At 42.1% G+C, this 134,753-nt stretch overlaps 4 protein-coding genes and 1 long non-coding RNA gene across 11 annotated transcripts; 3 read left to right on the forward strand and 2 right to left on the reverse strand.

Moving 5' to 3' along the window:
- Positions 1-15,485: 15,485 nt before the first annotated feature.
- FBXO9 (F-box protein 9) lies at positions 15,486-58,786 on the reverse strand. 4 transcript variants are annotated; one of them, XM_063125077.1, is made up of 13 exons: positions 58,704-58,786; positions 51,766-51,843; positions 50,329-50,487; positions 49,056-49,113; positions 42,655-42,754; positions 38,444-38,574; positions 35,126-35,240; positions 33,344-33,462; positions 27,022-27,112; positions 26,790-26,885; positions 19,487-19,580; positions 17,794-17,948; positions 15,486-16,715 (listed from the first exon to the last, which is right to left on the reverse strand). In XM_063125077.1, exons 1-13 carry the CDS (start codon positions 58,704-58,706, stop codon positions 16,607-16,609), a joined length of 1,308 nt encoding a protein of 435 aa, XP_062981147.1. In that variant the 5' UTR covers positions 58,707-58,786; the 3' UTR covers positions 15,486-16,606. The 4 variants fall into 4 exon arrangements, with proteins under 4 accessions (XP_062981147.1, XP_062981148.1, XP_062981150.1 ...); XM_063125078.1 differs by lacking the exon at positions 58,704-58,786 and adding an exon at positions 57,206-57,355; XM_063125080.1 differs by lacking the exon at positions 50,329-50,487.
- A 336-nt stretch (positions 58,787-59,122) lies between these two features.
- On the forward strand, positions 59,123-91,532 carry CILK1 (ciliogenesis associated kinase 1). Of its 4 annotated transcripts, none has more exons than XM_063125072.1 (15): positions 59,123-59,256; positions 62,701-62,748; positions 66,212-66,485; positions 69,410-69,464; positions 70,663-70,784; positions 71,663-71,742; positions 74,309-74,441; positions 76,315-76,486; positions 77,981-78,148; positions 79,194-79,496; positions 81,598-81,785; positions 83,330-83,472; positions 84,155-84,283; positions 85,967-86,095; positions 87,032-91,532. In XM_063125072.1, the coding sequence occupies exons 3-15, from the start codon at positions 66,385-66,387 to the stop codon at positions 87,184-87,186; spliced, it is 1,878 nt and encodes a 625-aa protein (XP_062981142.1). In that variant the 5' UTR covers positions 59,123-59,256; positions 62,701-62,748; positions 66,212-66,384; the 3' UTR covers positions 87,187-91,532. The 4 variants fall into 4 exon arrangements, with proteins under 4 accessions (XP_062981142.1, XP_062981143.1, XP_062981146.1 ...); XM_063125071.1 differs by lacking the exon at positions 59,123-59,256 and adding an exon at positions 61,322-61,603; XM_063125073.1 differs by lacking the exons at positions 59,123-59,256; positions 84,155-84,283 and adding an exon at positions 61,321-61,603 and having other exon boundaries at positions 83,330-83,461; positions 87,032-87,119.
- Positions 91,533-93,849: 2,317 nt separating this feature from the next.
- LOC134397965 (glutathione S-transferase 3-like) lies at positions 93,850-113,812 on the forward strand. Its single transcript, XM_063125059.1, has 7 exons — positions 93,850-93,924; positions 99,278-99,386; positions 103,812-103,863; positions 106,871-107,003; positions 108,017-108,158; positions 110,071-110,202; positions 112,901-113,812. Exons 2-7 carry the CDS (start codon positions 99,300-99,302, stop codon positions 113,042-113,044), a joined length of 690 nt encoding a protein of 229 aa, XP_062981129.1. The 5' UTR covers positions 93,850-93,924; positions 99,278-99,299; the 3' UTR covers positions 113,045-113,812.
- LOC134397968 (uncharacterized) lies at positions 111,088-112,157 on the reverse strand. Its single transcript, XR_010025393.1, has 3 exons — positions 112,052-112,157; positions 111,523-111,630; positions 111,088-111,430 (listed from the first exon to the last, which is right to left on the reverse strand). It is a non-coding gene; the product is annotated as an uncharacterized LOC134397968 (long non-coding RNA).
- Positions 113,813-120,583: 6,771 nt separating the features above from the next.
- LOC134397967 (glutathione S-transferase-like) lies at positions 120,584-130,744 on the forward strand. Its single transcript, XM_063125062.1, has 6 exons — positions 120,584-120,726; positions 122,887-122,938; positions 125,813-125,945; positions 127,033-127,174; positions 128,330-128,461; positions 130,477-130,744. Exons 1-6 carry the CDS (start codon positions 120,640-120,642, stop codon positions 130,600-130,602), a joined length of 672 nt encoding a protein of 223 aa, XP_062981132.1. The 5' UTR covers positions 120,584-120,639; the 3' UTR covers positions 130,603-130,744.
- Positions 130,745-134,753: the final 4,009 nt, after the last annotated feature.

Genomic DNA, 134,753 nt, shown 5'->3' on the forward strand with positions numbered 1-134,753 from the left:
AAGAGAGTTGAATCAATAGCCTTTACTTTACCAGCATTTGAACTGGGTTCCTAAACCAGCATGATCAGGGCTGGCCCTACCATTAGGCAGTGAGACAGCCACCTAAGGCAACAGATGCTGATGTGCAGGGACCAGCTGTGACGTGTTGGAGGACGGAGGCCTACATTGTGCCCTTTAAGCCAGCTTGTTACCCTCAGATGTGTTTTCCCATCACCAGTGTTGTAAGATTCAACTGCCAGTCTGGCTGGCTTCTGTCCATGGAATGGCAGAATCACCATCTTGTCCTTTGCCTCAAGTAGCAAAATGTCTTGGGTCAGCTCTGATCAATCTCTTATAATGTTGCTAGGATTCCCTGATGGATGTGTGAAAAGAGATCCTCCTGTTCCTGAAGACATTTGAGGTTTTTATTTATTTGATTTTAGCTTAGTTTTAATCTGCTGGTTCTTACTAATTCTCTTTTGAAAATGTTGATGTTTTAAAATTTAAGATGTATTACCCTCTGACAATAACTAGAATTAACTTTGCTGCATTATTGTTTGCCTTTGTATTTGGAAAATGAACAAAATTTTATTAAAAACAGAAGAAAGAAATTGTTGGTTTTTTTTTTTTACTGATTAGTGGAATCTGCCTTGAGAGGGATTGTTACTCTTAAAGGTGGCGCAGATTTTATATATATATATATATATATATATATATATATATATATATCCATTGAAGGTTGGATTAATATAAAAAATGTAAAATCAGACTTTAATAGCAAGGGGGTGATATAAGCAGTAGGGATGTGCTCCGCTCCGATTAGGAGCGTAGAAGCAGTAGCGGATTGGCCTGCTCCGCCTTACCCAGAGGCGGAGTAGGAGCGGACCGCGGACCCCCTAGAAGCAAGGCGAAGAGAAGCGCCCATTTTTCGGAGCTCCGAGTTCAGGCGGAGCGCTCCGGTCGCCATCTTGAAAACATTTCGCCATAGGATTGCATTGCGGCAAATAATCGCGCATAACTACATTGTTTTTGAAGCTATCATTCTGAAAATTCTTGTGCACAGAGAGTCATGGATGGGGGTCATTTTGAGACCACTCTCACCTCTCTGCGTTGTCTGGGTCGCGGGCTATATTTTTGTGAAAATCGGGTCAACCGCGCGGCTCAAACTGCGTTTTCGGCTTTTCGCCCATAGGATTGCATTGAGGGAAAGAATCGGGGATAACTGGGGGGGGAGTTTAAGCTATCGTTCTGAAAATTCTTGTGCACAGAGAGTCGTGGATGGGGGTCATTTTGAGACCACTCTCACCTCTCTGCGTTGTCTGGGTCGCGGGCTATATTTTTGTGAAAATCGGGTCAACCGCGCGGCTCAAACTGCGTTTTCGGCTTTTCGCCCATAGGATTGCATTGAGGGAAAGAATCGGGGATAACTGGGGGGGGTTTTAAGCTATCGTTCTGAAAATTCTTGTGCACAGAGAGTCGTGGATGGGGGTCATTTTGAGACCACTCTCAACTTTCTGCATCGTACGGGTCGCGGGCTAGAAGTTTTTAAAAAATCGGCGGGAAAAATACCTTTTTCAAAGGGCTGAGGGGCAGAGTCAGCTCCCGGTCATGATGATCCCAAAGTTGGAGGAGGGCATAGGCAAAACAGGTAACTTGGGATTCTGGGAAACTTCTCTTTCTTCATCTGAACGGGCTTTTCCCCGTGTTTTTTAAAACAGTAGCCCCACCAAATGCAAAAACACAACCTGAAATCATATACTAAGCCAAGAATAAGAGATAGAAACACAGCACTGCTCCCCACCCTAACCTTGGTGAACAACTGAATCGATGTGGTGCAAGGGGATGAGCTCCCCTAGGGCATCTCATCGTGGACGTGCCCCCACTCTCTCCTGCACTGGAAGGCCATTAGAGCCTTCCAAAGAGAGTAAAACGGTGGAGCAATGCCTATCATGAGTTGAAGTGAATGGTCACTTTTCAGTGGTAGAGCAATGCCTGTTATGAGTTGAAGTGAGCGTTTTACTTCTTCTCAGAGCTGTTGGTGGCTGTCTTGAACTGGCAGCTACTTCCCCCTCCCCCGGGCACGTCCCCCTATTGCTGGTAAAAGACAGATATAGCCTTTTTAAAAAAATTCTTCTTGCTGTTTATTGAGCAACACTGCTTCTTTTAATTCCACCCCTCCTTTGTTTATTGATTGATTTATTCCATTTTATATGCATTACTGGCTTATCCTTGGCTCACTTCCTTATGCCCCCAGAAATGCCAGCTGCGTGCCTGCCTGCCTTCCCTCCCTCCTCCCCTGCCCACCTCTCAGGGATGTTGTGTGTGGGGTGCCCGATTTTCAAAAATTCCCCAAAAATCAGGGGATGATGGGATTGCTTTGAAACTTGGCGTGCATGTGTATATCCCCATGAGGTGTCATGGTGCCAAACATGAGGTTTCTAACTTGAACAGAAAAAAAGTTGTATATTTTTTTAGCTTTCAATGCAAGCCTATGTGGGGGGGAAACGGAGCTCCGGATCCGGATCCGGAGCTCCGGGCGGAGCAGAGCGGAAGTGGGCGGAGCGGGGGCGGGGCGGAGCGGCCCGATCCGGAAAATGGCGGATCTGCAAGTGAAGCGGAGCGGGGGGTCCGTGCACACCCCTAATAAGCAGCACTTTGAACTGCTGGCTTTTGTACTGAAAACAATTAACTAAATTAGTAATTGCATTGTTAGAAATATTAGACCAGTCAACTAATTAAAGGAGTTTAGCCAGTTAGGTTGACTGAACTCTAAATTGGCAATATTTAAAATAATGATGATAGGCTTCTTTTGCATGAAGTTATCAGATAAATAATTTTCTGGCAAATTATTTAAAGCTAGCATTGTGCTGGAAATTTCTCCTATATATTTTTCGACCATTCTCATTCAGTTTGATAAAAGAGAAACTGCTTTCCAAAAGAAATTCAATGGTGAAGGAATTTCGGAGACATTCTCATGATGATGATGATGATGATGATGATGAGTAGTAGTATCTAGGGTTGTGCACGGACCCCTGAACCGCTTCATGGCCCGATCTGCAACTTTTGGATTGGGCTGATCCGCTTCGGGTTGATCCAACCTTTCCCCGCTCCACAGAGCGAGATCCGGAGGGGCGGATTGAGATTTTGCTCCCCCTTCCCTACTTACTTGCCTCTGCAGCAGACGGTGGAGGCAGGTAAGTGGGGAAGAGGGGGCCAAATGGGGGCCAAATAAGCCCCTCTCCCCCCTGCCCCCTTACCTGGCTCCACCACTGTTGCCGCATGGACTGTGGTGGCAGCGCCAGGTAAGCCCCCCTCCCCCCACTTACCTGCCTCCGTTGCGGTCCAGCACAGGCTTCAACTGAGAGCCAGGCCTCAAACCAGAAGAGCAGGCCATGGCCTGCTTCCATTTTGAGGTCTGGGCCTCAGTTGAAGCATGCGCCAGACTGCGACAGACACAGGTAAGCCCCCCTCCCCCTCCCCCCTTACCTGGCTCCGCTGCTATCGCCGCACGGACTGCGGCGGCAGTGGTGCCAGGTGAGCCCTCCCCCCACTTACCAGCATTCGGAGCTTCAGATGGAGGCGAACCACTTTGCCTCGACCTGCAGCTCCCCACCTTTGACGGAGGCAGATCAGTTGCTTCACTCAGGATTCACGATCCGAATTGGAGCAGAGCACAGCTCTAGTACTATCCTGCCTTTTGCCCAATACTGGGCCTCAAGGCTGCCTTACAAAATTTAAAACACATACATTTTAAAATCTATGAAAAGAAATATACAAAAGCTAAAAATATATTAAATATATTACAATATTAAAACATTAAACATTTAAAATACATGACAATTTTAAATTCCTTAGTATAGATGGAGGCCCAGATTATTCGCCAAAGGCCTGCCGGAACAAGGACATTTTTGCCTGCTTCCGAAAGCACATCAAGGAGGGAGCCAGTCTAGCTTCCCCGGGAAGAGAGTTCCAGAGCACTGGAGCAGCCACCAAGAAGGCCCTGTCCCATGTTCCCACCAGGCATGCCTGTGAAAATGGTGGGGCTGAAAGAATGGCTTCCCCAGAAGATCTCAAAGCATGGGCAGGCTCCTAAGGGAGTGTATGGTCTGTCAGATAACCTGGACCTGAGCCATATAGGGTTGGGTTGGGTTTTCTTTCCCTCACCTTACTTAGGATATGGCCGAGGAGTGAGCACAAGTGTCTTGTTTTTCAATGTACATTCATCTCTCTGACAGCCTATAGCCTCCTCATCTCAATTAATGCCCAGTGGAAGGTGATATGAGGCATTTCCTCCCATAGGGCTTTCTCAGATCAGGAAGTGCAGGCAGCCTGGGAGGCTAGCTGTGATTAGGCACTCTTAAAAACGCCACATACATAAATGATATAACGCCCTGACAATGAGGCAGAACAACAGAAGCCCCTTTCATGGGGGAAGAACACTTCCAGGAAATTAGAGGACCGATTTGGCAGAGCTCTAACTCTACTTATCCCTGGAGCTAGACATAATATTGCCTCCTTGCATCACACCTGCATTGTTGGGGATGCAAAATGGGGGCCAACATGCCAACGCATTTGATGCTGTTGCAACATGAAAACCACAAAAAGCCTTAGCAAAAAAGAAAGAAATTGTGTGGCAAGTCCTGCCAATGCAGCGCCCGTTGAGAATTTCTTCTTTTTCTGGAGAAATTCAGTGAAATTGTCTCCCAAATTTCTTTGCCCACAAACAAGGCAGAGAATTTCAAGAGGCCATTTGTGCACAGCTGCCAGGATCTGTAAATACAGTGTCCACTGAAATCAACAGGAAAATTCCCATAGATTTTAATGGACTTGGGTTGCTTAAGAAGATTCATGCAAGCATTACTGAATATACTTTCTCAGCTGACAGCTGCACTTAAACCATTTTTTAAATCTCTGATTTAAAGATCAATCAATTAACTGTGTTTTTTTATTTTTTTTTATTTATTTAAGGATTTTTATGCCGCCATTCAGCCAAAAAAGGCTCTCACGGTGGCTTACAAAAGTATTTCTTGACAGTCCCAGCCCACAGGCTTACAATCTAAAAGACATGACACAAAAGGAAAGGGGATTGGGAGGGAGGAGGAGGAGGGGGGAAAGGAAAGCAAACTCAGGCACTACAATCTTAGTTGGAAAGTTCAGCAGTTGCAGTTGACAGCAGGAGGGAGGGGGCTCTCAGCTGGAGCTGGACCCAGGCATGGTGGAGAGGTGCCTGGCTGCTGCTTCCTCCCTCACTGGTGGCCTCTGCAGAGACAGTTGGTAGCAGGAGGGAGGGGGCTCTCAGCTGGAGCTGGACCCAGGCACGGTGGAGAGGTGCCTGGCTGCCGCTTCCTCCCTCACTGGTGGCCTCTGCAGAGACATTATATTAATAAATTATATATATAATAAATATATTAAGACATTAATAAACATAGTGTTTATTAATGACTAGGATTAATGACTAGGATTTTAAATAATGCTACCCTTGTAGCAGTGGCCATTCAATTGCCAAAGGACTGCCTATAAGCCACTGCCTCAACAATGCCACAACATAGGGCCATTCTGTATGCAACAGCCACGGTGGCCCTTTTATCAAATGTAAGCTGTTTGTACCCAATGAGAGTCACCAGACAAGCATTTTATCACACGCTCGTTACTGTCCACTCACAGTTTTTCATGGCTCCTTTTGATGACGCTGTCCACCGTCTCCCCTCCTTCTGGCCTTCTTTCCATCACAAAATAAGACCCCGGTAAGTCCAATTTCTTTTTAGAAGCGAAACTTGCCATGATCTCCTGCCATGTGCAGGAAAAGAGGCGTGATAAAAATGGCCACTAAATGGGCCACGTGGTCACTGTTTACTTCCTCTTTCTTCTCCACAAAGAAAGAGGCAGTATTTTGTGACAGAAGCGGGGAGTTTGCAGGTAAGAAACGATGGTAGGGAACTGTGACATTCCCCCCGTCAATGGCTCATCGTGAAGCTACATGGAGGTTATTGTTATGTATGAAGCTGTCCTTTCTAAGCCACAAGAAATAGTGAGAAATGTTGGCAAGGTAATCATGGGCCATCACTTGACTGTTCTGTAGTGAGGGATAATTTTAAAGGGCAGTGGTTCTCTAGAATGACAGAATCATACAACTTATAGATGATGACCTCATAAGGACTAAGAGGTCATCTATAAGAACATAAGAAATGCCTTCCTTGTTTAGACCGAGATTTGTTTTGCCCAGTATTTTGTCCCCGATATTAACCAGCTACATTCCTCTGGTTAGGTTATGAGTAGGGCATCATGGAGATAACTGTTCCTGTAGTTTCCAGAAGTGATAGACCAAGCTTTCATGGCTTTTATAAGACATAATCCTGAACAAAGAGAACATCAGAAGAACCATGCTGGATCAGACCAAGGCAGTCCAGCATCTGTTCACATACTGGCTAACCAGCGGTCAATGGGAAGTCTACAAGCAGGTCATGAGTGCAACAGCACCTTCCTGCCCATGTTTCCCAGCAACTGGTGTAGACAGGCTTACTGCATTTGATACTGGAGATAGTATAGAGGCTTCAGGACTAGTAGCCATTAGAGCATTCATCCTTGAACTTTTCTGAAGAACAGCTGCTTGTAAGGTAAGGAAGATATCAAATGCTGGGATGGGGACAATGCTCCATCTTACTTTACTTGTGAAATTACCAATTGAACATCCAATTGGCCACTGTTGGAGTACTGGCCTAAATGAGCCTTAGTTTGGTCCAGTGGTTCTCAATTCGGAGGCTTCTGTGTATCCAGTGCCATGCCGGGCTGCCTGCTATTCACTGGTTCTGCAGAACAAAAACATTTTATATTTGTCAAAGTTGTTATTTTATATTTGGTAGATATATATTCATCCCATTGTTATCCCATCCTTTCCCCAAGGATCTCAGAGCAGCAGAACACAGCCCTGCCCCCAATAGGTTGAGAGCATGAGAGACTGTTCTGACAACACATCTACACCAAGCAGTATATTCCACTATGAAAGTGGTATGAAAGTAGGATATAAAAGGCAGGAGCCACACTACTGCTTTATAGCAGTATTGAAGTGCACTGCAGGATCTATACTACTGCTTTATAGTGGTCATGAAGTGCACTGACAACTGTTGGGGCCCATGACACATCTACACCAAGCAGGATAAAATATGAAAGCAGTATGAAAGCTGCATATGGTCTGTGTCAATGGGCCCCAACAGTTGTCAGTGCACTTCAATACTGCTATAAAGCAGTAGAGTGGCTCCTGCCTTTCATATACCTCTTTCATACCACTTTCATAGTGGAATATCCTGCTTGGTGTAGATGAGCCCTTAGCCATGGTTAGGCCGCTAACCCTTTTGCAGCAAATGGTTAGTGTGCATGGTTAGGAATGGTTCATGAAACACGCTAAGTCATTGTTCACATGACATGCTAAACCATAATGTTTAGCTCAAAATGCTTAACCACAATGAGTGTCATCTGTTCTAGCCCAATACTCTAACCATTACACCACACTAGTGTATAAATATTAAAAACCTTTGGGAGGTTAGAGGTCTTCGTGACTAAACAATGTTTTTGCCAAAGGTAAGAATTTCTAACTCCTATTGATTTTATTGGGAAAGTTCAGTAGATGCTTAACTTTCTCCCATTGAAATCAGTGGGACCTACAAATGCATAACTTTGTTAGATGTCAGTTCTTAACATGGAAAAACTCAAAATGGCAGTTTTTCACAACTCGGAGATCCTAATCTGATTAGCAGTAAAAATAATAATAATCTGCCTTTAGGAAGAAATTTTACACTCCAGAAGCATGGTAATCATATACATTTACATTTACTATCCCGTATATGATCTCTCTTTCATAAAAGGCCTTTTAATTAGAGAACCCCTTCAAAACAAAGAGGAAAAACCAGATTGGGATCATCTCTGGTTTTACACAAACCCAGACAAACAGTTGTCTCTTGTCTTCATATTTTCTTTAGTTTTTCAGGTTCAACTAGATTCTGCCCCCCAAATTTTTTAGAAGGCAGTCCAGTGCAGAAAAGAAGGGGGGATCCTTTGAGCTGGCTTCCACACAGACTTGAAAGATATCATTTAGTATAACAATAACCATTCTATTGTTATTTCTGCTGTCTATCATTGTTAATGGTGAATTTTTATACCGTCCTTCTCGTGTTCAACCCTTTGCCTGCTTAGTACCAAAGTAGACATTGCATGGGTTGCATGAACGATCATCTAATTTATTTATTTATTATTATTATTTTAAAAACAAACTGCAAACAACTCTGAAACTGTAATCAGAAGTGAAGGACTGATCGGGTGGGAGAGGCAGGCTGCTTAATGCTTTCTTTGCTAACTGCTTTTCTGCTTAAACTCTTTCTCCCCATTGCCTTCTCACCCACCATAAGGGCAACGTTTAAAGTACCTGTTTCTTTTCCTTCAGGGGGAAAATGTAGCCTGAATAGATGATTTTGAAATGGCTGGAAGCAAAACAATTCAACAGCCCCTCCCATCCTATCCGCCCTCTACTCTTGACAGCAGAATCTGAGTTTACTGAGTGAAAGAAAACGCTTTTCCATTTGTGCAGTTACACTATTCTGCTATACCACAGTGCCACCTAGAGGTTATGTAGTTGAAAAGCAGAAAAGAAAGCACTCTTCATGTAATGTTTGGATCCCAATTCTGCAGCAATGTTACATTGGCGTTACATTGACCATTCTCCAGTCCTCTGGTACAGAGGATGATCTTATGAACACGTTCCATGATCTTATGAACATGTACTTTAAGAACTTTAGGATGGATACCATCCGGGCCCAGTGATTAGTTAGCTTTCAATTAGTCAATAAGGTGAAGAAATTAATCTCTTGTCACCATTATTTTCCTCAGTTCCTCACTCCCTTCCTGAAAACATCAGTTCAGGCACATGTATCTGCCCTACGTCTTCTGCAATGAAGACAGATGAAACTAATTCAGCCAGCTTCTCCACAATCTCAAGTGTTCCTTTAACTTCATTGTCATCCCATGAAGTGCTTCCCTAACTGGTTCCCTGCATCTGATATATTGAAATAGGGTGACCATATGAAAAGGAGGACAGGGCTCCTGTATCTTTAACATTTGTAGAGAAAAGGGAATTTCAGTAAGTGTCATTTGTATGCATGCAGCACCCTCTTCATCACAACAATAGCTGCAAGAGCTATACTAGAATGACAGATACAAAAGAGGGCAGAGCTCCTGCAGCTTTAAATGTTGTGATGAAGAGGTGATTTCACCAGGTGCTGCATGCATACAAATGACACGTGACTTTTAGGGTGTGTGTGTGTGTGTGTGTGTGTGTGTGTGTGTGTGTGTGAGAGAGAGAGAGAGAGAGAGAGAGAGAGAGAGAGAGAGAGAGAGAGAGAGAGAGAGAGCATATGTAGCACAACTGGTTGCATATATTGTGCCACATCTCATGTCATGTCCTTTTTTTAAAAAAAAAAAAAATTATTATTAAACTCTATTTAACAAAGCAGTTTTAAAAAGTTAAAAATATATATAAAAACATACAAGTCAGACAGCGTACACAAACACGATTTCTGTAGATGCCGAACCAAGCTTGTATCCTTCAAATTACTGTGGTCAGATGAAGATTTGTTAAACCAGAGTTGGATGCCGCATCTGTACCATTGATGTAATCGAGAAAAGGAGACCATATTTCATTGAATGGGTCATAGCTAAGTTGGCCCGACGAGACTCTGCGGTGGTAGGTTAATTTTTCAGAGCAGGCTATATCCCACACTTTCCCTTTCCATCCAGTGAGTGTAGGGCCCTTCGGATCCTTCCAGTGTTCGACGATTTCTAAACGAGCTGCCGTAAGGAGGATAAATACCAATTCTTTATGGATAAGGGAGGGGTTTAGAGCATTCGGTAGGGACAGCAGGGACAGACTTGGTTCCTGATTTGAGCTGTGCTCCAGATTTGATTCCAATAATATTCTAAACATGTACAAATACTTACTGCATTATGTTATATTGTGATACAGATTGTAGCACTTGTCTTCAGCTGGTGGATCATAACTGGTTTGCAATTTGACCTGAAAAACATCTATTTCTGTTTTATTGACTATTCTAAAGCCTTTGACTGTGTGGATCATAACAAACTATGGCAAGTTCTTGGTGGTATGGGGATACCAAGTCATCTTGTCTGCCTCCTGAGGAATTTGTATAACGAACAAGTAGCAACGGTAAGAACAGACCACGGAACAACGGACTGGTTTAAGATTGGGAAAGGAGTACGGCAGGGTTGTATACTCTCACCTTACCTATTCAACTTGTATGCAGAACACATCATGCAACGTGCTGGGCTTGACGAACCCAAGGCTGGAGTTAAAATCGCAGAAAGAAACATTAACAATCTCAGATATGCAAATGACACCACATTGATGGCTGAAAGCGAGGAGGAACTGAGGAGCCTTATGACAAAGGTGAAAGACGAAAGTGCAAAAGCTGGGTTGCAGTTAAACCTAAAAAAAACCAAGATTGTGGCAACCAGCTTGATTGATAACTGGCAAATAGAGGGAGAAAACGTGGAGGCAGTGACAGACTTTGTATTTCTGGGCACAAAGATTACTGCAGACGCTGACTGCAGCCAGGAAATCAGAAGACGTTTACTTCCTGGGAGGAGAGCAATGACAAATCTTGATAAAATAGTTAAGAGCAGAGACACCACACTGACAACAAAGGTCCGCATAGTTAAAGCAATGGTATTCCCCATGGTAACCTATGGCTGCGAGAGCTGGACCATAAGGAAAGCTGAGCGAAGGAAGATAGATGCTTTTGAACTGTGGTTGAGGAAAATTCTGAGAACGCCTTGGACTGCAAGAAGATCCAACCAGTCCATACTCCAGGAAATAAAGCCAGACTGCTCACTTGAGGGAATGGTATTAAAGGCAAAACTGAAGTACTTTGGCCACATAATGAGAAGACAGGATACCCTGGAGAAGATGCTGATGCTAGGGAAAGTGGAAGGCAAAAGGAAGAGGGGCCGACCAAGGGCAAGATGGATGGATGATATTCTGGAGGTGACAGACTTGACCTTGGGGGAGCTAGGGGTGGCAACAGCCGACAGAAAACTCTGGCGTGGGCTGGTCCATGAAGTCACGAAGAGTCGGAAGCGACTGAACGAATAAACAACAACAGATTGCACCAGTGGTACTACCACCACACATACTATATGGTTTTAAAAAGAAAAGAAAAGAAAGAAGTAGCTTCCAAAATGCATGTTTGGAGTAGAGTCCCAGATCTGTTAAGTCTGAAGACTACTGTTGGTCTATGGTATACATGGCACAGTTTGATTTTGATAAGTGAAATTTAGGTATTAAAATGCTTCCAGGTTCTTCCTCTTGTCTTGTTGTGCCTTACATGTTTTCTTAACCTGTTTCCTCTTTCACCTTGAAACACCTTTCCAACTGTCTTTCTGCACAAGGTGTGTTTTGTCTTGAGATGTTTTGTTGCATTTTGCTGTACATGCAGTAAATCCCAAGAGTGCAAAACAATATCAAACCACCACCACCCACCAAGGATCAATCATCAGCTAAACACTGACTCTATTTTTTTTCCTGTTTGTTTTATGGAAATCCCGAAACAATACAACTCTTAGACATGTGGGTAGGGTGGGGTGGAAGAGTGGGTAAAGTTCCAGCAACTCCTTCAGAGCCCACATAGGGAACATATATACACACTCCCTCCCTCTTTCCAGAGAATCCTGGGAACTAGAGTTCTATGAAGTGGGGCTGGAGATCTCTAAGTGTGAGAAGTATCAGTACCTCACTGATACTTCAAGTATTGCTTGTTCAAATATTACTGTGCTAAGCTGATTACCATGGCTGCAATCCTACACGTACTGAGAGTAAGCCACATTGAACTCAATGTTACTTACTCCTGAGTAGCCATGTATAGGATTGCACTATTAATACAGTAATTAGAGAGGATTTGGAGTGGGCCTCTTCAGAGGGCTTCCTGAACATTCAAGGCAATGGAGCGGCCCTCCAAATCGCTCTGAAGTGATTCTGGGTCCTTCCAAAGCTTTGTGAGCTATTCGGATGTCAAGTTTCAGCCCCTGTTGCAACTGTTAAAAGCAGGTGGCAAACTAAAGTGGCAATCTTAGTCTTATTTTCTTAGGCTTTACTTTTCACAACATGAAGCGCTAGACATTTGCCTAAAAAACCCCTCACTGAGGCAGTAGGAAAATGGTAGCACTGATTCTTGATGAGTTTATGGGGGGAGGAGAGGAGAAGATTACTCAGAAGTGATCTACAAATCAACTGCATCTTAATATTTTGAAGCAATGATAAATGAACAAGGACAAATGATCAAGATTCTCTATTCATTCTTTTAGGAGTCATGAATTTAAGCACCTTTATTATTATTTATTTATTTATTTATTTATATAGCACCATCAATGTACATGGTGCTGTACAGAGTAAAACAGTAAATAGCAAGACCCTGCCACATAGGCTTACATTCTAATGAAATCATAATAAAACAATGAGGGGAAGAGAATGCAAACAGGCAAAGGGTAGGGTAAGCAGGCACAGGGTAGGGTAAAACTAACAGTATAAAGTCAGAACAAAATCAGGTTTTAAAAGCTTTAGGAAAAAGAAAAGTTTTTAGCTGAGCTTTAAAAGCTGAGGTTGATAAGGTCCATCTTTTAGCCAAATGATTGACAGTGCAATTCTGTGCATGACTACTGAGAAGTAAGTCTCATTGCATTTAATGAGATTACACCCGGTTAGGTGGGTATAGCGTTGCTGCCTCAATTATTTTTTCATCATGTTACTAGCAGGTAGGGTTGGGTGAATCTGTCGACTTAATCTCTTTCTTATTTTTCCAGCCTTAAGTCCTGTTTCCTGTCAGTAAGCAATATTTTTTTTTAAAAAAACAAGTCTGCATTGTTGTACATATTTCTCCTAATATAGGTGTTTTTGGTAAGGACTTTTGCCTAATATATGTATTTTTTGCCTAATAATTACACTTTTGCCTAATATATGCACTTTTGTTGGCAGTTTCCCCTCATATAATGCTTTTTTGGTACATTTCTTTCACTAATATGAAAGAAGGCCGGAGAAGGGGGTCAGCTTTTTGCTTCTTGCTCTGGACAAAACAAGATGGGTCCTTTTCTCCTTCAGCTCCAGTCTTCTTCCACAAGGAAAAAAAAAGATGGGCAAAAATGGTCATTTTTACTTTGGGTTGATACTGAGTGTCATCACACGGAGGAAAATCATGTTACTTTACCATTGCTTCTATGCCCACAGCTTTGTCCCTCATTACTTCCTCTTTTGAAAGACGAAGTAAACAATGTACACATGGCCCATTCAGAGGGCCGTTTTCATCCCGCTGCTTCTTCCGCACACAGCAGGAGATAGTGGCAACTTCCGACTTTAAAAATAAGTCGGACTTACTGGGGTGTTTTTTTGGTCACATGAAGGTGGCTAGAAGAGGCAGGAGGCGCACGGTTCCCTTCATAACCCTCCCGTGTTTTGTCATTGCTTCCTCCATCGTTGCTCTTACCAAACAAAAAAAGCTGTAGAGGAAAAGATGGAATTGTTGCACAATGTCCTTCAATTGGTAGTGCTTTGAGCCACCATCTCCCATCAGCCCCTAGCCAATGGTGTGGGGGGATGTAGGTCAAAACACCTGGAAGGCCACAAATTGCCCATCTTTGTTGACAACTCTTTCACTGTCTATGTGAGCAGCTGAAGTATCAAAATCATAGAGTGCCATCTAGTGGCGATAAACCAAAATTTTAATTTGCAACTAGATGTCACCAGCAATAAAACGGACAGCTCTTAAGCCTGTTTACTCTGACACCCAGTCATGACCTTCATTGCTAATGTTGGGGTAGATGCCATTCCCTTTATTATTCACTCTTCCTCTTGCTTCATGTATTTTGCTCTACATTTTTCTCTTCATTGGCTTCTTTCTTTTAGCTTTTAAGTCTATGGTCTTGCCACTTACCTTTTCTGTGTTGCGTTCTCTCTCTTCTTCTCTTTCTCCCCATTATACTATCTTCTTTCTAAAATTGCATTCCTATATGCCATTTCTGATTGGCCTGCATTCTTTTTTTGTGGATCCTTAGGCCTGGAATGCTCATTCTTTTAGCTTTTCATACTTTCCACCCTCCTTAAGAAATTAATTAAAACTCACCTCTTTTCTCTTGCATTTCCCTCTTGAAAATGTTCTGGTTAATTTTTCATATTCTTAGGTTATGTTTTGTTGGAACTTTTTTGGAACATTAGAACTTTTAAAGATGAGGTAAAAAAAATAAAAGTCCCAATGGAATCTTCTTATGTAAGAACACAGTAGTGTATGGTTTATTATTTGAGATCTACCAGACTGATTTTGCTCATTTTTTGTTTTAAAGGAAGCTTGAGCAGTGTAGATGTGCAGAAAATTTTGAAAGTTTGAAAAAGTTCAAAGCTTGAGCTTTAATAGCAATTAATTTCCTCTGCACTAACTGGAAACCCCTGGGCCAAGACCGTGGCAACTGAATTCAGAATAGAGCTAGAACCCAGGTAGAAGTTATTGACCCTATTCAAATGACACACTAAGCCACGGTGGTTAAGCATTTTGAGCTAAACATGGCTTAGTGAGTCATGTGAACCATTCCTAACCATGGTGGTCCCATAACCAGTTTAAACATGCTCATTAACAATTTGCTGCAAAAGAGTTTGGACTTGTGTTTCTTAAATAACAGCCTCTTACAGCATGGCAAATCACTTTCTAAGTAGAACCAAGTTTCAAAAGCTGTTTATGATATGGAGTAGCAGTCTGCTGCTCAATAATAATAATAATAATAATAATAATAATAATAATAATAATAATAATAATAATAATTCAAAGCAGTTTAGATCCCAGCCACTGTCTCCAATTGTACACTGTGGTTTCCAAAATGGATCACATTATGTGCATTTAGGATTGATGTTATAGAAATACCAGATATAATTCATAGTTGTTACTTTGTAGATTCTTGTAACAAAGACTTTACTAAATCTTGTAGGATTCCATCCAGTGGCTATTAACCACTTGGTTTGTCATATAAGCTAGAGATCTGTTTGATTTTAAAGAGATAGTCTGGTGTAGTTAATAGGAACACGGGACATTGACTACAGCAGACCTTTTCAGCTGTGTGCACATTTGGCAATTCAAGAAACTATCATGGGCACCACCACAAAATGGCTGTCATAGGAGGACAATTAAACTGCCAAAAAGACTGAGTACAAGGTAGAGTGCACACTAAACAGCTTCTTTGAACCCAGTGTTTTCAGCACCAAGAAAAACGTATTTTCTAGCAATCCCAGTTTAGTTTTGTTTAAGTGGGTGGGGCATGGTGCCTTGGTGGGTACCAAAAAGGTGTTCATGGACAGCAGTTTGCCTACCCCTAGACAATGAATATCACTGGGTGGCCTTCATCAAGACACTCTCTCAGTCTAATCTACTACACAGAGTTGTTGTGTAAATAAAATAGAGTAACAATATGTATTTCATTCTGAACATCTTGGAAGAACCATGTGATATATTATTTATTAATTTAATTCAGCATTTTAAAGGGTTGTGCTCAATTGTAAAGGAAGAACAAAATGTTATACAACTTGGCAAAAAATAATAATTAGAATTTTAGTTTTATGTTTGAAAGTACATATTTATGATAAGCATCATACAGCAGTTGCATCCAACTCCCAAATACATACACAGGAGAAGCAGCACACAGTACCTGAACATCTGTATGAGTCCCAAAAAGCAAAAATTAGTGTGACAAAATACCCAAGGGATGTGCAGTATTTTAAGCAGTTAGATGAAGTTAAAGAAAGGACAAACATACTTGAATACAGCCCTATTCTCATTTGCATAACAGAATTCAAACAATACAAACTGAAGTTCAGCACTCTTAAGAGTTACTATCTCTCCAGAATACCTTTCCTGGATCAAGAAGAGAAAGACAGCCAGTTCCCCAATCTGACATTCCTCTCAACTTCCATCCCTTACAATATAAAATTCGCTGGTTTAACTATTGTGATTGAATGAAACAATGTAATTCCAAAAACACTGGAGCAGAATTTCCAACTTTGCTTGACCTTGCTTAATGTTTTCATAAGGCTGCAGTTTACACCGAAGTCAACACCTCTTCTTGAAAGGCAACCCAAATACATGTATCTCAAAGTAAACATTTATTTTACGTGTATTTAGGCCACGCACAGATGCAGGACAAATTCTTCACATTTTTAGCCTTCCCCTAAAGCACGCACGCCATGACTTATGTACAGCAGTAGGTTTATAATGATTCCTGAACTTAAGGTGCATAGGCAGATGAAGCCTTACGCTGGAAAGAGAACAGCTTATAAATTTGCTCATAAAATGACATGGCAAAAATGCCTTTTTATGTTATCAAAGTCTTTTCACAACATAAAGAAGTTTAAAATAATGTGTAAACTTGGACTTCAAAACCGATAAAATAACCCTGCCACCCTAAATCAAATGTATTTCCAGTATATATTCTTCCAAAAAGATCCCCCAATTTTAAAATAAAATTCAAATATATATATACACATTTATAACTTAAGTGTTGTTTGCTGTAATTTCTTCATGCAAGAGATGTGACCTTCTTAGAGAGGCCTTTCTGAAAATGCAGTAAAGCTCTTCACTCGTGCAAAGAACAAAGGGGTGTACATCTTGTCAATGTCAAAAGAAGAGACAGCAGTCTCACCAGTAGACCTACAAAAGACATTACAGAAATTAATTAGACCTGCTCAATATCTTACCTAGATGGAGAGGGTTTGATTAAATTATTTCTAGTACTCTCTCATCATATAGACTCAGAAGAACAACTATCTAAGGTCAACGAAAAAGCAAAAAAGAAAAAGCCCTAACTACACTATCCACCCACGCACCCCCAATGTCCTTGGACTCACCCTGTCCCGGCTCCTTCCCTCTGCTGACCCCTGGTACTCACAGGGAGGAGGGAAGAAACCAGGATGGGTGCCCACACCACCAGCAGTCCTTGAGATCGTCCCAGGATTGCAGGAAAAGCCGGGGGGAGGGGGAGAAGTGTCTGCAGATATCCCGGGGAAATGGAGGGATCGTCCCTACCTGCTCCCGAAATCCCCTGTGTGTCAGGTGGATGCACAGGGACAATCCCTGGGATAAAGACTGGTGTAAACATGCCCATTGAATTTTCATTTCCGTTTCATTTTTTTAATGCAGACTAATATTGGATCTTAGGAAACACAATCAATGCTCAACTGTGTTTATCTGTGAAGAAGCAAAGCTGTCTGGCAAGCACAAGATTTGAACTGGGACTCTCAGCTCAAACTCAAGTATATTATGTAGATCCATCCAGTGTCACATGAGCAGACTTCTGCTTGTGTGATGGGACTTCCTCCTCTCCTCCACCCCCACTACAGCCCCTTTCTGCTCCAAAGGATTTGGAGTTCATACTCCAAATTAAAACTATCTATTTGTGGTGGCTGTGAGATATTTCGGGTGTAGGTACAGGAACTATAAGGATTAGTGGAGAGCAATTAGGTGCTTTACTTCTTGAATAAAGCTCATCTCAAAAATATTACAGAACTGTTGAAGCTTCAACCACTCAAGCCAGCCTTTCCTCTAATACGGTTCATCTAGAATCTCAAAGTAAGTAGCATGTGGGGTCACCCAAGCAGGCTGTGGGCTGTGACAGAAAGTATTACTAAGGCCAAAAAAACATTCTTTCAAAGCAGAGCTAAGGATCCCATTTATCCCAATGAAATGCTATTCCTGTTTTTCTGTTTGTTATTTTTTAAAAAAAACTTACTTGTAAGTAATATGACAAGAGTGATGAATCCAAACAAGTTTGTTGAATCTCTGCCGGCCACTTGAACACAGCTGTAGCCCTACATGAAAGCTGTGTTCAGTCTCTTGCACAGGGACACGACAGAAATATCTGTACTTGTGGTAATCAATTGGTTTCTAAATAATAAACAGAAACAGGATAGGGCTATCAAGAATATGCAGTAGTAGAGATTATTACCAAATCTTTAAATCAGGATTAGAACACAAAATAAATTACATTGCTTATATAATTTAATTTGTGCAATACATAGGTTCTAGATCAGTCACAATATAATAAAAACAATAAATGTTCTCTTCCCTCTTATTGTTTTATTATGATTTTATTAGAATGTAAGCCTATGTGGCAGGGTGTTGCTTTATTCTTTTACTATGTACAGAACCATGTACAATGATGGTGCTAAATAAATAAATAATAAACCAATCAAAATATGACAAGCATATTGTGAGGAATTATAAGCAACAAGGATTTTCTGGGTCAAAAATTAGTACCTAATCAAGTTGTGACAAATTTGTAACATTTGTTGAAAGAGAGAATAAACATGCCAAATCTAAAAACCAAACTTCCAATAGAAATATTGGTATTAAAAACAAACCAATGGAAAGCTAGAAGGGGGAAAACAGAAGAAGAAAAGTTCTTCTGCCACCTCAACCACCTCCAGCTTATCCCCTAGTACTCATTTTCGATTCCCCCTCAACTTCTACCCTTCCTTCCACCCCCTGCCTTCTTCTTCTCCCCCTCAATCCCAGTCTTCCTCACTTCCTTGCCTTATAAGGTCAAGGTAAAAAAAAAAGGGGGGGACACCTATAAATAAATAAATATTCCTCTCCCTACACCGGAGAAGCAGGAAATAGAGAAGTTACAAGGCATGATCCAAAGATATCTGCAGAAACTATGGGCATGTCTATACCAGGGGAGGGAGCAGGGAGTTTCTCACGATAAGATCCTCCTCCTGGGTTCACACGTCCAGGGATAAAGCAAGACATCATGGCTGCCATTGAAAGAAAAAAAAAAGGCAGGAGCTGGAGCAGACTTGCGCTCCAGTGAAAAGTAAGTAGCAAAAAGAAAAAGAAAAAGAAAAAAAAAGCCCTAACCCCACTCCCCACCCCCGATGTCCTTGGACTCCCCCTGCCCAGGCTCCTTCCCTCTGCTGACCCCCGCTAATCACAGGGAGGAGGGAAGAAGCCGGGGTGGGTGCCCACACCACCCGCGGTCCTTGGGATCGTCCCGGGACCGTGGGAAAAACTGGGCTAAAAGTGTCTGAAGAGATCCCAGGGAAATGGAGGGATTGTCCCTACCTGCTCCCGGGATGATCTCTGGGATAAACACTAGTGTAGACATGCCCATAGTATCTGGCCATTCCATGGATGTATAGTGGACTTTTCTTCATGCATCTTCCTTCAAAAGACGCTCCAGATGCTTTTTAGTCCCCTCTACAGTTAAAAAATGGAATTATACCAGAAGGTAGTTTCCTTTTAAGAAATAATCAAAACTTTTAATATTTAAGGGTGATTTGAAAAAGTAATTGGAGGGCTTATGTTATGCTTCAAAAAATTATGAAGACATTTTGCTCAAGAGAGAGCCATACAAAGCACTTACTACTTCCTTGCTGTGTAAACCAATGTCTCAGTTCTCTAGCACTTTCTTTCATATTTACCTCTTCCTTCTTCTTTGTCATTACAGCAAATACTTTGGTTTGATTGTCCGTATCCTGGGAAAGGCGATAATGACCAAGCAGGATTGCATCAGTTCTAAGGTTTAGAAGGAAAAGACTCCATTAAAATATACTCCTTCAAGAGTTGAAAGTACTTTAAATCTTTGGGATGGATCCAGACTGAGTCATACTTATAAACTTATTGAAATCAGTAAGACAAGTTCATCATGACTAACGTAAATCCCATTGGCTACAATTGGTCTACTGAAAGTACAAATAAGTCTGGATCCAACACACTGTTGTCCTTTAATTAATGATAAATGCAGGTTGCTTACCTGTAACTGTAGTTCTTCGAGTGGTCATCTATGCATTCACACATATGGGCTTTGCGCCTGCGCAGAGACCAGACCGGAACCTTCTCTAGCTAAGTGGAACGTTTTTGGCGGGAACCCCTCCCCCACGCTACCGCGCATGTCCATGGGGTTCCCGCCCTTACCTCAGTTTACAGGAGTCCGACGTTGTGCCCCCATAAACATGAGAGTAAATAAAATAAGGTACATTCCACAATAAAACAGTGTCATTTGTAAGTCTCACACCACCAAGTGGGGATGGTGGGTGGGTTGTGTGAATGCATAGATGACCACTCGAAGAACTACAGTTACAGGTAAGCAACCTGCATTTCTTCTTCGTGGTCTCTATGCATCACACATATGGGCGAGTAGCAAGCTGACATACCTTTGGAGGTGGGTTGGTGCATCATCTGAAGATCTCTGAAAGCACTGTCCTCCCAAATGAGCAGTCCTGCCTCGCACGGGTGTCCAAACTGTAGTGCTTGACAAACGTGGATGGAGTGGACCACGTTGCGGCTCTACAGACTTCAGTCAGTGGAACACCTCTGGTGAAAGCCACCGACGTTGAAACAGCTCTGGTAGAATGAGCTGTTACAGGTTTCACTAACTCTAATTTAGCAATAGAGTAGGCCAATTCTATTGTCTCCACTATCCAGCGTGAAAGTCGTTGGCAGGAGACAGGGAGTCCCTTAGAAGGCTCACCATAACAAATAAACAGTTGCTTTGTTTTTCTAAATGTCTCTGTCCTGTCTTTATAAAAAGCAAGAGCCCTTCTTACATCGAGAGTATGCAAGGAAGACTCAAGAGGTGTAGATGGATTGGGAAAGAAAGCAGGCAAAGTAATGTGCTGGGACAGATGAAAAGGTGACACTACCTTAGGTAGGAAGGCTGGGTCCGTGCGTAGCACAACCTTGTCCTTATGAAAAATAGTATACGGGATATCTATCCTAAGAGCTTTAAGCTCACTTGCACGTCTTGCCGATGTAATGGCTACTAAAAAGACAGTCTTTAAAGTAAGCAGCCTAAGGTCTGTCGACACCATGGGCTCGAAGGGCTTGCGTGTCAATGCTTGCAGCACAACTGACAGGCTCCAAGGCGGCACGATAGTCTTCACAGTCGGTATCGTGTTCTTCAGACCTTTCAGAAATTTCTTGGTTGTTGGATGGGTAAAAGGTGTAAAACCATCCACACCCCGGTGAAAAGATGTAATCGCAGCAAGGTGAACCCTGATGGATGCGAGCTTAAGTCCCTGCTGGAAAAGTGTCAATAAATAATTAAGGATGAAGGGTAAGTGGCAAGATTCTGGTGTTTGATCTTGTACTGAAGCAAAGTTCCGAAATCTTTGCCACTTTGCTGCATAAATTTTCCTAGTGGAAGGCTTTAGTGCTGCCAATATAATGTGATCCACAGTCAAAGTTCTAGTTGCAGAGGAGGAGTGGTTGTTATCCTCCATGCAGTCATCTTGAGGGTCGACAGATCTGCGTGTCGAACCCTGCCCTGGTGTCGAGACAGTAGCTTCGGTGTCGACGGGAGCCTGATGTAATCCCCTCTCGATAACCGAAGAGCGTGTGAGAACCACGTCTGTCGAGGCCACCACGGCGTGATCAGGATGCAATCGGAGTTGTCCATCTGGATCTTGGCTATCACTCTTGTCAAAAGTGGAAAGGGAGGAAACATGTACAGGAGATTCCCTCTCCAAGTCCTGGTGAAAGCGTCTCCTAGAGAGCGCCTTCCTTTTCCTGCCCTGCTGCAAAACTTGGCGCAGACTGCGTTGTCCTCGGTAGCGAAGACATCGACAACAGGGCGGCCCCAGTACCGAAAAAGGCTTTCCCGCACTTCGACGTCGAGCTCCCACTCGTGGTCGACATGGAAGGATCTGCTGAGAGAGTCCGCAGTGACGTTTTCCTTGCCGGCTACATGGATCGCAGTCAGGTAAGTCCTTCTCTTTATGCACCAGTTCCATATCCTGAGTGCAGAACGGTTCAGGGGGTGTGATCTTGTTCCACCCTGCCTGTTGATGTATGCCACTACAGTAGTATTGTCTGTCGCGATCAAGACATTCTTGCCCTCGATCATCTGTGCAAATGCTTTTACTGCATTTTCTACTGCCAGGAGTTCGAGATGGTTGATGTGATGCTCCCTCTGTGATCGAGGCCAACGACCCTGAGAGGTTAAAGAGCTGCAATGGGCTCCCCATCCTTCTAAAGATGCATCCGTCGTGATCGTTACCGAAGGCGCGTCTTGTTGGAATGGAACGCCTTCGAGAAGAGTCGACATCGAGAACCACCATCTCAGGGATGCCCTCACCTGCTTCGGTATCGAAAGGTAAGTTCGTCGGGCATTGAGCCTGAGATCGAAAGTCCTTAAAAACCAGGCCTGCAATACCCTCATTCTGAGCCTTGCAAACCTGATGACCGCCGTAGTAGCTGCCATCAATCCTAACAGTCTCTGAATTGTCCATGCCGAAACCTTCCGGCGGCTCTCGGTATCGATGGCTAACTGCTGTAAGGTGTTCGCCCTGGTTGACGGTAAGTATGCCCTCCCGTCTCGAGAGGATAGGGTTACCCCTATGAAGTCCAATCTCTGCTGCGGAGTCAAAATGGACTTTTCGTGGTTGACCCACAGCCCCAACGAGTCCAACAGGTTGAGGGTGGTTAGTATATCCGACTGGAGCGCCTCGCTGCTGTCCGCTACGAGAAGCCAATCGTCCAGGTACGGATACACGTAAATGCCTTTCTGCCTTAGGTGAGCACATACCACCGCCATAACCTTCGTGAAGACCCTCGGCGCCGTGGCCAATCCGAACGGAAGAACGGTGAACTGGTACTGGGACGCTCCGATCGAAAACCGAAGGTAAGCTTGATGCGACTTCCTGATGGAAATGTGGAAGTACGCATCCTTCAGATCCACCACTGCAAACCAAACTCCTTTCTGTAGAAGCTGCAGAATTGAAGTAACCGTTGTCATACGGAACTTCCTCGGGGTGATGAACTTGTTCAGCTGTCTTAAGTCCATGATCGGTCGAAGACCTCCATCTTTCTTCGGGACCGTGAAGTAACGAGAGAAAAATCCCTGATTGAGTTCCTCTGCAGGTACGGGAGAGATGGCTCCCTTCGATAGTAAGGTCTGTACCTCGAGCAGCAGAGGAGGGGATGGAGTCGTTGCTTTCACGCCGGAAAAAGGAGGGAGGGCATCGAGCTCGATGGCATAGCCCGAGTTGATGATAGTGAGCACCCAGGAGTCTGTTGTTATTAACTCCCATTGATGGTAATGGGGTGCTAGGCGGTTCGCAAAAGGGGGTGGATCTGGAGCCGAGGAGTCAAACCCGCTGCTTCTTAGAGAAGTCGGGCTGACGCTTTTCCTGTTGGAAACGGCTCTGATAAGGCCGCTTCCTTTGAAGTTGTTGCTGCTGCTGCCTTGGTTGCTGGTATTGGGGCCGTTGTTGTTGTGGAGGAGGTCTTATCCATCTCTTCTGTCGGTATTGAGTCTGTGGAGGAGGAGCAGTAAACCCCATCTTTTTGGCTGTTGTTCTCGCCTTGTAGATAGAGTCCAGCGTCTCGTCGGTCTTTGTATTAAATAGACCTTCGCCATCGAATGGCATGCTCTCTATCCTCCCTTTCGTTTCTTGAGTAAGATTGGCTGATCTGAGCCAAGCGTGCCTCCTCAAAGAAATGGCCCCCATCATCGACTTTGAGTGGCAATCCACCTGATGTCGAGCGGTAGACAATTGCTGCCTTGCTATGGCTGTCGCTTCATTCTGGAATACTCTTGCGAGCTCCTTCTTATCCTCCGGAAGATGTTCGCATAGAGAACCCATCTTTTCCCAAAGGAAAATCTGATATCTCGCCATAGTTGCCTCGTACACCGATGCTCTGATGCCCAAAGATGAGGACGAGTAAACTCTCCTGCCAGTTTGGTCCAATTTCCTCCCCTCTCTATCGACAGGTGCAGAATGAGTCTTTTGTGACTGTCCCTGTGCCGATTCCACTACAATGGAATTCGGCTTAGGATGTTGAAGCAAAAATTGTGCATCCTCTTCCTTAACTTTATAGAGTGTCTCCAATCTCTTTGATGTTGCCTGTGTCACTGCAGGGGTTTTCCATGACAGTTGAGCCGTTTGTTTCAAGGCTTGAGGAACAGGAATGGCCAAACGTTGGTTCGTTGTCGACTGAAAGACATCATAAATTGGGTCGACTACCGATTCATCTGTTTCCTGTATGTCAAGTCCCAATGCTCTGGACATCCTAAGCATATGGTCCGAAAAACGAACCATATCGTCCGAAGGAGAGGACGGGTCTGTATCATCGATTGCATCGTCAGGTGAAGGGGCAGCTGGAGCAACTGAATGTTCAGATTCAGAATCGGAAGGATAGTTATCCTCTGGTGAGGATAACGTCACCACTTGCAGACCATGTTGTTCATCTTGCGGTAGCACAGTAGCGGATGCAGCAGATGGTATTGCTTGCTGTGCACGGTGTCGAGGCGTCGATACCGTCGACATTAACTGAGCGGATGGAGAAGGCAGAGGCAACTGGCAGACTCTTGTTGTTGGAGGAGGTTGTGCATAATAACCTTCCTGCTGGTAGTAACCTTGATCCCCTTGAAAATATTGTTGAGGACGGTATCTTTCCCAGTCATAATATCTAGGCTGGGAATCAGAGTACTGCGATGCTCTGTCCCAATCTGTTCTTGAGGTCCGTCTTGGGGAAGGCTGTACGAGTTCTTGCGGCCTCATAGGTTGCCGAGCGGACGTTACCGACACTGAATCCCGAATTTCACCCTCTGATAAACTTGGAGGACATGTCGGTATCATGGCCGTCGGTACTGACATAGATCTCGGTACCGAAGGTGACCTCGGTATCGAAGTGGTCGGTACGGCAGGAGGCGTGGAATGGCTCTTGGCCGATTCCCGATGTCGAGGTGACGGTACGGTGGATTTCTCCACATCCCTCTTTTTCTTCTTCTTCTTTTTCTTCTCCGGCTCAGAAGAAGATATCAGAGTTCTGGCTGTTTTAGGGATTGTCTTAGCCATAGAACTCGATAAAGACCGACCAGGCGTGAGGGGTATCTCAGCCCTATTTGCTCTGGTCTGCACTTCAGTGCTATGGTCTGACGGTTTCTCCGCAACAGTCTTTGTAACTGCCGTTTTACGGGCAACAGACTTATGAACCGCCGTTCTTTCCATTGAAGGGGCCTCTGTGGCCTTGAGAGCCTTCTCCCAAAGTACGGAGCGGAGTCGGTCTGCTCGGTGTTTTCTGGTTTGTTTGGTAAAAGACATACAATGGTGGCAGGTCTCTACCACATGTCCCTCTCCCAAACAGATAATGCACAAAGAATGGCCGTCAGACGGAGGGAGCTTAGCTCCACATTTGACGCACTTTCTAAATGGTGCTTTGATTGCCATAAAGGCCTCACACGACCGAAGTCGCTGAGGAGAAATCTAACTACAAAAAACTTTTTTTTTTTTTTTTTTTATATAGATCAAGAGAGAAAAAAGGGACGAAAAAGAAGAAAGCTGAAGAAAAGGTAAGCTAGAAAAGTATTTTAAACAGATCTACAGAGAAAACGCTAGAGGTAAAGTTATTCGGTCTAGGCACAACGGCGGACGACGAAGAACTGAGGTAAGGGCGGGAACCCCATGGACATGCGCGGTAGCGTGGGGGAGGGGTTCCCGCCAAAAACGTTCCACTTAGCTAGAGAAGGTTCCGGTCTGGTCTCTGCGCAGGCGCAAAGCCCATATGTGTGATGCATAGAGACCACGAAGAAGAACTTGGGTTTGCAACCTTTAAGCCACTTGATTAATTTGCATTTTAGTTTATGCCTGGAAACTTTAAATACTAATGGCTCAGTAGTTTATTCTTCGCACCTAGCTTTAAAACTTGAACTTATAGAATCATAGAATAGTCGAGTTGGAAGAGGTCTATAAAGCCATCAAATCCAATCCCCTGCTCACTGCAGGAATCCACCCTAAAGCATACCTGACAGATGGTTGTCCAGCTGCCTCTTGAATGCCTCTAATGTGGGAGAGCCCACAACCTCCCTATGTAACTGATTCCATTGTCATACTGTTTTTCCTGATGTCCAGCTGGAATCTGGTTTCCTGTAACTTGAGCCCATTATTCCGTGTCTTGCATTCTGGGATGATCGAGAAGTGGTAGGTACAAATACAAAAGAGCACCTTTTATCAGCTCAGGCTGATATACCAGCTGCGCCCTTATCTGGACAGAGATAGCTTAGCTACAGTTATCCATGCTCTGATAACCTCTCGTTTGGATTACTGCAATGCGTTATACGTGGGGCTGCCTTTGAAAACGGTCCGGAAACTTCAACTGGTGCAAAACAGGGCAGCACGCTTACTAACAGGGACTGGCCGACGAGACCACATTACGCCAGTCCTTTTCCAGCTTCATTGGCTGCCAGTCCAGGTCCGGGCCCGATTCAAAGTGCTGGTATTGACATTTAAAGCCCTAAACGGCTTGGGGCCAGGTTATCTGACGGAACGCCTCCTCCCATATGTACCTGCCCGGACCCTAAGGTCATCTTCAGGGGTCCTTCTCCGTGAGCCCCTGCCAAAGGAAGTGAGGCAGGTGGCTACCAGGAGGAGGGCCTTCTCTGCTGTGGCACCCCGGCTGTGGAATGAGCTCCCTAAGGAGGTTCGCTTGGCACCTACATTATATGCTTTTAGACGCCAGGTGAAGACCTTTTTATTCTCCCAACATTTTAACAATCTATAAATTTTAAATAACATGGTTTTAAATTTGTAATTTTGCATTGCTGCTGTTTTTATCTGGTTGAGCTTTTATATTGTATTTTATATTATGGTTTTATACTGTTGTTTTATACTTTGAATGGTTTTAATTTTTGTGAACCGCCCAGAGAGCTCCGGCTATTGGGCGGTATAGAAATGTAATAAATAAATAAATAAAATAAATACATGAAGCCTTAATTATACTCACCTTGTGTTTTTAGTTCGTAAACGAGGAACAATAGACTGAGGTTCTTCTGGAGTTGTTAGCATCATTACATGGCCATCAGGGAAGAATCTCAGGTACCTACAAAATTAAGCAACATTAACCAGGGGAGAACAGTCCACCTGTTTTTAATGGCGCTGTTCACAACCAACCAAAAAACCAACCCATCCCACAAAAAACTGTTTGCAACATTATGATTATATGAGAATGATTGTACCTGTAATAGTCCACTTGGTGCCATGCCCTATAGAAGCCATCAAGAGATTGTTCTCCTTGACGTATGTATGTTGTCTTGCTGATATACACACCTATAAATTATGGAGTAGAAAGCATATATAATCACCCGTAAACTTATGAACAATGGCCCTTTGAGTTTTTAGTTAATGCTTATCAAGTGAAGATGTTTTAAATATTCAATTATATACATTCATCTAAAAAACTGAAAATCACAGGATTTCTAATACAGACGTTGCACAATGAACTTCAGTTTTTCCTGTACTATTAATTTACATGCTACAATTCTAACCACACTGTAATTCAGCTGTACCCTGACAACACTGAAAAAAGTTAAGAAAATATTTGTGTCAATCTTCCACAATTCCATGTAGTCCTTAACCATGATGTGTGAACTGCCATGTGGTGCTTCAGCCCTCCCCACTCCTTAATTCAGTGAAAAGTCTATTACTTTTATTCTTACAGTTTTGGGGTCAATTCTAATCCTTTTTTGGGATAACTGAGACAACTGAAAAACATGCATAGAACCATAGAATAGCAGAGTTGGAAGGGGCCTACAAGGCCATCGAGTTCAACCCCCTGCTTAATGCAGGGGGTTAATGCAGGAATGCATGTTTTTCAGTTGTCTCTGTTATCCCAAAAAGCATCCCTGACAGATGGTTGTAAAGTTCTAGGGGTCAAAATGACTCCACCAACTCATATTTAAAATTATTAGTTACTTGTCATTGGTAAAATTCAATGTAAATCCTACTTAGAGTAGACACACTGAAACGAATGAGACTTCAGTTAATGTGTCCCATTCATTCAAACAGGTCTTCTTGAAGAACTTACATCGGATTTTACCCCATGTCTACAGATGCTTAGCCCAGAAACTATTCTGACCGTTTCATGTGAGAAAGGAGCAAGGAGGGTGAAACAAACAGTATTTTGGTCTTTTTTTCATGAGAAATAAATTACTCACTTCCCTTAATATCAGCACAAACATTATGAGGATTCAATAATACCTGATAGGCTTACAAAACTCCTTTACAAACATGAAACTTTAGAACATATTTTTTCATTAGAACTTTTGGTGTGATCCAGAAAATCTCTCCCCCCGCCTTCACGGCTATCATTTTGCATAAAATATACTAATTTGGCTTTTGGAGCATTTTGGGCCTGCATTGCTTCATCCCATATAAGAATGAGTACTCTATATGAATGTTACAGCTGATGAACAGTTAGTGCCATTAAGTGGAAGGTGACCACTAATGCAGTATATGCCACTCAAACATGCAAATCATAGCATAAAATGGTTGTGTTGCTCTTCTAAAACATCGTATTTTTTTATACTGATATACAGTATATAGGGGTGACATGGAAGCTCAAAAGCTACACCAGAAAGTAGTTCATAAATGAACACCATGTTTCCAGATAAAGTATGACAACTGACAAGTTTGCCACTAGCCACGAAATTAGCTAAGAAAAACCTGGTTCTAGGTGTTATGTTGGAAAAATCAAACAAACTAGAAATTCCCCCAGCATTCTTTACCCACAAATACAGACATGTTAACAGCAGCACTGTTATGCTGCTGTTTTATTTTTTCAAATAAAAACTGACACTAGTTACTTATTTACCCAATAAATGACAACTTTTCTCCTTTTTTCAATACATAAAGATGCATAAATATTGCAATGCAACCCCAGACAAAAAAAATCAAGCCCAAGGTAATTCATTAGCAAAAGGTGACTGAGACACCTATGACCAGGTGGTCTCTACATATTTATTTATTTATTTATTTAAGGATTTTTATGCCGCCATTCAGCCAAAAAAGGCTCTCACGGCGGCTTACAAAAGTATTTCTTGACAGTCCCTGCCCACAGGCTTACAATCTAAAAGACGTGACACAAAAGGAAAGGGGATTGGGAGGGAGGAGGAGGAGGGGGAAAAGGAAAGCAAATTCAGGCACTACAATCTTAGTTGTAAAGTTCAGCAGTTACAGTTGACAGCAGGAGGGAGGGGGCTCTCAGCTGGAGCTGGATCCAGGCACGGTGGAGAAATGCCTGGCTGCTGCTTCCTCCCTCACTGGTGGCCTCTCCCTTCCAAACGTGTTTATTATTTATTTATTAACAGCATTTGTATACCACCTCTTAACAGGTAGTTCTCTGAGTCACTTAAGGTAAATATTAAAACAAATGGTGGCCAATGGTGCCCCCCACACCAAAATAACTGACAACATTGCTGGTTTAAATGGCAATATTGTTTGAAAGCTAAGCACAGGTATGAACACCTCAAAATGTCTTCCTAGCTGATCTGGATCTAGAGTTGATCAGACTTTGGGCTGAGTCTAGAGACATAGCTAGTTGCCTGGGATGTCAAAAGAGACAACCTCAAAACTGCTAGGTCCTGCTACCAAGAAAAGGGGCAGGTGTCATCTCAGTCCTCAACACAATGACAGAAAAGCACAGCAGTAAGGTGCTTCATTTATAACTGTTTAATTTGTCTTACTCACGGAGTTGTGAAATGTTGCAATTGCACACAGGCTGCTCAGGTAACGTGTGCTGTGGCTGCGAGGTTGTGAGACATGTTACTGGTACTTCACAACACACGACTATTATACTATTTTACTGCTATGATTATGTTACATGTATGTTGTGAAGATGAGTGTACTTGTATACCCGTCTTGCCAGGTAGGCCAGTGGTCAAAACACAACCACCCAGTCGATACTTGCCAGCAAACACTGGGCTTAGCACCAGAGTCCCCTGACACAAACCACACTGGTTGAGAGCTTTAAAGTAGGGCTGTGCTTCACTCCGTTTTGGGTCATAGAATCGGGTCGGGGGGGCAGCGGAGCGATTCGCTCATTTGCGGAGCGCTCCGCGTCTTTTCGGAGCTCCTTCCGCCATTTTGGACTTTTCCCCCCCATAGGATTGCATTGGGCGAAAAATCACCTATAACTTCTTTGTTTTTAAAGCTAGATCCCTGAAACTTACTGTGCTTAGAGATTGATCATGGGGGGTAATTTGTGTTGATTTTCAGAATATTTCGTCGCACAGTTCGCTTGCAATTAATTTTTATTGGTTAAAAATGGAAGGGGGAACCTTTTTTCCCAGCGTTGATAGACAGTTTCATCTCCCAATCGTGATAAGTGATCAGCCCATGTGAAGCATCATCCAATCCCAATGATGGGGGGTGGGGGGATAAGCAAAAAGGGATACTTAGTAACTTTTCTTTCTTTGTCTTTGGGTCGGACTTTTTACAGTGTGTAGGTGAAGAAGTAGCCCCAGCAAACTAACACACACAACCTTAAATAATATACAAAGTATAATAACAGATAGGCAACACAACACTGCAAGGTACCCACCATAACCTTGGTGAACAACTGAATAGAAGTGGTGCAAGTGGATGATGTGCTCTACGGCATGTGGACGTGCCCAGGCCCCACTGCCCTCGGGGGTAATCAGAACCCTCCAAAGGGGAAACAGTGGAAAACAATGAGTTGCACGAGTTGATGTGTAATGTCACTTCTCAAAGGCAGGCACCTAGACAGGACTAGCCAAACAACTGAGAGGTGGTGGCACAGTCCACTGGGCATGTCCACTTTCCCATACTGGTAAAAGTCAGTCAGCCTTTTTGTTCTATAGTAATAATAGTTGTGAGTATTACTACTACTACTACTATTATTATTATTATTATCATTATTATTATTTTAGAATGGCTGTGTAGTCAATCAACTCTGAAGCAAGGAGAACAAAGCATTACTGTTGTCCGGCTAACCTCCTATTATTTATGGGATGCAAAGGCATCTTTCTGTGCTGTTCCCACCTCACAGGGCTGGTTTGTGTTTCTGCCTTTGAATGTCCTAGAAACAATCCTTGTCTCACTGACTTGTGCCTGCAGACCTGTCTGCTGCCTGCCCGCCTCCTGGGGTTCCCGCGTTGTGGATTAGCCAGCATCTGGTAAGATTTACCCATGGATGTTTTGCTTACATGCGTATTGCATAGCACCTACCTGCCAGCCTCCTCCACCTCTCTGCCTGCCTCTCTCTGCCCTCCTGATTCCAGGGAGATGTAGATGGGCTGTGTGGGTCAACCCCACAAGCGTATGGCATGCTTGCTCCCAGTGCTTCAGGGGCATAGCCGCCTGCTGCCTCTCCTCCTCTGTGCCCGCCTCAGAGGGCTGGTTTGTGCGTGTCTTGCTTTGACTCAGGGCATTAGTCCTTCCTTCCTCATCCTGAAAAGGCAGCTGCATTTTGCTGCTGCCATGATTGCTGAATCCTCTGCGACAATGTAGGCTCATTATTACTATTGTTATTGTTATTACAATTATTGGCTGGGGATACCCTGGAGTGTGTGAACAGTGACAGACCCTGAAAGGATCGTCTATTCAACAGCATCTCTGTTTGAAGTGTGTGTGAGCATCTTGAAAAACCAACACATTATAGCACTTTGAAATGAGTGGATGGCAAGAAAGAAATTAAGTTAGAAGTATTTGCGACCCAAGCATGGTCTGAGTTGTTAGTTTATCCCATGACCAGCTATGTGCTGTATACTCACCCAGTTTAATAATTTTCTGTTTTGAAGTTCCCTGTGTTCATTTTTGAAGTGTTTAACCTGAGAGGAAGATTCTGATTTAGGTTTAACTTTAAAAATTCCCCCCAAATCAGGGCATGATCCCATTTCCTTCAAAATTGGCATGAATAAGGATGTATTTAGAAGCTCTCCTGGTGGCCAGTTAGATGTGTGTAGCTTACAAAATAATGGAGATACATGCATTTCTGTAAAGGGGGGGGAATCTTTTAAAAATTCCCAAAAAATCAGGGCATGATCCCATTTCCTTCAAAATTGGCAGGAATAAGGATGTATTTAGAAGCTTTCCTGGTGGCCAGTTAGATGTTTCTAACTTGAAAACTAAAAAAGTTATAGGCATTTGACATTTTCAATGCAAGTCTATGGGGGGAAAGCGGCGCTCCAGATCCGCTGCAGAGCGGAGGCCGATCGTCCCAAAGCGGAGTGGAGCTGATCCGAAAGTTGTGGATCGGGAGGTCCATGCACAGTCCTACTTTATAGTGGTTTATTAAAAGAATTAAGGCTTTAAAGCAGAATATAAAAATAATAAAAGGGGAGAAGGGGCAGGAAGTGTTAACAATTGGTATAAAAGGGAAAAGTGGTTCGGTATAAAGCAGCACTGTCATAAAACAATAAAGTCTGTCATAAAACAATACCAGAGAAAGAGAGCTGTATCTCAGAACACCAGAAGAAAAATAATAAACCCTGGCTAACCTGCCCTATAGTTACAGCAGGGGCCTCCGGCTCTCAGCCAGACGAAACATACCCCCCTAGTATCTAGGGGTCCAGGAAAGCAAATAGCCCCAGAAGCTAACTCATCTTATGCCCCAATCCTACCAAATGGGGTGACTGCGCTGCACCAACCCTGGTCGAAGCTGCTCCTCCCGGCCAGCAAGCAGTTTTCACCAGGACAGCTGAAATCATTCCTTTCCCAATTAGCTACGGCCTTGAGACTCCTGCCTGCTCTAACAGTCTTCTGATAACAAGGCCAGGTGGTAATTGAACAACAGGCTGGGCAGTTTTCAGCCAAGGACAGTCTCACCAGGGATTCCTAACAAGTCCCATGTGGTTGCAATTCTATGGGTCTGCTTCTCAACTACCAGCAGCCCTGTGAGGGAGGCCATGAACACAAGCCCCTAGTTTTATACGACCCCATGGGGAGGCTAGGAAGAACAGAGCCCTGTTCTTCACATATGTTAACGGAACAATATTTTTATGTTTAAAAAACCTGTGAGGTTAGTTATACCCCACATACTGTTAGTTATACCCCACATATCATTTTTTGTACTTTATGTTATGGCACATTATTGATCTCAATTTCTTATTATTCTTTTACTGGAAAAAAGTAGATCTTAATCAAGGCATGACTTTTTAACTTGCAAATGGTCAGACTTAAGAACTTCCATCAAGTATTTTATCTGCATGGCTCTATTAGGGTACATTTCACTTCAATACCAAATTCCTACAGCTACATTTTCTATCAATAGAGCATTAATCTAGTGGTTTGAGAATAAATGTCAAGACATGGGGCACAGTTTCACCAACTCATCCATTTCAATTTTTTGAGTTTTGCCAGTCATTTAATATAATAATAATTTTAGCCCCCTGGCCATACTAATAATCAAAACATTCCTGACTAGTAACTGATCAGTTATCATATTACACTAACAAATATTTGAAATTAGTCAGAAAGTGTGTTTCCAATTATAAAGGTATGTTTTTTCTTGGCAATTATTTCAATATCCTTTTGACTTACCATCAAATCGAACTCTGGGCCTTTTCAAAAACATTTCCCTCCATGAGGTGTAAGGAACGACTTTGTTACAGGTCCTGCCCCAAACCTTCAAACAGGCCTGGCGCCAGATTTCAGGGTCCCTAGTAAAAGGACAGCATAATATGAATGCACAGACTTCAACTCAAATATCAAGAATAGCATAAAGAATACTGGAAACACAGGGAAGAAAATGGAAAAAAGAGGTGAATTTATGCTGTATTTTGAAGTCATGGTAAGACCTGTATTTTCCCCACAGTAACAAAGCTGTTATACTCAATGTCAGTGCTTCCCAAAGTCTTTATCCGTTTACTCCTTGATATTCAAGCTTGGGATAGTATCCAATATTAGTCCTACATAGAGTAGACCCATTGAAATGAATGGGATGTAAGTTAGTTGTCCCATTCATTTCAATGGGTTTACACTACTTAGGACTAACACAGAATACTACCCATGATTTACAATGCAGCAAAATTAGGTGGATGTGGGACACCATTTTGAATATCCTCCCTCATGTAAAAGCTCCCTGCACATAAAAGAAACAGGGGGGAAAGTTCTAGCCCAGCCCACTCCCTTTTGTACTAGACTTCTAGTTTGTGTTGGATATATTTTCAAACTAATGGTGGCGTTAATACATGGTCCACAGCTGCAGTCTGAACTGAACTCTCCATTCTTGCCTCATGTTCTACATGTTTAGATGCAGCCTTAGAATGTAACTTAGAAATCAATGTTTGAAGGGACTTTAAAACTATCCAGTATTGCAAGTCAATCATGTATGTACGCACAGAAGGACTGCATATCCACAGGTCATTCTTATCAACAACTTAATCTAGAGTTGGCACAACAGTCAACTGAATGCCTATTACTTGACTGTGGTTAAATATTACTCCATGAAGCCAAGAATGCTGTATAGGTGGCAGCTTATCTTTTTTATTTCATTATGATGTCAATTGTTAGCAAGGGCAGGCATGAGAGTTTCTGGTCTCTTAGTCCTGCAGTACTTAGAGCAAAGCAGCAAAATCCTCTCCTGCTAACCACTCCCTATAACTGTAGGATACCCCAAACAGTGGCAAACTGTCCATGCCTTTGTTTTGTTTATTCAGGAAGGAGGAAGTTGAATCTTATTATCCTTGAAGAACTGGCCTGTTACCTACTTAGCACAACTGCAATCTCACTGCTTACCATTCCAACTCCATCCCAACCATGTCTATATAGATCTGCTAACTCAAAGCAACACTGCCTGTATCTTATGAAGTGGATTCTAGTCCACAAAAGCTTATGCCATAATAAATGTGTTTGTATTAAAGGTGCCACAAGACTCTTTGTTGTTTTTGTTTTTCATAGTTGGGGCTACTTTGCTGTATTAAAACATTTTAATGGAAATTAAAACAGTAAAGATCACTGGAAACCACCCATCGAAAAATATTTTAAAACTTCTGTAACTATACGCTGACCCAAGTGTTCCAGGAATAAAGCTGAAGAGAAGAGCTGTTCAGTGAATTCTGCACAATTATAGAAATCTTACCTAACAACGTTATAACTATTAAAATGTTTTTAAAGACATTGTTTTACAGCAGTTAGTTTGTTTTTGGTAATTAGCATAAATATCATACCTGTTGATGATTAAAGTATATTTTTGTTGCTCTAATATAGTTAAAGCTTTAAAAATAGTAAAATGACCAAATCCTTTTTGAACCAATCTAATGCCCAATTTAATTCAGACTGACATACATGAAAAAGTTTCTTGCATGGGAGTTTCATCTGTACCTGGCGCAAATGTAAAAACCTCTGCAGACCAACGATAACTGTTCTAAAGACCTCAGGTCCAGATCACTGGAGACCACCCATCGAAAAATATACATCAATAGCTCCATAGGCAACACTATGGGGGAAAAAAGTAGTAAACTATAATTATATTTTATTCCTTCATACCTAATTTGAGTAGTTGTTTCCCCAAAGTAAGTGGTTCTTTGGGAGTTGTCTAAAAACAATTCAACCTGTTATAATTTTGTACTATAGTTTAATAAAGACATCTTTAAGGGATCGTAAGTGCAGTTATTTTTTAGTCAGGTTAAGTGCAGTGAGTTTGTTGCAATTCCTATTTCTCCACTGACTGTTCCATCTTTTGTACCCCAGAAAGGAAGTTAAAGTAACTGTTTCACAAGCCCATAGAATGTTTACATGTTCACTGATCTACCTGTAACAATAGATGTCAACATCCAGAAAGTGAGCTCTTTTCTTGAAATGACATATACATGACATGTTATCACCATTGTACAACAACAAAAAAGTAAGTAGCCATCAAGAATACAATTCGTCTGAATAGGGATCCACCTTTTACCTGAGAGCTGAACTGGCTCAGGCTGGGACATCAGGGTCTACATGCCAGAAGTGGGTGGGACCACAACCCAAACTAGATGGGGCCACCTCCAATGTGGATGGAGCCATGGGCAAAAGTCTCTCTTCTCCCTGCACCTCAATTTGCACACATGGGGACGTGGTTTGCATGTAACGGCAAGCCACTGTGGGTGAATTTCCATTTTGCATTTAAAAAATTCAAGACATGGCAGGGGTGCCACAGCTTGTTGTTACATCCGAACCTGGAGAGGCTGTGTTGTTGGATTGGTGAACAATCCCAATAAAGGCTGGGTTTGGATGACACGATAAGCAACAGTTGATTAATTAGGTGACCATCCGCTGCATTGCTTATTGTGTCGTGTGGCGGGCAACATACAACCGAGAGTACGCGATTTCGGCATTTTTAGCTACGGAGAAAAACAGGCTGCTCAGTTGATTACCCGAACGCCTGTTGATTAATGTGGCTTGGGGGGGGGGGGCTCCGTTACCTAATTTCACACGTTGAGTGCGCTATTTCAGAAGCCCATAGATTCCTATGGCAAGAGCAGCTGAAACTGCCCCGGATGCTCTGCTCCAGACGCTGAAACTCCATTCCAAAGTCTGCCTAGCAACTCATGATGCCTGCTTCCCTGTCTCAACTCTCAGTGCGCTCAAGCGAAGAGCTGCATCTCTCTGCGGCTTCGCCTCCATGGAAACCGGCGTGCCTACACCCCCCTCCCCAGAACACAAGCATCCCCCTCACAGCAACACCACTAGGCATGTGTTGAGATGTTCAAGCTAACACAGCCGCCACAAGTCATTCTCCCCCCCCCCCCCACATTCCGTGTTTTAATACAACTGCTGTTGTCCTGGCACTTCTCCCAGTTCATGCCTCCCGCACTCACTATGTCCAGTGCCCCCCGGCTACCCACAACTGCCAATGCCCCTTCATCGCTGGACTCCCACTCAGCCACTCACCCTGGCAGCATCCCGCAAGATTGCCTGCCTGCCGCCCCTCCTCATCTCCACCTGCTCTGCTGCCAGCCTATGCTTCCCCAAGCCTTGCGCAAAGCCCAGCCAAAGGGCGCACGCGGGCAGTCTTGCGGGATACCGCCAGGGCGAGGGGCTGAGCAGGCGTCCAGCGATGAAGGGGCATCGGCAGTTGTGGGTAGTCGGGAGCCACTGGGCAAAGTAGGTGTGGGAGGCATGAATGGGGAAAGGGGCATATTTCCTACGTATGGGCAGTTCATATATATAGGCACTTGGCTGAATTTCGCTGCTGCGATCGAAGACGGAGAGGACGGCCTACAGCTGGCAATCAGCCGATGGGGCTTGAAAGGAGTGTTTTGCTGCTGTGCCAATGTCAGTGGCCATGAATTTTGGGCCACGGTGGCTGCTGGGATACTACTGGGAGGCCTGAGGGAGGGTGGACTGTACTTGACGGGATGCTCAGCTGCGCAATGGGGGCAGGGCAGCATGTCGTGTGGGGAGTACCCGCGCATTAACACACAATCAGTGTGCTGTTTCCACCTCCCCCCATTGACTAATGTGTTGTCTGGACTCAGGCAAAGCCTGTTTTAAGGTTGAAGATGGCTTGTTAACCACCCCAACAACCCACCCTCAGTGGGTTTGCATGTAACAAACTGCAACACACCCCCATCATGACTTGAATTTTCAAAATGGTGGCAGGCAACACAACAAGAAGCCCCCTATGGAAATTAACCTACAGCATTTTCTTGTTATGTGCAAACCAGTCCATAAACCAGCTGCACGGTTTCTGTTCCACCCATTGCTTGTGGAATAGAGATTTGGTGCTTCCAGGAACAACATGAAATGAGCAGAAACTTTGGGCAAGCAACAGAGATCCCATAAGGGAGCTCCGCTGACCTGACCTGTTCCAGAAACAAGCATTTTCAGTGGTTGCAGAACTTGCCCTGAGAAGCGATAAGTCTTTGTTGTGCAAGTGGTGGGTTACTGCCCATAATTCCATTCATACACAGCCTTCACAGTCCAACCTCCTCTAACTGATACATACAGAATAGCTAAAGGAGAGGGGGAGGAATTCTCTGCCCAGCACTGTGAGAGACAGTGGGGAAGCCAAGGCCTGGGGAAGAACTTGGCAGGTCAGAGGACCTCTATGCCTGCTCTAGAATGTTATATAAATGAATTCATAAAATAAAATAAAATAAAATAAAGAGGTTATTAAAAGATGCTTATCGTTTTTTGATCAGCAACCATCAAGTCATGACCTTAACAAATAAGACCTGCATCCATTTGGATCAGGAAATTTAATGAAATTAAATGCGTAAACACAAGACAGAATGAAAAATAACTTTGAACAACAAGTTCCCTGCACATTCCTATATATTTATATACTTTTCTTATGCTAAATGTGTTTATATGGGGTGAAATACGATTGTGTCCATTGGCTGATAGAATGGCATACATAAGCAGAGGAGATTCCCCTCTCCTTGCAGCCCTGTGGAACAAATTTTGGAAGTCTGTGAATGACTGCCTGGGGTGGGGAGGAAAGTAGAGGTCCACTGATATAGCCCATGAAAAATTTGTTAAGCATGTAGCATAAAACAACTGTAATAGTGAGGAAAGAATTGTAACCTTTACGGCCATGATCTAAAGTTCCTTTTAAGCCTGCCCAAGGATTTACACATGATTGCAAGTTAAATTATGTTTTTATTTAATATAACCCCTCCATGCCACACATTCTATTTTCTATGAAAATTCCATTACCTGAGATATGAGTCTGATTCACCTCAAGCTCAGGCTGACACAGTTTGATGGATAATTCCTGAAGAGTGAATTGTTGCTGAAAGTAGGACAGAAGGTCAGCCATCTTGCTATCTTCCTCATTATCGTCAATGCTAGAGAAAGAAAGTATAACTTGAGACAAGAATATCAAAACATCAGATGAGCAACTTATAGCCCAATTTTAATCAAGCCTATGCTGAAGCTAATTAATTTAAATGAGATTTACTTGCAATAAAATTTACTTCCAATTACGTATGTTTAGAATTGCAGCCTTAGTTCTGAAAGTAACTCTTCTTTACTGCTAACAACAAATTTATCGACAAATTCCTTGGACCAAATGAAGTGTTACTGATTTCATGCAAACTACTTTCACACTTAAGCTATCTGTCACTTTAAAAAAGGAATTTTATAGCATACACACTACATGGATTTAAATTCTATATTTTCAAAGGGAGACCGGAAAAAGGGGAGTCACGTACAGATCTAATAGCACTATTTAGATAAATCTTGTTACTTCTCCCTTCATACAAAGCAATTTAAGAAAATGTGCTTATAATTGTGAACTTGATTTTCCAAAGCCAACAAGATTTTATATATTCTATGACTTAAATTCACTGTAAAGTGAGAGGCACAATACCTCTGAAACCTAAATAGTGAAACTATCTATCTACCCCCCCAAAAAGCCATTACCTACTCTTTAAAATGCCTTTGCCCCATGGCTTTAGCAGCAGAAGAAATTAAACAGGTTGTGCTTTCTCCATTACTTTTTTCTCCATGCTATTTAAAGTACCTCCTGTTTAATTTTGACATTATTATTATTTATTTATATAGCACCATCAATGTACATGTCAGGTTACCGTTAAAGGCACAGGAACAGGGTAGTAAAAAATAAAAATGGCAACCCTACTGAAAAACAAATCTCGAAGCACTTGATTTTGGGAACCATGATACAGCCCTAATCATGTTCATCCAGATTTAAGTACCACTGGGCTCAAAGGAACTTATTTCCTAGAAGGTAATGCCTAAGGGTGCAATTGCATGCCCACTTATTTGGGAATAGGTCCCATAAAACTCAGTGAAAATTACATTTAAGTAAGCAAGCATTGGTTTAGACTGCACAAAACCTGATAGGATTACTGACCAAGAAATTACAAAGTCAAGATCAAAATCCGCATTTCTTGTACACAATGTGGCTGTTCACATGACACACACCTTGCCATGGCTTATTTAAGCCACAATGAGCTGCTCTGCCAACAGGCACCATCCCGAATATTCAGCTCCCACCTGTGGGTTGTCATGTGAATCAGCCGAAAGGTGTTATGTGAGGGTTAAACAGCCCATGGCCTGTTCTAAGGGTATGTGAGGATTGTTTAATCCTTGCATTACCCCTTCCCCGGGCCAGGTTCACACAACACAACTTGTTAAGCCACAGTTGGGGATTTAATATTCAGGATGGTGCCTGCAGTTGCTGCAGCTTGTCATGGCTTAAATAAGCCACAAGCCTCAGCATGTTGTGTGAACCCAGTCAAAATGCCTAAAGAGAACATTACTAATGAAATATCCTTGAATGTACAAGCCACATACATGTAGATGTATGTAATATTACCACAGCAGCTCTTTGTAAACTAGAAAAAAAACTTCCAGAAGGGCAACAAACACCAAAAAACCCAGCAAAAGAGAAGGTGCAGAACCCTTTCAGTGTCTGCCATTTCTTATTCCAAATTAGTCTCTCCTAATCAGTTTTTCCCTCGAGTGTTTAACCCTTTCTCCACTCCCTGCTGCAAATAACACATTCTAATTTATATTTCTCCTCTCACTCTTAAGCAGGGAGTGGCGAAAGGGTTAAATACTCACCCCCACTTGTTTCTATAATGCAACTGTCCCTCCTGAAGTAGATTTTCTGGTTTTATTAAAACGAGCCCTTAGGAAGATATTACACACATCTGTGTGTCATGTGTAGTTTGGGCCCCAGGTAGACCATATAAGCATGTGAGAATGATAAACACAAGTTTTTTGTGACTTCTATTCCCTCTTGGACTCTCAACTTATTATTTTGCTGCTAAAATTAACTTGCATTTAGCGAAAGAGAACTTGCGAAAGCAAAGCTTTAAGTACAATTGGTGGGTCCCGAAGGCAGAAAGAATGGTAAAATATAAGACCCAGCTGAAGTTAGATTACTAGCCTAACATGCAATTCCTACACATTTTTACTCAGAAGTAACCCCCATTGTATTCAATGGGGCTTAATTCCAGGTAAGTAGAAGAACAGGTGACGTCTAAATGATTTAGTTTTTGCTGTTCGGGAGAAAGCCAGTATTAAAGACTTAAAACTAATCAGATTCCTCAAAGTATACAATGGCACATCTGTAAGTGTTTAGACTGCAGAAATACTAATACTGAATTCTTCTGTAAATGCAGATTTCCTCCTTAAAATATTTTTTTTAAATGAAGTGGCTTAAAGATAAAATGGTCTCCACCCTTTCTATTACATTGAAAAGAGAAAGGCTCAGCACTGTCATTTTAGAAGCTGTGTATATATGACTCTGTTCATTGTAGTGTTAATATCTGGCTATTGATCCAGTATGTGGCCACTAGGGTGCTTTCTGGTGGTAAGGAATCGGTCCATATTACGCCATTTTTGACTGAGGTATTCAAGCTATGGAACAGCCTCCCCAGACAGATATCCATGAACCCATCACCATCAATTACTTAGAAGAACAGTGAAAAACATAATATTCTGGTAAGCTTTTAAATAATGTGTCGCCCTAAAATTGGTTTTATTTGCTTCTACTGTTTTTTCTGATGCTGTTTTATCTGCTTTAACATACGGAAAGCCAAGATATACATTATACTAATATGTTAACATTTCCTTTTCTGACAAGAAATATTTTGTTGTTTGTATAGCTATTTTATAAAATCATAGCCAGTGCAATCCTATGTAGCCAGAGCTTTTGAAGTGGATTGTCTGCTGCTCAACATCCCCACACTCCATGTAGGATTGATCTGTAAGGCTGTAATTCCATACACACTTACCTGTAATCCCATACACTGCCCAGTGTGGCTTACTTCTGAGTAAGCAAGTATAGGATTGCGCTATAAACACACATTATGGAAATCCACTGATTTTATAAGTGTAACAAACTTATTCTTGTTTAGACTTTGATATGAAGTTTAGATGAAGATCTAATTTGATGTATACTATTGCTAACTTCTTTTGTAGTGTATTATTTATTCCACTATTTAGTATTTCAAGTTTAATAACTTCATAGCCAAGCCATAAATTTTGAATGAATGATTGAATTAACATATTTCAAAATTCACCCCCCACCCCAAAACCACCCAATAGAGAAAATTATGTCAGAATTGTGAAGAATTGTCAATTTTATCTTCTTGTTTCATAACTCTTCTACTGCAATAGGAATACTACCCAAGTATTACCTACTCAAGCGGGAAAACCTTCAACAGGAACTACATAAGCAATTATGCTTCCTGGTTGCAAAATGTGTCTGAGGTAATGAAACTACCCATGGCTATAGCTTTGGTATGCACACATCAAACAGAAATACTGTTAATAAGTTACTGTGACTTTGCTCTTAAATCTGGTATAATTGTTTATACACTAGTGTTCAATCTTCTTGCCTTATGCAACCCATTTATTGGAATATGCTGAAGCATGTCACTTTCTGCCCTGTTTAGGAATAGCCCCTGTGCTACTTTTACTAGTTCCTTTTCATAAACGGCCAGACACAAAACTAAAATCTAGCAGAATCTACAACTCAAGATATTTCTTGTTACTACAGGGTGTAACTGATTCATATTGAAAACTAACAGATACACAAGAACATTTGGAGACACTTAAGATGAAGCATTAAAGTGACACACAGCTTTGTCCAAAACATGGATTGTGAAGGTAGTATCACTGATTTCAATGGCACTTACATATATGTGTATAGATTGCAGCTGTGCAGAGTATTTTAAGCATGTTTATTCAGAAGTATATCCTACTGAGTTTGAAACCTACTCAGTAGTAACAGCCTGACCCTGCAGTTAAGTGTGTTTCACCTTATTGACATCTGTAGGCTTAGTACGCCTAACTGAACAGAACTGGGTTTGTGTTTAGGAGTAAAACTGTGCAGCCTACTACCACTTCAGCATCTTAGTCCTCAAAATAATAAATAAATATACTATACTTACTAGCTTTTCCCAATATTGTCACCATCTGGAGATCGGGTGTAGGTGATTTTAAACTCAATATCTGGGACCAGTTGCATAGCCAGACGGTAGAACTTAATAGCTAAAAACAAAGGTAATTTCTACTTAAATGGATTGTATTTGCATTACTGTATAGCTATTAAACTGTGCTTCTTAAATTAGCACATTTTCAGAGTTCTTATGCATCTCTGATTTTCTTATGCTGTTGTTGCACTATACCAAAAAGCAATTCATTCAAAACATGTACTTCAAAAGAATGATGGGAGCATGTACATCACCTTTACTAAAATAAAAGGACAGTTTTAATAGTAACAAAGCTTTAACTATTTCCATACTTCTTACTGGCATTCATAAAATATGGGTGGGTGGCTGATTAGAGCATTGTTTTCCATAAAGCAAACGCACCCGTTCACGTTAAATGACCACAAATGTTACCCTAAAGTAGAGTTGGGAGATGTGTAGTCCTCTAGATATTGCTGGACTGCAACTCCCATCAGCTGTAGCTGGAGTAGTCAATGGTGACTAATGAAAGTTGCAGCCCAGTATTTGAAGGACCATACATTCCCCTTACTTGCCCTAGAATAAGCAACTGAGTGGTGTGTGTGTCTTTGAAAACATCTTGGGAACAGTCTATTCACTTGAACAGGAGCAAGATTAAGCCATTTAAACGTCTTACACCAAGGCAAAGATGTAAAACACTGTGACAGAGATTCCCTTAAGTCATAAAAGGTGCAATCCTATGGGTGTTTAAACAGGAAAAAAAGTCCTACAATTCCCGGCATTCCCTAGCCAACCACACAGCTGGGGAATGCTGGGAGTTGTAGGACTTTTCTCTGTCTAAACAGGCATAGCATTGCTTTCTAAACTGCCTAAGGAGCTCTGGAGATAGTTACAATAACTTATGTTATTACTCATTACATAGTAATGAGTTACAATAACTTACTCATTACTGAAGATATCTTTTCTTGCCCCCAAATTTATCCCATGATGTCATCATGTGATGTGAAGTACATAGCTTGTCCCACTTCCCATTCTTATTAAGCTGGGAAGTGGGACAAGCTATGTACTTCACATCACATGATGACATCATGGGATAAATTTGAGGGCAAGAAAAGATCTCTTCAGTAATAATAAAATAAGGGACACCCTGCTGCCCTGCAAGGAATAGGTGGTTTGGTCATTTTTTTCCTGGTCCAGACAACATTCTAGAAGTAGAGATGGAGACCAAAGAGGAGCTCACAGGTCCCCTAGCAACTGTATCTTTCTATGGAGGCACACTTCACACTTCATTAGTGCATCTGTGTGTAATGAGCTATCAATTGCAATCAATGGAAAGGACCCAAGTACCCTGCAACTAGTCCTTCAGGACCAGTAGGGTGTTGGACTTGAATCTCTTAAATAGCAGCCCCATGCTGCATGGCAAACCACTTTTCAAATTCAGGAGTTCAAAAGCAGTTTGTGATGTGGCATGGGAGACACAGTATTGGCTTTCCAAAAACAGTCATTGGGGGGAAATAGGGAAATAAGTAAAATGTACTTAACGTAAGGAACTAGTGCAAGATGGGAAGATAGGATTACCTTCCCCTTTTTAAAGTTGCTGGTATGTAATATCTCCACAGGTAAAATGTAACATCAAAGCAGAAATATAAGAGATCTGGAAATTTGAGACTGGGTGGTGAAGGTTCCGGGGTAGACGCAGAACTGGGTGTCATCAGCACAGAGATGATACTGGAACATATGGGAACAGAGTACATCACCCAGGGACAGTGTATAGGAGAATGGCAAAGGGCCAAGAATGGAGTGCTGAGACATCCTACCAGAGGAATGGATTAGCCACTTTCAGTGTTTCCACAAAACAATTAGACAAGTAGGAAAAGAATGATCTGAGGAAACATGAAACCCCAAGGTAAAAAGGGAGTCAAGCAGGAAAGAGTGATCAACTGTATTAAAAGTGGCAGAAGGGTCAAGGAGAACAAGTATTGGGAGGCACAGATCAGAAAAGATGGTCATTTAAGCAGTGAACAATTACCAGAGAACAGAGGGGAAAGGCCCAAGACATCAGAGAAGAGGCACCAAGGATTCTTAGAGTTGAAGTGTACCAGAGGCATGGCAGACAAAGAGGTAAAGGGGTATGGCAGACATGGAGGCCAAAATCAATCTTTCATTATTCTGCAGAAACAATCGACTGCACATTATCAATTGAGATACCAAATGGAGTGAGTAAACCAGAATTGGGGATAAGATGGATGAACCATTCACTGAAAGAGTGGGGCAAATATTTCATGTCAGGGGTAAAGACAGATGAACGAAGGTAAAAATTACAAAATTTAAGTATCAAGTAGAAGTAACAGGAGGGGAGGGAACAGCACAATGGATCAATGGACTGGAGGTCACAAAAGAAAGCAGCAGAAAGTTGAGGGGGCAAATTGTGAGCAACATCAAAAGAGAAATGGGATGGTCAGATAGGGAATTTCATAGCAGAGACAGCACAGTTCTTAGTAAAGATGAAGAATGTGCGCAAAGCAGTATGTTTAAATTATATCAGCATACATATTACATTTAATATAATTATATAAACTGGTGTAGTCTTCTGAAGCCTATAAAAAATAAACAAAAAATGATTACCACTACGATCCCTCACCCTTTCTTCCTTAATTACTCAAGTGGGGCCTAAATAAAAACTCCAATTAAGGCATTATTAATTTCAGTCCCCTTTACAAGTTACTTGTGTGAAGGGCCTACATAAACATCAAGGGGCAATGGTGACTTAACATGGACCTTGCAACTGATTTTGTGCATACTTCCTGGCCCCTGATGTGCAAGTTACACACTGATGTCAGAACTGGGGAAGCCTACATGCATAGACTTCTATGCACACATAGGTTTCTCTGGCTCAGATGTTTATGACTAATATGTGGACATCAAAGGCAAAGCTGGAATATTGCATATCAGAAGCAGTCTGAGCAACACGATTTCTCTGCCCTTTTCTATGCATGAAGGGGGCTTATGAGGTCTATTTTCCCCTTATCAAAGATTGCACTGTTTCTTGAAACATGTGGAAATCCTTTCACCCCTGAATACATGTTGGCAATTACGTTCACTATTATTCTGAAAATGCAACTTAAGAGTACACCTGTTAGTTTCACCTACATGGAGAATGCAATAAACAGTACTGCACTTATTTATTCACTCATTCATTGCTACTGAGGCCCAGTATTGGGCAAAAGGTGGGATACAAATAAATATAATTAATGTTAGCAGTGTCTTTTAGAATCCAGCAGTTCAGAAATGAACTCAGTTTGGACACATCCAAGCCTCTTCTGCATCTAGTCCAAATCTGATTCCCAAAGTTCAGGCACAATTTAGAAAGGGCTCAACGGTCTCCTTCCTTCTCTCTTTCTAAAATTCATCCAGTGAGGTGGGGATGGTAGGCTTAAAAGCTGAACAGTCCTCCATTGCTACTAGGCCTCATGAGAAACGTAGTTCACAATGCTTCCCAGCTCCAGCCATGAGAACTAAATTTTCAATGCTCCCCGATGACAACCAAGAAATGCCCTTCCACTGCCCCATTTTATAGGTTCAGCACGGAGAAGAGGATGGAGGCTCAGGGGGCTTGCCAGTTTCCCATCATAATCCTACAAGCATCATCAGCCATATAATGTGGATTATTTTAAAAATAGTCCCTTTACACTCAAGTCATTTGAAGTGGGCCCATTCTGAATCAAGTAGGGCCGGTTGGCTTGCCCATCACTATTGAAGTCCAACTGTTAGGCTATCACCCCTGCATAGAAATTGTTGAAAACTTAACATGGTAACACTCCATACAGAGGATATATTGTGCAAATGCATAGGGAATCTTCCAGAAGGATGGTGTGGCGCTACTGTGGAGAGCACCTCAACTGCAGCACTTGGCAAGTCATGCTATGTAGAGCTCTTAGAAGTTATGGTTCCCCTTTGGAGCCACCACAACACAAGCATCTCCACAGACCTTCCATGTGGAGGACATATTAGCACGCTACAGTATGTACACTATTCTGTTTATTGGTGCATCTTGCCAATCTAGATTCCATAGAAGACACATTCTTGTCCCAGAATATTGTCTAGTCATAGCACTTTTTCCTAATCACCACTCTGTCACATCTTACAGCAATACCACGGTATTCACACAAGGATTTTGGAAAGTTTATTTATAGACAAGCAGTGTTACCATTACAGAACCAACAAGCCTTTGGTGGGCAATGATAGGTGAAGTTCCAAGGTCTTATGTAGAAATTGCAGCATAGCCTTCCTAATCTAGACTTGGCACATCATCAAACCTAGATACTTTTAGCACATAGGATAAAGGTGCTTTATTCTCTTTTTAAAATACTGGATAAAGCTAAAGTTCTACTTTGCTAGCAATATTTCAAATTAGAACCCTAATGTCAGCCTAATTGTGCAAGATGATCCTATTAGAGCATCACAGGGCATACTAATGGTGAAATGCTACGCACATTTACTTTGAACACACTAGGGCTTTCTTCTATGGGCCTGACTCTCAAATAATTGTGCATAGGATTGTAGTCTAGATATTCCGATTATAGAGGAATATTTAGTAAAAATTAACAGCATTTTGACTCATTTTAGCATTAGGTTTTAACAAAATTAAAGCTGCAGCAATTCACTTGAGCAGCATTGTTAAAACAAAGCCATTATTTCAATTTTTTTTTTTAAAAAAAAATATGGAATACGTTTGATTAACATTGAAAGTGGGCAAGGCACTATGTGTTGTTTTGCCGAATAGAAGCCTCAAAAAGAGGCCCAACTAAGAGAGCTAGTGTATTATAGTGGTCAGAGTGTTGGACCGGGACTCAGGAGATCTGGGTTTAGTCACTACTTGGTCATTATGTGAATTTGGGCCAGTCACTGACTCTTAGTCCAATCTATCCTCACAGGGTTGTTGTGAGGACAGGAGGAAGAGGAGGATGCTGCTGACTTGGGCTCCTTAGAGGAAAAGGCAGGACATAATTTTAACAAATAAAAATAAATAACTTGAACAAAATAAAGTATGGCAATTTCCTTTATGAAATGGCAGGATTTTCTTAGTGAGTATATCTTGATGTGGCTTTATCAGAACACCTTCTTAGGAGCTTTCAGAAGTGGACAAAACCCTTCAGAAGAGCACTCTGATTTGAGAATGGAGAAAGAGATCAGGCTGCCCCTTTCTCTGTGCACAGAGAAGGAAGAGCAATCTAGTTGTGGAGGAAGAAACATGGTCTTCTTCTCCATGGGCAGATCATTCTGCTTTCTTCTCTCTGCACAGAGAAAGGGGCAGTCCCTTCGTCCAAAGCAGAGGCATGTGTTTGAATGCTGTATGTGTGCAAGAATGGGGTACATATAAAAGAGAATGGGAGTGGCACTGCCTACTTTGGATTGTGCCCCTGCCCACTGCTGATGTGCCCATCCCCATGCTACTGGGGTGCTAATGCAGCTATCTGTGGGGGAGGTGTCCCACCTGACTTTGGGACAGGCCATATTGCTTGAAAATGTTAAAAGAAGTTGAGACTTTTCGGCCCAATATTCTTTCTGCATACGAAGTAGCCTTCTCCAAAAAAATATGTATTAAGTTGTGTCAGCTGGATAAGACTCTCAAGAGTGTGTTTGCTTAAGGGAGAGCTTGCTTAGCTATGAAACCAAGCAACCATCAGTGTCAACAACACTTATCTGGCATCAACAGATGCTGGGTGCCAAATATAATTAATTCAGTTCTTTATATCATAGCATGGTGCTTGTTAGCCCTTCATAGTTGAAAAGTTCTTGGTTTTTGAATCCTTTCCGAGTATATTAAAGAGCTCCTTGAAAGAAGTGATTCACTGACAAAAGATCCTTCTTACAAAAAGTTATTCATTGGCATGAACTACTCATCAATTCACTCTTGGGTAGCCCCAGTATAAAAGGTAGCAACAAGTTATCTCAACTTCCATATCTTCCAATGCTTACTTCTAAGTAAGGGCACTAGTAAATTATCATTCCTTCCTACTGTACTTTTCAGAATGCAGAGCACTTTGCAAAACATTTATTAATCCTCACAACAACCCTGTGAGGTAGGTTAGTCTTTATTTTCCCCAAGGCTACCTAATTAAATTCATGGTGGAGCTGAGCAGGACATTGAACGTAGCTCACCCATGTCAAAACCAATATTCTACCCAAGGCACCACAGAGTCCCCTGGTCCTCTAAATTGCAGTTAATGGTCTTCACTTCTACAAGAGGATTACTTAATCAGCACCTGATAGACCATTTAAATGGTAGTTTTCACCATAGTAGCCAATAACTTCAAGCTCTTAAGCAGCAGCTATGGTTCAGGAACTTACAGTATAAAATTAAAATGCAAATGTTAGATTACCTTCATAAAGAGCCCCATTCTGTTCTTGTTCCACTGCCTTCAGGAAAAGTTCTCTTGCCTGCACAAAAATTAGCCAACTGTTTAAGAGTCCTTTAACAAATAAGCAATATAAAAATACTATTCAGTGATGAAATATAGAATAATCTTAAACTTTATTGGCATTAAAATAAAATTCAGGAAGACAAAAATTAAATCAGTTTTCCATGCCTAACTCATTTTAAATAAATGGATTTTGTTTGTGACCCTAGGCTCTTGCGTATTTGGAAATTTATTATCTTAATAGCATTTCTACTCCTAAATTGATTTTTGAACGTACAACTAAACTGCCCATCCAATTTTGAAACCAGTGTGGGTTCCACTCATCTGAAGTTCTTGTGTGAAAATGAAGCATCTCAAAAGCTTAAGCCATTATGTATTGTTACAGCAGGTTTTCCAAGATTAAGACAAATTATGATTTGTCACTATTATAGTAACTAGTATCTGTGGAAAAGTAGTAGCAATTCCTTGTAGATTATTACTGTCCACTTAGAGCAAAAAAAATCTGTGACAGATTAAGCGAGAAAACAAGCTGCCAGGAGATCTTCAAAAACGGTGTAAGGCAGCTGCCAAAGAAAGAGAACATTACAGCTGTCATGGTTTGCAATTAAGGCTAGGATACACAGGCCAGTGAAACAGTGAAGTTTTCCCAATTTCTTGCGTATTTTTGATAGATGAAACTTCAACTTTGCAAAAGTTCCTACAGCACTGAATGAAAAACCAGGGTAAGGATGAAAACAATAGAAGAGGCACAGATCATTGTTGCCGTTTTCCTTTCCCTCAGATGCAAAATTCTCTACCTAACTCAAAAAGTGCTTGAAGTAAATCAAGTTCCTCCATATTTTCAATGCTGAACATACTATCTGCACATGCAAGTTAAATGACTAGGATTTTCGTCGTTTTTACTTTTAGTAGCTGACATTCTTTTTAAACTAGTACTTCTATTCTTAACACACTTGTTCCCTTTACTTCAGTGAGTTTAGACGCAACTAAGCATTCTAGGAATTCAGGCAACTTCCTCTAAATATTTATTTTATCATCTGTTTCCATATATCCTAACTTTGAGAACACTGGCTCCATATTTTGTTAACTCTGCAGACAAAACGGAGTGAGAGAATACAGTGGATGGCACAATGAACAGAAGTAGAAAAGTTAGCCCATGCTTTGCCCATAAAGACAGCATTCGATTAGCTCACTGAAGATTAATGTTAAAGTTTAAGAAGATCAAGTTCTTTACCTTTTCCTCTTTAGCTAGTTCCAGCTTTCCTTTGGTATCTACAGCCTTTATTGAAGGCCCTCTTGCCGACGTTCTGCAGGATCGCGCTTCCAAACCCGAAGAGCTCACCCCTGGGGTAAGTTCAAACATCCACTGTGCTCTGAACATCTGGAGCTCTGCCTAAAAATCCAGAAACTAAGTCCAATATTTGAGTAGACGTGTCTACATACAAGAGATTAAGTGATGTGCACGTCACAAGTGAGAGGTACTTAGATAATCTCTTCTTGGATAACTTAGTTTTTCTTCTTACATGAAGCAAATGATGCTTGATATTTTACTTCAATATATTTATCCAAGCCAGCAACTGACATTTCACTGCTGAATTTTACTGCACTGGTATCTATGATACTAGGCCCAGCACTTGAGAAACTAGCACTATCGGGGACCTTCCTAGGACAAATTTGGAAACAAATAAAATAAAATTCTTTGCAACCCCAGTGCAACCAGATCATCACAAAAATTAATTTGATATCTCAAAAAGTTGGCTTCAACAATGCTGTATCTTCTGTATAAAATACTCAATATAGCAAAAATCCTACAGTGCTGACAAGAGCTTTCTGGGCAGGATTGTAAGGTCCCAGGCATTGAGTAATTTCAATTATTTTGAGCCTTGTTGAAAAACTATTTGGGGGGCTAGCAGGCACTCCACAAGTAGTACTTTAATCTAGTGAAAGTAGTTCCATTGGAACACTTAACTTGCTGAAAAACACAGACAGAATTTCTCAAGTAATCAGTGTCTTTCCAAAATTGCAAGCTGTCCATTTCATACTTACTGAAAGAAAACAAGTTATTGGAATTCATCACTGCATTGAGCAGGGGGTTGGACTCAATGGCCTTGTTGGCCCCTTTCAACTCTGCTATTCTATGATTCTATGAATAGACTCCAAATCATGCAGCTACAACATTTGGCAGGTATCACATTAAGATGCTACGATGCCTCAGCCCATACAAAAAAGTAATGCCCTCTGAAGAAAGACAAATGATCTACTTGCAGAAAAAACATACTACAGCTCATTTTTTAAAGAATAACCAAAATATTCTATAAAGGGCAATATTTAAAGCTACTGAGAAAGGAAAAAGGAGTTACAGCATTTTGTAAGAATGAATGTGCTCCCTCAAACGTTGAAGGCTTTTCTTCCCATGGATAGAAGTACTTTCTCTACTGCCTCAGCTGATTTATACAAGTCCCTATATGCAACTATTGTATTCTTATTTGTGTTAAAAATATCCTTAAAACTTAAATCCCAAGATGAAACATGTTATAAAGAGATTAACTGTTCAAAGTTTGCTCTAGTATGCTAATTGGCACAAGTGTACCAACACTAGAAAAATGTATATGGATTAAATAGGAAAATGGTGCAGGTGACTCCACACTGCAAAATAGAATAGCAGACATACCTGAAGATTTGCTTCACCAGATCTTTCATTGTCATCCACTCTTACCATGTCAGAGTGACAATCTTCTTCACCTTCTGCCTGAAAAAATACACCATATATATTAGTATCATACATTTTTAGTATCCTAAGAACATACAGAAAATCTAGCAAACAATTTGTTATAAGCCATTATAATTGGTTTATTAGTGGACAGCAAGATTATTAAGCATTCACATTGAGCTTCATTGCTTTTCAGAATTATTTCAGTGTTGGAAGATACATGCATACCATAATCTCTAGAGCTCACATGCCATTACATCTGTGTGGGAAAAAGTGGTAAGACGCATCCTTCATTTGATTATGCTTGCCAGTTGACTTTTCCACTGAGATGTCTTCACAAACCCATTGTGGAAAATACGGGGCAGGCAAAGCTGAGCCATCTCAGTTCCCATCACTCCTCAGAGCGAAGGGGACTGAGCCAACTTGGCTTGTAAAATTTGCACCCAGCTTTGATGTAGCCAGGGAAAACATGTGCATACTTAAACCTTCTTGTTTGAGGCTCCAGGAGGATCGCTCTTCCACCTGACACCTTCAGCCAGGGAAGCGCTTAGAATGCCACTTGACCGCCCAGTTGGAAAGACTAGTGGTACACTAAGTAAGACGAATCCCCACTGTTATCTCCAAACTTGTATGAACGTTGGTTGGAGGAATGAGTTTTCTAGGGGATACTGTCATATCAGTCAATGCAATTGGAAAAGCATGCCCTTTATAGCCACCAGCCTAATGGCTTTTGCTGGTGGGCCATAAAGTAGGGCCCCTGACGCTGATCTTAACGCCTGGGCAGACTCATACAGGTGTAGGCGGTCCTTGTCAATGTGGCTAGGTCAACTTTCTTTAGATAGGGCCAACTGATAAAAAGCACTTCTGGATGCTGATGCTACCTGCACTTTCATAGGTAACACTGAGTCCAGGAGCACCCCTGTGTCCCCAACCCTTCAGATGGAGTGTGACCCCATCCAGAGGCCTAAACCCCCATTCAGATTAGCAGAGTTTCCAACCCACAGTACTTCCGTCTTTCAGTTAACCCTCATCTATTCCAATACTGTCCCCAGACCCCTGTCCAGGGTTTCAACTGCCTGACTGGTATTAGATGAGAAAGAGAGGTAGAGCTATGTGTCATCTGCATATTGATGACATCTTGGCCCAAACCTCCAGATTACTTCTCCCAGCAGTTTCACGTAGATGCTGAAAAGCATGGAGAACACAGAACCTTGTAGCCCCCCAGATATCAATGGCTAAGGGGTGGAACAAAAGTCCCCCAGCACCAGCTTCTCAATCTGTCCCCCCAGGAAGGACTGGAGCCACTGCAACACTGTGCCCCCAAGTCCATCCCAGAGAAATGGTACTGAAAGCGGTTGTGAAGTCTAGGAGAACCAACAGGGTCACCCCTCTCATCCATTCCCAAGTGTAAGTCATCCACCAGGATGACCGTGGTAGCTTCTGCCCCAACGGAATGGAACTAAATAACCAATGTCATCCAAATCTGACTTGCGCTGACATTACATGATCTGCTCCAAGAACTTGCTCAGAAATTGTAGATTCGAAACTGGATGATAATACTTGTGTTGCATACAAGATGTTTGTAGCTTTTAAACCAACAAATAACAATCTAGTATCTTTAGTGATTTTGTAACACTCCTTCTTTTTATCCCTACTCTGTATTGTTTTATATAATGGTGTATCTTCTTGTTTTATATTGGTCTGTTGACTGTAAATAAAGAAATACAATACATTATTCTATTGAATTGAGTTATGGCATAGTTTTTAGTTTGTCTAAGTGATATACTGTTTATTTTGGAACCAATACAACACCTGATCACAAATGCATGCAAATACCCCCACAGGCAGAAGTATTTTCATAAGTGTTTTATGAAATACTCTTGTTAATATGATTTTTGAAAAGCTCATAGTATTGACACTATGTCTGGGAGACCCAAGTTCAAATCCTGCTCCACCATTAAGTTCAGATGGTGACCTATGCTAGTCACTCTTTCAGCTTAGCCTACTTCACAGGATGGTTGTGATAAAAGAAAAGGAGGGAGAACCATTATGCTACCCTGAGCTTCTTGGAGGAGAAGCAGGAAATAAATGTAATATGAACCAAAAAATACCTTGCTTTACCAGTTAAATTGAAATTCAAACATATGGTATGAAACCATATGCAAATATAGCACATATGTTGTTTTTAAAAATTGCAATTTTAAACAGTATAATAACCCAATTTCTCTGTGCAATACATTAAAAACAGAAAACATGAATAATAAAACAATGAATAAAATCAGTACATAAAAACCAAGGTAAAGCTAGCAATAAAAAACTACAGTACATAAAACCAAAATAAAACCAATAACAAAATAAAAATGCAATGATCTAAAAGCACTAAAAATCATTCTTAAAGTGCCTGAAGGAACTAAGAAGACCGTAGCATAGGCACCAGGTAATCGTCTCTGTGGAGGGAATTTCACAGATGGGGTACTAAAACTGAAAAGACCCTCTCTCTTGTAGCCACCCACATGCCTCATTTGATGGGGGCACCTGAAGGGCCTCAGAGTTAGGGTCTGGGGTAGGTAATATGGAAGCAGACGTTCCTTCAGGTAATCTGGTCCCAACCTCTTTAGGGCTTTAAAAGTTAAAACCAGCACTTTGAATCGGGCCTGGAATCTTACTAGAAGTCAGTGCTGATAGCAAACTACTGGCATATGAGCACCTCAACCAGTCAGTTATTATTTTAGCCACCCTATTTTGAACTAACTTAAGTTACTGGACTGTTTTCAAAGCCCCACATATACACATTGCAATAATCCAATTGGGAGGTTACCAGCGAGGTAGGGTCATACTTGGCATATCAGCCTAAACTGATAGAACACACTCCAAGCCACCATGGCCACCTGTGCCTGTAGTGACAATGATACTCCCAAACTATGAACTTGCTCCTTTTGGGGAGTCCAACCCCCTCCAGAACAAGTTGAATGCCACTTAACCAGACAGATGAATAACCCACTGGCCAAATGGGCAGTATAGAAATGTAATAACAAACAAATAACTCCATCTGTCTGGATTGACTCTCTATTGACCCTCATCCAGACCATTATCCTCCCCATGCAAGGATTTAGAACACTTATTGCCTCATCTAAATTAGAGGAATAGGAGAGGTAGAGGTGGATGTCCCAGCATATTGGTGACTTCTCAGCTCACATCCCCAGATAAGCTTTCCCTAGAGGAACCCAATAGCACAATTCCCAAGGGTCAAAGCAATCACTGACATGGTAAATTAATTAAATCAAGGTGGTTTTAAATCAGTTATTTAATCAGCAAAATATGTTGATTACAATCACTGATTTAAATCAAATTTCTAATTGAAACGTTTAATATATTTCCCGAATGGTGCATATCTAACCACTAAGCCATGTTAATTCACAACTCAACGGATTATTTACACTTTCATTCTTGTAGGCAGGCTTTGCATTTTTTCCTCACTGTATATATTTGAATTTTCTTCTTCTTTACCTATAGAGCAGGGTTCTTCACAGCCAAAGTTGAGGGCCACTGGCAGCCCCTGATCATGTCATGTGCAGCTCTCTCCACCTCTCTCTCATTCATTCACTACTCTTTTTGCAGTAGCTGCTCATTCTCAGCAGCGATTCGCTTATCTTTCACTTGTTGTTTGCTTTAGTGGTGATCTGGCTGCTGTATTATGGGCTACCCAATAAGGCTTCAGGGGGTGGAGTCAGGGGACCTGCCATTTGTCAGCTTTAAGGCTGGAGGGGAGAGGTGAAGAGGGGCAACCAATCAATTAGCTGAGGTGGGGAGCAAAAATCAATGTAACAGGCTACCTGTAGTGCTGCACTGCACTGCACAGCTGCTTAAGGTAGAGGGAAAATTGAGTACACAGGTGAGAGCAACATAGACCTGCACTTGGACATTTTGCAGTACTGAGCAGAGCACTCTCTCAAGGATGAGAAAAATATCAATCCCAATCCAAAGACCAATTGAGTCTGTCAGAAGTTGCCTGCCTGGTGACTGATGGAGGATATAGTGGAGGATGGGAAAGGCCTCCAGCTGGGTCCATTACAGGGCATCACCATTTGACCAGGGGTGGTGGAAGAGGCCACCCATGATCCAGAAAAGGCCCATGGCCCTTGGCAGTGATTCCAGGAGCCAAAGTAGCTGCAGCTTGAAAAATAGTGAAGATCACTGCTATAGAGGGAATATCTTCAAAATATTCCTATAGCTTTCTTATGACCATTACCTATAGCAACCACGATATTTTGAGTTTAATAGTGCAATCCTTCTTTTATCTTCTTTTTCCCCCCCCAGTGATGGTCCTTTCTATTTCACTCTACCTCAGCCTCATAAAAATAAAGTAGCAAACCCAAATTAAATGCCCATGACTGATATGCCAAAGCAAGATTTGATAGTTACTGGGCAAACTATTAGTTTATGAAGATGGCATGCCTATGTTTGGTATAGAATTTAAACGGTCATATTTGAGAAGTGATCAGATAGTTTCATTTCCAAAGAAAAGCCTACTTAATGCATCAAGAAGAGGCATTAATTGTACAGCTAACATGCTTATCCCCAGATGGTTCAATGTTAGCCTGGTTATTATTTAGAAGACACTCAGTACTTTCATTTTTTTTAAATTAATTAATCCAATGTACATTTTTTTAAATCCGGTTTTTATCCACCCTGCTGTTTTCCTGTTAACTAATGGCTCTGCCTTCCTTGACATAACTCCACTACCACATAAGCACAGAACAACAATCCTATCCAGCCTGTTTTTGAAAATGTGACTGTAGTTACAGAAACTGAATGCCAAAACTTTCATGAAGCAAAACCTGCTAGTTGCACTTGATAGCACCATTCATGAGATGAAAAACTGAAATGAATTCCCATGTTTAATTGGTATGTTACTTCATCGTTGTGAGACTCTTGTGTGTAGGTTTAGCATTTTTATGATGAGGTTTAATTGTAACTATGCTATTTGAAATACATTTATTATTTCTGATTTTTCTAACAATAAAAATCTTGATTTAAAAAAAAATAGGTGTGTGGTTGATGTTGTTTGTAAACACGTATTTATATCTACCATCTGGAATCAGCCATACAAGCAAAAGCGGAACGAACCACTGTATACATTGCCCCCACATCCCAGCCTAGCCAGGATACATCGCAAATGGCATCAAAAACCTCTGAGAGTTCCAACAGAACTAATAGGCTCATGCTCTCATCCCTTACCCAGCACAGGTCATCCTACATGGCAATGAAGACAGTTTGAAACCGGATTGAAATGAATCTAGAATTCAGTTTCATCCAGAGAGCCTGAGTTGATCAGCAACCACTCTCTCAAGCACCTTGCCCAGGAAGTATATGTCAACGACCAACCTATAGTTGTTTTTACCTTCTCGATCCAGGTTGGGTTTCTTCAGGAGCACCTGATTACTGCCTCTTTTAAAGAGGCTGATATTACCACTGCCTCTCAGAGAGGAATTTACCACCTCCTAGACTCTGCCGGACATCCCCTCCCTAGTGGATGCAATAAACCAAGAGGGGGAAAGATCAAGCATACAAGTGGATGGCTGAACCTTGTCCACATCCTCAGGCTTCAACAACTGAAATTCATCCAACATAACTGGACTAGATGGAATTCTGGTACCTCCACTACTGGGATTGTACTAACGGTGGAATCTAGGTTGTCATGGGTGTGAGCAACTTTAGACAGCATCAATCCAACACTACCACTAACATAAATTATGGCGCCCTGGGTGTATACAATCTCAAGCACAATGCCAATTGCACCTGCTCGTGCAACAGATTTTTTTGTTAAAAAAAGAAAAGAAAAAAGAAACAGCTTAGAAAGGTCCACCAAACTAAAAAGCTTGGCAGGGCTTTGGAAGCACTAGAGGGTTTGCAACTTCATTCTCCCCTCACTGCACTTAGGATTGCTCTCATAGCTATATTCAGAAAAGTGAGCCAATCTTTTTTGCGGACTAGTTAACCTCCAGAGATTTTAATTTACAAGGATGTGCTGCCGGGACAGAGTCAAGTGTTCATATACCATCAGCACTCAACTGTAAGAGAACTGTTAAGAGAGAGTTTTTCTTTTATTATTTGATTTCTTTAGTAAGACTGTATTTTCGCCTTTATTATTTAGGAAGGAATAATAATAATAATAGGTACACATGCTGGCATGACGATTTTCTATTTTATTTTTCTTCCCTTGGAAAGAACAAGGTTAAAAAAAAAACCAAAAGCCCTTTACCCAAGTCTTCTGTTATTAACTTCGTCCCTATGCTTTGTTATAATGGTGAGTGCATATATTTCTGTTGCGACACCTTAAACATTGAATCCCCCTCCCCAAACTGGTTCAACCACACCTTTTTCAGACATCGGATGAAAACGTTTCTTTTACTAAACGTTTCTTTTACCAACCTGATGCCCTCCAGAAGTGTGGGAAGTGTACTCTAACACATCTCGAGGAGACCAGCTGGGGGAAGGCCGTTGTAAAGACTTTGGCACCTTTCAACGGTGGACAACTGTTCAGTTAACCACGTAATGTTTTTTTGTTTTTAAATAATTTGTAGATGGACTGCTTTTTTAAATTAAGACTGCATTTGCAATTTTGATGGTGGGGGGAACGACGACGTAAGCGGACCGGAACTTCGATTTGATGGAAGACGGATGAAAGGCTAAAGAAGCACGTTATAACTATAAACAAAACATTCTACTGCCTCCTTTCCCTCCCCCCCACCCATTACATCGGGCCCCGCCCCCTGTTGGTGGGAGGAGTTTCCAACCAGCCTTTCGCCGTTGGGCCCTCTGGCGCTTGTGCGCGCGCAGCCCCCTCCCTCCTCCCCTCGCCCCCGTCACGCGCCGCCACTCCTCCCCCCTCCCCTCACCATGCTGAGGCCGCGGCTGTGGCAGCCAGGCCGTCCGTCCAGCGGTCACTCCCGTCAGGCTGGGGCGCCCTTTCTGTTTCGGACGAGGGCGGCCTCTTCGGCTGGCACACGCCCACCCCCACCGCTCCCTTGCTAGAGACTGACGGCCGCGGGCTCTGTGTTTGTTTTCCTATTCCCCTCCCTCTCGAGCGGCAACAAGCAGGGAAGAGAATTTAGCAGAGTTCTCGGTCAGAGAAGCGAACCACGCAGCGGGAGTCACTGCGAGCGCGGCGTACGGCAGCCATTTCCTCCAAACAGCGAGGCGACATAGGATTGCGAGCGCGCGAGCCAGCGAGCGTCACTAACTGAAACGGCTAGACGGAGCAGACGAGGTGCAGGGCCAGAGGGGACGCCGCGCACGCGCGTAGAAACACAAACCGGAAGGAAGTGCTCCTTCCTTTGACCTGGAGAGGACGAAGAACCATAGACTCGGAGGGATGGGAAGGGAATGCGCACGTGGGTGGCGTTCCTCGCTGGGAAATGTAGGCGGCGCAACGGGCGCTGAGCACGCTAGGTATTGGCTGGATTAAAACTTCTCGGAAGCTTGCAGAATCATCTCTTAGCGGTGCATCATGGGCGTTGTAGCTTGTTTCGACAAGGGAGCTGCGTGTGATTTCAAGCACTTGTTTATGCCTTAAGGATGCCGTGTGCTGCACGATCCTCAGCACGTTTCCTCAGAAGTAAATCCCACTAGTTCTATAGCGTCTTCTCCCTTGTAAGTGGAGAAAGGAAGGCAGCCTTAGGCCTGATCTACACCAAGCAGGATGTTGCACTATGAAAGTGGTATGAAAGCAGTATATAAACACTACTGCTCTATAATGGTATTGAAGTGCACTGACAACTATTGGGGCCCATTGACACATACTATATACCACTTTCATACCACTATATCCTGCTTGGTGTAGCTTCTGTCTTTTATATACTGCTTTCAAACCACTTTCATAGTAGAATATCCTGCTTGGTGTAGATTAGGCCTTAGTTACATATGCCTGACAATCTTAATTGTTTAGCCTCACATCGAGGGCACTACTGTATTTCTTCGATTCTAAGACACACTTTTTTCCCCATATAAAGTCTCTAAAAACAGGGTGCGTCTTAGAATTGCAGGTCATTTATTATTAGAATCAAAGCTTTTTTTTCTGTTTGTGGTTCTGAAATTAGTGTGCGTCTTACAATTAATGGAGTCTTAGAATCGAAGAAATACGGTATTCTCATTTTGCAGAAGGGGAACTAAGGGGCGGGGGGGGGGGATAGACTTGCTGCAAGATGAGCACTGTCTTTATCTCCCAGAACAGGTGGAAAATCTTTTTTGGTCCAGGGGCTGAATTGCAGTTTGGGAAGTGTCTCTGTCTTGTTCCAGCAGTGGGCACTGCAGGGGTAATGGTACATAGGGCAGGGCCAAAGCAAGGTGGATTTTTGGCTGACTAGGTAGAGCACATGTTTTGCATGCAGAAGGTCCCAGGTTTGATCACTGGCATCTCTAGGTAGCGCTGGAAAAGACTCCTGCCTGAAACTGGAGAGCCGCTGTTAGTCAGTGTTGACAATACTAGGCTAGATGGATCAATGGTCTGAGCCAGCTTCCCATGTACCTACAGTGGGCTACATCAGATATAGTTTGTACCAATATGGACAGTTTTGTACCAAGCATACAGGTCAATTCTATGCATGTCTGCTCAGGAGTAATCCCCAGGGCAACAGCTTCCAGTTTTGGGCAACAGCTTTCATGCCAGCAGTGTACTGCTTAGTTCTATGCATTGTATTTAAAAGAAATATATTTAAAGTTTAAATGCCTTTAAATACCCTCTGATTTCTAATCAGGAATAACAGCAGAAGTAGCTTACTGGTCAGGTTGGGGGCTCAAAGGTCTGCATGCAGGGCTGGAGTTTTACCATCCCTATCCTAGAACCAACTATATCATTCTAGCTACTAGGCTACATTGGTAAAGTCCAATAAGCCATTTTTATCTCTCCCCAATTGTATGGGGTATTCTGTCACAATGCCTGTAGATGAGAAAAGAGAATAGTTTGGTCTCTGTGTGCAACCCTAAACACATTTAGTAGGATACAGTGGGACTTACTTCTAATATAAGTAAGTAAGCATGCATAGGATTGCATTGTCGTTCCTAATTCTTTACCAAACCTAAGCTTAAATACATGGAGCTGAATTAAATGTATAAGCCTTATTGACTGAGGAAAGAGAAAGAAAAACACTAAATAAATAAATATTGTGTTTACATTCCCTTCATCCTCTTCTCCCTCAGTTGCTTCTCCTGTGTTGAATGTTAGTTTGTAAGTTCCTAGGAGCAGAGATCTTTTGTTAATTTATAAAAGCATCCTACACATTAGTGACTTCAGCAACATGCTAGTACTATGAAAATAAACACTGCACAGTGCTTAATTTCTACAATGTGTGGTATGGAGGCTCCAGCCTGCCTAAACAATAACTGACCTGGCGAGTGTTCCCTGAAATCCCCACTGTGTCGGCTGCAATTACTCAATGGGAAGAGAAAGGCACATTGTACATGTTCAGAGGTCCTCTCCCTAGTGTTGCATGTTTTACGTTAAGCGCTCAGGGACCCTAGCCAGCCTTGCCTTGAACTAAGCTTTCTTCTCCAGAAAAGGGGATGAAATTCGTACATCTTCTAGGCCTCCCTACTGGAAGGCCATAGGGGGGAGCTGCTGAGTTGTTTTCACCAGGGAAAACTCCCGGTTGTCCCTGCTATGTGCCTGCATTTTCCTTTTGTGTGTATGTGTTTTTTCTCTCCGTGGGCGTAGAGCTGCTTCTTGCCCATCTGAGTCCGATGAGTCCGCTTTAGTTCTGACTTACTTCTGATGGAAGAATCTACAGCTACCCCTGGCACGGTTTGTACTGGCTACGAAACTAGTTTCTGGAGCATTCTGCCCATGCTTCCCCTCCTCTTACAAGAGCTCTTTCTTTTGGAATTGCAGGACTTGCAACCTCCTGAGAGGCTGCTTGTGGAACTAACAGACTTCCTTGGGAGTGTATTGCTGTGTATGTCATCCTCCAGACATAGCAGATTTGATGGGGGGGGGCTTCAGAAAAGCAAGTTAATCCTCGGGGTTTTGTTTATTGTTAAAAATCCTCAGGATTGGAGTCATGTCTCCGAGCCTGACTAGGAAGTAAAGGAGGGTGGAAACTTTGTTTACATCTTGAATCGTTAAAACTGTTCTCACTTCTAAATGTTAAAATTTGACGTTGTAAGAAGAGGCCTAAAACTTCACTGCATGTGAGAGCATTCTGATTAGGCCTGTATCTGCTGTTGAAAAGACTAAATCAGGGTGTCTTACCGCCCTCCAGTTGTTGGTGAACTCCAGCTCCCATCAGTCCCAGCCAGCATGGGCAAGTGGCTGGGGATGATGGGGATTGTAAGCCCCTAAAAAGTCCTTATTGTGTAGCCTGTAAATACGGTGGTGCTGTAATATGAATGCCTATTAAATAAGAATTGGTTTTTTAATTAGAATTATTTTTTTTAAATTGTTAATGCTAAATTTCTCTTACAAAATGATTCAATTAATATTAAACTGAATAATGCAAGTAACCAGCAAAGTTACCTGCTAAGCTGTGTATTTTGTTAATGTGTTCTAAAACTAGTAAAAATAAAGTTATCTAAAAACAATATGATGTAAATAATACATCTACGTAAAATAATTTATTTCCAAATTTCCATGGTTTAGTGCTCAGATATGCACCTCTGTTTAGAAAATATTTGCAACTGTCAATGGAAAACATGCATATCAGCCTTTTTTTCTCGATTTAAATCCAATCTGCGATAATTTTGTAATGGAAGGTGCTGTCTATGTTTCTAGCAGGGGGGATCTATGGCGTCACTAGGTTGGAAATGTTAATTCTGAAGATTTGTTGCAGAAATAGGTCAATGAGCTGTTTGAGTTATTGCTATCACAGATCTGATAACTGAGCCAAGCTCTTCTTTTTCTAGAGCAGCACATTTCTGACTGCCTCTTATGCCAACCTGGATTCCTCAAAAGTAAGCATTCTTTAGGTTACCTCATAAATAACATAGTTGGAAGTAAGAACCTTAGTTACAGGCTTTCCATCTTAACTCTTCACCAGCTTTGCTCTATGCCCGACGAGGGGATGTTTTAAGCAGACCCGGGTAACTTGTGCCTCACAAAGCCAAGCAGAACCTACCAGCTATGTATGGGACAGAGGGCCCAAAATCTCAATATTCCTTCTGCTTTTACTGCCTTCCTGGAACTACACAAACAAGGAGTATGCCAAACACTTAGCATGTCTAATACATTTGTGGTTTGCTTTTCAGTTTGATAGGCCTAAGTTGTGGCTTTAAAGAGACATAGCAGCAGCCAAATATTTTCCTTTTCTCTCTGCCTGCCTAGACTTCAAAAATAAAATTAGAAGATTGTCTCTGTGGCCCAGGGATGGGCAACTTCTGGGGGTTGAGATGGTGCTGGCAGAAGTGGCTTCAACCACCAAAATCCCAGCTATTCTGAGATTCCCTACATTAAGGGGAAATCATGTTGCTTACTGGGAACTTTGTGCTTCTTGCTTCTTTTGCATGATTATTATGGGCTGCATTAGATGGACAGAGAGGGCGAACCACGTGGTTTGAATTGAATACTTCCCCACCATTCAGTTCCATTGAGAAAGTATCATCTAGTGGTGGAAGACCCCGCTTTTTCCAGATATTACCACATTAAAAGTGGTTCTTTTCATAGCAGGATTTCCAGGGGATAGCGCAGGAGACATCCTGGTCATTGACAACATCATGTAATGGACTCGCAAACTTCTGTGAGTGTGTAATACATTGCTCTTTTAGAGGAGTCTAATGCTTGGAAACAAGACATGTGAGGAACACATACTCTGTTTCCAAGCAGAACTGCATTTCCGACATCCTGCCAAAGACCTGTTTGATGGGCTGTCAGGAACCCAATTCTGCTGGGATTTTGGCAGCAGTGGCAGGAAATGGGGGGCACCCATGAGTTGCAACTTTCTCTAGTGTACTTGTGACTAATTATGAATAACTCACTTTTTTTTTTGAGTCAAGTAAAACCAGAGTGGTGTTTGCAAAAATCCAGCTCGCTGCATACCTTGCAGTTATGTCATGAAATCCACCTATCTCCATTCTCCCCTTTATCGTTAAAACATCTCACTGGTAGAAGACTTAAATGCTGTTGCATACCTGAGCCCATCTATTATCAGAACATGAATATTCAGAATGTAGCCGTGCCAGCCTTTTAGTCTCCCCTATAAAAGACTCATTGTTCTCATTATGTAAAACCTAACATCAGTAACCTCAAAGAACATTCTTTTAAAGAAATAAATCTAGTTCATTTTTTGGGGTAATTATTATTACTGTGTCCTGCTTCGTGGTAACCCAGAACTCTTTTGTCTGCCTAGGTTTTGAGCCATTTAAAAAACAGCAGGCACTATCTTGCTTCCATATTTCTGCAAATTAACCATTTTGTCTGTGATGGGATTGGGTTCTCTCTCTCTCTCTCTCTCTCTCTCTCTCACACACATGTGCATGTTTTAGCCCTAACAATTGCCATTGCAAAGAGGAATGGTACATCAACAAAGCCACTTCCTGAGTATATTTCACTATTTTCACTTCTTCAGCTACTTTGGATTTGCAAACCATTTATTCTAGAATGGTTTGGCTGAGATCTTATTGAAGCCCACAGAAGTGTTTCTGGGAATACCTTTGATTTGATCATATAGGCTTGGAAGTCTCATTGAAAGTAATAGGACCTTCAAGTAAATAAACAAACATAGGACTGAGAAGAAATTTTAATTAATACACTGAAGAGGAATGTTTTGTATTTTAACCTCACATTTATTAATTTTGAGATAGGCAATGCTTTGTACCTTTGTGTTACCCTCTTAGAGTATTTTTAGAATTCGAATATTAAATTTCTGAAAGGGCTTTATTTAAATTAAATAACAAAAGCTTTCTTGGATGAATAAGAAACCATCGGCGCCATCCTATGCATCCTATTGAATTCAAACGGGCTTAATCTCAAGTAAATAGCTATAGGATTGTAGCCCAAAACAGCAGTAGGTGTACAACTGTTTTCTTTTAACTTTATGTAGAATCCCATGTGTGCACAAAGGGATATGTATGTGAAGCTGCTGCTCCATTGAAGTGACTGGGCAGGCCTTGTGAGTGACACAACCCTAAGTGTGCATTGCTGAACCCTGCAAATTGCTGGACCAAGACAATTTATTATGCAAGGATTCCCTACATTGAGTAACATTTGAAAGACATGTATTCCTCTTAATTTCTGTGGGTGGAGTCAATCCCTGTGATGGCTGTAGCTGGGTGGAGAGCCAGTCTCTATGCCTGCATGCACACAGACAATTAATACACAAATCTCACAGGAGGATCAGCGCTTAACAAATGGCCTCACTCCACAATTTCTTCAATGAAATCGGAATGAAATAGTGGTGTGTGCAACCTCTATTCCAAACATTTTGCTCATGCATTTTCATGACAAGCATCCTTCCAAAAATCTTGAACAGTGTTCCCTTTAAGGATGAGAGGTAGTGCACTAAAATGCTAGTTTTTTTAAAGTATCTAAAATATTTATTTGTTTGCTATCTTGCTACCTCCCCCCGCAAGAAGACATGTCTTCAATAAATGGAATTCATTGTGACAACTGGATAAATATGTTGAAAACTTGTAAACAGCTTACATAGCAAATCCACTGTTTTCTGGGTCAAGGACCTATTGCTAATCTCTTAATAATGGAGGATGACATGGTGTTCCTTGTAACTATAGGAAAAGAAACACGGTGGTATGTGACTTTTCCAAGTGCTTTGTTGTGCCCACAGTCTTTTTTTTTAAAAAATAATAATAATACTGAGGGGTGCGGTGTCATTTGAATTAAAGAATATGATTGACAGATGGTAGGCCAGAGGGAGTAACAAGTCTCTTTTTCATCTCTGTTCTGTAACTGAGACAGGGGCAGCTGGTCTTGTTAATAATCCTAGTATATTAAGTCTCCTAGAATCAGATTAATCATCAGACTACCTTACCCTGGGATAATTTTGCCCCTTTACGTCTGGTCTCCTTCTAGGTCTGCCCTTTTGTGGAAAAACAAGAGGCATTTGACTGCTTTAGATACTGTTTCCGTTAATACACATGCTTCTGTCGGGGTTCTGAACTGGCAGTACTAGGTTCTTGTCATTAATCCACTTTTTCCTGAAACCCTCCTTCCAGTTTATATGTTCTTGTGCGTATTATCTTTATGCTATCATTTTCTGGTGCTGATACAAATTGCAGGAAGTAATTCTTGGAGGCGATCTGTCAGTAGCACATGCACACCCTTGTACAAGGGTCAGCTATAATTTGATAGCTCTGTCTTCAGGCAGTACAAGAAGAACATTGATAATGATCATGAGCAGGGAAGTAAGTTTTCAGGCAGTTGGGCTTGGGGAAACGGTTCCCACTTCTCTGTATTTTTTTACAGACGCAAAGCCAATCCTTGAAAATATGAGCCCTGATACCGCTCACCCAGTCCTGGATACTTTGTGTTTGTGCTGCCACCGAAAAAACTGGCTTCAGTCCCAGGGGAAATGCTTCAGCAGCAGCCAACTACATCCTACGGCCTGAAATGAGTTTGCACTCTGGAGGACCCCCAACATGAATAGATATACGACTATCAAACAGCTGGGAGATGGGACATACGGTTCTGTCCTCCTGGGGAGAAGTATTGAATCAGGGGAGCTGATTGCCATTAAGAGGTAAGAGATGTTTGTTGTGTTGGCATTTTTAATTCTGTGCAGTTTTAGCATTGGGATATGTCCAGTGCTAGACCTACATAGAGTGGACCCATCAAAATAGACCTACTCTGTTTAGGATTAACATTGGATACTACCCTAGAAGCTGCACATATTTACAATGTCTGTGAAGCTTGTGGGTTTGAACTTCACTTACTCTGATGCTGGGCTATGGTTTCCAGCCACCGAGCTGTCAAAGGAGATCTGATGCATTGGTTGGAGGAATCAAAAGTAGCTTGATGACATACAAACATAATCCTGTTTGATAGGCCGCAGCCAAAGCTAAGTGTTAGTTATGATTCTGCAGAACAAGGTATTGGGTGAAGAATTCCGTTTCCTGAGAATCTCTGCTCCCTCTTTTTTTAAAAAATAAAATAAAATAAAAATCCCATTATGGTTGGGAAGATGTGCTTCAAAATAAATGGCCAAATCTCTTGACTTCTCAGAACATCAGTGGGATGCATTGCCCTTAATAACTTATTACTCTTGACAAGAGCTAGCAAAACCAGCATAAATTATGCAAAATATGTCCAGTCTAAATATTTTATATGGGTTACAGAATCCAGATTTTCTTGTTACAGAATAAGGTGTATGTATATAATTTGAGCATAGCACAGAATGCATGAAGCCTGGGCCATAGCCAGCTGGTATATTATAATCTCATCTCTCCAATTTGCCAGATGGCTTGTAACAGGATTTTGACTAATATTGACATGAACGTGCTCTTTGTGTACAGTGTGTGACATTTCACAGTGTACTTCAGAGACACAGTAATAGTGAATAAACTGGGGATGGGGGAACAGCAGTGCATTTTTGTCAGAAGGGAGGATTAAGGCACACTGCAATATAGCAATCTTTTATTGTCACTTTGGCAAGTTTCAGTGTTTGCCACATGCTTTTTCCCCAGATATTTTATTTCCTGGTTCACAGTTAGGTTTTTAATGACCTGGGCACAGATGACTAGGATGGCATGCACATTCCTAATATAAAGTTAGACATAATGTAACAATGTTTTTAATGGAAGAATCTCTGGTAACAGATGTCAACAACTTCATGTATCACTGGAAGGTGCTCAGTGTTAAGATATTTTTTTTGACTGGCTGCAAAAAGTTTCTCAAGTTTCGGCACAAAAATGGCCAATTCTCCTCAACTCTGGTTTTTTTTCTCTCTTTTGGCTAGAGATCAAGAATTATTTCCTGGAATGTTTTCTTGAGTGAGAGAAGAGAAAATGTTCTTGAACTTTTTCTCTGATAAGCAGAGAGAAAGACTAGGACTGGGTTCTAATGACATGATAACCAAAGGTGGGTTAAATAGTCAACAATGGGTTCAATAGTCAACGATTGGTTATTGTGCTGTCTATCAGAACTTTTTCACACCACGGTTGGTTATCCAGCCAAAATAACCAATGCAAATAACCAACACTGTGCAGAGTTGATTATTTGAACAACTGTTGGTTATCATGGCATGTATTGGACACCGTGGACTATTTCGTCACACACAGTTGGTTATGTTCGGCTTATACGGACAGAGTCCCCTGGCAAGAGCAAACGAAGTGATGGCTGCCGTTCCAGTCCAGCCGGCAGAACTCGCATTGGCTGATGGGATACCAGCAGGAGGACTGAGGGGGGAAAGAAGACAGGGGTTGTGTCAATCAGATATACCGTTGACTAATAGTCAACTCGACACTGGCCTTAATCCATACCACGGTTGATTATAATCATGTTGTTCGGGGAGTACCCCCTCAATAATAAAACGTGGAAATGACTATTAACCCACCACTGACTATTGTGTTGTCTGAATGCAGTCAATTGTTCCCTTTACATTTTAAGCTTTGGGAGTATGTGGGACATGGTTCTTACTTAATAATAATGTGAAAAGGGGATTGCTTGACCACAATTTCATAGGACTTTTGAATAACATGCTGTTTTGTCAAGATCCCATTTTAATAAAAGTTCTCTGGTTTAGTTTCCATCCAGAAGTTGACAATGGAAATGTGTGTGTATATGTATGTATGAACATTGTGTGAGTATGCAATGAGTTTAGCGAACACTTTGCACTTCATGGGGGAAACGTTGAGACTGCACAGTGCACTATGTATATACATATAAAAAGTGAAACATTCTTAAATAAAATACAAATGCTTTCGATAAATGTGTGTTTGCCGGTCTGTGGATTTCCCGAATATAGAATGAACAGGCTCAATAGATCGAACCCTTCTGACTGAAGACAGAATTGCCCAGAGCTCAAGATAGTCTCCTATCCTTAAAACAACCAAATAAAAAACAATATAAAACAATGCTTCTTCAGAAACCAATTCAACAACATCAAACTTCTAACAATTAGAGCTGTGTGGTTTAAAAATAAACTGCAGCAAAGAAAGAGACCATTTTCTTATTTTGCATAATTCTCTAAGGACCTCTTGCATCTGTGATGTTACCAGACAGAACCTCTGTTCTTAGACATAAAGAGAAGAATCTTAGCTTTATTTGTTTTAAAACCAGTTAAAAAAAATGAGATTTTTCAGAATTTGTACAGGCCTGGCATGTGGGTTGACTTCCGAAGATTTACTTTAGACACTTCCACCTCGAAATGCCTGTGGGGTGTGTTTTACCCACTCCACCCCCATTGAACAGCAAATGGTCAGGCCTTATCTGAATCCGCTGTTTTGACCATGTCAGAAGTGCCGGGAATGGAAGGTGCTGTTGGAAGGCCAAAGATCCCTTATGCGTGCAGAACTAGTTGTATGGTTTGTTGGATCCCAGCTGCAAAATAAGCACCGGCCTGATTGTTGTAGACTTCCTGTACTTCTCCAATTTTACATTGCAATGGAGCTAGAACACAAATGGTATCAAATTGTAGGTGATACTGACTTGTTCTGTGGTTCACAGGATGAAGAGGAAATTTTATTCCTGGGAAGAATGCATGAATCTTCGAGAGGTTAAGGTACATGCCAATTCCATCTGTTTACAATTCAGTACAGAGAACTTTCATTTTAAATCAAGGCATCATTTTTTTTCTTTTAAATGGACTATGCAGTGTTCAGACCTTTTCTGTCTTTTATCTAAAATGCATTTAACTTCCTTTCCATATAGTGAGATCTATGATGCATGTACTTGCAAGAGATGTCTGGAAATTGTGCGGCATTATTTTGAAGTGTTTGAAATGTATAACCTTTTGAACTGTTGATCAATGAGCTAAAGGCAGCCAATTGGCTCTCAGATGATGGTAGCACTTTTAACGAGGCAACTGACTAGAGCACTCGAAGAGTAGCTGGGAAAGGCAAGTGGAAGTAAATGCCAAGGAAGGTGGGGGAAATATATGCACCTGTGCTGTGGTTTAGCCACATAACTTCTCCCATCCTGCTTCCACGAATAAGCTGCACCAAGAGTCTGGGATCCAGATCTTGTGATCATCCTGGAAAGGCTATGTGGATTTCCAGATCTGATGTGACGTTTCCAAACTTGCATTTGCATTCATCATCACATTGATGTAAAAAGCTGTTTTGGAAGCATTACTAGGCTTCACATCCCATCTGATTCATGAATTTATGGGGGTGGTTTTGGGCAAGATGCCTGTCTCATCTCTGACTGTAGAAGAAGAGTATTATTGGCCTGTATTCCAGGGCTGTTGCGAAGATAATGAGATGAGTATTAGCATCGCCTCTACAGCAAAGCAACTTTAGTGTCTCTATCATGGTTTATTAAGGAAAAGAGATTTACAGGTAGCAGTTAGTGAATCTGTCATGGGTATAATGGTATGATGCAAAGAGGAGAACCTGAAGGTGTGCTCCCAACCCAAAGTTCATACTTCAACAGAGGGCAGAGCTTTGGTTCAAGGTCAGCAGTTGGATGCTGTCTTGGACTATGCCGAACATCCTTATTCTTTCAGGGCTCTGAGCTGCGAAGCTGCTGAAGAACAGTTTGCACCAACTTGCTCTTTATCAGTATGCATCTTACAAGGCTAGGAGAACATTGTGCCTATCTAACTTGAGGAGACGGGCCTCTTTTCTTTTCTTTTTAACAGCCAGCTCCTTAAATTTAGCCGCATCTCAAGTTACATTCCTGGGACAAGCATTCATTGTTGCTCACCTTGAAGTCCACATTGCAATAGGGTCTTTAATAGTCTTATCTCATGTTTTCAGTCCTTGAAGAAACTCAACCATGCCAATGTGGTGAAACTGAAAGAAGTTATCAGAGAAAATGATCATCTGTACTTCGTATTCGAATACATGAAGGAGAACCTTTATCAGTTAATGAAAGAAAGGTATGCCGGCTTTCTCACAAACACATTCTAATTTGGATGTCTGAAACTAAATTTATAACTAATCAATACTTTGGAATTCAGCCTCCCAAGTATTGCTACTATGAAGCCTTAATTCGTTTCAACCAAATAACTGCATAAACGCGAAGTGTTGTAGAATGCTCAAACCCCCACTACTTGCCTCAGAGGACATTGGTGGGAGCAGCTGAGGGCCAGCTCCAGGTTTGAGGGAAAAGTGACCTCAGTCACTGTCCCCAGCTTTCTGGGGCTTATCTGGTAGCAGCAGATCCCTGAGCAATACTACAAGCAGCACTGAGTGTCCTGAATCTAGCTGCCAGGTAAATTTCCCCTAATACCTCAGAGTGCCAAGCTGGATTTTTTAATTTTTTTTTTAAAGTGGCAACCATCAGCAGTGGGCCCAGTTGTAGCACCTGCAGTTGCCCAAGGTTGCCAAGTGCTGGTGCCATCCCTGGAGTTGCTGACCATAATTAAAGGGCAACATCTGGGATACACAAGAAGGAAGCCAGGAAATGCTGCTTGAGTAATCTTGGCACTATACCAACTCCATGTAGTTTTTCTTCCTGTCTTGGACTTGAGTGAGTTTGTTTCACATTGCATTTTAGAGCCTCATGGAACTATAAAGCAGGATATAAGTATTCTTAATAAATAAATAATAGAATGGGATATTTTTTCTAGAAAATCCTATATCTTGTATGGGCTAATTTTATTGAATAGAGATGTATATACCATGCTTATTGTGACGTGTGGGGCTGCTCTTGTCCATTCTAGCTTTCAGGTGTATATGCAGTAAAAAACGAGCATAGGTAAGATGAAACCCCACATGTGAACATAAACTTCCTTCCTCCTCTTCTACCGTACAGGAACAAATTGTTTCCGGAATCCACTGTCAGGAATATTATGTATCAGATTCTTCAAGGGCTTGCATTCATACATAAGCACGGTAAGACCTAAGTGCCAAACTCTATGAGTATCTGTGATTATTTCAGTGGCATAAATATTTTAGAAATATTTGGGCAGTCATAAAGCTTTCTTATTTGGGTTCAGGAAGGTAAAACTGACTTGTCAAAAGTAGTGTGAATGAGGCTGGAAAGACTCTTCTCTCCGGTGTGTTACAAAAAGTGTATTAAAAGTTTATTATAAGAGTATTTAGATGGAGTTCCTAATAAAACCTAGAGTCTCTTATTTGAGAGTGAGCCCCACTGAACTCAACTGGACTCCCTTCTGGGTAAACATGGCATAGGATTGTGCAGCACGAAATGTATTTGTTCAGCCAGGTTCTTTGAGTAAAGAGTTCTATTGTTAAACTGACCTCCTACTCTTCTTAGAGGATTATGCATTGCCATCCCCAGCGGGAGCTGCAGCGTTCAAGTAAAGCTGCCAGGATTACATTGCTAAAAGAAAATTTAGCAAATTGTGTGGCCAGAGGTCTATTAGCATCTTTGAAGCAAATGTAGACCCATAGTAGTTCTGTGTAGTACTAAGGATGATTATACTGGCCTGTTATGTAGCGCCGTAATATTTACTGAAATAAGAACAAAAGAAGAGCCATTCTGGATCGGACCAAAGGTCCACTTAGTCCAGCATTTTGTTCACACAGCGGCCAAGCAGATGCCCATAGGAAACCCACAAGAAGTATTATTATTATGATTATTATTTATTTATTTATTTATATAGCGCCATCAATGTACATGGTGCTGTACAGAGTAAAACAATAAAATAGCAAGACCCTGCCGCATAGGCTTACATTCTAATAAAATCATAATAAAACAATAAGGAGGGGAAGAGAATGCACCAAACAGGCACAGGGTAGAGTAAAACTAACAGTATAAAAGTCAGAACAAAATCAAGTTTTAAAAGCTTGCAACAGCACCCTTCCGCCCAAGTTCCCCAGGAACTGGTGTACTGGTGGTAGCATATAGCCATCGGAACTAGTTAGTATTAATAGCATTACTCTCCATAAATTTGTTGAATGCCCTTTTAAAATCATTCAAATTGGTGGGCATCATTACATCTTCTGGCAACGAATTCCATAGTTTAACTATGCACTGTGTAAAGAAATACCTCTTTTTATCTTTCCAGAATCAGCTTCTTAGGATGACTCCAGTTCTAGTATTATGAGAGGGAGAGAGAGAGAAGACAGAGGGGGAGATTCCACACCCTGCATAATTTTGTATACCTATATAATGTCTCCCCACAAAATACTACGTAGATGTGAAGCACTTTGAACATTACCTCCTCCTCCCCTCCCAGCACTTAGATGCTAAGTTTCTTCATGTGGAAAAAGGGAAGAAATATTCACATTCATACATACTTTTTAAGAGAGAAAAGGAGTCGTTATCTTTTCAGAGCTTCACCCCAAAATCTAAAGCACACTTAGGAGAGGACATTTTACAATTAACAAAATATCTCAACTTGTTCTCTCAATATCTTCTCTTAATAAAGTGTGATGGGGTATAATTAGGGCTGTAATGAAAGGAGACAGGGGCCAAGCAATTATATATTTGGAGTTGGGGCCTATTGTTTTCTGAAAAGCTCATTCTTTGCAACATACAAAGGACTGCATTTTCTAAAACGCAAAACAGTTTCATAAAGTGAAAACAAAGTGGATGATTTGGTAGCAGATTGTGACACAATTCAAATGTTCCCAAATAGCACACAGTACAGCAATTCTTGTACTGTGCTACCTTAAATGACAGGTACATAGTTGCATGGTTCCCTATGTACATAGCTTGTGGTATTTTAAAAGTTGGAATATCCAGGAGAAGGATATTCTCTCTGCATGCTGGATCTCTATGTACAGAGAGCTCTATTCAAGCATAGAGCCCCAAACTTCTATCTGAAGTAATCCAATCCAGGAAAGACTGCACCATGTGCTATTTCTGAACATTTGCCTTGCATTTCAAACATCCTGTTCTGGTGTGGCTCTTTCCATTATTAAACACAGTGGTTAATAAGCACAGAAGAGTTTTTGATGCTTCAATAAGAAATACGTAATGGGATTTTTATTGAGCAGGGATTCAGCCCCAGGATCTCTTCGTGCTGTGAATCAGCCATGGAACATAAGAAATGAGGACAGAACCTCTTACCATATGTGGAGAGCTTTTTCACAGAGTCATCACCTCTAGCTTTCATACTCTGGGTTAGCAAATAGAGCTTCTAAGTCAGAGAGTGTGGCTTCCAGGCATGCCTGAACTTGAAATATTGCTCTCTCAAATAAACTACTTATTATTAGGGATTCCCGCCTTTTTTCTTTTTTACTGGCCTCAACTTCTGTGCCTTTAACAGCAGCTTGATCAGCAGTCATTAGATTATAATCTTCCTCCCATAAAAAGTTCTAATCTACTGATTTCTGCAAACCAAAATGTTTGTTTGCACAGGAGTGGGACAGGCTGGTTTTCTTCCAGCCAGTTGGCAAGCCTTCTGAGGCCTAGCCATAAAACGCACACTGGAATAAGGAAAATAAGGGTGGGAGGAAAGACTGACCAATGCGTTTTTTTGAATTGTAGGTTTTTTTCATAGAGACTTGAAACCCGAAAATCTCCTTTGCATGGGACCGGAACTTGTGAAAATTGCGGACTTTGGCCTTGCACGGGAAATTAGGTCCAGGCCTCCCTACACTGACTATGTATCCACAAGATGGTAAATACTTGAGTCGGATTGTGCTTTATGTGGAGTTGAAGACTACTTCAGTCCTCACCATGCTTGTAATTTGAAGTCCGGGATTAAATAGAAGCCTCAATACCTTTCTGTTGAATGTTCTTCCTTGGTCAGTCTGATTAAGATATGTATATTTATAAAGGGGCTGGATCCAGATCTGGATTTAGGTGTGTGCGACAGGGCTAGCAGAGGCAGACTTCCACCCCATCTTCTCCGTGGTAGTGCCTACATCACACACCCCTAATGCCTCACTGAGGAGTGGGGGACCCTGTTAAATTGGGTGGGTTGTGGTATGGGGGCGGAGGGGGAATCTCCACAAAACAGGTTGAAAGTGCCTCTGCATGGTTTTTAGGGATGCCTCCACTTCCCCCTCATCCCCCCCACACCACAGCACTCCCCACCATTTGCCATAAGGAAGAGGGGTGGGAAAGTTTGCAAATACGACAGATGAAGCTCCTCTATCCAATTGAACATGGATTGCTTGTTTTGCCAGAGCTCCCAAGGTGCTGTCTCAGTCTTCTCAGAACAGCCTTCCCCAACTTGGGACCTCCAGATCTATTGGACTGCAACTTCTGTTGTTCTCAGCCAGCATTGCCAATGACCATGTTGGCTGGGAATAATGGGAGTTGCTGACCGACACATCTGGAAGGCCGAGGTTGGAGGTGGCTGTCCTAGAACTTGTATGATTTGTCTTGGACCGCCTGGGAGCAGCCGTGGAACAGCTCTGCCAGCTGAGAATTCTGAAGGCTGCTTCACCAACAGGCAGAGAAAGCTTGAAGGGCTTAGAAAGACACTGTTCTGCCTGCTCTAGCATTCTCTGCCTGTTGGCGTGGGAGCCTTCAAAATTCTCAATAGGCCAAGTTTAACACTTGGCACGATAAATCCAAGACAATATATGTCTGCCTTATATTTATGGGCCCCAAAGGTTCTATTTCCATTGGCTTGCGTGGGGTTAAAGGTGCTGCAAGTGACTGCAGATGACTTAGAATGTGCTCGGCACCTCACTACTCCCAACTTCTGAGGCTAAAGATCTCTGCACAGACACCAGGACTGGGTTTAATCAACACGATAACCAGTGGTGGTTTAAATAGTCAATGGTTGGTTATTTAATCCACCATGGGTTATCTTGTTGTGTGGAGGGAGTTTTTTTTAACCAACGGTTGATTATTTGATCAAAATAACCAACACAACCAACGCTGTGCAGAGTTGGCTATTTGAAACACCATTGGCTATTGTGTTGTGTGGAGGGCACCGGTGCTTGGCCATCATTGGTTATTTCGTCAGCCACAGAGTTGCAAGGCAAGAGCAGTCAAAGTGGTGGCTGCCGCTCTAGTCCAGCTGGCAGGATAGATTTTCGGCAGCAAATGGCTGATGGGATACTAGCAGGAGGACTGAGTGGGGAGAGAGGGACAGGGATGAGTGAGTCAACTCAGTGTTGACTAATAGTCAACTCAACACTGATCCTAATCCACACCACGGTTGCTTATTAGCATGTTGTGTGGGGTGTATCCCTGGATAAACAACTGTTAAGTTGATTATTATTCCATCGTTGACTATTGTTTTGTCTGAACACAGATTGTCTTGGGGAAAGTCTAAGCAGTATTAATACAAATATCAGCATCATTATTATTATTATTATTATTATTATTATTATTATTATTATTATTATTCTTTGCCCTGAACAGCATTGGAGGATGGAGGGTTCCCTTTTTAGAGGGTTCTTGCTGCTGTGCAGAAAGAAAGAATGGGACCTCTTGCAGTCACTTTCCAGTGCCAATGTATTAATCCAGTGTACTACTTTGATTGGCGTAGTTTATCAATGAATACTACTGCTTGCTTGTGTTTTGTCTTACAGGTACAGAGCGCCAGAAGTGCTCTTGAGATCCACTAGCTATAGTTCTCCCATTGATATCTGGGCTGTTGGTTGCATCATGGCAGAGGTTTACACACTCAGGCCGCTTTTCCCAGGGGCCAGCGAAATTGATACTATTTTCAAGATTTGCCAAATACTTGGAACGCCAAAAAAGGTACCCAAATGAGAACCAATGCCAATTGGCTCCTTTGCATAGGGGCATTTGCGGAAGAAAATTTTCAGTTTGCATTGTGCAATGTTTCTGTTGCCCTCCAGCAAGTGTGGGCAACTTGTGGCCCTCCAGATGTTTTGGCCTACAACTCCCATCATCCTTTACCACTGACTGTGCTGGCTAGGGTTGATGGAAGCCATAGGCCAAAACTTCTGGAGGGTCACAAATTGCCCACTCCTTCCCTAGAGAAATGTAATTTAGCACATTTATTTTACTTGCATTAGTAAACAAAGCTTAAAAAAAAAAGCACCCATGTTAATTTTTCACCCTAATACATCACAAGTTTTTTGACATGAAATAACTGAGAAAAATTAAAGGAAATTCAGTGTGATTTAAAAGTTAGTTCATGTAGAATGCTTTTATCAGAATACTTATAAAAATTAAAGATAATACCATGGACTTCTCTTACATTGTTTAAATTTAGGGGGGTGGGGGAAACAGAAGAACTGAAAACAGTTGACACACCCATTAATTTTAGCAACTGCATGATCTGCTGACAACCACTCATCTGTTTTATCAGAGTTCCACTTTCTTCCAACAAGGTTGTTAGGATGCCTTCAGTTTTGTTGTTACTATTTATTAGATCCATGTAATACTAAAACATAAATGTATTTCAAGGACAAATACCTATGTGTTCTGTCACAGACTTGCTAGGAATATTCACCCGAAAAGCATTGGCCCTGTTCAGAAGACACCTTAAACCATGGCTTTAACCATGGTGAATAAAGCAAAAAGCCTTATTCACTGTGGTTAAGGTTTAAGGTGTCTTCTGAACGGGCCCTTTAATTACAACTCTGAACCTGCCAAGCTTGTCTAGTATTTTATTTGCAATTGGCATCCTTTCATTGTTACTTATGAATTTGCAAAACAGAAATTTTTCTACCAAAAAAAAAAAAAAGCCCTGGGATATTCCCCCCTTCAATTACCAGTAATAATTTACAACACTTTGGTTTGATCTATTTTCAGTAATGTGAATTCACCAATCAGTTTTAGATAAATTACTACGCCTTGTGAGCCCTTGCCTGCAGTGTAAAGTGGTCCAGCCCAGTCCCAGGTATACCACCTCAGGAGAAATGGACCTGGGGCTATTTAATTTTCCCCAAGGTGATAAAAACGGCTCCAATTATATTCTGCATCAACACTGTCCATTGGGCTCTAACCGCCGGTGCTTGCTGCTGTTCTTGTGTCACTTACCTTGAATTAAAAAGAACTAAATTAGGAGCCCTCGGTATTGCTAGGTGTTGTTGCCTTTCTTAGATCAGTTCAGCCTCTGATTTGTTCCTCGATACAATCTGCTTGTCAGCTGGTTATATAGCCAGGCCTTCATGCCTTTTTGGAAATGTTGCCTGTTAAGGCAAGGGGGTGACATCTTGTCCAGGGCTGCAGTAGCTACGCAGGCATTCTTTTCATGCCAGGCCTACTTCAATCCTTTTTCAGAATGACTGGCCCGAAGGCTACCAGCTCGCAGGCACCATGAATTTCCGCTGGCCGCAGTGCGTCCCAAATAACCTGAAGACCCTCATCCCTAACTCAAGCAGTGAAGCAATTCAGCTCATGAGAGACATGCTGCAGTGGGACCCCAAAAAACGTCCGACGGCGAGCCAGGTTTGCTGACCGTTCATAGGCCTTCACAAGCCACTCCTTGCCTCTTACCCAGGATTGAAGAAGCTCTTCCAAGCTGTACAAGAGGAAAAGGCGCACAACATTTTTGCATGCTTCCGACCACTCTCTGCATTCCTTTTGCTTTTAGTCTCAGTTTAGGCAAACGCATGTCTGACTTGGTGGGGCCACAAACCCACTCACCCACTACCGCTGCAATTGTTTTTCTTGCAATTTCTATATATACCACCGTGCTTCCCAAAAGTCCAGCATTCTGGGCTACCAGTCCAGCATTCTGTTCCCACAGTGGCTAACCAGACGTCTCTAGGAAGCCCACAAGCAGGACATAAAGAAAATAGAACCCTCCTCCCCATGTTCCCCAACAACTGATATACAGAGATATCCTGTTCCTTTTCCCTGCATCCCTATCCCTGCTTTTCATCAAACGGACACATGAAGTTGGGCTTTGTGTTTATGCCAGAACAGTGTTGGGGGAAAGGCGCGTTTGTCAACTCTATCTGATCCTGTATTAGATGTCAGTGCAAATATAAAGTAAACCCACTTTTTGAAGTGAAACCCACCTTTTGAAGAATAGAGGTTGTCTTGTCCTAATTAAAATGAGAGAAGCAGCTATGCTAAGATAAAATTCTCTTATATGGCTAGACCACAGATGAGTTGTACAGAGAGAGGTCTGTACTAGCATTCACATGACACAAAAACAATGAAAATGCTGTACCCTGCCAACCCAGATTTTGCATCCTGTATAATTTATGCCAATTGGACTTACTATTCGTTTAAGTGTAGACAGCCTTGCTGCCTACACTTTTCCAAGCACATCTTTGCAGCCTCAAGAAATTTGTGTGTTTGTTTAAATGAAATTGGAGACTTACAAGAAGCTGAATTTTGCACATGCTGCTGTATTCTGAGTTTTCCTGACCTCCTGCAGAATTGTGGCGTGCCCACAGCTCTGAGTATTGAGGCCAAAAGCATTGCTGTTTTTGCTTGCTTGATTTTTCTAATTTAACTAATTGGTCTCTCCCTTGGATTTTAGGCACTTCGGTATCCTTACTTCCAGGTTGGCCAAGCACTGGGCGTCTCTCGCTGTATTCAGGAAGTGGGAAAACAACAGAGAGACCTTCCCGATAAAGCACAAGTCCACATCAAACCCATTCCGCCTGCACAGCCTCCAGCTAAAGCACAAGTCCGCCTTTCGTTCAGACCATGCCAGCAGAACCAGCCCTCCCATGCTCTGATCTACCCATCCAAAACAGACTCCGCAATGAGTGACCATTTAAGGGAAGACAAGCGTAGCCAGGTGGCTTTGCCATCCATCCACAGTAAGATTCCTCCGCAGGTAAGACACCGTCTTTGAGAGCTCTGCCTTTTAAAAACGTGGATATCTGCCGTTTTCTTGCTCTAGTGTTTTCAATAGGAATAGCAGCCTGTGTTAGGCGATTCATATTAAATGGAGATAGATGAATAGCATTTTTGTTCTTGTTCCTGGATTCCTTCTGCATGCTAAGAGTTTGCCTCTGTCCCCATTGAGCTTATCTCTCCAGAAGCAGCATGATATTGCACAGAATACTATTCTGTGACGATCTTGGAAACTTTGACTTCGTTCCCAGAGCGTTAGAAATTGCTGTCAGTGTAGAGCAGGCAGAAAGGGGGGGTGGGGGGCTTTGCTATATTGATGTGTGTTGATGGTTATTGAGATGCACCTACTAGAAAAAATATGAGAACTGTTCCTGAGTTCTATTGCTGGGTGAAGGAAATACCTATCCTAGCAAAAAAGTGAAATTTAACCAACAAATGAAGTCAGAATTTGGATGAAGAAATCTGGGACCCAGATTTTTGAGGTACATTTGGCTGTGTCCTGCAATCGAAATTCCCCTTGTCGGACAATTTTCTCCCCTACCTAAGATGGAGCAGCAAGACCATGCCTTGCCTCTCTGTCCATGTGCTGTGCCCCTCCTGCCTCCAAGGCTCCTGGGTGTAACACTTGAAAAGGGCACCCCTGCATAAAATGCAGTGTTGGTTGGCCCAGGCTGCATGGCCCAGATCATTTTTCTGGCATACAGATCACACTGTTCAGACCAATGTTCATTTGCCTTATAGAAACATTACTACATGTGGATGTCTGGATAATGTCAGGTAGGCAGGGAAAGATGGCACAATATCACTTACCAGAAATGGGGCAAAGTATCATTAATGTCATGGAAACATTGCTAAGACTATGCTTTGCCTCTTCAAATCCAACGTGAGCTCTCTTGGATCACACCCCATCCTTCATTTTTACTCCTCTATCATTTTCCATGACCATATCTTGGATTAAATACACACACATACACACACACACACACACACACACACATATATATATATATATATAAGTAGGTTTAATCTACTTTGATTTAGTTGCTATTATCCCCCTCCTCCTCCTCCCTCCCAATCCCCTTTCCTTTTGTGTCATGTCTTTTAGATTGTAAGCCTGTGGGCAGGGACTGTCAAGAAATACTTTTGTAAGCCGCCGTGAGAGCCTTTTTTGGCTGAATGGCGGCATAAAAATCCTTAAATAAATAAATAAATTATTGTTAGTTTTTATGCCCAGCATTGTTTTACAGCTATCTTTATCTCCCTTTATAAGTTTGGCTTTTGTGCTCTTTGTTTTAACATATGCATCAATGTTAATAAATATTCATATTGTTGCCACTTTGAATGAACCATTAATAATACCCTTAATTGCAGATGAAGTTCTGGTTGCCTGGTTCTTTCATCCTATACGAAAAATTAATTAAACATTTCTGCTGCAGAAGCAATTCTGCCCATAATTTATCCTACCTGACTTTTTTGCGGGGGATAGGAATTGGGGTTGATGAGCAGAAAAAAAGAGAGAGATGGACACCTAAAACCTGTCTCTCACCCTGACATAAGAGGTGCCCATTGCAGCAGTAGATTATAGCAGCAGTAGAAGTATTACACCTACTACTAAAGTCCCATTCCATGCTCATTAGAAGCTCTTCTTGTTCATAGAGCAATTCTGAAATTCAAGCATCTTTAAAGGAGGAATTTATAGCACACTCGTGACTGGCCCCTCACAGAAGTTTGTGGGTCATTTTGACAATGACGTCAGCCTCCTGCATGTCTCCCACTCCATTTCCTGGTTTTAGCGTCATAAATTAAACCACAGAAAACCCGACTCTTCTGAGATATGTCGGGTTTGTCAGGATTGCTTGTTGTGTGCAGGCAAGGTTGTGTTATAAAATGCCCACTAGAAGGCGATGTCCCATTGACATGTATAGGCCCACGTGGGTTGCTGCTCTCTTCTCCATGTAATTTCAGCTCATTTTAGAGAAGCAGGAAGCAGAGCCACGGTAAGGAGACACGACTTCCCCCATCTGAAAGTCCTCTTCATATGCTTTTTTCCTGTTTCATATTTTCTTCCCCTGCATTGACAGAAAGCAACCACTGTGACAGAGAAAACAAATGGTGAACTCAAACCAAAGAACCGGCGTCGATGGGGACACGTTACTGGAACACTAAAAGGTTCTGACGACTGGGAGGATTTGGACAGCTGTGAGGTTAACTCTTCCCTTCCCAGAACTGATTTTAAAAGCAAAGGACAGAATGTTGAAGCTCTCTGTAGGCAAGTTATTATTCTCCCTCCCTCTCGTGTGCATTTAGTTGTCATTACCTTACCAACTTTTTAGTTTGTACATTTATACTCCTATCCTAATCAGATTTACTTTAAAAAGGTTGCTATTTTATGCACACCTATTAGGGAGTAAGTAACTGTTGAACTCAGTGTAGCTCTTTTTCTGAGTAAACATACTTGGAATCACCGACATTAACTTACTTTCAAATAAGGATGATTAGGATTTTGAGTCTTGGTGCTTTCACACCTGAGGCTTACATCATGTTTTACTTAAACTAACCTATGAATGTATGACATACATTGGCTGCAATTTGCCATTTAAAGCCATCTCTGTCATGTTTCATACTCAGGCACAGCATGAATGGCACAAGAGACCCTCAAAAGCACCTCTATAGTATCCTGTGTAAATATGTCCTTAATGACTTGCGGAGTGTTCCTGCGTAGTTAGGATGCATTGACCCCTCTTAAGTCCAATGAGTTTAAAGCAACCTGTGTGAAAAAATGCAGTCATGCAGTCTGATCTTTGCCTGCCTAGAGCCTACCTTGTGCTTTTTTTGTGCCAGGTGAACATCTTATTTTCCCAGGCAGTGTAGTCTTTCATTTTCTGTTGTTTTAAATCTGTTACAGTATTTTAAATCTTTGTATTGCTGCTAGGTTTTACTTTGGTTTATATTTTTATTTTATACTGTACTTTAAAACCTTTGTATTGTATTTTATCATGTTGCATTTTATGGTTTTAATTGTGAACCTCCCAGAGAGGTTTGGCTATTTTATTCATTGCATTTATATCCCGCCTTTTTAAGGAACCCAAGGCAGCATACATAATCCTCCTCCTCCTCTCCGATTTATCCTCACAACAACAACCCTGTGAGGTAGATTGGGCTGAGAGTCTGTGACTGGCCCAAAGTCACCCAGTGAGCTTCCATGGCCGAGTGGGGACTAGTACCAGGATCTCCCGACTCCCAGTCCGACACTCTAGCTGCTACACCACACTGGCTCTATTAAGCGGTAAAGAAATGTAGTAAACAAATGAAATATAAAGGTGTGTGCTTACTTGGGAGTGAATCCCACTCAGTTTAGTGGAGATTGCTCCCAGGTAACTACAGCCCAAATCCTCTGCATGATTATGCAGAACTACGTCCCAATTCCTTCTTTGGGATCCACTTTCAAGTAAGTGAGCATTAGATTCGCAGCCTTAATCAAGAATCCCTCATGGAGGCTTTTTGTCTTCCCTCTTCTTGGCTTGGTGCTTCTCCCATGGCGTGGCATACACCTTCTATGCATTGTGTATCTTCTTCCATCTGATTTCAGTTGACACTTTGAGGGGTAATGGCTTTTTGTATTTCAGCATTGGAGCAGATGAGGCTTTTCTCAATTTGCATGGGGCCTGTCTGAATTTGACTGCAGCTTCCTTGGGAAGACACGTGGCTCATTTTGTTTCTTTGCCTGGAAACCAAAGAGTTCATAGCAGTTGAGAGGAAGGAGCCATGTGTCTCATGCAGCAAATAAACATGGCTGTTTGGTTTTGGTTACAGATTTGAGAGTATTTTGGATCTGAAGCCTTCAGCCTGCCTAGGGACTGGAAATAGTGCACCTTCCTACCTTCGGCAGGACACCCCGACATTACAAGTTTCTGCAGCCAAGCAACATTACTTGAAACATTCTAGGTATTTACCTGGTTAGTAAAAAAACCCAAAATCTTTACTATGACACTTCATAGAATACGGCAATTAGCTTTTAATAAGGGTGGGTAATCTATCGTCTAAGGCCTCAAGCTGCTTCTTGTATTAAGGCACTTTTCTTTTCTTTAAACCATCTGTCCTATTGCCAGCAAAGCTTCTTGAGAATGTATTTTCAAAATACCATAACCTTGCTTTAAAATGCATTTGAGCAAAATACAGCGTTTGGGTCAATTTTTTGTATTACTGACTCTTGGTTGAGTATTTGATTGCAATGTCCTCAGTTACGATTGTTTCTTTAAAAAAACACCACCACCTGATATCTATTGTTGTTGTTACATTTGTATACCATTCTTTCTGCAAGGAATGCAGAATACATTTTATTTTATTAGCTGGTGAGGTAGGCCAGACTGCAAGGAAGTGCAAAAGGGTTAGCAGCCTGACCATGGCTTAGTGTGTTGTCTGAACAGGCCCACCTAGATTAAGTGTTCTAAACATCCTCCCACCCCCTAGGGAAAACACTCCTCTGCCCCCCGACCTTGCCCAATCAGGCACCTATGTTTGCAAGTAATTATGTTAGTAGGTAAGAACTACCTCAGTCCACAAACTGGGGAGCAGAACAAAATCCCTAAATAATTGTTATCCTGCTGCATTTTAACAGCAGCTTACTTCTTACCCTAGGAATAAGCACAAGAAATAATTTAGTCTCCAGTTCAAGCAAAGATTCCATCCCGTCTCATCCGTGGCCCAGTTCTAATTTGCCTGGAAAGACATCAGCCGTGGCAGGAGGGATCACCAGGCTAAACTCCAGTAAGAACTATTGAAATGTTCTATACGACTGCTCAAGTAAATGGGGTGGTGGGAAAAGTCTTTGGACAGGACTGTCAGTTATGCTGGTACATGGAATACAATCAGACATCCCCAAATTTGATTGATCTATATGCTTAATAAATATGCTGATTTGCCAGTCAGCTCCTTGGTTGGATTTTCCTAAATAAATAATGGTGTGGAATGGGAGTAGAGAGATGCTTCATCCCCATTGGTCCATATATCTGGTGGCACTCATATGACTGGGCCTAATGGTCCAGGATGTGTATTAATGAGAAGACTTGCAAAGCACCTTGTCAGTTGCAAAGAGCTATAAAATTGATTAGAAGTTCATGTTGCATTTGCCATTGATATCTTAGTTCTACATACTTTCAGCATCGTATTCACTATATTTTGTGTGATATATTGACATTGTTGGGAAGAGATTGCATAAGGCAGGCAAAATGGGTAGAGTTCTGAACCAAAATGGGTAGCGTTATGAGCTCACACCCATTTAAACAAGCAAACGAACAAAAGTGATCCACTGATCATTTATTGCTCTACCTTTGATGCCTTCTTCTTCCCAGAACTCTCCTGAAGAAAGTACTTACGAAAGAGCCTTCTGGCCATGATCCTAAATATGTTCACAGCTTGACCATGCATGCTTAGTTTGGAAGCAAGTGCCTGAGTTGAATGGCACTTGTCCCCTAATAATTCTGTATAGGATTGCAGCCTTAGAAAGAAGTGAGTTCTGTTGATTGTGCAAAGTCACATGTATTTATTTATTTATTTATTTATCAATCATACTTATACCCCGCTCCTCAGCCAAAAAAGGCTCTCGGAGCGGCTTACACTTAGCAAAAAAGACAGTCCCTGCCCTCAGGCTTACAATCTAATAAAGACATGACACACAAGGAAAAGGAGTCAAGGAGGGAGGGAGGGAGGAGAGAGAAAGAGAGAGAGAGAGAGAGTCCAGCAGGAGCAGGCCCCGATGTTACTTCTGCCTGCTCCTGTCCCCTCGGTCCTTCTTCTTCCCCACAGGGCCAAGATGGCAGTTTGCCCTGGGGGGGGGGGAAGAGTCCAGCAGGAGCAGGCCCCGATGTTACTTCTGCCTGCTCCTGTCCCCTCGGTCCTTCTTCTTCCCCACAGGGCCAAGATATATGTATAAGAGACAAGATTTTTCAAAGACAGAAGTTTTTTAAGGGTCAATTGAAATGCTCAGTTGCTGACATGGTACTGTCCTTGCATATGACTATACGATCTTGTCTTTCGTATAGGAGGTTGTCTTATGTGAAAAGCTTACACATCACAAAGAAGGGAACTATTTCAGCCTTTCACATGGGGTGGGATTTTGACATGGGGGAGTACCTCCCAACGAGCAGGCCTTTTTTTTATGACATTTGAGTTGGCAAGTACCACATCAGAAGCTGGCTGTTTTTCTCTTTCATAGTCAACGTAACAGGAATACATGCTTGGTGTTTGTGTCAAAAAATAGCAGGGTCTGTAAGGTTGTTGGGAATAAATATTGACTTTGAGACTATGCTAACTTAGAATGTCAGATTCTAGCACAATAACTAGATTAAGGATGAACTAGTGTTCCTTTGAAGGAGGCAACTGCAAAAAGTATGTGGTGCCTTGTGAATGCATTGACCTCAATTGTGTCCCTTTTTTAAAAAATTCTTTTAGGCCACACAGGATCAAATGGGCTAGCAGGGGCTTATATCCCTTCATTTCTGAAAAAGGAAGTTGGCTCTGCAGGCCAAAGAGTTCAGTTAGCGCCGATTATTGATCCATCAACTACAGATCCATCTTCTCGTAAGTCCTGTTTGCTTCTGGAAATGATGCCGTGGAGCACAGCAATAATGCCACTGCACTAGAATCTAAGGCAGTCACACACCAACTGGGGGTTGCATGTGGCCATTGGCTTCCGTCTGTTATAGATATTGCTTACCTCTGAATAGAAGTGAATAGGAATTGAGCTATGCATTGCATGCCATGAAAGCTGTTGCGCTGGGGCTTACTTCTGATTAGACATGCATGGAGCTGTGATGTGCTTCGTATGCTTAGTGAGTAAATGTCCAAATTGGTAAGAATTACATTTGTGTTTATGGGTGTAGCTCCTGTCTCCCCCTCTCCCAGCGGAATCCCAATGCAGCCCTCAAAGCCAAAAGGGTTATACACCCCTGCTCCCCCTTTTGGGAGCCCTGCAGTCCTAAACATCCTGCCATCCTGTTCATATAATACTAATTAATAATATATTTATTTCTTACCTGCCTTTCCCTCTGGATCGAAACTGGGAACAACATTAGATACAAGTACCATAAAATACATAAAACTGATTAAAAACATTTAAAACTGATACAATATTAAAATAACAATCAAATATCTTAAAATTCATCTGGATAGGCTTGCCGGAAGAGATCAGTCTTTATAGCCTTCTTGAATTCGGAAAGACTATTAAATCGATGAATCTCTCCCAGCAGGCATTCCACTGTCTGGGAGCGGCAGAAGAGAAGGTCCTCTGGGTATCAGTTGTCAGCCTAGTTTTGGCTGACTGTAGTAAATTCTTCCCAGAGGACTAAGTGTGCGGGGCAGACTGCACTGGAGAAGGCGATCCCGCAGGTAACCTGGACCCAAACCATGTAGGGCTTTAAAGAAGGACAAAGGTGGTACCAACCTGAAAGGCACCTGCTCCATATTCAAATTTAACCCATGTTCTCCTTTTTATACCTTTCTCTTATTCATTTTTAGAATACAGTTCTCTGAAGTCTGTCAGACCTCATATCGGGATGCCATCATTTAATATACCTATGAAAAGCACATCAGGACTACTGCCGCGTCCACCTCCAGTTCAACCAGTCCATGGACGAATTGACTGGTCTTCAAAATACGGCGCTCACCGTTGAATCCTTGAGTTGGATCGTGCATTTTATGAACAGTAATCAGACAAACCCTAGCAACATTTTATGAGCTGGGAAGTCTACCAATCCCTATTTTCTAGGACCAAGGCATTTCAAGACTGTTTAAAGGGGTTTATTTTTAGTTGTATGTATCTGAATGCAATCTTGTACCATTTTTTTGTATTGTTTTTATTATATGATGGGGCAATTATTTTTCATAGGATCAATACACATTTGTATATCAGGCTTAGAATTGTGGGTTTGTTTTTTGTTGGCAATTTTATACGATGAACTTTGAAACTGACTTTTTAAAAAGAAAACTATTTTTCCTTTTTGAGGGGGGTATCACTTTTTTATACAAGTGACTATATGTAGCAGATTGGGCCAGTATTTAATATAATTAAGGTGCTGTTAGAAAGAACGGCACTTAGCAAATACTCTATCGTGTTAAGTTCTGAACATGGTCTGTTGGGCAAAGGTTTTGCATCTGGGGCCTTTTTTTAGCTCTGTAATTGAATAGCCACAGCAGTGTTACTGGTCTCTGCTGCAGCAAAACCTAAAAATGAGTTGGGCATCTTGCCCTTCATATGTCTGAGTATTATTTTGGGTCAGTTTGTGCAATCAACAGGTAAAGCTTTCCCTGATTTAAGTCACTTCAAGCGGTAGTTTAAAGATTTCATATTTAACACTAATAGAAACATACTCTTTGTATATAGAAAATGAGTTTGTCAGAGAAGAAAGGATTCAGCATAGCTATTTTTCTGTGTTCTGGCAGGGTTTTCTTTTTCCTAACACGGAGAAATGTTCAGGTACAACTGCCTCCAGCCCAAGCTGGTCTAGTCCAGGATAAGCCTGGCTACTTAATTCTGTTGATTGCATAAACTGGTACAGGGAAAGAGATGTTGCAGCCGATACATGTAAATGGGCCTTTCTCCTGACCATGTGCCACTTCATACTTCATGCTAGCCTCTTTCCATAGTGAAAACGAAACTAGCTATAAATGGGAAACATCCTGCTCCAGTGGTGAGAAATACTTTCTGTAGAGTAGCAAGGCCCTTGGGGAATATTTAAAGCAATATTTAGTATGACAAAGCTGGTTCATAGAGTAATATAAATGAAGTGTTAAGATAAACACCAGCAGCAAAGTTAAAGATTTTTATACATTCCACTGTCTACGTGTCCTTTATATGGCTCGGCTTTTCTGTCCCCAAATGCAATGCCGTGGTTTCTATGTAAGGTTGACATAAAATTTATCCTTTTAATAATTAGAGTTTTACCTACAGGAATGAGTTGACATGGAATATTTTATAGTATAATTATGTCACAGCCCTTCTAAAACCCAAGGCCAAATTTTAGTAGATGTCAGTAAGACATATATTTAAACGTTGGAGCTAAACAATAGAAAAAGGAATAAAAATTGACAGATTCAAACTTATCCATTGTTTTTCTTTAAACGAAAAGAACCAGTGGTTTCAGTTGTGGAGCTATACAAAGACCGCCCTGTCTGATTAGGATTTTGCTAAAATTTGTTCCGTGAGGGAAAAAAATATTGGGGGAATTAATCTCTGTATTTTAGCTCACAGAGAAGGCTCAAGATGGCCTTTTCTCAGGGAGAAATGAGCCTAAACCAGCTTTTCAGTCCACAAAACTCCAAAGGCAGGTCTAGAGCGTAGAATTATCTTTTTCAAACCCTGGTTTCCTAGCTATTTCAGTCTGTAGTAGGAAAAATACTACATCTTGTGCCACGTGCTGCCCTGCTTTCTCTCTCTGCTACGCAAGGCAGAAACTGCAAATAGGAAAGCTAAAATCATGTGCTAACTTTTGCCCCTTACGGTAGATTCAGCTGAAGGCTTCCACCTCTTTCACTGGACTTCAGATCTTCGGCTGAAGCCAGAGGAATGGTCCAGTCTTCTGACATCCTGTTGCAAGACCCCTTCCCTCAATGGCTGTGGCGAACACAGCCAATGAGAGCAGGCAGACAACAGAACTGAGAAGGTGCAACTGTGTCTGATTCTCTCACACTTTGACTGGGAATATAAAAAACAATGTCCTCTAGGGTAAGAGGTGGCAATCACAACAGCTGAGATCACAACAAAAGTAGTCAGCACATTTTTTTTAAGAATGGCAACTGTGCTTTGTTCAAAAGCTCTAACAATGCAAGATCATAACTACCTACCTTATCCAAAACACAGGGGAAAAAATATCCCAAAAGTTGATGAGCTGTGAACCCATCACTTGTCTTCAAGTTTGTTACAGCATTACTGTTGATAAATGAACAGTTCCTAACCTTCTCTACCCTCTCCCCACCCACCCCCTCCAGTAACACACATGAAATAACACAATTTTGGCTATCACTACCCCTGCTGTTTGATTCTACCAAGTTCATTGGTTTTTGAGCAAAAGTACATGGTCTAAATATTTCTCAGTTTTTGGACCTGTGGAAACGTGCTCAATAGCAACTATTCCCCCCCCCCCCCGGTATATTAGCTATATTGCTCCAGTATTTTCTATATGCACAACAAAACGGACTATGCAGTGATGGCAATCTACAACGGAGTTTACTCAAAGCACTATCTGTTCCATTGCAGTCCTCAATGGCTGCCTTTTCCCTATGAGAGTGATGAATTAGTAAGGATGAGCTATTTTAAATACTGCGAGGGTGATGCTTTTTTTTAAAAAAAAAAATCTCAAAAAACATTGATCAGTGTTGTAATTTGAATTGTGTGTCTGTATAGTCTGTTAAATTGATTGTTGACTTGGTATTTTTATACTCTTGTTTTCGTATCCTTTCATTTATATACGGTTCAGAAACAGGCTAAACAATAACAATGAAAAGTAACTTTTCTACTGTTAGAGCAGGGGTGAGGTAACTACGCCCCCCAGATATTGTTGGATTCCAACTCCCACAATCCTTGATCATTGGCTTGGAGCTGATGGCAGTTAGAGACCAACAATATCTTGAGGACTGCAGGTTTTTACCACTGGTTTAGAGAAATAAGAATGGTTTTCCTTCCAGGGAAAATGAAAATTGCTAGTAACTCATGGAGGATTATTTATTTAGTATTTTTTTTAAAATGACAGTAGTCTCACCAATTGTTAAATGGTTTAATTGATCTCTAATTTTGGTAATAGCTTTCTTTTATTAAGGCTGCAATCCTAAACACAGTTAGGTTGGAACAAGTCCCATTGAACTCAGGGGAACTTACCTTTGAGTAAATATGCTAAGAATCATAACTGATGGTAGCACAGAAGTATTGACTATTGTTAGGAAAACTGACTTCGCTGATTGCTTACTTTTAGGAGATGTGCCTAGATTAGTTTACAATACACAAATGTCGCTGAATGTTCAAAGATTCTGAGTAAATGTCCTAATGCCCTCAGTCCTAATGAATGCTTACGATTTGAACAGACAAAATATTCTGAATTCCATTAAGGCCATACACACATGAAAATAGTTTTACTTCCACTGGCTTAACTCCTACTAAAACCAACGAAACAGCTGCTTAACTTTAAGGGTAGCTCTCCTTGGATTGTGCAACAACAGTGATAAAAACCACAGTCTCCCTTATCTTACACTGAGATCTTACATCTTTCTGCAAAACTTGCTACAAGCTAAATATTTCTTTGTGCATTTTTTGTGTTGTCTGTTCATGTGTTTTGCAATCGTACCATTTATTTTGCATGCTGAAGAGTAGCTAGCAGCATGAAGTATGCACTCACTTCAGTTGGTTGCAAATAATCTGCAATGAATTGGACATTCACCCCACCCGTACTATTGGCTTTCTGAAATCTTCAAACTACTTATGGGCACAATCCTATGCATATTTAAACAAAAAAGAAGTCTTACATCTCCCAGGACTTTTTTCTGTCTAAACATGCATAGGATTGAAACCAAAGTGGCAATCATAAACACACAAAGGAGTCATAGGATCACACAATTACTCCAGGATGCTTTCCTTCATTCAGCTTGAGCTACAGTGGCTTATACAGTTGATGAAATTTATAAAAATATCTGTTACTGTTTCCCCCCGCCCCACTACATATTCTATCCATGTTGAATATCTCCACTATTCTAACTACAAATTTAACACTGTTTGTGAATGATTGCAGCCAAGAAATGTTTCATAAAATCAGAAAAAAACATAGTCTCCTGTATCTGAGAAAGTATGAACATATGTTTATGAAAAATAACCACAAAGTTAAATGTGAGTCAATGGGTATAATTGGGAAAATGAAAGCCTAGCATGTTTTCTACGTTTGGGTCATTTGTAAATTTTTCAACAAATGCTTCTTTCCTTTTCTGTTGTAAGACACTTCTTCCCAAAATAAAATTCTGTTCAAACACTGTTTAATCATGCCTGCATTCAAGTGTATATGATTATGCTCTGTAACGTTCATAGTCTTGTTGCTGTATAACCATTAAATCATATCACACATTTTGAAATGGATGTTTGCTCTTAGCTAACAAAGAATTTGAAGATCTATTAGACACCTTTAATTAAAGCATTGTAACAAATGGGACTTCTAAGTACAACCAGAGTAGGGAAAGGGAAGACATTACACAGCTCCGGTATCCTGACCTAGGCAATAAGCTTATTGCCAGTGATGTAGTGGCTAAAGTGTCGGACTGAGAGTCAGGAGATCTGGGTTCTAGTCCCCACTCGGCCATGGAAGCTCACTGGGTGTCTTTGGGCCAGTCACAGACTCTCAGCCCAACCTACCTCACAGGGTGGTGGTTGTGAGGATAAAATTGAGCGGAGGAGGGGGGATTATGTTGGCTGCCTTGGGTTCCTTGGAGGAAAAGAGGTGGGATATAAATGAAATAAATTATCGAAAGGGAGGAAATTGAAACTAGATCTCATTCTTGGGATGAGATGCAAACATATTTGCCTCTTATCTGTGCATCCATACCTTCCAACATCTTTCAGGTGAAACAGGAGCACTCCTGTGCATGGGTAGGTAGGGCTAACAGCAAAATACTGCTGCCTTACAGCTTGACTTGTTGAGTAATGGTGGGCCAATATAATCGAGACATGGCTCCAGGTTACTCTGTCGCAAGTCAAATACACGCAATACATTGTCATGCCCTAAGATGTGTGCAAGACAAGAGTATCAGAGCTGAATTTGAGTACAGGGTTTCAAAATCTGCACCGGCATGACTGCAAACACAGCCCTGTTGCAGCAAACCCCATCCGATACATTTTCTATCTGTACAGCTCTGTCGTGTCCCTTTTATTAAATTGCCGGGTTTTTTTCCACATTTGAAGATGGATTGCATTCGCATCAGAAGAATTTGCTTAGTATTTGCAAAGGCAAAAGATGCTAATGCAAATATAATTTACTTTTCAAAATATGAAATGTGCTTTCAGGCTGAATAATAGTTAAAAGATCCAACATGAGTCAGTGAGCAGTGAAGATGTAAGAGCGCACAGCTAGGCGGTTCACTTAATGCGATGTAAGCAACCCCTACAAGACAGGAAAGTGCTGTATGAATATCCATGTCTTGCTTGCTTGCTTGCTTCTGAATAGGGTTCGCCTGGTTTACCATTGCCTGTCTTGCCTCTGGGGCTCAGACACCCACCCACACACTATCTACTGTCTGTGCAATTGGCTGTCTAGCAACCCATCTTAAAGTGAAGAAGAAACGTTCCTAGGGGGCAATCCTATGCACGCTTAGAAAGAAAAAAGTCCTACAACTCCCAGCATGCCCCAGCCAACATGGTTTTTTCCTGTCTAAACATGCATAAGATTTCACCCCGAGTCCAAAAACTAAATCCCTCGCCCGATGCAAATTGACATTCTAGCAAGGATTGTTTTATTTTACAGAATGCTTATTATTCTTCCCCCAGTGCTTTTTGGTAAACATGCACTTGCCCTCTAGTTGGGATGTATATTTCATCCTGTCCTAATCTCCACCTACACCCACCCCCAGTCCTTTTTTTGGGGGGGGAGGGGGGGGCTCTTTTAAACATAAGAAAAAATAAAAACACCAAAGAAATGAAACATATATTGTGTGGTTTCTCTGTACTAATTGTACATTTTGTAAAGGGGTTTAGGGACAGCAAAAAGAATGGCAAACTGCCACGTGCAGCGCCTAACTTGGATGTGTCTGGAGTCTTGGAAGCTTGACTACCCTACGTTCTCCTACAAATGGACCTTGAGAGCTTGTTTGGAGGTTCTAGCAGGGGAGCGCAGCTATCGTATACCCTTGACCGAAGAACGGTAACTCCTTCTATCTGGGATAGTCGTCCTCTTCCACCGAGCGCGCAGCTTCGGGAGGGACGCACATGGAGCGGTGAGGGAGGAAGGGGACACCCGCCTAGCCAGCCAGATCAGCCGAATCAACCCTGGCGATCAATGGGGTGACAGATGTCGCAGCCAGATCGCCCTCACATCCAGGAATAAGAGTTCCCAAATACGTATATAAACCTCTCTGCGGCTTAGTGTGAGCAGGTCATGGTGAAAGTGATCAGTGCGTCTCGTCACATGAATGTTAAAATCATGCCCATGTTGGCAATCGGAGCGGGACAGAGAACTGTGGAAGGTACAATCAGATTTTGGTGACCCCCGTATCTCCTCCCAAAAGGCTTTGGGAGAAATGCAAATTCAGCGTTTGACTACTGGCTGGTCCCCTCTCGCCTTGGTCCCGCCCTCTTCCTTAGTGCACAAAACCGGGGAGGAGGCGTTGCTAGCTCGCAGCGCGGCGGCGTGTTCAGTTTTGAGTTGCGGACGGCGACGGCGCAGGTGGGTTCCGCGCAGAGTGAGCTGCAGGGGGCGCTGTGTGCAGAGCGCGTGCGGGTAGAGCGCGTGCGGGTCCCTGGCGGCGGCGGCGGCGGCGGCGGCCCAGGGGGCGCAGGGTTGGGAAGGGGGCGCAGCGGTGCTGCGCTGCACGCCTCGTAGGGGTAACTCCTTCAATGTGATTGCTTTGCCTTTATAGCCTCTGCCTTGGCTAAGGCAGTAAAGCTATGCTGGAGTTCGCCGGTGGTTGCGTTGCTTTGTATTAGATCGGGTTGCTTTGTCGAGCTGCCGTTTCCCATTTAGAGATCCTTCTGTGCGGGGACGGGAGTTTTACATGCAAAAAGCCAGCGGTGCCTTCCAGCCTGTCAGGAAAGTCGTGGCGGATCGGGATGCACGTGATCCAAGTGGCCGCTGAACTGGGGCCTCGCTCCCCATTTCAGCAGGCTGCGCTTGTGGTTCCCAGTCAGGGGTAGGGCCACATCGATGTCGTGGGTTTGCGCGTGCTTTCTTTCAGTGCGTGCTTTCTGACTGAATGGGAGGTTCTGATTTGGGAGTCACAAAAGAGATCGTGTGGGGGAGAGTTTCTTAACCTGTAGTGGCCGGCCCATAGCATGGTGTATGTGTGTGTGTATGTGCGTGCTTGTAACTCGTATGTAGCCCTTGGGATAGTTGGGTGTCTAACCTGTACTAAGTGCAAGGGGAGAGCATTGAGGTGGAGCAGGAAGCTGGTTTTCTTGGGGGTTGTCTATATGTGGGGAAAGCCCCAGGGTGGCTCCGCAGTGGCGCTGTGTGGTTTATACGACGCGGAAGCCACTACCGAGCCATCCCAGGGCTTCCCACCCCACCCCACCCCCGAAGCTCCGAAATAAAAAAGTCAGGGACTTGCCCCAACGTTTTTCTCTGGAGAGAGGTGACGGCACATCTGCCGTCTGTCGCCACTCCAGAGTTGCAGTGGAGGCATGGCCAGGCAGATGGCAACCCCTGATTGGTTGCTATCTGCCCGAATAAGGGAGCAGGCGGGCCAGCGAGCTGAATGGCCACTGGAACGTCTCCATTCTTCCTCCAGCATAGGGAGAAGGAAACACTTGGTGAGCAAAGCCAAGGTGAAAAATATGTACCAAAAAAGTGGCAGCAGCTCCTCCTTGATGGATTCAACCCCCACACTTGCTCCTTGGCATGGGGACAACCCCATGGGAGCACAAGCATGGGGTTTGGGGGGCTTGCGATGCCAGTGCGTCGTTGTCAAGACAGCCCAACTGTTACTTGACCAGTGCAGTGTTCTGTAAGAGCAGTCAAGCTCTTGAATTATACAGGACACAAAATAATTACCTGCAGCAACAAACAAACAAAAAGTGATTCTTCTTGGCTATAGAGAACAAATTTAGCCACCTACACCTATTCCACACACAAATCCCAAAAAATAGCTGCCTAATCTTAAAGTACTTCAAATGTCAGGAGTAGAAAGTTTATTAGACCTGATGATAATCTCTCTTTCTCTCTGTTCTCCTTTATATAAAGTGTTCAGTATTACTCAACAAGTTTGTAGGCTCCAACGCTGAAAGAACTTGGTCCATTAACAGATATTGTCTTCTCACTTTTTTTCTCTTTTCTGTCGTGCTTCTCCAAAAAGATAACTAGTGATATTCAGAGAAAAGCAAATATTGGCAACTCTTGTGTCTTGGTTGACCTTCAAACCCATCCATGTATCAATATTTGTAGTGGGATTTCTGAAACCATGCTCCTGATCTGTGTCTGATTCTTAAAATCCCACAAGAACAGAACTTGAAATCTGGATCTTTGAAGAGCAATCTGCTCCAGGACCTTACTCCTTTTTTTGGCTAAAGTTCAGCTAGCTCTGTTGCCATTGACTGAGTTCAGTTTGTTCTGTACTCTCCTTTGACCTTTTTTTTTCTTCCAAAAACTGGCACACATTTGGATTGAGATAAGAGTATAATGATGAGTAGCATTAATTTATTTGCCTTATCTGTTGCCTTTGAAAAGCATGAAGTCAAAAGTATCAAGGCAAGGTAATCTAGTAGTAGTAGTAGTAGTATTTTTCCAAAACTGGTAGAATTAATAGTGGTTTTTTAAAAAAATCACCTCTGGCTGTCTTGTTAGAAATTCCTCTCATTTCACTGCTTCCCTATCCCACTTCACTTTCCTCCCTCCTCTGAAAAAGTCTTTCATGCACTCTCTTTTTCCACTCAAGCTGTGTCACTGACAATGTGTTCCTAAGTCTCAGCCAGCACCACAAGAGTTGTGATTTGAACGCCATTTAAGGAGAGCCCTGCTGGATCATTCTAAATGTCCATCTAGTCTTGCACCCTGTTTCTGGCAGTGGACAGCCAAATGCTTCTTGGAAGCCCACTTGCAACAGTTGCCCTTGGCAACTGATACTCAGTGACCTCTGGGGGGGGGGGTGTTGCACCCTGTTGAAGGGTCTGGGGGCAAAAATCCCCCCCCCCAGACCTCCTAAAGTTGGCAACCCCTGTTTTAGAGCCAACTACATATGACAGTTTTGTCTCTTTCCCCTGTAATTTTTAAATGGAAAAGCAATTAACGTGGAAAAGATCTGCCTAACCCCTTTCCTCTGCTCTTTGCTGCTAAAAGTCACCCTTCCCCACTCTGCTTTCTGACTCATTGGGGTAAGGGAGCGAAAATATATAATCAGATTGCTTTCCTTGAAGCAAATTTGTAATGTGTTGAATTATCCTTCTGTTCGGTTTTAATGCTATAAAGGTCAGTAACTTTAGGAAAGAATGCTTGATCCATACATGAAAATGCACTACTGAAACAGTACGCTAAGCCATTTCCTCTCCTCACCCTGCCTGTCACTAAATATTCATTGTTTCTTCCTTCCTGTTGCTATAGAATTTCTCTGTTTAACCATCGTACTATTGGGACTGGAGTCTTACATCTTTTCCCCTTCTATTCTTCTCCAACCCTCCCAAGCATGAAACTTTTAAATAATCAGTTATTTTCTCTATGTAATAAGTCCCTGGTTAGCCTTTGTCCAATTTCCTGGATCTTCAATGAAATCTGATATCTGAGTTGTCATGTTTTTCTTCTCATTCATTTGTACTTGTTCTCTCCAATCGTACAGCTGTCTTCACTGTTTTTCTGAAGTTGCTTTCCCCTGCTTATTAAGGGGCACAGCAACATAGAAAACTGTGGACCGTTGTTTACATGCCAACCCATAATTTCTCCCAGGATTTCTTCAGCTGAAGACTAGAAAAAACAAACAGATTGGATGTGTGTGTTTTCTGTTTCCAAGTACGTAACTAGGTCAACTTGAATGAAATGCTACTCATGCCCAAATTCTACAACCAGTCATTTGTCTTGTAGTTACGGGAAGGAATTGCTTTCTTTTGGAGAACTTACCATATAGGAAAGAGAAGATTGACACTTCATTTTCAATGGCAACACAGTTTAGGGTTCAGGTTTTAAGGTCTAAAAGGTTCAGACCTTGTCGCTCTAGGCTGGTGACTCCAGTTTAATGGCAGTGATTCTACCTATGGGACCATAGGTTCAAATTGTACGCTTGTGTTGGGGTGAAGAAGCATCCTGTACCTTTAATGGTGCCATGGTGCAGTTGTAGAGCATATGTTTTGCATGCAGAAGGTTAGAGGTTCAATCCATGTGCTCCTTCGTTAAAAACAGGGCTGTGAACGATCTCTGCTTTCAATCTCTATAGAGTCACTGCTTTTCATTGTAGTCAATACAGAGATAGATAAATGAAGATAAAACAACGTTCTGACTTGAGTTGCTTCCAGATGGAGGAGTCCTAGTGCTATCAATCAGGATGACAAAGGGCAGCTATTCAGTTGTTCTTCCTTAGTAGACTCCCTGGTAAGAAAGAAGACGTGGAAGAAAATCATGGGAGGGTAATGAATGAAAGGTTACTGGACCCCCCTATAAAATTCTGTGAATTAAACAGATCTATGGCATGATAGACCCTCATCTGGGAGCACTCAGTGGCCCGGTAATGGGAACAAGCCTTGGGTGTGAACATTCCTCACTGCTCTCTCTTCCTCTGGCATAGCCATCTAAGAAGAGATTGGAAGCATTCACTTCCTCATTTAAATCATCCAGTTAGTCATTCTGTCCAAATTGGGGCAAACTGTGATTGGCTTAAAGTATGGTTTATTGAAACAAGCTAAGTTCAAACTATGGTTTGTTCCAATAAATCATCATTTAAATCAATATCATTTCCTAATTTGGAGATAATGACAAACTCCAGTTAGTTTTTTTTAAGCTAAGAAACCATGCTTCTGAAGGTCCTATCCCAGAGACACAACTATATCTTAATTTCCCTCTTCTCTTTTGTACTGTTTTGGATTCATCTTAGAGCATAATCAGATGGAGTGGGGGAATCGCAGTTCTCTACCTTCACTTCTCCGCCCCTGCTCCTGTCCCACTATACTTCCTCTTTCTACTGAGAGAAGAAAGAGGAAGTAAACAAATACCACATGGCCTATTCAGGGGGCATTTTTGTCATGCAGCTTTTCCTGCACACATGGAAATAAATGGCAGCACATTCCATTTTTTTAAAAAAAAGTTGGATTAAAAGGGGTCCATTTGGTGATGGAAAACAGGCTAGAAGAAGTGGGACACGTGCAGGAGGCTGACGTCACCATTTAAAGGATGCACGTACATTCAGAGGTGGCCAGTAGCAAACATGAGATAAAAGGCTCATCTAGAGACACTGTTTTATGGTGGCTCCGGTCCTCTTTTCCTCCCATATGCCTGGATTTTAAGATCTTCAGGGGAGCCCCTGTTCTCATTCCCACTATAATCAGAAGCACATTTGATGGAGGTGCGAGACGGAGCCTTTTTGGTGGTTGTTCCCATGCTCTGGAACTCTCTGCCTCTAGTAAAGGTTGGCCCCCTCTCTGCTGTCCATTCTCCTATTTATACAAGGGAATTAATATTGTCTTCATAATTTTTCTGAATATAATAAGGTGTAAAATACTCTGCATGCTAGCAACGCGTTGTAAACAGTAAGAACATGTTTAAAACTGGTGCTTGTTCTTCTTTTATGTCAGATGATGACACATTTCCTGCTCTATGTTGTAGTGTTGGTCTTCTTTATCTGAGGAAATAAAATCAATAGAATATTCAGAATGCAATCCTAAGTATATACCCCGTTGAGTATAATGGGGTTGTCCTGAGATAAACGTGCATAGGATTGGAGTATAGGTGATTCTGTCTTTATGTCTTCATTAACAAAGCTGAATTTCAGATCTATATTTGGTGAAATATTTTGCTCAGATCAATTAATTATTCTGCACAGTACACCACTTTTGCAACAAAACTAAGCACTTCTCTTTATTGTGTTGTGTTTTTTCTTTCCATTTAGGAGATCAAGAAACTGTGAAATCATGGCTGAAAAGCCCAAGCTGTATTATTTTGATGGAAGAGGCAAGATGGAGCCAATACGATGGCTATTAGCAGCAGCTGGTGTGGAGGTCTGTATTTTTTTGTCAGCTGATATTAAAAAAAAAAGTGTTACATACTTATTTTTTCTTTGAAGAATTTTTTAGTTACATTTTCCCTAAGCTCAAGTTGCATCTTCTCACTAGGGAAAATGTAAGTTTCTTCACAGATAGTAGGTTTATTCTGAAGGCAGAATAGATTTATTTAGCAAATGCATTAAAAATGACACATCTAATTATTATATTATCAATAAAAAAGTTTCTTGGGAGTTTGTACTAGTGCGATATAATTGGAGCATTAAAATGCCTTTGAAAGGGAGAATGTTTGTAAACTCTGAAGTCCTAATGTCTTGCCTCAGATCTCTCAGGGTTGCTTCAGAAATGCCCCCCCCCCACACACACACCAAGCACAAATATATATCATTGTGTGTGAAGACTGAATATACCTTTTTAGTATGTATGCTGAGTTGGGAATCTCCTGCCACTCATGTCTCTTCCAAATTAATATTTGCTCTATCTTTGTATATGATACTGTGCACAAGCTGTCTTGCTTTTCTCTCTCTCCACAAACGTATGTCCAGGGGCTCATCTACATCAAGCAAGATATTCCACTATGAAAGTGGTATATAAAAGGCAGGAGCCACACTACTGCTTTTATAGTGGTATTGAAGTGCACTGCAGGATCTACACTACTGCTTTATAGTGGTACTGAAGTGCACTGTCAACTGCTGGGGCCCATGACACATCTACACCAAACAGGATATAACACTATGAAAGTGGTATGAAACTTGTGTCATGGGCCCCAACAGTTATCAGTGCACTTCAATACCGCTATAATGCAGTAGTGTGGCTCCTGCCTTTTATATAGCGCTTTCGTAGTGGAATATCCTGCTTGGTGTTGATGAGCCCCAAATCAATCAGTCAACTGATTTTATTGGTTCTTACAGTTTTGATCAAGCCACTCAATTCAGTTCATCATGTGCACAATCTACAGTAACAGTTTTAGGACCTTTGCTCTAATATTTTTAGCAGCCACTGAAAATAAGGCTACATAAGGATCCATATCTACAAGTTTACACATCTGCACATCAAAAACGTTCATCCCAACAAAGGTGCAAGAAACCTTTTCTTGGAACTGGTATACAGTTCATAGAAAAACATGTAATGAATAATGTCTTCCGTTGGTGGAGCCCCACATATACAAAGATGTTGAAATATGGAAACATTTATATGCCTCCTATCCGTATATGCAGAAGGCATAGTCTGGAAGAGTAATTATATAAATGTCTCTTCCTTAGATCCAAGTGCGTCAAGGGATTAAGATAATTAGGGAAAGACTATTCACCCTTGTAAAGATGGTACCACTTGCTAAATCCTGTTTGTTGATTGGCTTCCACATCTTTATTAGAATCCTGTGAGAGTAACCTATCTCAAGTTTTAACCTAAAATTCACTTAGATGAAAGGAAGTGAATAAAAGAAAACAAAGGCCGGTTTTTCAAAGCAGGAAGAAATCCAACCACCTTTCTGTTATAAATAGTGAAGGTAAGCCAACTGGTGGTCAGGCATGCTGATCAGTCATTTCAGATGAAAGAACATGGCGTTGTTCACTCTGATAGCCATTGATGGTAGCTGCAATTCAGCATGAAGAACAGCAGCTGGAGTGCTACGACGAAGAGCTAGAATGCCTCTTAGAGATTTATTCGGTACAACCTTAAGATAGTCTGTTTTACCCAGCCCCCAAATTTCTGCACCATAAAGAATTTGTGCTAAGATCTGCTCAAATATTTTTAATGCTGGGTGCACCAACTGGCTTCCCTTACTTTTAAAGAAGATATCACAGGCTTTTCCAAGTCTACAAGCAGCCAATATAATATTCTTTTTGTGTGGCTTCCAATAGAGATCCTCTGAGAAATGCATACCCAGATACTTGTATGATGAGCATTATGCAATGATATCCAGGAACTATGCATGTCTTTGGGCTCTTTTGCAAACACGACAACTTTATTTTTATGGTAATTTTAAGAAATTCAGTTCCATAATAAGTTCTCAGGTTTTCCAATAATCTACATAACCCTATCTGTGTAAGGGATAAAAGGGCCATATTGTCTTTGTACAAGAGGATAGAGATCTTATGTAGATGGGGGAGGGGCAGGAGAGAGAAGATAGGATGTCCATTATTGAAACTGAATAAAAAAGAGCTAGCAAACACGCTTGTCTTACTCTTTGGAGAGTTGTGATCTTTTCGGTCAAAGTCCTCAAAGAGTCCGTCCTTACCTCAAAGCTCTTGAATTAGAATAAGAAGTCTCCTCTCAATGTCTGTGGCCTGCAATTTATTCCATAGTCCAGTCCTGTTTATCACATCAAATGCTGATGAGTAGTTGGCTTGAGTAATGTTGCACTTTTACTTACCCACATTCTCAGCAGCTTCTAGCAGCTTCTGTTCTCACCCCTACACAAACTGTTCCTGAAGATAGATATACTTCTAGAACCATTTCTGAGACTCTGTTTTCATAACATGGCAGACATGGACTCTGTTTGTTCTTCCTTCATATGAAAGAATCTAGATGAACTGAACTACTAAACATGGATAGTGGGGGCAGGGGATGTTCTAGCCTAAAATCCCTGTGCAGCCATAGGGGTGGCCAGTTTCTGCATTCTCAACATTGGCAGGTTCTACCCTACTGCTTTATAACGGTATTGAAGCGCATTGACAATTGTTAGGGCCCAGACACATTCCATATACCGTTTTCAAACTGCATTCAAAGTGTAATATCCTGTTTGGTGTAGATCTGGCCATGGTGTTTTGCTGAACAAACCTCTCCTTACATGGGTAGTTAGCTCCATCTAGGTGGCGCTCATCTAGTAGTACGGCTTGCATTTGTAAAGCACATGCGCTCAGCCTTAACATTACATGCATGTATATTGGTATATCAGAAGCCTCTCACTACATAGAGAAGTGAGAGTATTGGATTTGACCCAGGATCAAATCCCCACTCAGCCATGAACTTCACTGGGTGATCATGGGCCAGTCACTATCTCTCAGCCTAACCTACCTCACAGGCTTGTTGTGATGATAAAATGGGTCGAGGAGGATCATACATCACCTTGAGCTCATTAGAAGAAAGGCAGGATAAATGTAGTTAAAGAAATACATAAGTCAAAAGAGAGTAAACCATAGTGTGTGGACAGGAGTATTTGGATTTCTTACAACTTGAAAACATGTTTGCTGTATGAGTTAAGCTCTTGACCAATTCTTTACTGTAATATGCTGTAAAATATGGCACAGCGCAGGTGTGGTGGTTCGGGGGCAGATAAATTTGCCTTGGGTCGGGATGCAGCCTGTAGACCATCAGTTGGCCCTGATCAGTTGCCCCTCTTTCTGTCCTCATTAGTATATTGGCCACATTTTATTTCCCTTCCTTTATCCAACCATCACATAGAATTGTTGTCGTGGAGAGTGGGCTAAAGTGGCACTGTGCCTAGGCAACGTACTATATTTTAATTATGTTTATTTTTACCACACTGTTTATTCTGATGCTGTACAGGCCTTTGAATCCATTATTACAGTGGCTGTGCTGCCACAACTATTATTATTATTATTATTATTATTATTATTTATTTATATAGCACCATCAAGTTTGGTACTGATCCCCCAACTGGAAATGTTTTTCAAGTGTATTTCTGAACTCATGCCTAAACCCATAAGAACAAGAAACAATTGTTTAAAAAAAAAACTTGATTTCTCAGAATTCTGCTGAGAGTGTATGAACTATACAGAAGCGTTGGTGGTTGGAGAGGGATTGAGAGATGCTGTGTATGAGTTGAATTGAGTTTTAATTTCAAGTTCTTATTGCAAGCTGCTTTGAGGAGCCCTATTGGGCCAAAATGGCAGGATATAAGTTTTAAAAAATAATAATAAAAAGAGTGGCACCATGTTAGATGTGTACTAAGTTAATATAAAGATTGGCTGCTTTTTTCTTAGGAGCATGCATGTTTGCTATCAACTCTTACCACAAGTATCAGTTTGGCTTTCAGATTGCTAATCTAAAACCTGACTCTCAAAAATACTTCGGAAAAACACGCACATAGATTTCAAGGCACCGGAATGACTGTACAAGTAACGTGTTTTATTTTGTTTCTTCTGAGTTTCCCGTTCCCCATCATTGTTTTGTATGATTCAGTTAAAAAAATCACTCCATATCAAAATAGGAGGAAAGGAAAATCTCATCAGAAGTGAAGAGCAGTGGTCAGCCTTTACTTGCATTTCACTAGCTGTGGAAATTTGAGTCACTATTGGAAATGTACAAACTTTGATAAGAAATGGTTCAGTTGCATTTTGAAATACTTGTTGCTCAGATGTGGCTTTTTAAAGCAATAACCTCAAGGGTGCCTATATCCTTGGAACATATTCCATTAGAATTCTGGAACAATTCCTTGTACATGTTTGTATCTTGCAGTTTGAAGAGGAAATTTTGGAGACAAGAGAACAATTTGAGAAACTGCTTCAAGGTAAGGCTGTGACTACACATCAAATATTTGCCCAGACAAATTGAATGGAATAGTATCTTCGGCAGGAGCAAAGTGAAGGCAGGGCCCTTGAGCAATGGGGAAGAATTGCAGCCTTGTATTTCAAGCAGAGATGTTTGTGTAAACAGCTGATTATTTCGTACTTGTGCCTAGCGTAGCTTTCCTCAACTTGGTGCCCTGCAGTTGTTTTGGATGTCAACTTCCACCATCCCCAGCCAACATGGCCACTGGTCAGGAATGCTGGGAGTTCTGAGGCAAAATATCTGGAGGCCACAAAGTTGGGGATATAGTATACCCCACGAGCACCACGAAGTAGTAGATATGTGAATGCCTTGGATCCTGAGTTGCCCTTCCAGGAATGGGAAGGGACTCTGGTCCAGAGGAGGCTCTCACTGCAATCCACAGCACCACCTCCCATGCTGTTCCAGAGGGAAACCCCCCAACCTTTTTGACGGGTGCGGTGTGTGTCAAGAGAAGAAGGAATGATCAATAATCAACCCCCCCTTACCCTTCTGCTAGTTGAGTACCCCAACGGTGGAATTCCACTAATGAAATCTTAGGATCTAAGTCAATGATGGCAATCCACCACTGCAGCAACAAGGCAGGGAGCCAGGACTATTGAACAGCCTATCTGTGTATCCATGGGAACTGATGGTATCACTGTGCTTCACTGCCCATTTGGTTTGCAGATTGGCCTTTGTTTACAACTCCCCACAGAGTTGCTGGAAAGGGTACAGTAAACAATGGTACAATAATTGTTGGTTGGGTTCTGAGCTGGGCATGTACTACTACTACTACTACTACTACTACTACTAAATTTATTTCTTACCCGCCTCTCCATTTTGATCGAGGCGGGGAACAACAGTAATATAAAATACATAAAACTGAATTAAAACATAATACACATTGCTAAAACATCCTAAACACATCTTCTGATTCTGTTGCACAACTGTTTTCCTACACATGCTCAGCCCTGCAGTACATTTGTCAGGTGGCTGAATTGACCCGTTATGCCTCCCTTTTTCTGAGTTGGGTCCGATTCACGCCACCATCTGGCTTGTGCTTGTGGATTAAATTGTTCTGTGGGTCTGCTTGTGTGGCCGACCAAACATTGCTATCACCATGTGCTACCCTTTTATCTGTCTAAATGCTACATCATGGGTCATGTGAATTGTTGTACACAAAGCTTAATTCTGCATAGTGGGGGGAATGATTCACACAGTAACTTCAAGCCATGTGTGACTTTGTAATTGGCATCTGTTTTGGCCATCTTGGTTCACCACTGTTTCCCATGTGCGCAACTGTTGATGGAAAGGCCGCAACTTTGTTGTTCTTCTTTGTAGTCTCTGTGCATCACACTTTATGAGGCTCTGCGCCTGCACGGAGCCTCACTCAGAAACTTCCAATAGCTGAGAAAGCAGTTTTAGACGGGAACTCCTCCCCCACCGTCATGCCGCACATGTCCACTACGTTCCCGCATTTTCTGTTGAAGAGCTCTTGAAATGAATAACAAAGGCTGACCAAATAAACTACCACTCTTGCTTAGATATTTGCCTGAAGCCATCCTAAAAGAGAACTCTGGTTTAAGCCCAAATTGCCTCAGAGCTGCATAAGAAAGTTGTAGTTTTGTTGGGATGAATTGGACTTGCCCGTTTGAGAAATACATTGTGCCATTTGATATCTATCACTCATATAGTACTGGTGGCAGGCAAGGTACATAAATAAAAATGAGACACGGCCCCAGCCCTCAGGCTTTCTGACTAAGAAGATAAGACACACATGGTGGGAGCAGGAGAGAAGAGTAGGGTGTTCCTGTTTCTGGTGCTGTTGCAGAATTAAGATTGGAGCTTTACATGAAGTTATCTGCCTTTCTGTACTGAGGGCTACATAACATCTAGGTGGCACTGTAGTATAGGGGAATAATGCAGCTATGCTGGTAGGGACATGTGTTTTGTTTAGGCCATACTTCACAGGTTTGGATTCCACACTGAATATTAGATTATGGCACTGAATGGCACTAACTGTTCATCCTTCAAACCAGGATCCAACCATAGCTTGCAATTCTGGTTTGAAAACAGAGCTTGCCAATTTGATTTCACAAGAACTATGATTTACACTAAACGGGAAGTGTCTGAGGTGTTCTCTACATAAGAAAAACAAAACACAAGCCTCATCTCGGGTCTTTTCACATTAAAACGGATCTTTCAGACAGTGACAAACAGCGACCAAATGATTTTTAATTGAAAAGGGAATGTGATTGAAAAGAATAGGCTACAGTGAAATGGTGCCATCAAGTGGTGGAATAAAAATCCGTTATAAATAAATACTGGGTTTAATCTGTGTTGAAATAAAACAGGATTGCTGGGGGAAAGGGTGGGAGATGTCCTGTTTGTTTACAGCATCATGAAATTGACCCGCAAACTTCTAGGAGTGGCCAGTCACGTGTGTGCTATAAATCACTCATTTAGAGATCCTGTGAGTTTGGGAGAATGTGCAGTATACCCCAGCACCTTTGTTCTGTGATTTAGAGGATTGGGAACCCTGCACCTCAACTGATCCACAGTTGTTAACACTGCAGAAACCCAGGGACACACCTTTTCTGTAACCTGTGAAAAGACACTGAACGAAAGAATGAGGAAGGAGGATAACTACTTCTCTTGAAAATCTTCTTAAAACCGCTGTAGTTGGCTGGATGCCACTGTTTAGTTCACCTGAAAATAATGTTGTTACGTGACAGTAAGCTTTTAAAAATCCTTTCTTGTCCATCTAAGCTAGAAGTATATTTTGCGTTTGCTTTGTGCAAGTATTTCTAGGCGCCTCACTGTTGTAGTGAATCATTTCATCGTAGCTGTATTCCAGCAGCTCTCTTGAGCACTTGTAATATAGTATGGAGTTATATTGGCTTACAGTTCCAGGGCAGCAATTCATTTCTACACAAAAACAAAATTAACTTCCCCCTCCCTCCCCCCCATTTTTATTTCCCCAAAAGATGGATTCCTCCTGTTTCAGCAAGTGCCCTTGGTAGAAATGGATGGGATGAAGATGGTGCAGACACGAGCCATTCTCCAGTACATCGCAGCAAAACACAACCTCTGTGGGAAGGACCTGAAGGAGAGAGCCCTGTACTGTAACAGATACATTTAACTAGCCTAAAGTTAGGGTCCTGCCTATCAGGCCTGCCTTTGACTGTTGTGGCTTAGGGTATCAACTACTCCAGGGGTGGGAAGACTTCAGGCACGTGGGAACCTTGAGGTGTTTTTTTTCTTTCTAGAACCTTGAGATCCACTATCTGGGACCTGGTGCAAAAGACATAGAATCAAAGAATTCTGAGACCAGGAATTTGATTGAGTACAAGAACTGAATGGTGCTGACAGTCCATCCACACAACAATCCTCTCCTAGTTACTCTTAACTTTATTTCAGCAGTACAACTGAGAGTCAGAAATACTTGGCGATCTACTGCAGAGCATCCAGAGATCTGCTAGTAGAACTAGATCTTCCTTTTGTCTACCCCAGTCTGTTCTGTAGCTACATGGGGATAGGAGCATCCCTTTGACCAAAATAAAATAGGTCTGGCTGTTCAAAATGTAGTGTGTGTGTGTTTCTCATAGAGGCATGGATGGAGGTTGCAGAGCAGGGGAGGGCAACCTCCGGTCCATGGGTCTGATCCAGCCTGTGGAGGTTTGCCCACTCAGCCTGAGTCTTCCTGGATTTTGTGATTGGAGATAACCGGGGTGGGGGGATTCCCTTGCGTGTGAGCGTTTGGGAATCCCCACTGTTACCTCCTATCACAGCCTAAGTTTGAGCAGTTCTCCAACCCCAACTTCTGCAGGACTTCTTGTCTTCTTTCTGACCATTTGCACCAACATGGAGAATTGCCCAACAGTGAACAGTTTGCAATGTAGGGTGCCGCCAGAAAGAGCATTTGGTGATCTCCTTGGGTGTAGCAGACCGTAGCAGAAAAATGATGAGTTTCCATTATTGTGTGATATATGTATGTGTATATATATATATATATATATGTATGTATGTATGTATATATATATATATATATATATATATATATATATACACACACAGACTAAAAATGTCAAGAATACGACCTAACGTGTGTATGTATATCTATGTCTCCTTAGAATTGACATGTATGTGGAAGGAATAATGGACCTAAATGGATTAATTTTGATGTTCCCTTTCTTATCACCTGAGGATAAGGAGAAACAACTTGCTGTAATCATTGAGAAAGCAACACAAAGATACTTCCCTGTCTATGAAAAGGTATGTTGTCCTTTTAGACAGTGAAAAGGGCTCATGATATGGACTGCTTCACAGGCTAAAGTTTTTAAAGTATGTTTATGCTTAAAAACCTCCCTTGTGGAACACAAACACATGTTTTGAAAAGTTTGTATGTGTGTGTCTATCCACCGCCCCCTGCTATGTGTAACACATCTCGAATGCTCATGAAGTGATCCTATAAGGTCTTCTAGAAAGAACTGAGCTCCTGGATCACAGAACTTACAGCTGGTAGAAGAAGGGCCATTGAATGGAATGGTACTGTGGTAGGAAAAAGGCAGAGCTGATGATGACCATGTAATTGTAGCCAGGTTCGGTTTATGTTTTCATTCAAATGGATGTGCTCTGAAGCAAGCAGCTTCTGGTACCTCGGGCAGACAGCCTGTTTCTTGGAACTGGTGTTTCTACCTTGTCTTGTTTTAAATGGTGGTTGGCCTTGTGAGTGACAGGTGGCAAGATTCCCTTTTTTTACATTGGAATTAGCATTCATTGTGTTCTACTTGAAGCTTCTTTCTCTCTATTCTCTATAACTTAGCAGCCTTGTTTCAACAAAGTTCTGCTCAGGGAGTCATGCAGAGTTCCATGTACTGGTCCTGTAAGGGAGGGGATGCATGCTTTGTGTGTGTGCACTCCCATGAAGAAAGTCTCTTGCATGCCCTGCAGCTCTTTCTGCTAAGATGGGGCCCCAGATCCTTGAATGTATTGTGTGCATGTATTGTGCTATGACCTAATGAACTCTACTTCTAAGGTGTTTACAGCATGCTTAAGGTGTCCTGTTGGCCTCCTTCTCACCCATAACAAGCCGTGCTGTCTGTTATGACATGACTGGATGAAGGGCATTCGTATGCGTTGTGTTTGTGTTACACAGTCGCCTTGTTTCTGTCAAAACTAAGACCTGACCAACTTGGTCAGGAGAAGATGGCAGGTGGGAGATCGTATTTCTGAATGCTTCCATATGTACAAAACTCCCTGAAAGGAAGAAACAAGCACAACAGAGGCTGGGATAGAATCTTTTGTTGGAACGGCAACAGCAGTGTACTATACCAAAAAAAAATGGTGCAACCTAAAGGTTCATTTGTTCTTAATATTTCAGAGTGGTTAGTAGGAAAAATAACAAGGGTAATTTAGGATGCAGAGCTAATTAACTGTTCTGGGTCCGTCAGAGAGCCTTGGGGGAAAACAAGGGGTCAAGGGATGTTGCCTAGCAGACAGGCAGAGCCAACTAAGTTTCCTTTTACCCTTTATTTAATGTGTGTATAAAAAGACCAGAATGTTCAGTATGTTCTCTAGTAGTAGTGGGTTCAGTCCCTTTAAAAGTCTGGCCTGGTTTGCTCTGCTGTTCTAAACTCCTGACTGCTTAACCAGGGGATTATCTAATTATGATTTATTAAAGTTGGTCAAGCTCTTCACTTTCTGGAATCGGTCTGCTTTATTCAGTTGCTTTTGCATTCTCAGTATGCTAGTTTCTTACTTGCAGGGAGCATGTTACATGGATCATCACATTTGGGAATGTTCGCCAATTTGAAGTATGACACTCCAGTTTTCCCCTTACGAAGTCTATGACCACTCTCTGCTAGATGCATAGGCAAGATATAACACAAACGGAAAAGATTTCCCCTTTTTATCATTGTTTTCTTGTCCAGAGATAAATGGCATAGTGCTTTCAGAGATAAATGGCATAGTGCTTTCTTATAATAATAGTTGGTAATGAAACGACTATGTCAACACTTACTACTTCACAAGTGACCTCATCCTTTTCTGCAGTAGGACACTATATTGGGCCTTGATGTTGGGTGACATGACCCCAAAGCAATTTTATATTGGGGGATCTCGGTACTGAAACCTCTAACATTACAACAGTTTTTCTTTCAGTTGGACTAATGCTAGTATGTTACAGGTGCTGAAGGATCATGGACAAGATTTCCTTGTTGGCAACCAGATCAGCAGGGCAGACATACACTTGCTTGAAACTATTTTAATGGTGGAAGAAAAGTCCTCCACTGTTCTGCCTGAGTTCCCTCAACTGCAGGTGTGGAAAAATAAATAAATGCAATACTAGTAATGATGTTCCTTCCTTTTTAAAGGCTCCCCCCCATCTTTTCCAGAGAGGAAAACAAATGGGTTTCTATAGAAATGTATTCAAGAAAATTGTTTATTATAGATAAGAGGTCTAGCTAACTACATTTCCAGTTTAATAACATGAACAGTGCCATGCTATATGTGTTTACTTGGACTTAAGCCTCATTTTAATACAATGAGTCATTCTCTTAACTAATTGTGTGTAGGATTGCAGCCAGAATTATGCCTATAGGCCTTTCGTTTTAAAAAATGAATTGGTGATTTGTTCTTGAAGGCTTCTGTTCTCTGGGATGTAGCTGATCAGTTACAGCTGATAAAGGAGCTAATTTGTATTGGAGCAATTCTGAATTGCTATGATTGGAGTAAGGTGATAGATGAGTTTTTAGGTATGGCAGACGTAGGGCCCGTTCAGAAGACACCTTAAACCATGGCTTTAACCATGGTGGTTAAGCCAGAAAGCCCGGCCATGTTCAGAAGACATCTTAAACCATGGCTTTAACCACAGTGAAGAAGGCTTTTTGCTTTATGCACCATGGTTAAAGCCATGGTTTATGGTGTCTTGTGAACACATGCTAGCTTTCTGGCTTAACCACCATGGTTAAAGCCATGGTTTAAGGTGTCTTGTGAACACAGGTCAGCTTTCTGGCTTAACCACCATGGTTAAAGCCATGTTTAAGGTGTCTTCTGAAAGGGGCCAAATTGTCTCACAAACTTGCGCTGCTATCTGCATCCTATTTAACAAAAATGTACACTCCGGCACTGGGAGCTTATCCACTAGTGGAGATTTCTATATTCTTGATTCACAGGAATAAAATAGCCAATAAAATAATAGCTTTTTATTTATTTATTTATTTATTTATTTAATTTATTTATTAATTACATTTCTAAACCGCCCAATAGCCGGAGCTCTTCAAAGTATAAAACAACATTCAAAGTATAAAACAACAGTATAAAACCATAATATAAAATACAATATAAAAGCTCAACCAGATAAAATTACAAATTTAAAACACCAAGTTAAAATTTATTTATAGACTGTTAAAATGCTGGGAGAATAAAAAGGTCTTCACCTGGCGTCTAAAAGCCTATAATGTAGGTGCCAAGCGAACCTCCTTAGGGAGCTCATTCCGCATTCATTTCAAAGAGAGGTTTTAAGGAAAACAAAAGAAACAGGATAACTGCAATCAAAATAAAGGCAACGTCGTCATCGCTATAATGCTCTCAATGGGTACCACTCAATATTCTGTGCAAATACACATGACCAACTTACCATATGGTTAATGTGTGGAACTTTGCCCATTTCCTACATGGGTGGTAATACATGTAGACAGTCAGCGGCTGGGCTCTGTATTTTGTGTTTGTTGCTGTTGCTCCAACCCTAACAAAGCAAAAAAAACAACAACCATTCTTTATGACCAGTCACTGTAAAATACCGGTGAGCTGCATGTCCACACACTGCATTTATAACAAACAAACAAAACTAAGGTGAAAAAAATACCCATGTTTGGTTTTAAACCTTGAAATAACTCACAAACCCACACTCCTGCCAGTCCCTCACCACAGACACACACACACTTCACAACACAGTGGTGCACAGACACACACCCCTTCAGAGAGATTATGGGTGTCTCACTAAGAAAAACTGTCTAAAACAGACTAAGGTAATAGTGTACTTACTTCAGAACTACACATATTTCAAACTACCATAATATATCAGTACTTAGAATAGAAATTTAAATTCTTGAATTTAAAGATCTGAAAGAGGCAATTCTAACCATGGTATTACAGTTTGGGAATACCTTTTCCACTCTGTCTCCTGGAACGGATTGCTAATACATATGACTAATTTGCCAAGCGGTTAATGTGGGAAAGCCTTATCACTTGAAGAGACATTTAGCCTTCAGCACACACTGATCTGTGTGCTAATAAAATTATCTTGCCTTACTTTTTCTTGGTACAGATGACCAAGCAAATTCATAATAGGCCGGAAAACCTTTACCACTTGGTGACGGGTTTGCCTCTGTTAATCTGTTTTGAAGGTTAAAGCATGTGTGGCATATAGATAGGCAGAAGAGGACCTTTTTCAGCCCACAGCTCTTTGGGCCTGTTCAGATGACACACTAAGCCACGGTTAGGCCTTTTGCAGCAAATGGTTAGTAAGCATGTTTAAACCGTGGTTATGGAGCCACCATGGTTAGGAATGGTTCACATGACACGTTAAGTCATGGTTCACATGACACCCTAAGCCAAAATATTTAGCTCAAAATACTTAACACGTGGCTTAAAGTGTTGTCTGAACAGGGTCTTTGAGTACTTATGCAGTCTTGGGATACAAAGTAAGTAAAAGGCCCATTCACAGCAATTGTATTGGCAAAAGATGCCTTGATGCCCACTCTGCCCAAGTCCACTTTCTTTATTCACATCAGAGTAAATATGAACTATGTGCATGTCAGGAACTTGTTAACTCTTGAATGACTGATCCAGCTGTAACCAGGAATTTGGCTGGCTTGTTGTGCCAGAAGCATTTAGAAGCAAGAGCTGACTCTAGCAGAGGCATCAAAGGTGGCAGATGCTACTTTGGTTGTAGTTCCAGTTTCCTGTTTCTGAGCTACGATGTCTGTGTTCCTCCTCCTCCCCACCCCTTTTAGGCTTTTAAAACAAGGACCAGTAACATCCCCACAATTAAGAAGTTTTTGGAACCGGGAAGCCAGAGGAAACCTGTGCCTGATGACAAATATGTGGAGACTGTGCGAAGAGTTCTTCAGATGTATCATGATGTGAAAGCAAGTTAGAATGGGCAATGAGAAGTAATTCTGTCGGCCTCTTCAGAATTACAAGTCCTTGTCCTTAATGATGATGGCTGCGAAAGGCATTCCTCATGAAGCTTATGCTGTTAAGTTAGAGGCGAGAGTGCTATATGTGATAGTTGAATAGGCTGCTAAAGCAAGCTTCTCATGCAGATGCTAATGGTAGTTTGTAGCAAAGCGGGGAGCACCATATACAAGGATTTGATTCTTCTAATCAGAAGTGTTGATGGACCTTCCTACACTTAACAACGGAGTCAGTTTTTAAAGAGTACTTGTGTATCCTATTGCACTGGGTAAAGCAATATCTTGCTTCAGCTAGTCAGATAAAATAATCTGTATTAGGGGAGAAGCTGGGATAACACTTTTCTACCCAACAGTATGTTCTGCCAACAGAAGGGTTTTGCTGTAGAACTGGCAGAAAATGTGATTGTGAAAGGTTCTGTTTCAGACCCTGCCTTACTGGTATTTGTAAAATCATATTGCAAAGGTTACCCCCAAAAATGTAGGAAGATGTAAGAAGCAACACTGGTTTGCAAATTCCTAAGAAATCAAAATATGCTTAGGAGTAGGCTGTGAGGCTTTATATTTTATCTCTCTCCTGGAATGTTTATGTTCTGTTATCCGCAATAAACTTAAATTTGATTGGTGATGTTCAGTTACATAGTTCTACTGTTCATGTACTGTCTGTCCTATTGCTTCTGCAACCTGGCTATTGTGTTAATAATAAACTACTCCTATTCTTGCACAAAGAAACATTTGTTTACCTTCTTGTCTACAGTGGACTTACTTAATTTAAGCAGGGTCCTTAATTTTAAGCAGCTTCCACAGCTGAAGTACGTGCAGGCTTAAAAAAAAAATGCTGCTTGCATTGTTTTTCAGAATAGTCATCTTTTAATGCAATTCCTAGGCAACTTTATTTATTTGATTTGTACCATTCTACTGAAAAGTGGCACTCAAGGCTTTATAATTCAAGAATTCCTATTGAGCTAGCCAACTGTACAGTTGAATATTTGCCTTGCAGGCAGTGGAGACAACAAATGCACACCATTTGGCAGGGGTATCACTGTTCACAAGTTAAAGGATGGAAGAGCCTTGGCCCAACCAGGGCCTAATCTACACCAAGCAGGATATTCCACTATGAAAGCAGTATATAAAAGGCAGGAGCCACACTACTGCTTTATAGTGGTATTGAAGTGCAATGACAACTGTTGGGGCCCATGACAAATACCATATACCGCTTTCATAGTGCTATATCCTGCTTGGTGTGGCTCCTGCCTTTTATATACTGCTTTCATACCACTTTCGTAATGCATAATCCTGTTTGGTTTAGATTAGGCCCAGATGTGCATGCTGGCTAGGAATTATGGGAGTTACAATCCACATCTGGAGGGTGCCAGTTGGGGAATCTCTCTGAATTCCAGTTACTGGGAAACAACAGCATGCCCCAAAAGCTTTGGCTATTGAATGATATAGAAATGTAACAAAATAAAGACAGGAAAAATGAAAAACTGAAAGAGACCAAAGCCGACAGAGATGTCCATCCTTACTTCTTTCATGGAGGTAGAAATAGAATGGCTGCTGGCTTTCCTATACCGATGGAAGGAGCACAGTGCTACTGACCTAAGCAGGGAGGCTTGTTTTAGACAGAAGAATGCTGCTGTTTCTGCAAGAATAATAGGTAAGCATGCATGAGCCTGTTGCTGATGGAACCGGCATCGAACAGTGGGAGGCGGGTTCATGTTCAAGAGCAAATTCAATGTAAGCAAACTTGTAGGAAGATTGGATTTCTATTAATATGACCATCAGTAACTGCCAAGGAATGAGGAGGGCCTTTCTGCCCAATAAAAGCACAGGTGTTGCTTCACTTGTTGCAAGGGAACCCATACAACTTCCTTTATGGTAGCATGTTCTGGCAGGGGTGTTGCATTTCTCCCACACTTGTCAATACTTTGTTGTTGGGGAAATGCCATACTCGCGTGCACACAGTATACCCGTTGTAATGGTGGATGCTGCTGGTAGTTTATAATAATAATAATAATTTATTTCTTACCCGCCTCTGGTTGGATCGAGGCGAGGAACGACAATAGGTATAAAATACATAAAACTGAATTAAAAACATAGTATACATTATTAAAGCATCCTAAAAACATCCTAAAATTCCACTGGATAAGCCTGCCGGAAAATATCAATTTTTGAAGCACAAATAATGTCTTATTTGAGTGACTAAAATTAGGTTCATGAGCTGGAACCAGACTTAGTGATGCTTCGAGAACTCAATGGGGATTTTAATTTCAACACTATGATTTTATAGGAGTACAGAATATTACCAATAATATGTTGAGGGTGGGAGGGCTTCAGAGATATAGCTGCAATTAATAGTTTTCTAGCCAAAATTCTGGTTTGCTCATTCATCCATAAATTACTAGATAGGTGCAAGTTGCCAAGGCTATTTTTCTAAAGCTAGATTTCTGATCAGACAGCGCTAAAGAATCCTGCCTGAAACCATGGAGATCTGTTTCCGGTGAGTATCACTAATCTTGAGCTAGACCAACCTAGTTTATGTTCCTAGTTTATGTGAAATTTCAGAAGGTCTCGCAAATAGAGAAAAATAATTGTGATTACCAAAGGGAAAGACCTTTGAGTTTAATAGATTGATGCCATCTGCCAGCTAGCTTAGACATTTCAAATGCAGTTGTTTGCTGCCTCCTGCTGGTTATTGGATTGTATTCTAAAGTGTCTGATTAAACATCAACTGCAAACATTTTGGGAAGAAGCTTCTCAAGAGGAATTTTAAACTAGCCAAGAAAAATTGTGGTTTTACCAACTATTTTCAGGGCTTGATTTTTCTAATATTAAGTGGATATTATATATCCACTTAATATAATAAAATCTCTAAGCAGTTTACATACAAAAATACCAAAAAACCCACCGTTTAAATACATATAAAATACAATATAAACAGTTACAACTTACAAAAAAGAAAAGAAAAACGACATCAAAGCAATAAAATGGAGCAGAGTTATAATGAGCTACAAGTCAGAAGAAGCTGGTGTAAGGCCTTTAAAACTCACAACATTCCCTACCTCCCAAGCTGCATGAGAGGATGTTCCAGGCCTGCTGCTGTGATGTTATGGTGCCATTCTGTTGGATGCAGAATGACCAACATGGTCGCTTCTGACGGCACTTGTGTGAATGACACCTTCTTTGTCTGGGGATCTCCTTCCCACTGTCCATGCGCTGCCCTGTAGCCTACAACCCTATTTTATCATATTTGCGGGTGGTGGGTGGGTTTGTTTCTCCCTTATGTGCTTGATAACTGTTAAAATAGGCTTGCAAGTGAATCAACAAACCTATTGTGGCATATGCTGTCATGGTCCAAGCCAGTTTGGCAGACAAGCTGGCCTATAACAGTTTACAACACAATTTTAACAAGGTGGTTAATATTTTAAAGAGTTGTAATGTGTTTCCTAGAACACAGTAACATGGCTACCTCTCTGGAATTTACTACATACTAACTCCTGAAATTAACCAAGTCCCCGTCTTGACTGTCTCGGGTCTGTGCCCGGAGGCCCTGGGATCCCAAACTGGCACTTCTTCCCAGCAATTTGGAGTTGCCGCTGCCAGAACCAAAGAGAAGGGAGGAACGAGGCAGCCGGCTCTCCCTTTGACCTTGCTCTGGCTGCCCTGTTCTCCCCACACATACACACACTCACATTTTTTTTATTTTTAGATGCAAAGGTTGGCATCTAAAGATTAAAAAAAAAACCAGGGTGGGGGGAGAGAGGACCGGGGCAGTGGGGAGTCAGCCGCCACTGCCAGGACAAGCACCGGGGAGTGGGGGAGGAACAGGGCAGCCAGAGTAAGCTCAGAGGGAGGAGAGCCGGCTGCCCTGTTCCTCTGTTTCTTTAAAATGTATTAGTGTGGAGCCCGGAGCTCCCTGTCCCCCCTTTAAATTTTATTTTTCTTTAAAAGGCTCTGCAGAGGCATGGAGCCTGGCTCTGAGCTCAAAAGGGGGGTAAGTACCCAACTTTTTTAGTGCAGAGCTTTGGGGCTTTGCCCCTGGATCCCATTGGAGTGGCGGCTGTGTCAGGTAGATCACCTGCCACCACTCCAAAGCTACCCTGGGTAAAGTGCCCGTGTAGATGAGCCCCAACACAGGTCTGACTATTTGGCTGAAATTCAAGGGTGTTATCACTCCCCCACCATGACAGTCTAAAAGCAAGCTTTTGCACTGCCTGGGGTGGGAGATCACATGTGCTGCTGCCACGGTGCCCCCACCCATTCACACTGTTACAGCCACTAAGTCACCCCCACCCATTGCCACAACCTGCCCCTGGCTCAGGCTCAGGATCCTCTCAGTATGATTCAAAGGGCAGGTGGGCTCTCTGGAGAGGTGTGTCAGCTCAAATGCTTGGATCTTAGGCCTTAGCTAGACCTAATGTTTATCCTGGGATCGTCCCTGGGTCATCTCTGTTCATGTAAATGACACACAGGATATCCCAGGAGCAGACAGGGATGACCCTGGGACAATCCCAGGATAAACCTTAGGTCTAGCTAAGGCCTTAGATGATCCTTCCTCAGAGCCAGGCATTGTGGGAGGGGTGTCCTAGAAGATTGCCTGTTAGGAGTGTCCCAGGAGATCAACCGTGCTGGCATTTGGGCCGGCCGGCTCTCTGACGAGCCACGCTGGCCACTTTTCCCAGCCAATCTCCTCATAGCAAAACAGAGGGCAGGTGGGTGCTCCGGAAAGCCCGGCTTGGCACCCTCTCACTGCAACATTTGCTGCAGCAGGAGAGTGGGGCTGGTGGGGCTGGGCAGGCAACAGCTCCAGAAAGCCCTGTCAGCCCCTCTCTCTTGCTGCAGCAAAAGCCACAGTGAGAAAATGGCCAGCAGGACTCTCGGGGGGGGGGGGGCTTCTGGCATGGAAAGTGAACAACTGGACACTCCTCCCACCCTGCTGCCTGAAGCAGGGGATTCATTTTGCCTCTTGGGAGGGCCGGCTCTGTCTACAAATTATTTTTGGTCTCCTTTCTCAGCCTTTGTGCACATGTGGGGATACTATCAATCCAGAGCTAAATCAGAAAATAGCCATTTTATATAATGAGGTGCAGTCTTGCTAGTGTTGGCTTTACAAGTGCCTGAATAGGAAATCACTTCCGTGGGAGGAGTTCCAGGAATTAATCATTTCAGGCAAAGTTTCTTGTACGGGAACAGGAAGGAAGAAGTGCCTGGAGGCCAGACCAAAAGCTTAGAGAAGGTTAGTTACAGATGTTTATGTCTGTCCAAACGGCTTCTTAACTACTTGAAGGGTACAATGCAGGAGGCAGGGGGGCGAGGGGGGGGAATAAGAAACAATGTTGGTGTTAGTGCAGTTCCCTTGTAAAGGTAAGTGCCTGTGTGAATGTCTTTGCATGCGAGGGGAAGAGAGAAACAGAAGGTTGGCCTGCCACTTTTTCTAGTGTGTGCCTTGTCCACAGAAATTCAGCCAAATGGCCCTTTCTCTGTCAGCATCCTCTCCACCATGCTTGGGAAAGCTCTTCCTTCTGAATTTGCCCTTGTCCGGCACATGAGCTCTGATGGGGGGAGAAAAAGTGGCAAAGCAAAGACAGAAAGATGCAAATTGAAGGGCTATGTTGTTTGCTTACTGCAGGGCTGGAGAACCTGTAGCCCTCCAAATATTGTTGGACTTCAGGCCTTTGATGGCCAGTGGTCAGGGATGATGGGATTTGTAGTCTAACAATATCTGGAGCCCCACAGGCTTCCCACCCTTGTCTTACTGGCTAATCCCCTCTTCGTATGGGGTTAAGCTGTATCAATCGCTCTGATGTACACTCGTAATGCTATTTCAACATTCAAGTCAGAGGTGGCGAAACTGTGGCCCACTGCAACTGCTATCATGCTTGAGCAATGGCCTTGCCAGTTGGAGCTGATGGGAATTGCAGCCCAAGAAGATTTGGAAGGCCACAAGTCCCCTTGATTTAAGCAGAGTTTAAGTCCCTTTGCGGCTTAACCATTATTATTTTTATCAAACATTAATTTAGCACCTGACGTGATCTATTAACTTTCCTTTAGGTACATATGAAAGGGCACAACTGGCTGAACAGGTAGAACAAGGTTCCAGAGAAGGTTCATATTAGATGTACATCTGATTCTTCTTATCTTTACCAGGCAATGAACAACCAGTTTGTTTAGCATTGTATTTGGGATATTTGCCAATGTAGGATTTGTAGCTTTACTGCTGTATTGTTCTTTCTTATTGGGGGCTTTCTATTTTAAATTATTTTTTATTGTGAAATTTCAACAAAACAAAAAAGAGGAAAATATATGTACATAAATGTGAAGATATGAATTTCAATGTATACATATGAAATGTGTGCATGTATGTATGAAAATATGGCTTTCTAATAATTCTACATATTCTATTTAGATGACATGCTAAGACATGGTTAGGCTGCTAGCCCTTTTGCAGTAAAGAGAGAGAGTGTTTCAACCACAGTTATGTAGCCACCATGTTAGGAATGGTTTACATGACACACTGGGCCTCTTCAGACAACACACTAAGCCATGGTGAGGCTGCTAACCATTTTGCAGTAAATGGTTCATGAGCATGTTTAAACCATGGTTATATAGCCATCATGGTTAGGAAAAGTTCACATGACACACTAAGTCATGGTTTACATGACATAATGTTTAGCTCAAAATACTTAATTACCATGGCTTCATGTGTCATCCAAACAGGGTCAAACTTCAACAGAGCAGACAATAGGTAGGATCCAATGGTGTCCTACCACTAGTGGTGACCCTCCAACCCCCAAAACACACGTTTTTGGGAAGTGCAAACTGCCCTTTCCAGAAACTTGCATTTCCAGCCGTTTGGGAGATTGCCCCCAAATTGCTACATTGCTGCCACCAGAGGTAGGTACCATGCCCATGTCACCACTGGAGCTGGCCACGCTGCGGTCCAGTATCCAACAGTGCTCACCACTAGCAGTAGGGCACCAGTGGATTGTTCCCCAAATACCCATATCAGTATTCATTCTCAGGTGGGGTCTATATACCACCCATTCAAACATTGATAGCATCGTTGGGTCCTCAATCCATTGCATTATAGGAGATGAGCATTTATCCTTAAAATGTTGTAATATCAGTGTTTTAGCTGATGGAGAATTATTGGTGGCTTAGCGACTGGCTGGCTGCTGAAAAGGTTTTATTTCAGCTGTTAAGTTTTTTTCCTATGCTATAGTTTTAAGGTTTTATTGTTCATTCTCTGACTTCATTTATTTTTATTTATTTATTTATTTATTACATTTTTATACTGCCCAATAGCCGAAGCTCTCTAGGCAGTTCACAAAAATTCATATTGATCATAAGCCATGTCAAGCTCATGAAGAGGCAGGATGCAAATGCTTTTAAATAAATATCTAAATAATAGATACAGTGCATTTAGTTCCCAGAATGGAAATGCATATTGAAAGAAGGTACATGTGCAGAATATAACATTGACGTGGCTTTCAGCCTTCCCGCAAACAATGTACTATCTTTAGCTTATTTTTCAGAATACCCACAACGCTTGAAACACCATGGCTGGGAAACCAAAGCTATATTACTTCAATGGAAGAGGAAGAATGGAATCTATTCGCTGGCTGTTAGCAGCCGCCGGTGTTGAGGTCTGTGCGTTTTGTTGTCCCACATGGAATTCTTCATTTTGCTTTCTTTCTTGAAGTTATGCTGAGATTATCATTTTCACAATTGCAACATAGTTACATCCGTATCAACAGGCAGGAGATGGTGCATTTTAGACAGGGAAAGGGAAAGCTCAATCTCAAAGCCTTTCTACATGAAGCTTTTATTATGTTCTTGTATTTACTCACTCATAGCAGTTTGTGAGTCCTTTACATGACATTGTTCCCCTCCAGGACTTCTCCCATGTTTTGTGACCATTTTAGATCAAGGAAAGTGCAATATTTTCCTGACTGGTGTTGTATTTATAGTGTGTAATTGTTCATTTCTGCTATGCCACATGCCATCTAGTAGCTGTGAGTAGGGAGATCTGGGCTCTAGTCCCCACTCGGCCATGGAAACCCACTGGGTGACTTTGGGCCAGTCACAGACTCTCAGCCCAACTCACCTCACAGGTTTGTTGGTGTGAGGATAAAATGGAGAGGAGGTGGATTATGTACACCGCCTTGGGTTCCTTGGAGGAAAAAAGGTGGGATATAAATGCAATAATACATACATACATACATACATACATACTGAAACTTAGAGCTTCTTTACATTAAGGGAAATTTGGTTGTTTATCTGGCGTTGTTGTGCTTCCTGTTTCTTTGGTGGGATTGATATGAATTGATATGAATTGGATTACACAGGAGAAGAGGGGCGAAGGAATGTCCTGCTCTGTTTCCAGGGGACTCCTTTAAATTTATTTATTTATTTATTTAAGGATTTTTATGCCGCCATTCAGCCAAAAAAGGCTCTCACGGCGGCTTACAAAAGTATTTCTTGACAGTCCCTGCCCACAGGCTTACAATCTAAAAGTGGCAGGTACTGTTGAATCGAGAGAGTGCCTCCTTCCCTGGCATGTGTGCAAAGGAGGGGGGTGTCTTATTATCTGTTTCCTCACAGCCCCAGGAAAGCCAGGACTTATTTCTGAGTGGAACTAAGATTTTGCTGTAACTTTACAATGCTCGTCACACTTACTTGGGAGTAAGCCCCATTGAACAGAATGGGACTTACTTCTGAGTAGATACATGGGGCTCAGATCTACCTCCCATTGTTGCAGGAAGGCATTTTACCCTCTTCTCCCTCTGTTCAAAGTCCTTCCTACCTTCCTCAGCAGGTTCATAGTGCAATGCCAGCTTTACACGCTGCCAGTTTCATGCCATTAGGAGTGTATTCCAGTTTATCTGTGATGTATGTTAAAATGGAATAAGTGGGGGGGGGATTACAGCACAGTTAAATTCACCCAGAAACTTCTATGAGTGTCCAGAAACAAGCGTGCGATAAATAGCTCGTTTAGAGAACACCATAGAAAGGCTCAAAGAGAATACACACACACTGGAAAAAGCATATGTAAAGGAGCTGAATTTAATCCCGCTGAGAATCTGGAAGCAGAAGCCTCAGTAGAGGTGTGGGGTAAAAGCTTCAAGTACATAGAAAAGCACAGAAATGGGCCTTTATGGCCGCCATTGTTTGCAACAGTAGATCTACTACAATAGAGAGCCCCCATCTTCCTTAAAAACAGGGACTCTTGTGCAAGACGGACAGCTGTTGGGAATGAGCGGATGGGTCAGATAAATATCGATGGCTCAGTGGGTGAGGCAGTGGCTTGCCATTGTCCCAGATTGAGCTGAAGTGCTTCGGATGTGTTCCAACTGGCTCAGACCCAAAGCGGTGCATAGCCCTACTCTGAATCCAGTCTGAGTTTCCATCAGAATTCTAAAGGAGCTATTCAATGTGCCGAACCCTATCCTAAAGTGGGTTCAGCACCTTGGAGAGCTCCTTTAGCCGTCTGACTGGTTCTGAGTGAAATCATAGTCCCAGTGATATCGAAACCACCAGCCTCCACTGATCTCTGTGTTGTATAGTGCTGCTAGCCCTTTCATTGCTAGAACTGTGGTCTCTGGGTTTTTGTTTTTTTTAAGTTTCCTTCTCTCTGTTCTCAGGACATATAAACCTACCCACTTAGGTGATCAGTGAAGATGTAGGCTGTGGCACATAAAAGCTTATGTCATAATATTTTTTGTTAGTCTTTTAGATGCCACCATACTCTTCATTTTTGGGGATTAAAAAAAATAACAACTCATATTATTCCTCTCCCTTTTCAGTTTGATGAAGAATTTTTGGAAACAAGAGAGCAATTTGAAAATTTACTCAAAGGTAAAGCAACAGATTAAGAGCTTCATCCAGATGCAGGGCCTTGCAGGTGTTCCACTAAGCATACAGGTGTTCCTTGCAATTGTGCTTCTCCCATTCGATTCAATGCAGCAGAGCGAGGGAAATTCTTTTCCCAATGTGAATACCTTCCTCCTCAATTGAAATGGGGGTTGTCTTGATGGAGGGTTTGCCCCGGGGTGGATTCGGAGTGGCAGCAGGTAATCTACATGACATAGCCACCATTGCAAAGCCATCCAAGGGCAAATCCCCAAAGCTCCACTTTAAAAAAGTTGGGCACTTACCCCGACTTTTTGGGCTGTGGAGATGTGTCACAGCTGATGGCACCCCTTGATTGGTTGCCATGAGCTGGACAGGGAGGGAGCAGACCTCCGGAAGCTCAGGAGAGCCCTGTGTGTCCCTGTAAATATAAAAAAATAAAAACAGGGGAGGGGAGAGGAATGGGCCCCGTTCCTCCCCCTGGTTTATTTATTTATCTGTAAAAGCTTCTCATTTACAGAAAAAAAAAATTAGGGGGGAGGAACGAGCCCCATTCCTCTCCTCCCCTCCCCTATTTTTAAAATTATTTACAGACAAAACAAAAATAAAAAATGGGGGGGGGTAACCAGGCAGCCAGATGGAGGTTAGATGTAGGAGAGGTGGTTTCGGGCGCCACGTGTCCCCCCCTTTGTTCCTCTCTTGTTGCCTCGTTCCTTCCCCATCCTGCCCCCCCTCCAGTGCTCAGTGCGGCAGCAGTGGTGTCAGCAACTCCGCACTTGTGTTCCTTCCCGTGCTGATGCCGGGAAGGAGCGCAAATGCGGGAGACGGAGGCCTCGCGGCACAAACGCAGCACCATCAAGACAGGACCAGGGCTGAACAAACCCTTGCAGGCTCACGAATAGAGTTTTGCCTTCCCAGTAAAGTTTCCCTCTTCAGCCACAAGGGGGCACTAGATTTGTTACTTGGCACAATACTGATCGGACAGGCTACCAATCCTCATGCCGTTTTCTCTGGTACAGGTATCAATTGCTCACTTGTACATTGCTGAGGATCCAGGCGAACTGTCGTGGTTTCTCTGTCATCCCATTTTTTTCCAGCACTGATTTATGACAGCTTTTAAAACTTGAGCTCCAGCACAGCCCTTTTGGGCATGAACTGACAGGAGCACTATCCTGTCATCAGAGGCGGAGGGGTGGTCAGTGACGTCGGTGGCTGTGTGTCCACCAGCCTCAGGGGCATCTGCACATCTCCAGCCACTACCATTATGGTGGTTTAAAAAACAGCAGCGGGACTGATAGAAGGTTCTCAACAGTAAGGCTAGAGAAACTGAGTAAAACTGACAATGTTTGTTAGTTTTACCATTTCCCCCCTGAGGGAGGGTGGACACATGCCAGTTTCACTGACACTTCTTTTAAAATATATATCGCTGCTTCTTCCGTATCAATGCTTACACAGGTCTATTTTGAAAGTGGGGAATCCGCAGAGTAAGAATAGAAGAAGCAATGGTGGTGGCAGCAGATGAGGCAGGTACCGCTGAGACTTCAGAGAGATGCTTTCCCTGTTTGCACAGGGACTAAACATGCAACAAACCAGATAATGCACAATCATCACTGGACTAGGGTGACCATATGAAAAGAAGGGCAGGTACGGTTGTATAGAAAAGGAAATTTCAGCAGGTGTCATTTGTACGCATGCAGCACCTGGTGAAATTCCCTCTTCATCACAACAGTTAAAGCTGCAGGAGCCCTGTCTCTTTTGTATCAGGTCACTCTAGCTATACTCCTGCAGCTTTAACAGTTGTGATGAAGAGGGAATTTCACCAGGTGCTACATGAATACAAATGACACCTGCTGAAATTCCTTTTTCTATAAACCTGTTAAAAATATAGGAGCCCTGTCCTCTTTTTCATATGGTCACCCTAACTGAACAAGAGTAGTGTTAGTATACCATTGGCCAAAATATCCCATTTTTGTCATTGTTAGATGGAGGATGCCTCCAGATGATAACTTGATTATAAATACTGCTGGTGCTTCCTTGCTTTAGTTTACCCCATATAATTAGGAGTGTGGCCAAAATCCAATGTAAAACAACAATAAAAATTCAATAAAACAATTAGAAAACATGCAGCCACAGAAAACAGTCTAAAATCACATTAAAAACAGAAAGAGCAATGCAATACTACCATCATCAGCTGCTCTGTTTAAAAACTTGGGGAAATAAAAGGTCCCTTGGGGAATAAAAGGTGTGTACACGTACACACACACACACACACACACACACACACACACTGCATGTAATGGTCTGGTTTCCACCTAATGCTAAGCCATGGCATGTTTTGTTGAAATTTTGCTTGTTGTGTCCAAGCCTATCCGTGCAAACAAACCATGGTTTGTTAACCAGCTACAAACTATAAATAGAAGTCATGGATTTGTTGTTAGCTTACAAAGAGCTCCATCAGATAAGTGTTTTATTGCACGCTCGTTACTGAGCACTCACGGATTTTCATGGGTCCTTCTCATGATGTCGTCTGCCCCCCCCACCTCCCACCCCTTCCAGCCTTCTTTGCGCCATAAAAAAACACCCCAGGAAGTCCAACATATTTTGAAAGATGGAGGTTTCCACTATCTCCTGCTGTGTGTAGGAGAAGCAGCATAATCAAAACGGCCCACTGAATGGGCCACGAACACGTTGTTTACTGTAATTGGAAATAGTGTTACAAATACTACTCATTTGAATGGAAAGAGGTTTGGCCCATGAAGCGTTGTTGTTGTTGTTGTTGTTGTTGTTGTTGTTGTTGTTTTTAAAATGCTTTCTTTATCCAGCGTAGGGCATGTGGTGCAGTCACGTGAGAAGCTTGACCTGCTATTTCTCTTTCCACAGATGGATCCCTGCTCTTTCAACAAGTGCCTATGGTTGAAATTGATGGGATGCGGCTAGTGCAAACCCGAGCCATTCTCAACTACGTGGCTGCAAAACACAACCTCTATGGGAAGGACTTGAAGGAGAGAGCACTGTAATTGCATTCATATCCCTTTTACATGCAAACGCAGAACAAATAATAATAATAATAATAATAATAATAATAATAATAATAATAATAATTTATTTCTTACCTGCCTCTCTAATTGGATTGAGGCGGGGAACAACAGCAAGCATAAAATACTGATTAAAAACATAGTATACACTGTTAAAAACATCCTAAAAGCATCCTAAAAGTATCCTAAAATTCTGCTGGATAGGCCTGCATTTCAGTCCAAATACACCTAATCAAACCATTGGGGACTCTATCTGTATAGTAGTTAATCAGGACTGAGCAGGGTACTGCAATGGATGCCTTTCTACCGTGCAGAGGTAATGGTGCAGCTAAGAAGTTTAGAACCTGGAGGTAATGGTCAGATGGGGACACCCCTTTAAATGGCCATGTGCATTATTTCTGTTGTGAACCACAAACTAACATCAAAAGGTTAAAAAAAATAAGTGGTTTATAAGCTATTTTAACCCTTTACTGTATTGGGGTGTCAGTAGGGGGTGTCAGGGACCTCAGCAAGGGCAGGGGAAGTGGATCCTGCATATTCCTGACCCCTGGGCTACAGTGAAAAGAAATAGCTAGTGGTGTGTATGTTACTAAGGTATCCCATAACGTGTGACCAATTAACTACTTATTGAGCCGATCATATTACCTTTAAGGGGGGGAATCCGCACGTCGTTCTGAGATCGCTTCTAAACGACCCCAGTGTGGCGTGAAAGCGATCGTGTAACTGGCCTTTGGGAGAGCCGACGAAGAGACGTCCTTCCCGCCGCCGCCACTGCCCACAGACCTCCTCGCCGACCAGCGAGGAGAGCTTGGCTGAAGAAGGCGGGGTTGAGAGCGGAAGAAGCTCTCCACCCCGCCTTCTTCCCCCGAGCTCTCCGTCCCAGCCGGCGAGGAGGTCTGTGGGTGGCAGTGGCGGCAAGGACGTCTCTTCATCGGCTCTTCCAAACGCCAGGTACACGATCGCTTTCACGCCGCACTGGGGTCGCTTAGAACCGATCTCGGAACGACGTGCGGATTCCCCCTAAGTGGGTTACCTGGGCCAACTCCCTCTTTCCTCTCTCTTCAGGATTGATATGTACGTGGAAGGAACCACAGACCTGATGGGAATAATCAGGGTTCACCACAAATTGCCTCCGGAACAAAAGGAAAAGAACCTTAGCTTAATTATTGAACGAGCCACGGAGAGATATTTCCCAGTTTACGAGAAGGTATGCAACCAGCAGACCACGGTGCTCACTTTCTCATCTCGTATTGGGAAGAAAAGGCCATTCACAGCGGTGCTTTTGGCATTGGGCAGTAGCATTTTTACTTGGAGCTGTGATGAGCAAACAGTTAATGAATGATAGGCAAAACAGTTTCTCTTGTAGGGAAAAGGGATGGATGGTTCAGAAACTTTGCCTGACGCAGAAGGCAGCTGTTGAGATGCTGGTGGAGCCTAGTGGTGGGAATATTTATTGCCAAAAAATTACTATTTGTATTGGCTGCCTATTTGTTTCTGGGCCCAATTTAATGTGTTGGAAATTACCTTTAAAGGTTATTTGCAGGACTGCCTTCATCGGCATGAATCTGCCCAGGCCTTGAAATCAGCCCCAGAGGCCCTGTACATGGGTCCGCTGTTGAGATCTATTAGATCAGCAGATACAAGAGACAGAGCCTTTTTTGTAATGGCTCCATGCTTGTGGAATTCCCCTTCTCAGGGAGATACATGTTGCTTCTACACTACTAGGTTTTAAACAGACCCTGAAAACTTTTCCTATTGAAGTTGCTTTTTAATATGTGGTGCTCTGCATTGCTTTATCTGCGGCTAGTTATATTGTGGTTTTATTGATATTGTAATGCATTATGGTTTTAATGTAAGCCAAAATTTTGAGGGTTGTGCCCTGAAAGGTAGCATAAGTATTTTTTTTTAAAAAAAATGAATGAATGGCTTTGCTTCAGAGGGTTGAAAGCTTGTTTTGAGTGAATGCATGTAGAGTTCAGCTTAGGCTGAAGTTGTTGCATCCATTACAGTGTTTTAAAGATATACTTATTCTCTCTTTATCGACTTGGTTGGACAAGCTGCCATTTGATCTTTCCCCTCCCAGAATTGGTCTCTGTAATTACCATTCCGTGTGGTTGTTACAAAAATATATGTAAATACCATTCCATGAGGTTGTTACAAAAATTTGCACCTACATTTGCCGATTTTATTTTTCCTTCCCCTTTTGTTTTTCTTTTGGATTATTCATCTTTAACTATAACCATTATTTTAAATTGTAAGCTTCCAAGGGGGCTTTAGCAGAAAAGTGGACTATAGATGTAGTAAGTAACTGAATGAATAAATAACTGGATCAATTTGCAAGTGATAAACGTTTGTTCCATAGGTTTTAAAAGACAACGGGGAACGTTTTCTTCTGGGCAGCCTGATGACCTGGGCTGATGTCCAACTGATTGAGACCATATTAATGGCAGAAGAGAAGGAGTCCACTATTCTTTCTCTGTTTCCTTTGCTGCAGGTAAAAGAATTAGCTTGATAACAATGCATGTGACATAGTAATATAAACTAGGTATAGGAACCCCATCTAGCCTGCCGCCTTCTTCCTCATGCCCTGCCAGGAGGGAAATGTACTTATCTCCAAACAGCAGCTGATAGGATATTACCACTTTTCTTTGCTGAGCACTGAAAAAGTCTCCCCTTTTCAGGGCTGAGCAGGAGAAAGCTCTTATCTCTCATCAGCTGCTAACAGCTTCTCCCTGCCAGAGACAGCCGGCTGGGCCTAGGGAGAAAGTTGTTGAGTGATTCACCCCTTCTTATTTCTGAATAAACATTCAGATGCTTACCCTGCTCACCCATTGAGCAGACATGCAGAAACTTGTACTGCTTAGCTTACCTGTGAGTAGGCTTCAAATCAGTAAGAATGCCCTGCCTTGAACTATGTCCTCCCACTCCATAAATGGACTAGATTGCAGTTCGATCCTTGAACTGAAAAAGCGTTTCCCCCACCCGAAATAAACCTTCAGGTGAGGTGAACAAAAGTTTGTGAACAGAAGTTAGGTGACACCTTTGAAACAAGGAAGTATCTTTTGAAAGCACGAAAGTTCTCTACTGAAAGCTAGAGTTTCCAGTTTAGTTGCATTGAGAGCCACAGTGCCTGCAGCAAACTTTTCTAAACCCCTTGCTTTGTCTTTTAAGATTGCTGCTTTACAACCTGACAGGTGTTAAAGTATCTTGAAGTTGTTGTTGTTATTAAATGAAAATCACCCTGGGGAAGCTGTGTTTGGAAGCAGAAATATAGCGGAGGGTGGAAGGGGTTGCTTAGATACTTTCACCTTTGGCTCATGTTCTGCTCAGAATTGCCCATTTCATGATCCCCATGGGGCCATTTTGTGCAGAAAAATACCCAGAGGTGGATGGTCTAAACAGCCCTTCTCACCATTTCTCCACTCCCAATGATCACCTAATTTTACACACATCGGCTTTGTGGCATCTAGGACATCATCAGTTGAGCATTTTATCTCATGCTCACTACTGCCCACTTGGGATGTTCGCGCATCCTTTAGACGATGTCATCCACCTCTTGTGCCCTTCCCGCCTCTTCTGCTCATTTCCCCATCACAAAATAGACGTCTTTTAATCCCACTTCTTTTTAAAACGGAATGTGCCACGATCTCCTGCTGTGTGCAGGAAAAGCAGCGCAATAAAAACGCCCCCTGAATGGGCCACATGTTCTTTGTTACTTCCTCTTTCCTCTCCGGGAAGAAAGGAAATAACGAAGGACAAAAGCGGGGGTGGAGAAGTGACGGTAAGGAAACATAATTTCCCCCCATGTGATGACGCTCCTGTCTTGTCCCCAGAATCTATTTACTCACACCTTGAAACCACCAGGGGGGAGTAAATCTCCTGTATTCCTAAGGGAATAATTTCTCAGGGTGTTTTCCTTGTGTCTCAAAATATAAAGCATTTAAAAAAAAAAAAAAAAACTATAGAAAAAGAGGAAAAATTAACTGGGAAGAGGACACACATTCTAATTCTTGAATCCCCAGCTATGAGAGTTGTAAATTAGTTAGGTCAACTCTACATTGGTTTTACCATGTTGATTTTCCTTCAGAAAACTTTAGAATTGACCAATGGTGGCTGGTATTGCAATAAAAAACATTTCAGCACTCTCTCTCTGTCTCATGCACACATACCTGTTGAGTGAAATCCAGTGCTGTAGTTTTTTTGTCACAACTGCTTCGTCAGCAGAACTGGGAATGGGGCAAGTCAACCTCCATTCTGCAACCCCTCTATGGACCCTCAACATCTTCTCCAGAGGGTCAGGAGACCCTTAAGAGCAGATTTTCTTTTGCAGGCTGCAAGCAAGGAGATGAGAGAGCAAGCGCTTGGATTTCATCCTATTTTTCTCAGGATTCAGCCATGACACCTACCCTAGTTTAACATCCATCTAGCTCTGTAATTTTGATGTTTCGTTTTTTTGGTTGTAGACTTACCTTTCTTGCTCAGAACACTTCATAAAATTTGCCATTTTAGGCCTTTAAAACAAGAATGTGTGAAGTTCCCACAATTAAGAAGTTTCTGCAGCCCGGCAGCCAAAGGAAGCCTCCACCAGATGAAAAATTTGTAGCAACAGCAAATCGAGTTTTCAACAGGAAATAAGAACCTGCAGCATGTTTTTCGGTGTTAAAATCCTGTCTGCAAAGGGGCTGTCCTTACCTGTGTCCATACAAATGCCTTTTAGCATTGAAGGAATGTAGCACTCCACAATTAATAATAAATACTTTGTTTGTTTTAAAAACTTATCCACTTCCTTGCTTTCTACTCCAAAGAAATTTCAAGGCTGCTGGCAACAATATAACGGGTTCAATTCTATTTTTATTTTTCAAAACAACTGTAAAACTACTGCAATAACAAAATTACAAAATAACGCAGCTGAGGGAAATATAAACATGAGCACAACAGGGAATATAAACACCTACTTATCCAAGTCAGAGTTCCATTGAAACAGTACTGATTTTAGGGGACCTTCTGAGGCAAGGATTACCAGAGCCCAGCTGCCCCAGCAGAGAACTCTACCCGGCATACTGGCCACATAACAAGAATGGCTGCTTACATATTGTCAAAAAAGAAAAAGAAAAGAAACACACCACCAAAAAAGAGTCCATAAAAAGAAACAGATTTGGTTAAAATGTACATATACTCAAGTATAGCTGTAGTTGCAAATTGAAAAGTAATTACTAGTATTTAAAGTGAAATATAATATGTCTCACACTAGTGGAGAATATTGTTACAAGGGGCCTGTCTTGACAGGGTTTTTTGCCCTGGGGTAGATTTGGAGTGGCGGCAGGTCATCTGTACGATGCAGCCGCCATTCTGAAGCCACCCAGGAGCAAATCACTTACACTCCGCTCCAAAAGAAGTCGGGCACTTACCCTGACTTTTTTTAACACGGAGGCATGCCACAGCCAATGGTGACCACTGATTGGTCACCATCAGCTGGAGGAGGGCAGGTTCGGGTGCCTGGTGTCCCTCTCTTCCTCCTCCTCTTGCTGCCCTGTTCCTTCCTTTCCCTTTTAATTTTTTTTAATCTATAGATGAGGTCCTTTGCATATATAGATAAATAAATAAATAAATAAATAAATAAGTGTGTGTTTTGGGGGGGAGGAGCAGGACAGCCAGAGGGGGAGGCAGAGAGGGACCCTCCCTCTGACCTTCCTCTCCCTGCCCCATTCCTCTACCACCCCTTTTTATTTTTAAAATTTCTTACCTATAGATTGCTCCTTCGCATCTATAGATAAAAAAACAAAAACAGTGTGTGTGTGGAAGGAACCGGGCAGTGAGAGGGAGGTCAGAGGGAGGAGAGCCGGTCCTTCTCTTCCCCCCCCTCTGGCTTCCTGGTTCCTCTCCCCTCACCCTGTTTTTGGTCTTTTTTATCTATAGATAAAAAATGGAGGGGGGAGGGAGGAACGGGGCAGCCAGAGGGAGGTCAGAGGGAGGAGAGCCAGTTTGCAACCCCATCTTGCTGCCCCGTTCCGCCCCTCTCCCCGGTGCTCGGCGGCAGCAACTCCACACTGGCGCTCCTCCTTGTGCAGAAGCCAGGAAGGAGTGTGAGTGCAGGAGCCCGAGGCCTCCCGGTGCCAACACACTTCTGTCAAGATGGGGCCCAGGGGCCCAGTGGGCTGTTCAGACTGATGGGCAGCTCCAAGACTGATGGGGGTCATCTAGGTGAAAATGGAAGGAAAAGCGCTACCAGTTATTATCCAGATTTTCATGAAATCAGTTTTGGTCCATCTGGGGCAATGAAGCAAAAAATGTGGAGTTAACCAGTAACATAAAACCCGCTTTTCACAGGTCAAACTGCACTTTAATCCGCTTTGCTTTGCAGTTGGATGGGTGGAGTTCCACTAGTTGAAGTGAACGTCATCCACCCCATAGATGAAGCTCAGCCAATGAGAGAGGTTTGCTCCCTGCTTCTATCCATGCTCCACTGGTCAGGGAAGTTTTATGGATGAGATAAGTAATGCTGGATGGTTTACACCTCTCCCCCTCACATCCAGCAATATTGAAGCCCAAGGAGAGACGGGCAGGTGGACAGGCAGGAGGCACCTGGGTCCTGCATGGAGGGAAAAGGCTGGAATTGCCTCCCTCTGCTAGTGCTCTAGAGTAAACACCCAGGAAATTCATACACACACGGGATTCTTCTGAAGAGCTATAAATGAACCAGTGGCTGCTGCCTGTGCTTGGGAGAAGCAAACTGCTGCATTACTCCGAAGGGGAGACCCAGCATGTTCTTGTGATTGGGTAGGCTTGATCCCAGCCCTCTACATACTCCCTTGTACTGACCACCCTCTCCTTTCCCCTTCTGGGTATTCCTTAGTTGTAAGGTATATTGTGCTACTGTGAAGTTGTAGGTGTATCGCAATAACGTAACTGAAATATCGTGGCTGCAGGCTCCTGCTACTGGTTGCCCTTTCTCCTTCTGCTCTGAGTACTCTTTATTGTGCACTCCATATAAACTGGCTACTCCACTATTGTGAATGAAATGCTATCATTTAGAATTGAACTCTGAAACAAATTATGATTCCATGAAGCTGATGCAACAGTGCAATGCTACTCAGTAGTAAGCCCCATTGAGCTCAATGAGACAGACTCTCATGGAAGTGGGTAGGGCTGGCACCAAGGCAGGCATGGTTAGGCACCTGTCAGAGACTCGGATCTCAATAGCGACCCACTGAAAATAGCCTTGTGGAGTACCTCCTCCTCTTCACCACTGCAACCTGTTTGTTCACTTGCCTTGTGCTCTGGCCTAGACTACAGTGGTGGTGATGAGGAGGAGGAGCAGTAGGTGCCACACCCTACTTGCTTTAGCACTCTGTCTGTCAAGCAAGCAAGCAGCAGTAATGATGAGAAGGAGGAGCAATAGCAGCTGTTGACAATGGCGGTGAGAAGGCAGACTCCCTGAGGGAGGGCACTCATTGAGCGTATCTTGTCCAAGGGCCTTCAGAAACCTGGAGCTGGCCCTGGAAGTGTGTAGACGATTGCAGCTTTGTAACATCAACAAGGAATTACTACAATGATAATATAAGCCCTTGAAAAACATGCCAGTTTATGTGGATGGAGATGATCCTTCAGGTAACTTGGCCCCAAGCTATTTAGGGCTTTGTTAACACCAGAACTTTGGATTTGGTTCAGAAATGGACTGGCAACCAGGGCAGATTGTAAAACACTGGTATAATATGGTCATGTGGGCCAGTCTCTATTAACAACCTTATTATTATTATTATTTATTTATTTATTTATTTATTTATTTATATAGCACCATCAATGTACATGGTGCTGTACAGAGTAAAACAGTAAATAGCAAGGCCCTGCCGCATAGGCTTACAATCTGCTGCCCTATTTTACACCAGGACCAGACCTTGTTTCATATTGATATGATTCCATCATAGTGACGCTATATCCTTCTTGCATATTTATACCTCGTAGCACACACACAATTACATCTGTTGCGGTATTTGGATAATACATAATGTACCCCAACAATGATCAGTGCATTTCAATGCCACCACCCCGGTGACGATCTAGCCCAGCTGAAGTTTCCAGGCCATTTTCCAAGGCAGCCCCATGTATAATGCATAGCAGTAATCCAACCAAGAGGTCACCAGAGCATTGATAACTGTATCAAAGCTATGAGCACCATCAGACGAGTGTTTTATTGCACACTCGTTACTGGGCACTCAGGGATTTTTGTGGGTCCCTCTCACGATGTCGTCTGCCTCCTGTGCGCCTCCTGCTCCTCCTTGCCTTCTTTGCACCACAAAAAAACACCCCAGTAAGTCTGACTTATTTTAAAAGACAGAACTTGTTGCTATCTCCTGTTGTGTGCAGGAGAAGCAGCGGGATCAAAACAGTCCCGTGCACATTGTTTACTTCCTCTTTCAAAACAGGAAGTAATGAGGGACAAATGCGCTGGTGGAGAAGCGACGGTAAGCAAATGCAGTTTTTTTCTGTGTGACGATGCTCTTAGCAGTTTGTGTATCAGCCTAAGCTGACTTTTAAAACCTCTGAGTGATATGGATAATGTTGTTTTTATACTATTGTCTTTGTGTTTCTGATGGTTTTTAAATTTTGTATACTTTTTTAATGTTTACTGTTTTTAACTTTTGTAAACTGCCCAGAGAGTTTTGGCTATGGGGCGGTATATAAATGTAATAAATAAATAAATAAATATAAATAAATTTTATGGGAAATCTACGTTTAAACAATAATCAATGCCATAGTTTCAGATGAAAACAAAACATTTTAAAAAA

The sequence above is a fragment of the Elgaria multicarinata genome, chromosome 4, assembly GCF_023053635.1.
Source record: "Elgaria multicarinata webbii isolate HBS135686 ecotype San Diego chromosome 4, rElgMul1.1.pri, whole genome shotgun sequence".
In the NCBI taxonomy this organism is placed as follows: Eukaryota; Metazoa; Chordata; class Lepidosauria; order Squamata; family Anguidae; genus Elgaria; species Elgaria multicarinata.

Coding starts and splice junctions, on each gene's coding strand:
- LOC134397965 (XM_063125059.1), top strand. CDS start 99,300: ATGGCTGAAAAGCCCAAGCTGTATTATTTTGATGGAAGAGGCAAGATG. Junction 103,864..106,870: donor ATTTGAGAAACTGCTTCAAG/GTAAGGCTGTGA, acceptor TTTCCCCAAAAG/ATGGATTCCTCCTGTTTCAG. Junction 107,004..108,016: donor GACCTGAAGGAGAGAGCCCT/GTACTGTAACAG, acceptor ATGTCTCCTTAG/AATTGACATGTATGTGGAAG.
- CILK1 (XM_063125072.1), top strand. CDS start 66,385: ATGAATAGATATACGACTATCAAACAGCTGGGAGATGGGACATACGGT. Junction 70,785..71,662: donor TATCAGTTAATGAAAGAAAG/GTATGCCGGCTT, acceptor TCTACCGTACAG/GAACAAATTGTTTCCGGAAT. Junction 86,096..87,031: donor AACTACAGATCCATCTTCTC/GTAAGTCCTGTT, acceptor ATTCATTTTTAG/AATACAGTTCTCTGAAGTCT.
- FBXO9 (XM_063125077.1), bottom strand. Junction 19,581..26,789: donor TTACGAACTAAAAACACAAG/GTGAGTATAATT, acceptor TCTAAACCTTAG/AACTGATGCAATCCTGCTTG. Junction 17,949..19,486: donor TGACAAAGAAGAAGGAAGAG/GTAAATATGAAA, acceptor TTTATTATTTAG/AAACCAATTGATTACCACAA.
- LOC134397967 (XM_063125062.1), top strand. CDS start 120,640: ATGGCTGGGAAACCAAAGCTATATTACTTCAATGGAAGAGGAAGAATG. Junction 125,946..127,032: donor GACTTGAAGGAGAGAGCACT/GTAATTGCATTC, acceptor CTCTCTCTTCAG/GATTGATATGTACGTGGAAG. Junction 128,462..130,476: donor CTCTGTTTCCTTTGCTGCAG/GTAAAAGAATTA, acceptor TTGCCATTTTAG/GCCTTTAAAACAAGAATGTG.